This window comes from Phyllostomus discolor, chromosome 6 (genome assembly GCF_004126475.2).
Source record: "Phyllostomus discolor isolate MPI-MPIP mPhyDis1 chromosome 6, mPhyDis1.pri.v3, whole genome shotgun sequence".
NCBI classification, from domain to species: domain Eukaryota; kingdom Metazoa; phylum Chordata; class Mammalia; order Chiroptera; family Phyllostomidae; genus Phyllostomus; species Phyllostomus discolor.
In genome coordinates this window covers 23,481,064-23,625,242 of record NC_040908.2, presented here as the reverse complement: position 1 = coordinate 23,625,242, position 144,179 = coordinate 23,481,064, and the positions used below count along the sequence as shown (strand labels likewise).

At 43.1% G+C, this 144,179-nt stretch overlaps 2 protein-coding genes across 9 annotated transcripts; one reads left to right on the top strand and one right to left on the bottom strand.

Moving 5' to 3' along the window:
- The first annotated feature begins 22,795 nt into the window (after positions 1–22,795).
- THUMPD2 (THUMP domain containing 2) lies at positions 22,796–63,378 on the top strand. 6 transcript variants are annotated; one of them, XM_036027892.1, is made up of 11 exons: positions 22,872–22,969; positions 23,146–23,422; positions 32,031–32,166; positions 33,509–33,921; positions 34,878–34,955; positions 39,390–39,442; positions 43,437–43,524; positions 50,076–50,147; positions 50,630–50,744; positions 56,476–56,584; positions 62,451–63,378. In XM_036027892.1, exons 3-11 carry the CDS (start codon positions 32,082–32,084, stop codon positions 62,773–62,775), a joined length of 1,338 nt encoding a protein of 445 aa, XP_035883785.1. In that variant the 5' UTR covers positions 22,872–22,969; positions 23,146–23,422; positions 32,031–32,081; the 3' UTR covers positions 62,776–63,378. The 6 variants fall into 6 exon arrangements, with proteins under 6 accessions (XP_035883786.1, XP_035883787.1, XP_028371871.1 ...); XM_036027893.1 differs by lacking the exons at positions 23,146–23,422; positions 62,451–63,378 and adding an exon at positions 56,932–59,550 and having other exon boundaries at positions 22,796–22,969; XM_028516070.2 differs by lacking the exon at positions 23,146–23,422 and having other exon boundaries at positions 22,798–22,969.
- A 12,254-nt stretch (positions 63,379–75,632) lies between these two features.
- TMEM178A (transmembrane protein 178A) lies at positions 75,633–124,131 on the bottom strand. Of its 3 annotated transcripts, none has more exons than XM_028517560.2 (4): positions 123,628–124,122; positions 91,826–91,939; positions 89,583–89,720; positions 75,633–79,072 (listed from the first exon to the last, which is right to left on the bottom strand). In XM_028517560.2, exons 1-4 carry the CDS (start codon positions 124,025–124,027, stop codon positions 78,831–78,833), a joined length of 894 nt encoding a protein of 297 aa, XP_028373361.1. In that variant the 5' UTR covers positions 124,028–124,122; the 3' UTR covers positions 75,633–78,830. The 3 variants fall into 3 exon arrangements, with proteins under 3 accessions (XP_028373361.1, XP_035883783.1, XP_035883782.1); XM_036027890.1 differs by lacking the exon at positions 123,628–124,122 and adding an exon at positions 109,096–112,642; XM_036027889.1 differs by lacking the exon at positions 89,583–89,720 and having other exon boundaries at positions 123,628–124,131.
- Between the last annotated feature and the right edge of the window lie 20,048 nt (positions 124,132–144,179).

Here is a 144,179-nt window from a genome sequence, read left to right as displayed (position 1 = left end):
CATCATCTTTCTCTCCCATGATCCCTTCTAATTATTGTCCTCCTTCTTTGCTTTCCTTTGTAACCGTTTTCTACAACATGCTACATTTACTATCTCTGCTTCCTCAGCTCTCATTCGTTCTCGCCACCTCACCAGTAACTGATCTTGCCTAGGTAGCCAATAATCTCTCGCCTGCCAGATTCAGTCAATAACTTACCATATCTTACTTGACCTCTTTTCCTCCTTCCTTGGTTTCTCAAATCTTTGAATGAATGTCCATTGACTTTATTATCAGAATTCATGCTAACCACGTGATGTGTGAGAACTTACCTAGTTTGAGAAGCCCATTTTTATTTCAAAAACAAATGCCTACAGGAAAATAGATTAGGATACATAATAGAGAAGTCCCTCTCCCCCGAAAAAGTCCATCCTGTTTAATCAGACAATCAGCTAACTGACAGGTACAACTTAAAAGGCCTGTGGCAGGAATGTTGGCCTCACTAGAGCCTTCAACCCCAAGCTACGGTCATGGCAAAGAGCAGACCCAAGTTTCTGATCTCAGTAGGCAGAAAGTCTCATGGGGGGGAAAGCAACAACAAACAAGGTCATCTGAATGAACCGTTTCACTAAAGAAAACTTCATTAAAACTTTCTTAAGCTGGACCCCCAAACAGCTCACAAAATAACAGGTCTCACTAGGCAATATAAGTGGACAAGAACCAGGGAAGGTAAGCCTGGCTATGGTGAGCCTGCATTTTTTCCAAAGGCATTCGCCTCTGATGGAAAAGCAACCATAAACTCATCCTCATGGTGAGTCCTCTTGAGGCCGAGGCAACAGAACTCAAAGCCGGGACACTGCCAAGGGATGCAGCTCTGAGAAATTAATTCCCACACTCTACTGGACTTATGACAGCATGCCCTCGGGGTAGCGGCGGACAGAAACTAAATCAGCACTCCAGGGGGTTGTAATCTAGCCTTCCGTCATCTGGATGTCCAGGAATCTCAAGTTTGAACCAAGACTAAGGAGGTCCCAGAATGGTAACACTGCCAAACACCAAGTAGAACCAAACAAAAGGCCTCTCTGAGAGAAGATACCATCATTCTAGGCATCAAAATAGTTCCTAAATATCTTCTAAATGCAATGTTCAGCACAGACTTAAATATAACCAAGCACACAAGGAAACAGTAAGAGAAATGACTCCAAAACATGATGTACTGACATTTTTAGACATAGACTGCTAAAAAGAAAAAAGCAAAAACTGTGTTTATGTTTGAAGAAATAAAAGTCACAATTAAAATTTTAGGTAGGAAACTAGAAACTATAAAGAAGACAAGTAAAAGTCTAGAACTGAACAATATAATGGCTAAAAATAAGAATGCAGCAGATGATTTAAACAATATATTAGGCACAGATAGAGAAAACTGGCCAACAGACCCCTGACTGAGGTGGCTCAGCTGGTTGGGGGTCATCCCACAAAGCAAAAGGTCACTGGTTCAATTCCTTGTCAGGGCACATGCCTGGGAAACCAATGGATGTTTCTCTCTTATATCAGTGTTTCTCTCCTTCATTTTCTCCATTCCTTTCCCTCTCTCTAATAAAATAAAATAAAATATTTTTTAAAAAAATAGGCAGCTGAAGGACAAGTCAAAGAAACTATCCAGAAATAGCACAGAAATTCTAGAAACAAAGGCAAGTACTTAAGAAGGTGTTTAATACCATAAATTTTGTAGCATGCAGAGGCAGAAGAAAATGCATTCTTTTTTTGATGGGGGTGGGGGCACAGGGAAGGCAACTGAGTCCCATAAGACACGAGAAATGCCTGGGCCTCTGTGTACCCACCCTGTTCCCAAGTTTACCAGGCAAATAATTCACTTCTCCCCTGAAAGGAATGTGTAAGGGGACAGAGAGGGGACAAGGATATTACAATGACCAATGAAACCAGGGAAAATTCAGGCCACTCTCATAGAAATGTTGTTCTAGTCTAGGGCATTGTGACTGTGGGACGCAAGAAGGAAAGGTTAGGGAAAGAGAAAGTGAGTGCATGTAAAAGGCAAATCTTAAGAAAGCTATAAAACCTGTAACTGGCTTAGAGAGTAGTAAAGAGGATGCCTCAGATATTTTCAGAAGTTATTAGGACAAAAATAAATAGTAGTAGCAGATAGAAACCATTGGGAGACATAGGAAAAAACTCAGATGAAATATGATTCCCTCTACTATGTCTGTCTTTACCTACATCCCCTTGAAAAATATCAATTACACAAAAGCACTTTTTAAAAGGGTGCATTTGTCAGCTAAAGTTGAAGAGCAGTTTCAATCAAAGGCTCATATAAAGTTAGAAAAGATATCATCTCAATCCTTCCATCTTTAAAAATACCCCTAAGCTAGCCACCTCACAAAGATAACGATATACCCTATATTCAAAGATTTCCAGAGAAAGATTTTACATGTCATCTCAGGAACTAATTTCAGCACTAAGCACAGCTCTTTTCATCAACAAAATTAACTATTATTCAGAACTTGAACCGCAATCTCTCTTTAAAAAAAAAAAACTTTGACGTGCAGCTTAAATCTAATTTTTTCCTCCCAAAAGATAAATATTATATGAGCTCCATAAGACCGGTGTTAAGATACCCTGGTGCACTCTCGAGCAAACCTCCCCACGAAAAGCAGGAAGTTGCATGAGAATGAAAAGCACAGAATCGCTCTTTGTCATCAGGCTGGACAGACCTGGTGCGGGTGCAGGATTTACGATGCTGAAGTGAATTATTTGACTTTGTGGAAATCAATGAAAGTAAAATTCAATTTAAACTTTTTATTAAAATAACATAAATTTTCAAATGTGACTATCCTGTCACAGTAAATCATCACAACTGGTAAGGATTATTAGAGGTAGAACCAGAGAATAATCATTCAAGTGCATGAATTATGCCCTTGAAAGAAAAGTATTGGCCCTTTTGGGCCCATCAGGAAAAGAGAAGTTGGGTCAAGTCTATTTACTACAGGCACACCATTCTATCTTCTCATGTCAGCAGTCTCCAGAAACAGTGCCTGGTACGGCCAGGTCAATTACACAGCAAGAGCCTGGGATTATTTCAATTACTAAAATTTGGGAGCCATGGTATACACTGTCCTTTCAAACACAGTGATACAGCTTAAGAACTGGCAATATTATAAAGAATGTAAACTTGTGTCATGGCCCTGAACTAGTCCAGGCTGCTAGCTTCCTCACCTGAACCCAACACTGAAGAACCAAAACTAAAACAGCAAAAAAAAAAAAAAAAAAAAAAGCAAAACAAAACAATAAATAACTAAGAGGGAACCACATGCATTTAAAAAGCTAACATAAAACCCACCAGAGACCCCTGAGGATCCAGAACATGGTTATAACCTTGAGAGGAGAGAAAATAGCAGTCTCACAGAAGAGGTTTACAAACCAAGCTTTGAACTACTCTTTGTGGATGCTCATTAAAAGCCAAGATAGCAAATATCTCCAAGGGGATATAAGCTCAGAAGGAAAACGGCACTTGAAAAACATAAGTGCTGTAAAGCAAAAGACAACACGCCATGACAGATAGCAAGCACAGTGAATTAATGGAAGAAACACACTAAGAATTTAAAGTGCATATAAGGTCATGTATTGATTACATGATGCCGAAACGCAGAAACAAGAATTTTATAAAAGAACCAATGAAGAACCATGAAAGGCAGTATGAATGCAGTGAAAACTAATTTAGTGTGCTGGAAGACCCAGTCAAAAAACCATCCCAGAGAAGGATTCAGGGGTCCATTAACAGGTGGAATACAAGTGGGATATTATGAATACACGTTAAAGGTGTGAAACAGAGTGATACCATCTGCATAATAGTGTACCGGGAGAGTAAACAAAAGGAAGTAAATATTTGAAGAATTAATGACGGGCAGTTTTCCACAATTAAAGACAAATGACATAGATTAAGAACACACATAAAGTGCCAAGGGCCAAAAAAAATGACATAGAAGGAAAAGTAAAATCCAAAATCTAGACATCAATGGGGGAAACTCAAAAACTTTGAATTCTAAAAGAAAATTCTAAAAGATTCCAGAAAGAAAGATCAATTCAACCACAAAGAATAAAATTCAGATTTCTACTCTTTTCAACAGTTACACTAGAAACAATGGGAAAATATTTTGAAAGTGCTTCAAGTAAAGATGAAACTTAATTTTTGTTCCAGTAAAGCTATTGTTTGAATATGAGAAAATGATACGAATGTTTTTTGTATTCGAAGCCTCAGAACATTTACATACAAACACCAGCTGTGAAAGCTACTACTCTGACAATGTATTCTAAAACAAGAAGAATAAAAGTAAAGCCAGCTATAAGGAGAGTTGGGGTGAGTAAATAATTCAGTAAAGTTTACCTTGTCTAAAAAAGGGCAAAAAAATAAATAAATACAATAATCCACGACTAAAACAGGATGATACTAAACAGCCTTTCTTTAGGGAAGAGGAAAGTAGAGGCTACAGTCAAAGTAAGACTCCACTTTACAGATGAGGAAACTGAGGCACAGGTAGGTGAAGAAAATTGTACAGGGACACACAGCCAGTAATAAGCAGTGCCAAGATTCAGACTCAGGCATTCTGACTCCTAGTCCAATCTTAAAAAAAAGAAGATATAGATATTGGTAAAATCAAAACTACAAAACATAAAAATAGGTCTTAATAAGTCTTAAGATAAATAAAAACAAAATATGTGTAACTGTCTAAACAGCATAAGAATATTTGATTTATTCATTGGAAGAAGAGGAGAAATAAGTTAGCCAAATGAGAGTATGATGAAGAGATATGAATTAGATGGTATCAATAGCAATAACTATAACAACTAAAATGAATATGAATGATTAGATTAATTAACAAGAAGAAAGGGTATCTGATTGGCTTAAAAACAAAAAAAGATGCAAAAACAAGTTTTCCATAGAAACACACAAGGCGGGGCCCCAAAAAAACATAATTATCTTCTGGACGGTAGGCCCCTTGTAGTACAGGCTTCCCCCGCTAGGTGAACATCCAAGGAACCCGTCTGTGTCAGTGTATGAGCCGGTGTTGTGTGAGAGGCTGCACTGGGCTTCAGTGAACTTTTAGAAGACTCAACATATTTGCCCATTTCACGATGGGTGATTTATGAGCACACCTGCCCACAATGTGCTGAGTGTTTAGCAGTTTTTGGCCAAAAACGGCATGGTCCTCAAGTGCCACCCTCCCTACCACCCAATCTCCCCCTGAACAACTTTTTTGCTTCCCCAGATGAAAAAAGTGCTCAGAGGGAAATGTTTTGCCGATGTGGAAAAGGTGAAATAACAGCAGAAGCACTAAAAGGCATCAAAATCAACTAGTCCAAAAAACTGTTTTGAGCAGTGAAAAAAAATCTCAAATGTGTATTGCACCAAATGGAAAGTACTATGAAGGTGACTGAAGTGTAAACATGTAAGAATAAATACACAATTTTTTTATAAATAAATTATGTTTTGGGGTCCCCCCTCATACATGCAGAAAAGCTGAAAGTGAAGAGAAAGAAAAAGATATAATAAGAAAGTATAAAACAAAAGAAAGCCAGAGAAGGGATTTTAATGTCAGATGCAAGTGAATTCAAGGCAAAAAGTACAAGGAAAGACATAAATACTACATAAAGATTAAAAGAATATATAAAAGACATAATGGTTATATCCCTAAATGTACTGAACAACATCTCAAATAATGCTTCGCCTTCATATAGTGCTTACCATAATCCAATCACCATTCTAAGAGCTTTCCTTCTCAGCAGCACTAGGGGGTAAATACTATCATTATCCCCACTCCTGGGGGAGGGAACTGAGACACAGAGGACTAAAAGACTTACACAAGGACACAGTGACTGTCTAACCCAGAGTTCACCTTCTCAACCTCTACTTTCTGCTGCTATTCTAATTTTAAAGTAACAACTGACAGGTTTTCAAGGATATCAATCAAAACTAAATCATGGATTTATTTGGAAATTTTAACACACCCTACATGGAGAATCTGATAAATCAGGTAGATAACAACATAATAGAACATGACTGAGAAAATTATGGCTTGCAGGCTGGCTGACTATTTTTGTAAATAAAATTTTATAGAAACACAGCTAGACTCATTCATTTACATACTGTCTATGGCTGGTTTTGCATTACAACAGCAGAGCTGAGTGGTTACAACACAGACTGCTTGTCTGCTAAGCCTAAAATATTTACTATTTGTCCTTTAAGGAAAGCATCCTAGCAATTGCTACAGAAGATTTAAACCACAAAATTCACCAGCTCAATCCTTGATATATAGAGCATTTTATACCCACAGAAGAGAGTATACACATCTCCCAAGCAGGACATCAAATTCGTTACTGTAGAGCTCTAATTCTACCCTCTTTGCACAATAACACGGTTGTCCAAAATATATCCCCGATGACAATATTAGAGTAAAACACACATAAGAACCGGGTAAGAAAGAAGAAAATGAATGCCTTAAGAATGGGCACTTGAATGTGATGGTCAAATGCACGAATCTTCAGTGCTAATTTAAATGAGTGCAGACATGCAGATTAGTAGAAGGTCTCAGTGCAACTGTGACTACCAGTGAACACATTTTAAATAAGCACTGACTGCACAGTTACTGGAAGCGTCTGCTGCATATCCTCTGAAGCAGAAAAAGCATGAAGTACAGCAGACAAGAACCTGGGCTCTGAGGTTACGCGGTAAGAGTCCCATTCTCAGCTCTGCCCCTTAGCCAGGTGTGTCTTTGGGGAAGTCGCTTAACCACTCTGTGCCTCGATTTTCTGATCTGTAAGATGAGGTTAATGACAGCACCCAGCTGAGCATGGAGTTATTGGGAGTTAACGGGTGAGATAATGTAAAGGAAAATGGCTAAGCATAGCTCCTAGCACACCGGAAATTTCCAATAGATGCTATTGGATAGTATCTGTTGGTAAATGGAATACCATTCTATTGATCACTGGGGAAACCACCACGACTTCAGAAACAGTGTTCTAGGAGATTACTTTCTTTTAAACTTGAAAAAATCTTCCTGTTTTAGCAGCTGAGCTATCTGTAGTTTGAGAGTCCAGGTTGCTGCTATCCAGGATTCTCTCACTTACTAAGAACACCCAAGTTTAGAAGCAAAAGCATTGTGGGGAGGAGGGCGAGGAATGGGCAGGGTGTCTGTTCTAAAGGAAGAATAGACTCAAAATATAAGGAAATCCAAGTTTAGGAGGCTTTTATTCAGGTCTTTGAATGTCTCCTAATAATAACCGTCATAATGATAGGGCAGAGATGTTCTTGTGACCAGTGCCATAGAAAGCATAGAGGTGCAAAGGGCGTGTTCTCTCACTCTAACCCTAACCATCATGCTGTTGTTGGGAAAGCAGTATCTCATTCTGATCAGGACTGAAGAGATACATAAACAGGGCCATCAGATTTCAAGAGAAACAAAGCTTCACCAAAATTTAGGGGGTCCAGTTTATACAGGTATTGGAATTAGAGCAACAAAAATGATGCTGGTGGTGGAGGAAGTTTAACTTGACACATCTCTGGATAAATGTGTTACTTTGAATATTCACTCAAAGAGTACCCATCTCTGTGAAAAAGGAAGTCTAAAGAGAAAGATTATAGTACAGTCATCATTTTAGGTAAAGTTTCTTACAAGATTGTGAATCTTTTGTTTGACATCTCTAATTGGGAATATTATTATATAAATAGTACCATTTAACTTATGGCTGACATAGTACCACGGGCTTCATGTGGTCTGAGATCCTTTATATAAAATGTAGGAACCTCCTAAGTAATCATTGGAACACTTCAAAAACCCATCTTTTTTTCTAAAGCCTTTTTTTCCTCTTATGCCTATAAGTCTTCATAATGCAGCTTGCCCAAATATCTCATCAAGACTCAGCAATAATTATCACAATTGGTCATTTGCATTTAGACCACTATTAAGAAATATCCCCAAAACAAACTCTTGAGTTGTTTCATTGCTCTTATCAAACGCTGAACTGACTGAATTAAAATTGTATTTAAAGAAAACCACCAACTCCAACAGAAAAATAGTTAGAACAAGTTCATTAATGTTCCATCTACTGATCCACCTTTTCCTAGGGTATACAGGGAGAAGATTTTCTTTGGTTTCTAAATGTTTTTATTGAATTAGGCCTACCCATGCCCAAAATATATAGCTGTGTTGATTTTCAAAATCACAGAAGCAACACCAAGCAACTTGGAATTAGTTACAGATTTCCTTCTGACATTTATTTACTGAAATATGTGTTGAACAGTAAAAGGAAAAAGGAAGGAAAGAATAATGTCACATCACGAAATCTCATTTCTGTAGGCAGTGCTAGTGTTAATGGAATAAACAGGAAAAAGCCTATTAAAACCGTTCCCAGTGATGATTACTATTTATTAAATTTGTTCCTCAGGTTGTATTTTATCATACACTTAATCCAGCCTGTGAGACTGGACGCTTTGCCTCTGTCAGATGTCGAAGCCCGGGGAAAATAAAGAGTTTCCAGCTGGTGCCATAAAACTTCAGTCCAGAAGGCGGTCGCAATAACTCAGGGAGGAAGGCAGAGCACAGAGCGGTCCAAACAGGACATTTTTTTTCTCTTCTCACTTCGAAAACCAAACCGGGCTGAAACCACGCAGCCATAAAACACCAACCAACTTAGAACACGTCTCTGGAAGGCCCTGAGTCCCAGAAACTTGTTTGTTCTGCATAATTATTTGATGAGCAAAAAACTTAGACGTGCCAGTTCCCCTAAGGAGAACAGGATTCCCATACATTGCTGCAGTTTGGTAAAGGTGAACTGCTTCCTTTTTCATGGATATTTTTCCAAAAGAGAGGCCTTCCCCTTGGTTTTCCATGTTGCTCTATGCCCTACCCCACAAGTACATTAAAATGGTTTTTAATCTTTATTTATTGTAACAATGAGAAAAACCACAGACTGGATTCTTTTTTAAAAAAATTTTCAAATGTGTATGTGTTAAGTTTCTGGTCACCCTGCCTTTGAATTTTCCACTGAATAAAACTGTGTGGTGTCCTAAATATCGTAGAACGGTAGACAAACCTTTTCACTTCATCCAGAAGTAATTCAGCAACAGTCTAAAATAGCACAATCGTGACTGTGATTATGACAAATTGAGAAAAAACCTTTAACAAAAGCAGGGACCATCTAACAAATTGGTACGATTAGCAACAAGACCAGCCAAGGGGAAAACTACATTTGAATAACGGTAAATTTTGTTAAACCTACAGTCTAAGAGAGAGAATTTTTTCATGTTTTCCTTTGGACCTGACATGCATATGTAATTTACTTACTGCAGACACACGTCTAAAAAAGACCTGTCTTTAAAAAAAATAAATAAGCCAAGGTGTAGCCAGTGAAGAATTTTTCCCATTGGACTCCCTACAAGAATCTTTATGTTTAACTGATGATAATTACTCTTCAATTATTCAAGCCCCTGTCTATGGAGATGGTGACATTTCTATAAATAACTAGCTCTTTACCGCTGTCTCAAAAGTAATTTTTAAACACCTTTCTAAATGCTTTACATGTACAAATGCTAAATTGTACAAAAAATAATTTATGTACATGATTTTTATAATATCTCAAGCAATTAATTGAGGTAAAATCTGAGGAAGACTCTTAGGAGGAAACAATTCCTGTATCTTTCTCTTTCCCTTCACTTTGCATTCATGATTGGTAGGTGGGGTTTCCTTGGAAATTCACAAAATTCTTATAAATTGACCAAAGCAGGCAGGAGAGTCAAGAGTCACAAGAGGTGGCACCTGCCACAAGTCAGAAAGAAATGCCCACTACTGGTGGTATCCCCTCCCTACTCCAAATGGGGCACCCAGTTGCCATCACAGGGTCCTGCTATGTCAAATCGTACTAAATACACTCAGACCCTAAGGGAGCAGGGAACTCTCGCGTGCTCATTAACCTACAGAGCACTTCCCCCCTTTGTCAGGAAGCGAGCTCCAGGAGCACCAGCCTCTTCAGGCTTTTCACTGTCCTATTCCCAGCACCTAGAACAGACATAGTCATGATTTCTGAAAACCGTTGTTTTAAAATAATGCCAAGTTTTGGGTTCCAGAGATGATATGCCATAAGCTATCTGATGAGAATAAAGACAAAAGGACACACAATCTCAACAAAACCGAGGTTCAACCCTTTTCAGCCTATCTGTGACTAACAGGTGTAAACGTCACTGGCGCTCTGCAGAGCACCTAGGGGCTGCTGTACAGATCCAGAAAATGAATCTTGTTTTTCAGGATAGATGTTGTCCTCAATAATGATGCTTTCATCTAAGTATTTAAAGATACATCAAGTGTTGAAAGTAAAATCAGTGGAGGTTGCCTTCTCCACCTGACTTAGAACTGTGTATCTTGTTCTTTCCTGCATGCCTGACCTGCTTGAGCCTCTTCTAGTTTTTATAGCACTTTTCACCACCTAAATACTATGTACCTTCTGCACTATGACGGTTTCTTTGCTTGCTTCCCCAAACTAGAATATAAGTGCTACAGGTATGTTGGGAACCGCCCTGGCTGGTATCAGAAGCTGAAACCCCCGCCTAGGCTAAGGCTAAGGGAACGCCCTTGGAACCGTAAGCCAGCAAGGAGACAAGGGCTTGTCTCCCTGGCAGGAATGCTGCTTCTGCTGCTGAACCCCAAAAAGCTTGGTCGGTTAGCCAAAGACGGGTAAGATTCCCCACGGGGGGATCGACCTAAGGCAGGCACGATCACTTTGGGAGGCCCCCCAAAAGAAGGACTTTGGGGGCTGCAGCAGAGGAGGGTGACGGACCCTCGCTCCTCGGCTTTGACATAGCCTGAGTTCTCATCGTCTGGGAGAAAATCTCCTTATTGCCTTAGTTCCCACCTAAGCCTGAAACAATGACAGGGTGGTGCAGCTCTGTGCTGAAAGGGCGGATTCCCTGGGTGATCAGGCCTAAGAAAGAACATGTAAATTACTGTGAAACTTGCTTTGTTTAGAATGCTCTCAGTTGAATGAGAGGGGTCCAAGGAGGAAGTTTGTTCCTCAAAGTCTCACAGCTCTTTGACCCTGACTCAATAGACTAGCAGAGTTCCTTGTTTTCTATAGTTCCTTACTTCCCCCTAATGAGTACTGTACTTTACCTGAATTATTATGCAAAATGAGCCCAATAAAAGCATGTATGGACGGTAAATCAGGGCCCTCCCCACTAGGGGGGGTGGCCATCTCGCCCCTACTTCCCCACAGAAACTGGTCTGTCTCTATGCATGTGTGTGTTTGTTTCTCGCGTGTTTTTCGGCAAGCCATCCACAGCGTTCCATGGTCACTGCTGGCCGGTGACCCACGCGCAACACAGGTAAATTTTTAAGTTTGGCTCACTGATGTCTCCCATATGCTTAGTCAAAATGGCTTGCACAGAGTTGTTCAATGAATTAATGTTTTTTTTAATTAGATATAACATGCTACCATTGTATATTAGTGGCTGGAAATATCAAAGCAGAAATGCAAATCTGAGTTAGAATTATGGCATCAATATAACCACCCTTGGTCTGTTTCTGAGAGCTGTATCAGGGTGCTTCATGGAAAACATCATAGGCTTTTGGGATAGCAATTATGCATTTAAGCAAATGTGTAATTGGGGGTTTATCTGCATCCTGTTTGAGCTTGGTCTAGGATAACCTTTGTTTCAGTTCAGAGTGCTTTTGCAGGTGATAACAGAGGAGCCACTGTTAGGGGACTAAACCATAAAGACCCTTATTATTTACTTAATGAGAAAAAGTAGGTAATCCCAGGGTTCAAGGTTGTTAAGGATCCAGGTTCTTTCCTATGTTCTGCTTCCCCATTCTTAACTTGTTGTGTTTGTGTTCTTAATGCTTGTGCCTCATGATTGCAAGACAGCTACCAGAGCATAAGGCAACACGTCTGCATTCCAGGCAGAAAAAAAAAAGATTCTACACCGGAGTTTCCTTTTATCGGGAAAGTGAGAAGTTCTCTAGAAAGTCCAGGATGGTTTCACTAGCCAGAACTAGGTCAAGTGACCATCCCCAGGGATTAAAAAGCCTGGAAAAGCAAATGTAAAGTAGAGAAGAATGGGATCGCCTGACAATGGTTCTCTACTCCTAGAGAACCCTCCCTACTGGGAGACTTTTAAAATCCCAATACCTAGGCCCCACATCAGGCCAATTACAGCAGATTTATGGAGAGGGAGCAGATTTACATGCCGGGCTGAGAACCACTGGCTGAACGATTCAAGACCATTGCTAGGAGTAGGCACGTTGTCATCGTGAATGAAATTTGGGTCTTGTTTCAGAGGGGAAGAAAAAAAGGAGATGGGAGGAAAGCAAATGACAGGGCCAGCCACGTGCTTCCACTTACTACAATCACCACAGCTCTGCTTGAAAAGACGCATTCGGCTATTGTCCTTGCCTTCATTCAGCACCTTCTAAGTGACAGGCCCAGGGGACAAAGGAAGAGTGAGTTCTCCAGCCTAGAGAATAGTAAGGCAGGCAAACATGTGAAAAAATAAAAATCCATCAAAATCCAGATGCCAAGGGCTAGGGGACAAGGAAGAAATGGGGAGCTGCCACTTAGTTTTACAAGGTGAAAGAGTTCTAGACATTTGTGGCACAAAAATGTGGATACAGTTAACATTACTGAATTTTACACTTAAGAATGGTTAAAACGGCCCTGACTGGTGTGGTTCAGTTGGTTGGGCATCATCCCACAAAAGCTTAAGGTTGCTGGTTCAATTCCTGGTCAGGGCACATGGGAAAGGCAACCCATCAATGTTTCTCTCACACATCGATGTTTCTTTCTCTTTCTCCCTCCCCCCCTTTAATTAATTAATTAATCTTTTTTTAAAAGAATGGTTAAAATGGTAAATTTTACATTTTGTGGGGGTTTTTTACCACAATTAAAAACAAAAATATAAAACCAATATGACGCGACCACCAACCAGCAGTGACCGCGGAACACTGCAGATGGCTCATCAACACGTGAGAAAAACATACACAGAGACATCAGGTCCTGTGGGGAAGTAGGAACGGAATGGCAACTCTCTCTAGTGGGGAGCACGCCTGTTCCCCCATGGGGAGAGGCTTTTTATTGGTTTCGTTTTCATAAGAATTCAGGTAAAGCTCATTACTCATTGCTAGGAAGTAAGGATCAAACAATAGGTAACAAGGAAGTCTGAGGGCCTATTTTGAGTCAGGGTCAAAGAGCTGTAAAAAACTTTAAGGAACAAACTTACTTCTTCCCTGGACCCTCATCATTCAACTGAGAGCATTCTAAACAAAGCAGGTTCCACAGGATTTTATATATTCTTTCTTAGGCCTGATCACCCGGGGAACCCGCCCTTTTCAGCACAGAGCTGCACCACCCTGTCATTGTTTCAGGCTTAGGTGGAGCAAGGGAACCAAGGCAACCAAGAGATAAGGAGATTTTCTCCCAGACAATGAGGACTCAGGCTATGTCAAAGCCGAGGGGCGAGGGTCCATCATCCCCTTTTGCTGTAGCCCCCAAAGTCCTTCCTTGGGGGCCTCCCACGTGATCGTGCCTGTCTTAGATCATTCCCCCCTTAGGGAATCTTACCCGTCATTGGCTAACTGACCAAGCATTGGGGTTCAGTTATGAATGAAGCAGCAGAAGCAGCAATCCTGCCAGGGAGATAAGCTTTTGTCTCCTTGCTGGCTTACAGTCCAAGGTCATTCCCTCAGCCTTAGCCTAGGCGGGGGTTACAGCTTCTGATACCAGGCAGGGCGGTTCTCAACAACAATGATGTAAATCCTAATAAAGGAATAAGACTAAAGAGTTTATGCTAGAACAAAGGATTTTATTTTTCATTTATCAAAACCTATGGAAGTGGATAATGGTCCAACTACTCTTTTTTTTTTTTATATTGTTGTCCAAGTACATTTGTCTCCATTTGCACCTCACCACACCCCCTCACCTCCCACCCTCAAACCTACCCTCTTTGGCTTTGTCCCTGTGTCCTTTATACATGTTCCTTAATGCTCTCTGCCCTATTTTCCCCCTACCCCCCCCCTCTGATTACTGTCAGTTTGTTCTTTATTTCAATGTCTCTGGTTGTATTTTGCTTTCTTATTTGTTTTGTTGATTAGGTTCTATTTACAGGTGAGATCATGCGGTATTTGTCGGAACTCACATGACTCCACTCCAGGAAGACAACGCAACTAAAAAATGAACAAAGGATCTGAACAGACACTTAGCTCTAAAAAGGACACACAGAGGACCCAGAGACTATGAAAGGATGCTCAACATCACTAGCCATCAGAGAGATGCAAATTAAAACCACAATGGGATACCACTTCACACCAGTGAGAATGGCCATCATTAACAAATCAACAAACAACAAGTACTGATGATAATGTGGAGAAAAGGGAACCAACTACCCTTTTCAGTAACCATCTGCCTCTGCTCTATAATTCACCCTTTGTGACCTGATCTTGGGACACCTACCTTGCTTAGAAAGTGGCCAACAGCAGTTGCTGCCCCATAAGCACCCAGAAGGTACCTTAATGGGAGAGGAATCAGAGGCCTGGCAGCGGGGACGTCAGACCATGGGACTGGGAAGTCTCAAAAGGCTTTCAAGGGCTGAGCTGGTGCCTTCTTTCGGTTCTATTTACTTTTTTTTTTTAAGATTTTATTTTTTTATTTTTAGAGAGGGAAGGGAGAGAGAGAGAGAGAAACATCAATGTGCGGTTGCTGGGGGCCATGGCCTGCAACCTAGGCATGTGCCTTGACTGGGAATCGAACCTGCGATGCCTGATTTGCAGCCCGTGCTCAATCCACTGAGCTACGCCAGCCAGGGCTCAGTTTTATTTATAAACAGGCCGGCATCCCACCAACAATCTCACTCACCTCTTGGAAGGTAGTTAAGGCTTTTCTTAATCTTACCTCATTTCAGCAGGCTAAGCAATTTCATCTCCTTTTAATCCTTCATATGTGAATTATTTTCCTTAGGTCCTTACTATTTTCCCTGAGCTTCTCTACTTTCATATCCATGTCAAAAATGAAATTATTGTAATGAATGTCATGAAGTACTACATTAAATAACAGTTAATAAATATGTAATTTGGGGTCAGTTTGGAGTCCACTTTTAGTAGTTAGGTTTTTACAACTAAATTTGGATTAAATTTCTGCCTAGCCGTTCTTCCCCATTTTTCTTTGCATTTGTTCCTACCAGTTTTATCATATTATTGAGATTGTTAAAGCTTTGAATATTGTTTTGACAGCATCTGCATAAAAAGCTAACTATAATTTCAAGATGAAACAAGTAATTTCCAAATGAAGCTATCACTAACACCGTTTTCAACCAAATGATGTATACAAATGTTTTTAATTCTATGTATACCCATTGAAGTACAAATACTTACCAATGCATTTAAAACAGAGGGGTGTCAAATTTCTCTGGAACTGTTGGATTAACAGTGGTTTGCATATTTGTGACGGCGCTCTGTATTTTCCAGTTCCCTTCCTTGGACGCTCAAGGTCAGAGCTGCCTTTGAGGAATTCCAACTCACCAAAGCCAGCACTACTATTCTCACCCTGCAGACAAAGACCCTCGGGGTTTGTAACAGCCTTTCCCCCTGCCCAACACACATGCTCTTTCACCACTTTAGGAACTCATTATTGAAAGAAGCCCAGCTCGCCACCACAGTTAAGACACATGCTGCTGCTCCAAAGAGTATGTACGCCCAGCCTAAAAAGTCCGGGAAATCTACACTACAATCTGCATCCAATGTAAACGATCGATACAACATCCAGGACAAACTACATACAATGTCTGATACCAGATCTAAGCCATTCTGATTAATGACTAATCCATGTGCTAGCACTGTTTTAAAGTAATTTTAAAAAACTAGAAGAAAATGACCATCCCAAAATATAAGATTGAGAATGTTGGGCCCAACCCCTGATTAGAACCCCCACTAGTCAACCTGCCCTGGATTGCCCCAAGATTGCAATGTCTACCTCTGTCGACAGTAAGTAGTAAGCATGTGAGTATTAGACACTTGGTCTGTATAAAATCTGTTGTTCCAGGTGAGCGATGAATGCAGCTGACCCCAGCTGCCAACTGGATCACCTTCATCCGAAACTGGCCTGCATCCCCATCCGGTGCCGGTGACGGCACCCCTCCCCATGCATTCCCTGGGAATAGACCCACACACGTGGATGTCCCTTACCAACTCTGCTCTGAGTGCCTGCTTTGGCTGAATTCCTCAGATCAGCATCCCCACGACCCATACGCAGGGTGTGGCCCCTTTTCTACATCACAATACCCTGATTCTTAGAACTCTAAAACACCTGAGTCACAAAGCTGTGTTTCATCTACTGGTTTCACTAAAAGTTTGGGTCCCTGGAGGGGTTTAACATGTCAGCACCAGAAACAAATTTATACTAAGTATTGAACATCCCTCTCAGAACCTTTTTACCCCACCACAGGCAATTTCACCCCCACCTCAGCTTCCTACAATCCTGTCCCACGTAGCTCCTTTCCTTGTCTGATCTGTCCTGCTAACATCTTATGCAGAACAGTTCATTTATCCCTGTGTTTCTCGGGTCAGTGACTTGAAGCCTCACTGAACTCCACTGAGGAATTGTCACAAACAAAGTATATTTTGTACCTACAGTGAATTCTGAGGCCAGCTTTTAAGATTATTTTTCCTCCGACCTGGCTAATTTCAATTTTGAAGTTTATGAGGCAGCAGACCTGTGTCATCTAAGCTGATTTGAGTGACAGGCAATAAAGCAAAACAGTGATAAAAGGTACAAATATTATCTGTGATCTAGAAGCTCAACTCTCAGACCGAGTAATTTCCGGTGCTGTGTTTTATTCCATAGCTATTTTATGGAAGAACCAAATGCTTGTCTAAGCCGGCACTGCAGGCTGCATGCTTTTGTTTTGTATCTATCCTGTTTTTTGCTTAGACAATTCATACACTTATACAAATTTACAGCATTTATTGTAAATAGTATATTGTTAATTGTTAAATTTCAAACTTTTATAAGCAAAGTGTGGGACAACAAGCCTGATTATGTGCGGATATATAACAGAAATAGCTTCAGAAATGCTAAGATCTATTTTTCAAAACAACAAAGAGTGGCCGTAGACAGCAAAGAATGATCACCCTTCAACAAACACAATAATAGAGATGAATACATAACTCAGTGAGTCTCAGCTCTTCGTGCCAACGACGGGAGAAGAATTGACTGAACTAAGCCTACCTTCTAATAAAATCTTCAGATTCTACTCTGCCAAGTACCATTGGCGATAAAACACAGTACTCTATGTTTCTGAGAAAATAAAATCCGTCCCTTGGTGGGGTTTGTTTATCTGCAAATCGCATCTGTTTGAGTTTTAGGGTCATATTTTTCAATTAACACTGAAATTTTAAAAAAAACAGGTAAAATAACTATCAACCAGAAAGCAGTAAGGCTTACAGAAAAATAAAAGGGAAAAATAACAAAATACGGAGATTCTAGCTAGTTTGGGACATTTTGGGGAGGTTTCTTTAGACTAAGAAATAGAAGATAGGTAATAGCAAACCTCTAAAGGAAAATAATTCATGGTAAATGTACACACAAAATGGAACAAGAGAAAAGGAATATTAAAACAGTAGTCTGACTGAGGTGAACATAACTGTGAGGAGAAAATTACTTTATGTAGGCAATATAGTTCATTCAAGTAAATTGAAGAAAATTGTAGATTCAGTCATTCGTTCAGTCAGCAAATGTATCGAAGAAATAATTCCCAGACTCCCCTCCAACTGGAACATTATAAGGGTCTATCAGATATAAATATGGTTTTATGGGCTCAAAATATATTTAAACAAATAAAATCACATCAAATAACCTAGTGTTTCAAAATATGCATTAAATACGTGGCACATTTTTTTTCCAAAAGCACTGGAAATACTAGGCTCTATTTGTACATCGAAATAATTTCATGCACCGTATAACTAAAGCAATTGAATTGTCTCTCTAGATTAAAGCATGAAGATTGAATCTTTCGAATTTTGATGCTACATTAAAACTACAGTGATATAAACACTAATGAATAAATAACATTTAAAGACAGTATTTACACACACAATGCAATAATTTTTTGCTAAATTTTCTTTTTCTTGATTGCATGTTCAAAGAAGCACCATTCAAGGTGATTACCGTGTGCACATAAGTGGTTTAATCAGTGTGTGACCAACAGCTTTTTCCCAAATTGCTTTTGCAGTTGCAGCCATAAATATGTTCATTCTTTCTTTTGCAATCCGCAGTGATTTGGTTGGATTCTACATGTCTGACAGACTTCTGGGCCTACATCTATTCACAATGCCACAGCTCAGCTGAATTCTAAAACTGTACAAAACCCTACTCTTTACAAGGGACTCTGCTGGGCTGTACGAGCAAGAGTTCAACAGACTTCCATGGTGCTTCCTAACTATTTACCTTACCGCAGGGAGGGGGCCTCCGAAGGCAGAGAACACCTCTACTTGGCAAAGATGCTCCAAGGAAGCTGAGAAGACAAAAAATAGAAAATGCTCACTCGACTTCAGAGTAAGTTCATGTATTCAACCTTATGTATTAAGTGCCTACTATCTGCCAGCCCCGCACGTCACATTGCTTTCCTTTCCTTCCCACATTTCACATTGAATTGTCATCCTTTACATCAGCAGTCCCCAACCTTTTTGGCACCGGGGACCTGTTTCATGGAAGTCGATTTTTCCACGGACCAGGTAGGAGGGGAGACAGGAGGCAGAGCTTAGGCGGTAATGCCAGTGGCGTCCATGGCCCCCTGTTTTATAGGTCTCTCTGAGCAATCTAGCACCATCACCATTAACCTCCCATTGAACTGAATGTTTCTCAAAGGCTGGGACTTTGTCACATTAACTGACACATTGCCATGGCCTGAACATATATGAATGAATAAATAAATGACAAAGGTATAAAATATTAGGTGAGTAAAAGGGCATAAGAAAGGCAGGAGAGAGCATCATGGAAGATGTGGCACTGAACTTAGCCTTGAAGAAAAGAAACAGAAGAGAAAAGGGTTCCAAACAAAGGGAACAGTATAAGCACAGGTCTGGCTTGGGAGGAGGGAAAGAGTGGGCATTTTGGAGAAGGTGGCAATTGAATGGGTTGGTATGTAGCAACGGCTGCTGCTCTCCTGGGGAGAAGAGACCCTGGCTCACCACCAAACCCACTCAGCTGCAAAGCCGTGAAAAATTTTATCTCTGGGGTCCTCCTATACCCTTGAATGCTGACCTCAGTACCCTACCCTTATCCCCACATCTGGATCACAAAGGCCCCCGCTGGTTTGGTGGTTATAGCAATTCCTCCCAGCGGAGTGACCTTCTTTCGTGAGTGACCTTCCGCTTGGTCACATTGCATTCAATTCAGCATACATTTATTTACTGACAGCCTTCCGCAGGCAAGCAGGCCCGTGTGCTCTCCAGGGATGCCCAGATGAATGAGGTCATCCCCTCCTCAAGGATCTCACAATTGAAATCATTTGCATTTTAATATCTAAGTATATACATCAAACACTTTTAAGAACTAAAGGAATTGCCAATCACACCAAAATAGGAAGAGATCTCGAAGCAAATGATACTGCCCTAAATTCCTAAAACACCTCACTTAAAAATGTATCTGTTCTAAAAATGCTCCTGCCTACTTCCAACTTCCTGCATGTTGAATATGCAATATCCAAACAGCAAAACTCAGCTGAGTGTGCTAAGCATCTATAGGGATCAATGGCTCTTTTTTCAGTACAGACATTTTTTTAATAAGAAGTAGAAATAGTAGAGGACAGAGTATCTGAGTAATGGGGAGAGCATTCCAGGTGACTCTCCCCTCGGAAACCCAGTTGTTTTCTCCCTCAAGAGGTAGAACTGCACCTGTTCTACCATCTCATCTCAAACATTGTGTGAAAGGCATTGTTGGACGAGTTGTGCTGAAGCAGAGTCCAAAGGGGAGAAAATGCACTTGGCCCCCACCTGGAGGAAGGATAGTCCTGACCTTGCTGTCCAAAGGCCCCTGAAGGGGGAAAGACAACAGAAGAAGGGAAACTGGAGTGGGGTATAAGGGGAAGATTGGCTGGGCCATGGTTCTGTCCAGAAGAGCATGTTGCTGCCCAGCCACCTTGGGCAGCACTGTGATAACCTGGTCCCTGCCCACCTCTCTACCTTTATCTCCAGCCATTTCTCAGCTCATAATTTATGGTCTAATAACACCTAGCTGCTGTTGTAGCCTTCCTGTCCCACTCCCTCCACCACACACACACACACACACACACACACACATGCTCACATTCACATCTGCTGCTCTTTCTACACTACACCACCACGACAACCCCTCCACCACCACTCCCATCCCCAGGAGTCTTTCTACTCTTACACACCTTTCAACACTTGGCACTGGAGTGATTTACTCCAGAAAGCTCTCCCTGCCCCCTTTTTGTGCTGCTACAGCATCCTAAATACATCCTTAATAAATCAATTTCATCATCCTCTAAGCCCCTTGAGGTCTAGAACCTTGCTAACTAGTGTTTGTGTCCTCAAGACCGCAGGTGGTGTCTGGCAAGGAATGGGTGTCCAGTAGTCGTTAAACTGAATGGGATATGTTATGTCGGTGTGCTTACCATCTTGGGTACAGAATGTGGAAAGTGTTAAGGAAGTTTCACGGGTCTCCCCAGATAGGCTTGAGAGTCAGGAACCTCAAAGTATCGAGAACTTGTAATGAGCTATGGCAACTGCTGAGAGGAGAACGTAAGTCTGGAAGCAAAAAAAAAAAAAAAAGAAAGAAAGGATTTCACCAAAATGGAAGGATCTGAGAAGTCTTAGGGCTGAACCTTTGAAAAATCCTTGTCACATGACTCCTTAAAAATCTTCATGATACTGTCCCAGCAGGCCATGCAGCTGTGGAGAGAGTGGGGAGCAGGGAAGCACTTGCCAGAGAGATAGCAATTCATTTAAAAGTTTCTATTTATCTATTCATATCACTACAGAGCTTTAATGCTTTTTTTTTACTTTGTTTTGGAGGCAACAAAGTTACACTTAGACACTGTATATTAACCAACAATATTTAGTTGTGGGAATTAGAATAATTTCACAAGTGAAGAGCATACAGCATAATATCTCTTAACAAGCCAGTAAAGAAATAACATACTCTAAACAAATGACAGGTTAATCACACTATTGATACAGGCAAGGGGAGATGAAGAAATGATGCTCAAATTTAAAAAGAGGTATACCTTTTCACACCAGAAGGCACCACTGAAGAAAAGGCTACCAAGCAAAAGCTGATCTCCAGCTGCCAGCACAAGAAGAATGTTTCTTGTTGCTAGAGCCGGTTGCTAGGGAATGAATACATGAAGACACAATGTTACCATTCTAGAACGCAGTCATCTCACCAAGACAGGAGCACATGCCCCAAGGGTCTTCCCAGAGTTTTTAGGTTAGTGAAGAGTCACTTTGCTCAAACCAAAACTCACAGTCCTCACAAATTATCAATACAGTTGACCTTGAAAAAACTGTGCTGGTCCACTTAAACACGGATTTTTTTTTTCAATGAATACAGTTGACCCTTTGTATCTTCGGATTTCCCATCTGTGGATTCAACCAACCTCAAATGGAAACAGTATTTTTGCATTCCCAAGTGCATTTTTCTATTTGTGGATTTCCTATCTCAGACAGAAACTGCTGTTTGAACCCTTGGATGCAAAGGGCCAACTGCAGTTAAGTTTTGGGGGAGTCAAAAGTTACCACAGATTTTTGACTGCACAAGGGTCAGTGTCCCTAACTCCATGTTATCCAAGAGTCAACTACATTTATAGTCTCATAGTTGCATTTCCACATGTTCTTATGGAGAAGCGCCCACTAGGACCCCCCCAGCAGCTAAGCTGAGTTCTTACCAAGGACAACAGATGAGATGACATCCTGACACAACTTCATCCTTAGAGCAAAACTAAAACCTTTTTTATCTTGTTTATGAACGAGTGGATTAAAACAATTTACTTGTCATAACCAAATGGATTCAAAATCATATTAAACTAATACACAACAAATGGTGTTCATTTTGTAATACGGGTTCTATTCTTCCCAAGAAATATTTTCACTGCCATTTTGTAATTCAGAGTTAAACAATGTTCCCTCCAAGTACTGGTAAGAGACCCAATCAAATCGGGTGGCCTACATTAGATTTTGCATTCACTGCCTTGCTGGTTAAATACGTTAAGAACTGTGAGCTGTTTCATGACCATCAGGGCATTTAATTGGAGAGAGGAGGGTGCTCTTGGTCCTGGGGATTCCCAGCTTCAGCCCAGTTCTTGATGAAGATACCGCAAGGCTCCTTATAGAGGAGAGTAGTGAGGAGGGATGAAGGAGAGAAGAGGGAGTTGGGAGGAATGGAGAAGGTTCATCATACTAGATATTAAGACGTCTAGGTTCCTGCCTCACCCAGGCCAGTAACTCGCTGTCCTTTGGCCTCTCTAGACATCAGCTTCCTCAATCTGAAAAATAAGTCAGATAGTTTAGATGATCAGTTACGTTCTTTCCACCTATGATTCTAAATCGTTTCAGATGCCCCTAGGAGGACGTTGTAAGCAGTTTAACCAAGGTGACTCACTCGGGGCCACGCCCAGATGACCTGACCTTCCCCCAGCACGCTCTGCAGACGGTGCTGGGGGCTTTAGCTCCACCCACCCACCACCGACCCAGGAGCACCGGCCTCTAAGAGCATCGGCCTCTGAGAGCACCGGAACGCGCGGGCGCGCTCGAGGCCACGTGACCCCTGAGCCACGAGGGCGCGCCCCGTACTGTTATGGCGGCCGGGCCGGGAGATCGCAATTCCGGGCCTGCAGCGAGCGTCCGCTTCTTCTGCACAGCGGGCCGCGGCTTGGAGCCCTTCCTGATGCGGGAGGTGCGGGTGCGGCTGCAGGCCAAGCAGGTGAGTCGGCCTCGCTGCGCCCCGGAGGGGAGGAGGGAGGCCCTACCACTGCCCCCCTCCCCGCCGGGTTGTCTGGGACCCGGGAAGGTGCGCGACCCACGCTGTCAGCCGCGGACCGACCGTGGCGACAGCCCCAGTCCTCGCAGTTCTACTGGCAGGTCTTTCCGTTGCTGCAGGAGAGAACCGCCAGTCGTCTGTCCCTGCACGTCTGTAACCGCACGTCAGTCACGACTGAAATCGTTTAAAAAGGGGGTGGAAGCAATTTGTTTCCTGGATTCTTTAAAAGAAAGTGTTTGATAGTGCCTATAATTAGAGTTAGACCTGTCAAAATTAGAATCCTTTCTCCATCTTTTAACCACAAATATAACCTTCAGGTTCTGTTACTTGACACTTGCCAGTTTCCTGGCGGTGATGGTATGTTTATATTTTGTTGGGCGGCTAAAATGATAAAGGGTATGTAAAGTACACCTTAAACACACAGTAAGTGGTAGCTAGAGAAATGATGCTCTTGGAGGCCTCAGTCCAACTTTCAGAGAAAGTGACTAGTTTCTGGTATTTATAAGTTGTTAATTTCAGTAAAATGAACAAGGTTTTAAGCATCAGTTTTGTTTCATTTAGGATTTGCGGGTCTGGTTCCTTGAAGGCAGAGGAAAAAGATGTAACAAAAAGCCTTCAGTATCTTGATGGGTAATATGACAGTGCAAATGATGTGGTATTGAGGCTTGCTAGATGAAATTGAGGACTCTATCAGCTCCCTTGTTGGGAGCCCACAGAAGTCGTTTCTGCAGTGAGAGGGTGGCATCAGAGCAGGCGAGAAGAGGTCATGAAAATGGCATCTTCTTAGACTACCTGCCATTGGTGGTTTGGGTGGCAGACTTGAATAGAGTGTTGGGTGTAGCCAATATAATAACAACTGCTAACATCAAGCATTTAATATATGTCAGGCACATGTTCTTGGGCGCTTACACTGTATTCACCTCTTTAATTTTCACAACAACCCTATGAGGTAGGCTTCACATTTAACAGAAAAGGAAAATAAAGCATAGGTAAATCAAATAAATTACTCAAGTCACGTAGCAGAAATGGCAGAGCTAGGGTTTGAACCCAGGCTGTCAGGCAGGCTGTCTCCTGGGTCCAGTCCTTGACCATTTTGTGGCCATGACATAATGCCGTACTATTTTTTTTTTTATGTTAACTTGGAGTTCTTGGTATGAGAAATAGAAGGCTTGACCCCATCTGGGTATATGTCACATTATTGGGAAAAAGAAAACCCTCTCTGCTTGTTCTCCACCTTCTCTACAGACAAAATCAGATTGGGCAGGGGGCAGGGGAACTATGTATTTTAGTCACAGCAACAAAATTCAGTTAATTATAGGGAAGAACTTCTTGGCCATGAGAACAATTAAATGCCAAGAGACTTGGGGATTTCCATATTCTGACATTGTGTGTTTTAAGGATAGATATGCCTGGAAATGGTCTCTGAACAGATAACCTCTGAAGTTCCATCCCAGCTTCTCTAATATGAAACAGACTCTCAAAGTGAAGGCAATTCTGAAATAATAATGATAGCATCTAACATTTATGAAGCACTTAAAATGTGTCAGACATTTTATGTACATGTTATAATTTAATTCTCAAAAGAACCCTAGGCGATAGTTCATTTTCACCTCCATGCTACAAGGAAATAAAGAGAAAACTCATGCTGGGTGGTGGAACTGGTACTTGTATCTGAATCTCTGTAGCTTTGAAGCCCATGTGCTTTATCTACCTCTTTGCCAAAGTGTACCATGGGAAACTGTCCTGGAACCCTGCATGTAGGTTCTTCTGTAACAGCATCATTGTAACAAGTGTATGTAGGCTTTAGAGCCCAAAGATGGGTTCAAATCTTATATTGTCCTTTAATAGATGTGTAAGTTGGAGCAAATTACTCAAATTTCTGAGCCTCACTTTCCTTGGATATAAAATAGAGATGATAATACGTACTTTAAAGGATTACTGCATTCCTTGAGACAGATCCATAGTACACGTAGTATGGTGTATGGCAAACAGTAGGTGCTCAATTAAACATTCCTATAGAATCAGTTTCACAGGAATATTTAAAATCATGCCTGCAATGACAAGAGACACTGTTAGAAACTTTGGTTTGCTTTAAGAAAATTAATAGTGTAAAATCTTTTTTTTTAAAGATTTTATCTATTTATTTTTAGAGAGGGGAGGGAGAAAGAGAGAGAGAAACATCAATGTGTGGTTGCTGGGGGCCATGGCCTGCAACCCAGGCATGTGCCCTGACTGGAAATCGAACCTGCGATACTTTGGTTCACAGCCTGCGCTCAACCCACTGAGCTACACCAGCCAGGGCAATAATGTAAAATCTTAATACAAAACAGATTAATTCAGAAGTGATTGTGTAATTTTACAAAGTAATCACTCTGTTCTGATCAGTGTTTTTCCAATTTTCATGAACATGAGAATCACCTAGGGAGCTTGTTGAAAATGCATATCCCTAGTTGCCAGCCCCACAAGGTAAGCCCAAGGTGTTTGTTTGCATTTTAACTTGTAAATTCTCTCGCCTCTCAGGTGCTTCTTCTGACTAGGTATTCATTTTAGCTTTTTATCATGGAGAATTTGAACCATACACAAAGGCAGACAGAACAGTATCATGAATCTTACTCATCATCCAGCTGCAACAACCATCAACCCACAGTGGATTGCTCCGTCACACTCCTTCCACTCCTCAACCCATGTTATTTTGAAGCAAATCCCAGACATCATTTCCTCTGTCAATATTTCCCTGTGTATCTATACTATCAGGGCTCTTTTTGTAGCATAATATATATAGTATAATATTAAAAAGATAATACACACACCTCTTCTTTTTTTTTCTTTTTTTTAATATATTTTATTGATTATGCTATTACAGTTGTCCCATTTCCCCCTTCTCTCCCCTCCCCGCTGTACCCCCCTCCTGCCCACTTTTCCCCCCTTTAGTTCATGTCCATGTGTCATACTTATGAGTTCTTTAGCTTCTACATTTCCCATACTATTCTTACCCTCCCCCTATCTATTTTCAACCTACATTCTGTGCTACTTATTCTCTATACCTTTTCCCTCTCTCCTCCTCCCACCCCCTGCTGCTAACCCTCCATGTGCCCTCCATTTCTGTGGTTCTGTTCCTTTTCTAATTGTTTACTTAGTTTCTGTTGGTTTTGCTTTAGGTGTGGTTGTTAATATTTGTGAGTTTGCTGTCCTTTTACTGTACATGTCTTTTCTTTATCTTATTTTCTTAGATAAGTCCCTTTAGCATTTCATAAAATAAGGGCTTGGTGATGATGAACTCCTTTAACTTGACCTTATCTGAGAAGCACTTTATCTGCCCTTCCATTCTAAATGAGAGCTTTGCTGGATAGAGCAATCTGGGATGTAGGTCCTTGTCTTTCATGACTTGGAATATTTCTTTCCAGCCCCTTCTTGCCTGTAAGGTCTCTTTGGAGAAATCAGCTGACAGTCTGATGGGAACTCCTTTGTAGGTGACTGTCCCCTTATCTCTTGCTGCTTCTAGGATTCTCTCCTTCATTTTTACCTTGGCTAATGTAATTATGATGTGCCTTGGTGTATTTCTTCTTGGGTCCAACTTCTTTGGGGCTCTCTGCGCTCCTTGGATTTCTTGGAAGACTGTTCCCTTTGCCAGTTTGGGGAAGTTCTCCTTTATTATTTGTTCAAATAACTTTTCCACTTGTTGGTCCTCCCCTTCTGGTACCCCTATAATTCGGATGTTGGAACGTTTAAAGGTGTCCTCGATGGTCTTAAGCTTTTCTTCGATTTTTTGAATTCTTATTTCATCATGGTTTCCTGCTTGGTTGATTCTATCTTCCTTCTGGTCGACTGTATTGTTTTGAGACTCATATTCCTTCCTTTCACTATTGGCTCTCCTCCTCATATCTTCCTGCATCTCTTTTATGGTAACCTGCATCCTTTCATCTAGATTTCGTCCAAAATCAACCAGTTCCGTGAGCTTTCTGATCACCAGTGTTTTGAACTGTGCATCTGATAGATTGGCTAATTCTTGGTCGCTCAAAAGGATGAGTCCTGGGGGACTGATCTGCTCTGTTGAAAACATATTTTTTCCCCTGTCTCTCCTTTTTTTTTTTTCCGGTCTGGTTGCTCTTGTTACGGTGGGGGGCGGAGCCTTAGGTGCTCACCGGGGCTGGGCACCCCGGTCGCTAGATTGTGACGTTATATGTGGGGGCGGGGCGGGAGAAAACAATGGCGATAGTTCCGTTCTCCTGGACTCAGACCCTTGTCTGGGCTTCCGGGCCGCGAGCTCTGCCCTGGTCCACAATCGCTGCCCCTCTGGGTCCGCCAGCCGCAGCTTGCGTACTCAGGGATCACCGTTGCCTTCTTGCGTGCCGGATGGCTTTTGCGCCGATTTCGCGCCAAACCTTCCCCCGACCTCCGCACGCCGCTGCCCCGCGCCCGCCCGGCTCGTCGTCGTCGTCCCCTACCAGTCCGGATGAACACGTCTACTTCAGCCTCTTGGCTGCCCGACTTCCATTCAGATAAATCCTCTGCCGGATCTGGGTGTTATTCTGATAGTAAATTATTGTTGTAAATTATTGTTTTTCTAATCTTGGTTGTACGAGGAGGTACGGTGTGTCCACCTATTCCTCCATCTTGCCGGAAGTCCTCTATATTAAAAAGATAATACACACAGCTCTTCTTAAAATATATAGGTCACAATACCATTATCACATCTAAAAATTAGTAATTTCTTTTCATCAAATATCTTGTCACTATTCAGATTTCAACTTGCTCATAAATGTCACTTTTGTTTTAAAGTGTGTGTATTTAAATCAGGATTCACATAAGTCCCACATGTTGCGATTGGCTGGTAAAAGTCTCTTAATCTATACTTTCCCCTCCCACCTCTCTCTGTTTTCCCAGGGCACTTTGCTTGTTAAAAAGCTAGGTTGTTTGTCCCATAGTCTAGAGCAGGGGTCAGCAAAATTTTTCTATAAAGGGCCAGAAAAGAAATATTTTAGGTTTTGTGGATCAAAAATGTGGGGTGTTTTTAAGGCTTTGTGGATAACATCGTGGTTTCTGTTGCGTTTTATTATTGCTTGCATATCCCTTTAAAAAGGTCAAAACCATTCATAACCCAACAGGCCTGGCTTTCTGACCTCAGGTGCAGAGCTGTGTTTCTACTAGGGTCATCTCTAGCTGCAGTGGTTATTTAAATTAAAATTATTAAAATCAGATAAAATTTAAAAAATTACTTTCTTGGGTGCACTAGTCCCATGTCCAGTGCTCAGAAGCAACATGCGCTCGTGGCAACTATATTAGCACAGGTTATGGAACATTTTCCCGGCCACAGAAAGCTGTTAAACATTAAAAAAGACAACACTGCTGGAATCCCCCTGGTCTAGATGTTGCCACTTGCTTCTCCACCGTGTAGTTTAACTCTGTCCTCTGTGTCTGTGTTTCCTGTCGATTACAACCCTGTAAATTGTATCTAGAGCTTGGTCAGATTCAGGTTTGGGATTTTACCTCCTGGTGGTATCTTTTTAGGCTCCTGGGTCTATTTAAATATTTATATTATATAAATATATGTGTTTTAAATATAATATATGTCTATTTTATATCTAGACATAATACATGTTTCACTCGTTCTCTTTTTAAGAAATGTATTGGGAACAGTTAAACTTTACTTTGTAACAATGTTAAATGTATTAAATCTATTTATTATAAGAATAATAGTAGGAACAGTGATTTTTAACATCAAATTCAATAGAGTAGACGTATTCCGAATGCTAGCTAGCCAGAAAGTCCTTGTCAAGTAATTCCTCGACCTGTAGAAACCCACAGAGCAAAGACTATTGACCCAAGTGAACAAGCCAATCGATTTTTGTTTTTTTAATGAGGCCATGGTAGTAGAAGGTCCTGGGCCAGAACTAAGCAGGTGGTCTGCCTATTTCATTTAGTGGGATGATTGCACAAAGTTGCTGTTTTGAAGATTTGAGGCATTCCTTTTAGATTGGATGGCTTTTTACAAATTAAGTAAAATATATATTTTTAATTCTCTCTTCTAAAATGAACCAAAAAAATCTCACACATCACCTCAACTCTTCCCTTAGCACTTTTAAATTAATTCCAAAACTAACTGGCATCTATAGAATTCGGAAAACTTTGGGATCTCCCTATATTACTGTACATTTTACCTATACTTCAATTTCATCTTTGTGTTAGACTTGAAACCATGAATTTTAAAAGAAAGGGAAGAATGCTAACTGCTTTGAGATGCTAACCCATAACAGCTGTTTTTACTTTAATAAAGGCTGTTATTTTATCTTTGGAAGTGTTAGACATGAAACCAGCTGGTTTTAGACACTTAGTTATGATTTAATTCCAAGTGCAATAAACAGATGGTATATATATGTAAATTTTCAAGTTACAAATATTAGGATGAAATATTCTAAAATGCTACATTTCTCCCTAACTGTTGTAATTGAGTACCATCAGTTACAAGCAGTAAACTAAGGAAAAAGAGTACCACTAGCTTCAGCCATTTTTGAAATCATAAGTACCAAAATTCATTCTCCGTACTGCTTTAAGCTATAATACTTTATCTTCATAAAGGGCAAGCCTTTAAAGTACTTTCATATTTATGATTATGTCATTTTCACAGTGACTATTTTACAATTTAGTAAACTACTTCTAATTATATGCTCATTCGTTATAAAAGAGTAGACCTTATGTTGATTTTTAAAGAGAATAATGTTCATTTTGATTTTGTGAATATATTTAGCACATTAAAGCATCAACACATATTATTCTTATGATTTGACCCTAAAAAATTAAATCGTATAGGTCTTCTTAATTAACTTGATATTCAGTTATGTTCTTTTTGAAAATCTTTCCCCTCCTCCCCCAAAAGAGACATTTTTAGAAAAACTCATTGTATATAATGTTTCCCTAGATGTTCAAATAAGTGGACAAAACATAAAATCTCTGTACAATTAAGTAACTATAAATATATAGTTCACTGGCTACTTAGATTAAAATCACTAGTCTAGATGTTGTATCAGTTTATTTGTTTATAGGACCTGAACCTTAAAACTGTACATTTTCAGTGAAGTATTTATTTCACTCCCTGCAGAGCCTTGACAAGGTATTTTATGTGCATTACTTGTTTTATGGTGGCTTTAATGTCAGAATATAAAAATGTAAACTTTTAAACATGTACTTTTTAAAACTTTGTTTTCAAGTTCTAAGCACTTTGAGGTATGTATTGAATTTGGACTTTAGTAGAAAAATGTCACCTTTGTAATGAGAAAGAAGTAAATTCTAGAAGCTAGAAACTCTTGTTTTAGCTGCTTCATTATCCCCTTAAATATTGATTCCTAAATTTCCTTTTTATTCCCCACTTCATCTCTTTTAGTCAGCTGCATTGGTATCTAAGGTATTTGGGCTTTCTTTTTATTTACTTTTCAAGCTTTATTGAGCTATAATTGACATAACAGTGTGGAAATTTAACGTATACAGTATTTTTATTTGATAGATTTATGTATTGCACGATGATTACTACCATAGCATTAGTTAATACCTCTACCTGTCACATAATAGCCATTTATTTTTTTTTTGGTGAGAACATTTAAAACCTACTGTCTTAGCAACTTTCAAGTATATAATTCAGTATTATTAGCTATTATCACCATACTGTCCATTAGATCCTCAAAACTTGTTAAACTTACAACCAGAAGTTTTGGGGTTTGAACCAGTGACAACCTGGGGCTTCCTTGGCAGATATTCTTTCTCATCAATGTAGAACGGTAACCCCAGAAATTACCGTCCAAAAAGCTTACTCAAACCACGTCAGATTAAAAAAAAAACACTTAGAGTTCAAGTTCCCATTGAATGGGAGCTGCCTCAACATGTGGGACACCCCGAATTCCCTGACGCTTCCATCGTAGAGATGCATTGGAACCGTGATGGTCAGCCCTCGGCCACCGCTGAAAGAATTTCAAGACAGCCCACACCCATCCTGAATTTCAGGGGGCTGGGCGGACCCAAACAAGGTGGAGGATTCCACGGGTACTGAACACTTTGCCGCACTGCCGAACCCAGTCAGAGTCCCTACGAGTCGATGCTCTTTTCACTTGCCTGTCGTCCTTGTCTTTTACTTCACAGCTACCCTGTCTCCAAAGCCCGTTGCTGTTTGATGCATATTTCTTGCTCCTATCCATTTTTCAGTTCCCACAGCCAAGTGCCTCATTATTTCTACCTCAGTAATCTACTTCTCCCTCCAGCATCACGTTCTACACTCAGCTCTTTATGCCTCTTCCAAAGTAATTTTTTTCTGCCAGCTAATTTGGTGCTGTCACTTTTCATCAAAAGTCTATGATGGTTGACCATTACCATCGCTGGCACGCCATGTCACGGCCATTTATCAAGCTGGCCGAGCTACACCATCCATCCGCCTGACATTCCCGGTCAGCAGAACACAGCAAGTGTTGCCGTACTAACCTGCGGGGTACCGCAGCCCGCTGTCACTCGCACCTCTGCCGCTTGCCCTGTGTTCCTTCACTAGAGTCCCTCCTCCCAGGTCTTGTAGGATTCTCCTCCAAGACTCTTACTAATGATGCCCGCTTTCCAATAGTGTGTGAGGTTTAGCAATATAATCACTGAGTATTTTGTGTTCTATTTTTCTAGTGTGTGTACAAACAAATGCACACTCACACTTTACAGATGGTGGCATGACATAGTAAGATTATGGTCTTGGTCACTGACTTGGTGACTTTTTACAATTTTTTAAATATGTCTAAGCCTCAGTTTTCTAACCTGTAAAATGAGAGTGATGAAATCTACCTGAGACAGTTGTTATAAAGATGAGGGAAAAGAATGTATTCAGAGTGCCTAGTATAGTGTCTGACAAATACTAGATCCTTCAGAAATGATCATTTTTATCATTAATCTAGATCATATGTTTTAATTCATTAAGGAGGAAAAGGGAAATGGTTCTTATTCTACACTACATTAAACTACATATCTATTTTTCTATCCCTAGGTTGAATATGTTTCAGGAAAAGTTTTTTTTACCACCTGCTCTGACTTGAATATGCTGAAAAAATTAAAATCCGCAGAAAGATTATTTTTACTGATTAAAAAGCAGTTTCCGTTTAATGTTTCTTCTGTAAATAAAGGTACAGTATATTATACCTATTGCTTTTATCCACACCGTATATCGTACCCCAGAGTTTCCTGCTTGACAATTAAGTAGCCATTTGACATCTGTAAGATTCATTCCTACTGTAGGACCATTGGTTATGTATTTCTCTGTATTTTCTGAATGTTATCACCTGTGTCTCCTCTCTTTGCAATTCGCTGCCTGTCCTACTGAGGTCTCCGTGCCCTGACTCACACTTCATTTCGAGAAATCTGATCACATACCTTCTCTACAGATGTGTATGGTCAGTTGCATTTATTTAGATGGAGGACATCTAATAACCCAAAATGTATTGTCTGGATAAATTGGTCAAAACTGTCACCTTGTAAATTTAACTAATGAGTGATATAAGTAGAAAAATACTGTATAGTAAAATTGCCTGTATCAGAGACCTAAAATGTTTGAGTCAACTTTTAGCCTTTTTTAAAGCATTAGAGTTACAGGGGGCTTAAGAGATTTTCTGTTTTTGTAATATGTGGCTAAAATAATTTAAGAATCTTGATAAAAGCAACAAAGTCCAGACACTGCTGGATTAAACATTGCCTTAAGATTCATTTTGATTGCTGATTCTGCCCAAGAGATCATGTAGTGTGCAGTCTGTAATAAATTGTATGAAGAAAGATACAAAAGGCAGGAAATTAAGATGAGGCAGAAAAAAATTATTTTAAAACAAATACTAAGACATTATACTGTGGGGTCAATATAATGTCATTCCAATATTCCACACACATTATTAGAGAAGTACAGAGTAATTACTCTTGGGTCTTCTTGATAACCCTTGTCCATCCAGAAGACATTACATCCTGTTAAGTCCCTAAGGACAGTTCCTAAGTTGTGAACGGGTTCTGCACCTGACGCGTTACTTTATGGAAACTCCCTTCATGGTGTGCACTGGTACCGTATGGTCTAAAATAGCTCAAAATTCAGTTGCTGTGTTTCTGAGACCTGTGTTTTATAATTTATGTTTTTTCCAATTTAATTTTATAGGCAAGATCAGCATCATTCCAAAGATTGATACACACTCTAGGTCTAGGCATATATTGAAGAGATGTACATATTATTGAGGACAAATGATCTTGCTAAAGTATATGATAATCCTATAAGAATTTTAAAATAGTTTTGATATTTAGTATGGAATATAAGAATGAACCTTATTTTGCACATTATTCTTATATTAAATGGTACAAATTTCAGATGAAAGTGATTAGTTAAAAACACTTATTTTATAAAAATAAAGATAATGGAATTTGGGGGTCATGAATATAATAGACTGTGTTTAAAGTTTCAACATAAGATAAACTGAGATTTTATTTCTTTAGGAAAAATATGTAATGAAATGCAAAGACTTATAAATGATGATCCTGAGAGTTGGTTGAATACCATTTCAATTTGGAAAAATCTTCTTGAACTTGATGCAAAAAAGAAAAGACTTTCTCAAAGAGATGCTAACCTACTAAAAAGAAAAATGGGAGAAAATGACACCGTTATCACTAAGAAATTAAAAGCAGAACAAATGCAAAAGACACAAGAGAATAGGGAATACCAGCTGGAAAAACAAGCAGAAGAGGAAACGCTGGCACAAGGGAATTTTCTCACTAGCAGAGAAAAGCTTCAACTAGAAGAATGTCAGAATGAAGCAGCGGAGGCCGCTGGCACCCCCAGCCAGAATGACTTGACTTTCAGGGTGTCTTGTCGCTGCAGTGGAGCCGTGGCGAAGACCTTTTCTGCGCAGGTACACTCACCTCCAAAGTGGGCTTTCACTCCCTAAAAACAATTAGCTACTCTTTAGATTTAAAATGAGATCAGAACCTTTCACAGAATAAATAATAAGGTTCAGGCAGATAACCAGGCCTAATATCATATAATTAAATCTCTTTAAAAATGCATTTTCCATTTTAACTTTACCTCAGATACTTAATAAGAATAGTATGCCATTCCGAGTACTTATCTCCTTTTACTCTCTCCCCAAAAGTTTTCTTAAACTTATAAGTATCTTTTGCATGGAGAGAACCCTGACATTTGGGTTTTCCTTAGTTCAGTTCTGTGTGTATTGAGTGATTGCTCTGCACCAGGCCCTACGTGTGTGGTTGCCACTAGGACCCAGACTGCAAATACATAAGTGCACTCAAGGTCTCAGCCATCTAGGGGAGGGTGAACACTACAAGCAGGTTCCTTCAAGAAACGGCTGTCAGTTGACCCCTACGAAGGTCAGTGATAGAAAAAGCATAGGTGTGAGTTCTTTGGCCAACCTTAAAATCAGACCCTAAAATTTGAGGCTAATGCTAATGATCTGGTCATTTTAAAGCATATAGACCTAGAGCAGGTAAAACAGTTCATCTTTTTCAGCTTGCATCCATTTCCTGAAACCCAGAATGGCTCTATTTACCAGATCACAATTTGCTTATTTCATTTCTCTACAAATTACAAAAATAGAGATTATACATGAGTAGATGTTAATGTCATAGAATGTTTTGGAGGGAGGGGGTGAGGGGGTGAAAAAGGTAAAATGCAGCCTTATTGCCTTGAATAGAAAGTTTTATAGTATAATATTTTAATATTGTGATTTTAAATCCCCATCACATAGTCAGACTTGGTTTTCCTACTAGCTCTTTTAGTTACCACTTACATTTAAACTTAAATTTTTATTTATAATATTCTTATCTTTTCTATAACTTGCTGCTTTTCCAGGAGGTAGGAAGAATAATTGGAATTGCTCTTATGAAACAATTTGGATGGAAAGCAGATTTGAGGGATCCAGATGTAGAGGTGATGTATGTTCATCTTATTTTCAATAAATGCTTATAACCTAATTCTTTAAAGACAATGTCAACTAATCTACTGTACTTTTCAATTTTGCTGTAGAGTTTCAAAAAGCCTGTCTACATGGATACAGCAATCTGTTCTTCTGTAGCAGGAGAACGGTGCAGATAATTTTGCTAGTAGTTTTCAGTGTGGAAATGTCTCATCCAAATAAAATGTTTTGGAATGGAATTGTTTTGTCACAGTTGAGCTAAAAAGCAGTTATTATAAGGTTGCGGAGATGCTCTCTACGATCACTGCAGCACACAACAAATCTCTATAATAAAGGTTCTAGCAAATGTTTTAGAAACATGGAAAACAGAAAGGCTGCACAAAATTCAGTAATGTGTTAACAGTGGTTTTGTTAGGGTTGTAGGATGTGTTTTCTTTTTCTCTACTTTTTAAAGCTAATGAGGTTACACTGTTTTTAATTGGAACAAAACATAACATACGGGAAAATAAGTGCTAGCTACCAAAAATATTATTCACTTTTTTAAGAACCATCTCATAAATTTGAATAGGTAGTTTAGTCATCTTCATAATTCATTAATTTATTGTTGTATAGCTTTACATACATTAATTGCTGGCCAAATCAGAACATCTAGTGTTAGTTTATTTTTTAATTCTTTATGTGATATTTTTCACTTTTAAAAAGTAATGCCTGGCATATATCTTTTATTCCTGTCATGCAAATTACTTTGACCTCCAGAATGTTCTGACATAGGGGGTCTGCCTTTCGTCTCCCCTCCTGCTCCCTGGTTTCCTCCTCTTCATCACCCTTTGATTATCTCCCCGTCTCAGAATCACTCTTTTCCATAGTTTAGCTCAGAAATAAGTATAGCTAATTTAATTCCTATCAGCCATTTGATGCAATTAATGGTAGCTATTATTGGTAGAAATGACCAACATAAAACTGGCAACACTAAAATCAGAGGACTTCAAGCCAAAATGGAGGCATAGGTAGATACACTGTGCCTCCTTGCACAACCAAAAGAAGGACAACAACAAATTTAAAAACAAAAACAACCAGAACTGCCAGAAAATCACACTGTATGGAAGTCCAACAACCAAGAAGTTAAGTAAGAAACATTCATCCAGACCAGTAGGAGAGGCGGATATGGGCAGCCAGGGTGGAGAGGACCCCACATACTGCACCATAATTGATCAATTATGAATATCTAAGTGAATATCTAAGGTTCTGCCTCTTACTACTTAACAGGTGCACCAACACACACACACACACAAAATGGCCTAAATGAAAGAACAGATCAAAGCTCCAGAAAAAAATACAACTAAGTGATGAAGAGATAGCACCTATCAGATGCACAGTTCAAAGCACTGGTAACCAGGATGCTCACAGAATTGGTTGAGTGTGCTCGAAAAATAGAGGAAAAAGTGAAGACCAAGAAAAGTGAAATAAAGGAAAATGCACAGGGAGCCAACAGTGAGGGGGAGGAAACCAGGACTCAAATCAATGGTTTGAAGCAGAAGGAAGAAATAAACACTCGACCTAAACAGAGTGAAGAAACAAGAATTCAAAAAAAATGAGAGGCTTAGGAACTTCCAGGACAACTTTAAACGTTCCAACATCCAAATCATAGGAGTGCCAGAAGGAGAAGAGGAAGACCAAGAAATTGAAAACTTACTTGAAAAAATAATGAAGGAGAACTTCCCCAATCTGGCAAAGAAAATAGATTTTCAGGAAGTCCAGGAAGCTCAGAGTCCAAAAAAGTTGGACCCAAGGAAACACACACCAAGGCACATCATAATTACATTATTCAAGATCAAAGATAAGGAGAGAATCTTAAAAACAGCAAAAGAAAAGGAGACACTTACCTACAAAGGAGTTTCCATAAGATTATCAACTGATTTCTCAAAAGAAACCTTACAGGCAAGAAGGTGTTGGCAAGAAGTATTTGAAGGTATGAAAGGCAAGGACCTACATCCAAGATGACTCTATCCAGCAAAGCTATCATTTAGAATGGAAGGGCAGATAAGTGCTTCTTAGATAAGGTCAAGTAAAAGGAGTTCATCATCACCAAGCCCTTATTATATGAAGTGTTCAAGGGACTTACCTAAGAAAAAGAAGAAGATCAAAAATATGAACAGTAAAATGACAACAAACTCACAACAATCAACAACCGAACCTAAAAAAAAAAAAACCCTCTAAGCAAACAATTAGAACAGGAACAGAATCACAGAAATGGAGATCACACAGGAGTATGGGGAAAAAGGTACAGAGAATGAGTAGCATAAGTGGTAGGTAAAAAATAGACAGGGGGAAGTTAAGAATAGTGTAGGAAATGGAGAAGCCAAAGAACTTATATGTACAACCCATGGACATGAACTAAGGGGTGGGGGAGATACTTGTGGGAAGGGGTGTATAAGGCAGAGAGAAATACGGGGGGGAATGGGACAACTGTAATAGCATAATCAAAATATCTTTAAAAATATTAAACTCAACATTAAAATATAATAAAATCACACAGTAAAATTTGTGACCAAAATTGACAGAAAAATCAAATCTTAACAAATTTTGTTCTGCATTAATCTCCAAAATATATAAAGAACTTACACGACTCCACTCTAAGAAGACAAGTAACCCAATTAAAAAATGGGCAAAGGACTTGAACAGACACTTCTCTAAGGAGGACATACAGAAAATCCAAAGACACATGAAGCGATGCTCAATATCGCTAGCCATCAGAGAGATGCAGATTAAAACCACAATGAGATACCACTTCACACCAGTCAGAATGGCCATCATAAACAAAGCAACAAACAACAAGTGTTGGAGAGGATGTGGAGAAAGGGGGTCCCTAGTGCACTGTTGGTGGGACTGCAGACTGGTACAACCATTATGGAAAGCAGTTTGGAACTTCCTCAGAAAACTAAAAATGGATCTGCCTTTTGACCTAGCAATTCCATTGCTGGGACTCTATCCTAAGAACACTAAAACACCAATACAAAAGAACCTTTGCACCCCGATGTTCATAGCAGCACAATTTACAATAGCTAGGTGCTGGAAGCAACCTAGATGCCCATCAGTAAATGAATGGATCCAAAAACTATGGTACATTTACACAATGGAATTCTATGCAGCAGAAAGAAAGAAGGAGCTCATACCCTTTGCAACAGCATGGATGGAGCTGGAAAGCATTATGCTAAGTGAAACAAGCCAGGCAGTGAAAGACAAATACCACATGACATCAACTTTAACAGGAATCTAAACAACAAAACAAAACAAAACAAAAAACTAGCAAAATATAACCAAAAACACTGAAATAGGGGATAGTCTGACAGTGGCCAGAGGGGAGAGAAGAGGAAATTTCAGGGGGGAATGGATAGGGATTACAGGAACAAATTTGGAGGACACATGGACAAAAACTAGGGGTGGGGGGTAATGGGGGAAAGGGGGGAGGGTTGGGTGGAGGGACTGGAACGGGAGTAGGGGGGAGAAAACTGTACTTGAACAATGATTGAAATAAAAAAAATTTTGTTCTGCAAAGTAACAAAAATTCATAGGAGAAGCTGTTCTTAATAACATTTGATATATAAAAATGTCAATATATCATTAGTATAAATTTGAAATAGAAGAGAATCACAAATAATTTTGCTGAAGTTGAATAATATAAAAAATTGGAAGGTTTAGCTCTGATGATCAAGAAATTAAATTGACTAAAGGGAGTTCATCCCAGATCACTTTTCTTGATGAAAATTTATCAGTACTGGAATAGTCCCGATTAAACTACATATATGAAAAGAAACCTTGGGGTGAACGTGTTGAGGTTCAAATGCTCCTGAGGTCAAACGACAGAATTAGAACATTCCATAAACTTTATCAGACTACAAAAGTAAGATTCTGACTTTTAGAAATTTGGACTACTATTTATAACAAGACATTCAAGTCCACTTTATGGTAATAAAGATAATAGAAAGGAGGAAGCTCACCTAAGATAGTAGAGAGAGAAGGCACCCTTGTTACAATATATTTGACCTGAAGAGAGTTTTCTGTTACACTAAAAGTATGTAGCCTTTGGTAGGCCTGTGTGGCCTCAACTCTTATTTGAGGTTAAATTAGGGGGGATTTAGGGAATGTTCCCTAATCCCAATGCTGAAAACTCTGATCTAAGTTATAATTCAGAGAATCTTTGGGAAGAAAATTAATCTTGAGGTCTTCATAACATGAGTCTCCATATAATTTGTATTCCAAATTAACCTCAAATTTTTCTATGAAATGTAGTTAAAACTTACTGCACCTCATCTCTAGAAAAATATTATGGAACATTTTTCCATATATCACATAAGGCCTTGTTTGGTTCAAAATGGAAGTTTTCAAATTATCAGTAATTTGGCAATGCATTTCCTGCTCCATTTTAACTTATGTATTTGTTCTTTCAGATCTTTATACATCTAAATGACATTTACTCTGTCGTGGGAATTCCTGTGTTCAGGTATATATTATATTCCAAGCTTCAGGTTTGTCCCTCAGGAGAGTTTGTAAAAGTAAGAACCTTATGCTCTGCATTTCCAGTGTGAAACATTGATATAACAGAGGGGGCTGAAGGCAAAGCATTCGAGTTCTTTACTTTAGCCAGTAAAGCGTTTTCATGAAGCTTAGCGGGTATGATTTGATCTGACCAGTTAAAGCTATGAAAGATTTTGTCATAGTAATCCACTGATTATATGATTCATACTTAAAATTATATCTAATTATTTCTCTTATTAAGTGATTTTCACCAACCCATATTTAAGCTGAAGTTTTTAGTCTGTTGGCATCTTAGAATTTTAATTAAAATAGAAAAAACAACATAATTCTTAAAAATTCATCTCGAACATTATCTGTGTACAGCGATGCCACAGTGTACACATATAGCATAGTGGATAAGAACTATGGACTTCAGTTCTGCCTTCTGAACAGATTAACTGCAAATTTCGGCAGATTATCATATTTCTCCACTATACAATCAGGAAAATAATACTGCCTTCTTCACTGCTTTGTGGGTGGGCTTAAATGAGATAACCTACATGAAAATGCTTGGTACTATTTCTAGGACACAGTAAGTGTTGAATAAATTTCAACTGCTTTATTTCTGAAACAGATTAGCAACTAGGGAGGAAAAAGAAACATTAGATTAGGATTAATTTATTCAATTAATTTCTGTTGAAACACCTAATGAATACTTAGTATATATATATGCTAAACATTATGCTAGACATTCAAGGGGAGGAAGATGGACATTAAACTCAAGGAATTCAGTTTGGTGGTGGAACAGATAGGAGGTAAATGCTTGACTAGGGTCAGAAGAGGGGACCTGTCTCTGGTGGAGGATGGTAAACAAAAGACATGGAGGAGAATCCCTTAATGAATCACTTCAATGGAGGATGGACGAGTATCACTTACACTGAGAACACTAGGAAGGGCTCCTCAAACGGACAAGAGAAGGAAAGGACCTCACAAGCAAGGATTTGCATGTGCAAAGGCATGGAGGTATGAGGAAGCTTGATTTATGTGGGCACAGCAAGCAGTTTCAGTAGAGATGGGACACGGAATACACAGAGTGGCAGAAAATGAGACCCAACAATTAGAAACAAGTCATGAAGTGTCTTGTAAGCTGTGCTTAACAACTTGGATCTTATTTAAAAAGCAGTAAATATTTGAAGCAGCAGAGTGATGTAATCAGATTTGTGATTTTTGAGATATTGCCAAGGAAATTATATCCCTGGTGTCACTCGCCAAGGAGGGAAGGCAGTGTATTCAGTGAGCAGTGTCTGAGTAGATATTTCAAGTTATAGCTCAGGAGTTCAGGTGACAAGTCTAGGCTGGACATGTAGATCAGGGCACCCAGTATATAGATGGAAAGTAGCCCAGGAAAATGAAGAAAAGTATTGAGATATGAAATACAGGGAAAGGGGTATGCTCAGTTTACACCTGTTGAATTTGCAGTAGTCTAGGTAGGTAAAAAGTGTGCAAACACACACTTAAAAATAAAGATCTTGCCCTGACTGGTGAGGCTCAGTGATTGAGCGCAGGACTGCGAACCAAAGGGTCACCAGTTTGATTCCCAGTCAGGACACATGCCTGGGTTGTGGTCCAGGCCCCCAGTAGCAGGCACATGAGAGGCAACCACACATTGATGTTTCTCTCCCTCTCTTTCTCCCTCCCTTTCCCTCTCTCTAAAAATAAACAAAGAAAATCTTTAAAAATAAATAAAAATAAAAATAAACATCTCAGATTCAGATGACAAGTCTCAGCTAGAAATGTTGATGAGTGTCTTTGTCTTGATAGCAGATGGTGTGTAAGAGAATAAAGAAGAAATGCATATATGTGGAGAAGGGGATCAAAACCACATTTATTTTCATATTATGTAAAAGTCAACTCAAAATCAGATTAAACACATTAGCCAGATTCTAGGAAAGTAGAGAAATATTTTTATTTTCAAGGAGTTTATTTCTCTTTTTTTAAATATTTTACTTATTTATTTTTACAGACAGGGAAGGGAAGAAGAAAGAGAGGGAGAGAAACATCAATGTGTGGTTGCCTCTTATATTTCCCATACTGGAGACCTGGTCTGCAACCCAGGCATGTACCCTGACTGGCAATGGAACCAGTGACCCTTTGGTTCATAGTCCTGCGCTCAATCCACTGAGCCACACCAGCCAGGGCTCAAGGAGTTTATTTCTGAAAAATTTCTTCTCCTAAATAATTTTATTAGATTGATATAATGGACCCTTTTGTTGAAGTAAAAGCAGGCCATTTGTCCAGGTTTATGAAAAATAACACATTCACTTTAGTCACATGTTGATAGGTCTGGCTTCCATAAATAAAACCTCTGTTGGTCAAAATATACATATAATTGTCAAAATTTTCAAAGGTTATCTATATAAATCCCTGATACTCAAAAAGGCACTTAGCAGTATATGGACAAAGACAGTTTTCCATACCAAGTCTCTCATTTTGGTGCCTAGAATGAAAAATAATCTCTAAATTCTGGTTTTAACTAATGTGTTTTATAGCAAGACAGTTGCCAAGACTAGCCTATAGTATCAGAACTCACTGATCAAAATATTTCTAGTCATTCCACCTGCAAAGTTTATATCCTAGATTCTAAATCGATGAATATAGTACTATCTGAATATGAATTATTATTATTTTTTAATCTTCACCCAAGGATATGTTTTTTTCTTATTGATTTAGATAGAGAGGAAGGGAGAGTAACATCGATGTGTGAAACATTGATCAGTTGCCTCCCATACGCTACCCAGCTGGGGATCAAACCCGCAAGCTAGGTATGTGCCATGACCTGGAGTGGAACCCGTAGCTTTTTGGTGTGGGGGACGTCGCTCCAGCCAGCCAAGCCACCTGGCCAGGGCTGCAATGCGAGTTATTTTTTGAAAAACCTTTAAAAAAATCAGACTCCCATGGGTTTACCATGCAGAGCTTCCTCATTGTAACAGTAAATATACAATTATACTGTTTTATTTGAAAGGGACTAATTAGAAGATTTTAAGAGGTTTAAAATAAATACACAAAAAACAAGGTAACAAAATCAAAGATGAGAAACAATGAAGAAAGAGACAGGCTTTGGAGAACACTGTGACTTCGAATAATGTTCAGAGAGGAGCCCTCTTAGTGTGGGTTGGAAGCAAGCCTAACCCCAAAACAATCAAGCAGTAATTTTTGAAATTATGTCTTCATATCTTAGCAACAAATTATGTAAATGAAATAGAAAAGTGCATTGAAATTTCTAAGGGAATGCTCGTCCATTGCATTAGACACGTAGAAATAATATTTTAAACTTTTCTACCAAATCCGGAAACGCCGACAGCGGCACCGATGAGGTGGGGGTGAAGTGCGAAGGCACACATACGTGATGGAGACCAGAGGACGCATCTGGGAGCTGGCTGCTTTGGTGCGGACAATGTGATGTCATGCTTCATTTCATCTGTGCAGAAAGATGCAAATGAGCAAACAGCATACTTACACAAGGGACTTTTCATAGAAAACATATTTCACGGGTTGGCATCCATCCAGTCCTTCCTCCTATACTACATCTCTGTCACAAAACAGCATATTCTTCTTGATAACTCAAGATCAGCAAACGAAGGGTCTTTTCAATGTGGGAAAACAGGGAAGTATTTAAACACTTGTTTAAAATTTCCCTCGTGTGATTAAATTTTATAAGTTAAACACAGAAGGGTTTAAATTTCCATTTAAAAATTTTACCTTTCTAAAGTATCTCACTACCTGATTAAACAAGGTGCCAGGTACAGAAATTACTTTGATAAGGTCCAGTACGCCCAGCTTAGGAAATATTCAGTGTATGCTGTATGAACATGATAAGGTGATTCACAGGTATGGGCAGGCTACTCGTTTCTATCTGCATCAGGTTCTTCTTGAACGTACAGCATCAGTGGCTGTGTCATCAGGTCCCCCTTTCTCTGCAGGGCTCCCTTGGCCAGCCGGGCTTACATCAGGACCGCAGGGCTGCGGTCTACCGTTGCGTGGGCGATGGCCTCCGTCGCTGAAATTAAGGCAAGGAAACGTTCCTATTACGATGATAGCGAGGTCCTTTCCATAATTAACTTTTTTTTTTAATATATTTTATTTTATTTTTTAATATATTTTATTGATTATGCTATTACAGTTGTCCCATTTCCCCCTTTACTCCGCTCCACCCTGTACCCCCTCTCCCACCCACGTTCCCCCCCTTTAGTCCATGTCCATGTGTCATACTTATGAGTTCTTTAGCTTCTACATTTCCCGTACTATTCTTGCCCTCCCCCTATCTATTTTCAACCTACATTCTATGCTACTTATTCTCTATACCTTTTCCCCCTCTCTCCTTCTCCCACCCCTACTGCTAGCCCCCCATGTACCCTCCATTTCTGTGGTTCTGTTCCTATTCTAGTTGTTTGCTTAGTTTCTTTTGGTTTTGCTTTAGGTGTGGTTGTTAATAATTGTGAGTTTGCTGTCCTTTTACTATACATGTCTTTTCTTTATCTTCTTTTCTTAGATAAGTCCCTTTAGCATTTCATAAAGTAAGGGCTTGGTGATGATGAACTCCTTTAATTTGACCTTATCTGAAAAGCACTTTATCTTCTCTTCCATTCTAAATGAGAGCTTTGCTGGATAGAGCAATCTGGGATGTAGGTCCTTGTCTTTCATGACTTGGAATATTTCTTTCCAGCCCCTTCTTGCCTGTAAGGTCTCTTTGGAGAAATCAGCTGACAGTCTGATGGGAACTCCTTTGTAGGTGACTGTCCCCTTATCTCTTGCTGCTTCTAGGATTCTCTCCTTCGTTTTTATCTTGGCTAATGTAATTATGATGTGCCTTGGTGTGTTTCTTTTTGGGTCCAACTTCTTTGGGGCTCTCTGCGCTCCTTGGATTTCTTGGAAGACTGTTCCCTTTGCCAGTTTGGGGAAGTTCTCCTTTATTATTTGTTCAAATAACTTTTCCACTTGTTGGTCCTCCCCTTCTGGTACCCCTATAATTCGGATGTTGGAACGTTTAAAGGTGTCCTCGATGGTCTTAAGCTTTTCTTCGATTTTTTGAATTCTTATTTCATCATGGTTTCCTGCTTGGTTGATTCTATCTTCCTTCTGGTCGACTGTGTTGTTTTGAGACTCAGATTCCTTCCTTTCACTATTGGCTCTCCTCCGTATGTCTTCCTGCATCCCTTTTATGGTAATCTGCATTTTTTCATGTAATTTGCATCCAAAATCAACCAGTTCCGTGAGCTTCCTGATCACCAGTGTTTTGAACTGTGCATCTGATAGATTGGCTATTTCTTGGTCACTCAAAAGGATGAGTCCTGGGGGACTGATCTGTTCTGCTGGAAACATGTCTTATGTCTTTCCCTGTCTCTCCTATTATTTTATTTATTTATTTATTTTTTCTCCAGTCTGGTCGCTCTTGTTACGGTGGGGGGCGGAGCCTTAGGTGTTCACCGGGGCTGGGCACCCCAGTCGCTAGATTGTGACGTTATATGTGGGGACAGGGGCGGGAGCGGGGACGGGAGGGATCACTGGCGACCATTCCGTTCTCCTGGAGTCAGACACTTCCCTGGGCTTCTGGGCCGTGAGCTCTGCCCCGGTCCACAATCGCTGCCCCACTGATTCCCCCAGCCGCTGCTTGCGTACTCAGGGATCACCGCTGCACCGCTGCGCTCTTGCATCCCAGATTGCTGTCGCACCGATTTTGCGCCAAATTTCCCCCGACTTACGCGCGCCTGCGAACCGTGCCAGCCCTGCGCCCGCTCGGCTCGTCGTCCCCTACCAGTCTGGATGTACGGGTCTACTTCAACTTCTAGGCTGTCCGACTTCCATTTAGATAAATCCTCTGACAGTTCTGATATTATGACTGTAAATCATTGTTGTAAATTATTGTTGTTCTGTTCCTGGTTGTGCAAGGAGGCACGGTGCATCCACCTATTCCTCCATCTTGCCGGAAGTCCCCCATAATTAACTTACACAGTCTCTTACTTACGGACATCTTGGTTGCTTGCTTTGTTTTTTCTCTCTTCTCCTTTTATTTTATCATTTTCTCTTGCTGTTTTTTGTTGCTGCTGTTGTTGCCATTACCCTTATGAAGTTCTGTGGTGATGTTTTTATATATTGTTGGACTTCTGAGAGTATTTTGCCCATCAAAAGGTAAAAGGGTAGCCACATTTTATTCTTTCTAATGTTTTGTGTCGCGGTCACATGGCCTGTAAAGCCCCTACTTCTTAAAATTTAACTTTTTTCCTGTGACCAAGATCTTGATTATTTTTTGGAAATGTTCCATGGGCATAAGAAAAAAAATTATATTTTGAAGTCAGTGTCTTCTGTATTCTTTACTTACTATTTTACTATCAGCTTAGTTTTGAAAGGCATTTGAAATATCACTGACATTTTTTAAGCTTTTGTGTTTTCATCAGCTGCCTTATTCAGCCGCTCTGTAGTTTGCTACATACACACGTCTGTACGGCTTCATCCTGAGTAGCACCTTTAATTACTACATGCATTCTCTTTGCCTGGAATAGTGAGTTAAAATTTAGTGGTGACCTAAATTTCACCATGTGTTGTTAATACTTTCACTCCTTTCTTTTTCTTTGCATTTGCCTAATATTTCTGGACCCTCCGTTATTGTCAGCTTTGTTTTCAGCTCGCTTTCTGACAAGCACACGGCTCTGCTTGTGTCCCGCTCTGATGGTCTCGGGCTTCCAGAGAAAGAGTTCAGGACTCGGACACACACCTGGCTGTGTTTCTCCTGTTTTACTCGGTTTTCCGCCTCTTACAGTTCACTCGTTTCATTTCTGCTAGTCTGACCAAGTTACTTCGTAATCATTTCCTTTTTCTCCCTGAGGTTGGAGATTGTACCTTATCGTCCCAGCCCATGAATGGTTCCCTTTCCCAGCTCTCTCAATAAAACACACAGGACCCTACTGTTACTTTACAACCAGAGATCTACTTCGTCCTCTGACGAGACAGTTTTTACTACCAAGACACTCATCTTCCCCTTCTTCCCCGTCAGAAGATGAGACCTCTGGGCACACTTTCCTCTCCTCCTGACCCACCATTACTCCTCCTGCAGTGAGACCTTGGAAACACTTGATCTTCTTTCACTCCCAACCCCCGACTACTACATTGACCTAAATCATTGATCGTGTATCAGATTCCCTTAAGGTATGTCTTACCTGTTTCCACAGTTCTTATTTAGGACTTGCATTACCAGTTCTAAATAAGAACTGTTTCCACAGTTCTTATTTAGCCCTTAATCATCGGTAGAGTCGTGTACGACGAACACGTTTCTGTGCAAGCACACGAGGTGTGCTGTGCTGCAGAGGGTGTGAGTCCTCACGGTGGGTCTCACGTTGTGTTTCCCCAGGAAGGGCCCCTGCTCTGGTCTGCTTGTTGCTGGGTTACGGTCCTCCCATGAGTATTTCCCTCGCACGTGGTATTTTAGTAGCACACTATCGGAATTTCTGCCATCTTCCCGTCTCCTCCTTTTATCCCAGACGTGTCCCTCTCAGCTGGAGTTGCACTTCTTTTCTCTCAGCTGTCGGTGTGTGCTGTCCTGCTGTCTGTTAGCTGCCGGTGTGAGAGCCGAGTTCTCTGCGCCAGAGTGATTTTCTTTTCCTTTACCGCCACCTGTTCTTTCTGCTCAGAAACTGGTAAGACTTTTGTCTTTAGTCCTGTAAGGGTCAGGATTGTTACCAGAATATGCATGTGTGTCTTTTCTGTTCTCATAACACAGGAGTCTGACCGCCTGGGTTCTAATTCTGCTCCACCACTTGCTGACTGGGAAACTTTGGTTAAAACACTTAACATCTTTGTGCCTCAGTTTCCCATTTGCAAGATGAAAAGAATAATTTCATAAGGTCGTGTGAGAATTGAATGAATTAGCATTTATCAAGTGATTAGAACAGTGCCTACCATTAGAAAGTGTGTAATATTAATGACTGCTATAGTAATAATTATAGTTATAATAATTATTTGGACTTTCTAATGATTGTAAAATTTTTATTATTATTTCTCTAGCTCAGCCACTTTTTCTCATTATTTAATTATTATTACCTCAACTGCTTTGCATTAGGGACTTGAACCTAAAACTACTTTTTTCTGCTTCTGAAATTCTCTCTCTCTCTCTCTCTGGACATTTTGGTCCTTTCCATTAGGTACCCTCTGGCAGAGGGAAACCTGACTGTCCGTCCACTGAGCACTCTGCTTCCTCTGTAGACAAGTCAGAGGACCACTGGGCCTGGAGGTGGGGTAGGTGTACTGCTTGCTCCTCATTGTTCCTTCCGCCCCAAACCTCTCAGTGCCTTTGAAGCACATGCCATCAGATTATTGCAGTCGTATACAGATCTCTTCCTGTCATCCCTACAAGAATATAGGCCATTATTCCTGTTGTAATTCTTTATGATCTCACTATCCACCCCATAAGCTGACCACTCAAAGTTTCAGCTTCCTTACCTCTAACAACCTGCCCTAGGCACATCCTGGACCTTACCATACTCAGAAGGGAATGCCTCCCCAAAATCTCACTTTCACGAAGCCTGCTGTTAAGCACCTTCTCTTTCCTGTTCACATCCTCCAGCACCCTAAGACAGTTCGGTAGCTCCTTAGGATCTCCAGCCTTCGACCCTACCACTGCCCAGTACTCATTGCCTGTCCTCATCCCTCCCTCACGGTGTGGATTTTATTTTCTGCCATTACAGTCGTTTCCTTGCCCACACTTTTAACTCTCTTGATTCTCATTTGACATAAATATTCACCACATTCTCCTCACCAAATTTGCCAGCGTACTGGAATCTGTGCCCACTCACGTTGCCTTACTGCCGTTCCAACACGTGAATTGCCCTTGCTGCAGTCCACTGCTTGTGGACTGGATTCCAGCCCCTCTTACCTACCCACTGACTTTCTCCTGGGCCATTCTTATCAGCAGGTACACTTACTTGCCGTAATATCTTGCAAGTTTAAGAAAATAACTTTCTCCTGAACCCACATGTTCATCCAGCTACCACCCCCATTCTTTGTTTCCTTTTGCAGAAAAACTCTTGAAACTGGTGGCCCACACTTGCCGTCCCAACCTCTCTTCCTCTCCCTCTCACTTGCGCCCACTCCCTTCAGGTTTCCATCAGCAGTGCTCCACCGAAACCGCTCATCTCATACTGCACCCGTCAGCACTTCGCCACCAGCAGCACCCTCCTTCTGGAAGTGGTTCTGTCCACTTTGTTTTGGGAATATGACACTGGGTTCTCCTCCTACTTGAGCGTGTGCGACGCTCGGCATGCGTTGCTAAAAGGTCATCTACCAAACATCTGTACTTACGAGATCATCTGGGTCCGACCCATACACTGTCTTCTGTTTTAACTTCTCTCGCTTCTCTATGCCTCATCTGGTTCTGGTGCCTTAAATACCCTTTGTAGACTGACACTGACTACTCCCACATTTACCCTGTAGCCCGAACCTGTCCTCTGAACTCCAGACTCCTGTGGCTCACGTGGTCTCTATAGGTGGTCCAGGAGGTATCTCACAATTACCACGTCCAGAACTATACCCTTGTCTCCTTTGAAGCTTCTCCTGAAGTCTTACCATTTCACTAACGGGCACCTCTGCTCTTCCAGTTGCTCAGGTCAGAAGCTTTATGCCTCTCAGGCTGCTGCCATTCTTTAGCACTCCATGTCCAGTCCACCGTGTTGGCTCCACCTTTCAGATATATCCGGAATCCAACCACCTCTCACCACTTCCACCAGTGCCACTCTTAATGTAAGCTACTGTCATCTCCTGGACTCCCTAAGTAGCCTCCCTGTTAACACTCTTGCCCTTCTGTTCTCTTCTCACAGATCATCTGGAATGATCCCTTTGAAATGTAATGTCTTGTTACTTCCCTGCTCGGAACTCTCCAAGGGTTTCCCATCTTTCGGAATAGAACCCGAATCCTCACAGTACCTACCAAATCTGACATGCGACCCCCAGAATGGGAGTGACTAGTGTGTTTCTCCAGATTTCCTGTTCTCTTCCCAGGTGCAGGCAGGATTACACTTTCCTGGCCCCTTGTAATTGGGTGTGCCATGTGACTGACATGCCTCAGCCAGTTAAATGTTGGTGAACATATGTGTCACTTGCAGATGGCACCTTTAAATCCTAATGCATAGCTTGTCATGCTATTTTTCCCTCTGCCATAATGATGGCTGTGCACCAAATGGTGACCGTTTGTTCAATTTGACTTGCAGAGTAAGGAACAAAAGCCCCAGGAGCCCTACTGTGAGCATGCAACATGAGGTTACAGCTGTCTAAACCTCTGAGATTGGGAGACTGTTATTATGTGCAGCATAAACCAGCCCGCCTTGACTGGCTTGCCCGCCCGCCTCTCTGATGCCACCCTGCACATTCCGCTTGCTCACTGTGCTTCAGCCCCGTCCTGCCTGATCCTTGCACAGGCCACGCATATACTTGCCTTGGAGCATTAACTACCTGAAATTCCTGAAGTGTACACAGGAACCTGTACTCTTAAAATACTGATTCCTCAAGGTTTATGTTTCTTTTATAATACCTTATTACAGTAGACTCAAGTACCAACTCAGTGTTTCTGTCCACAGGCTGGTGCATTGGTTTTAGATCCAATGTGTGGACTCGGAACAATACTTCTGGAAGCTGCTAAAGAATGGCCGGTAAGTTCTAAACTCTGGTAAACTAAGAAATATATTTACTTTAATTGGTGTATGTATGTTTACTTACCAATTATTTACAAGTAGGTTGCCTTTTGGGGGCTATTATCTCAGTTATCTGAGTCACTATTTTCTACTGTGAAATGGCTTATGAAGGGCTAATTAAATTGCTATGTTATTTTTTTAATAGTATAATAAATTTAGCACAATGTAATTCCAATCATTAGTCATGACAGATTATGCTAATCCCCAAATTCTGTAGTCATTTGTAACTGTAAAATATCTTAATAGATTTTAAATTTTTAACAAAAAATTTTTGCTATTGAATATTGTTTTAAAGAAATCCTATGATTCCCTTCAGCCTGGATTAACGCATCTATTGACTGCACTTCCATCGTCTGAGAAAATGGCAGTAGGTTTTCTCAACTACAGAAAATATCTGATAGTTTTATTTATACCTAAAACACGAACTTCGTTCCTTGTAGGACGCGCACTATGTGGGTGCTGACGTCAGCGATGCACAGCTGCGAGGTGCGCGTGACAACCTGAAAGCCGCAGGCCTGGAGGATAAAATCGCGCTGCTTCAAGTCTCCGTCGTAGGTAAGACGTGAAAAGTGCAGACACTTGGAAAAATGAACTTACATAAATATCTTTAGAATTATAAAATAAGACTCACTTTCCATAAATAGTGAATTGTTTATACCTTGTAATCTATTGGTGAGGCTAATACTCAGTTTACTTCCGATATTATAATTGTAACTTTATTTTTTTAAAAAAACTTTTTTATTTTTTGAAAGATTCGTGACTGGAAACAACATTTATATAGTTTCCCTAAGCATTTAAGTCAAGCCATGCTTTCTTAAGATCACTTCACACAGTGTTTATTTTCTTCACTGGTTTGGTTTTACCTTTGTTGATACCATGAATCCTTTGTTCAACATTGACAGGTGTGCGGATGGCACACCTTTTTTCTATACTAAGTGCAGGCATGGACTTTAGATTCAAAGAGACTGAGCATAAATTCTGGCTCCACTATCGTTTCTAAACTGCTTGTCCTTCACCGAAGTACTGGACCTCTGTGCACTTTCTCAACCACAGTGTGAAGTAGCACCTTCCCCCTGGAGCTGTGCTGAGGGTTTATCACAGGAGCACACACTGTGTGGCACCAAACACACCGCCTGAGATACAGGCCTGCGGGCATGGGGGTGTTCAGGACGCTAGCACACTTCATTCTCTTTGTGCCCTTTTGTGACTTCAGTTTTTCTAATTTCAGTAACATTTACTTTATTTCATGATCCTTAACTCATGCAAAAGGAGGTGGTTCTTTACCATACAGAAATTACATGTGTTTTTTCATAAAGTATATGATTGTCAAACCACTATGCTGTATACCTTAAACCAATACAAAATAATATTGAAAGGAAACTATAACTGAAAAATCGGTCGGAAAGAAAGATTGGCCAAGAGTTGAACGTTGCTGGGGCTGGGTGATGGAGGTTAATGGTAATGTTCTCTTTACTTTTGTATATGTTTGAATTTTTTCTAAAATTAAAAATTTTAAATATAAAATCTAAAGAAATTGGTGTATTTATTCCTAAATTTTAATCATCATGAAAGTTTGGAACCAAATGGTATTATATTACAGGCTGTCTTAGGAAATGAGTAGACATTGGTTAGGCTTTTTTCTTTTAATCTACTGATGTAGTTTTTTAGTATCAGATGGGGTGCTATAATATTTACAGATTTGAGCAAAAGAAACAAATGTATAGTTAATTAAAATCACAAAACTATACACAGATTAAAAAGGGAGAACATTTTCACTCCTTCCAATTAAACATTCTATAGCCTGTCATACATTTCTTCAGTGAAAGAGTTATAACAAGATTATTGGTAACAATTGCTTTGTTCTCAGGTGTCATTCATTTCTACCCTTGTAGGAGTAAGGCTAGATTGTTTTCAGTATCCCCATGCTGGGCTGGTTACATTTTCTTTTGTATTAGTGTGAGTTTTCCTCTAATACCCTTCCTGGCCCCAGGGTTTCAGCCAGGTGTCCTGTGGCCCATGCCGTATTTGCAAGGTGCATGAGGCTGTCAGGCTGCCTATGGGCGGGGGTGGGGGAGGAATAGGAAGCAAATGTGGGACACAGTGAGTTAGGTGTCAGTGATATATGTGTAGGAAGTAGAGGATAAGAAGCTTACCATAGGGAGTTGAGTGTTTTTGCTACAATGCTTTGTCATTTATTGTATAGTATGAATCCTTTCCCATTGTTTAGTAACACTGCTATTCTGTAACATTTAGCAGCAGTATTTTTGAGTGCGTATTTAATGAGAAAGTGAATACAGTGATCCCTCACCTATCACAGGAGTTATATTCCTGAGACCCCAAAATAGGTGAAAATCTATGAAGTAGCGGTGTTATATTTATTTTATTATTTATATATATTTTTAAGGCTTTATAAACCCTTCCCACAATCCTATACACCTTTCCCACACTCATAAACACTTCATATGCTCTTAAACACTTTCTACACTCTTGAACCTACGTGATTTTAACAACATATAAATTCTGTATGGGTACTCACCAGTGAAGTACACTCGCCCCTCGCTATATCGCAGTTCACTTTTAAAAAGCCCGGGATACAGTGAACCACAATAAGCAAACCTCGATACAACGAGGGACGACTGTACAGCAAGTGTTCACTTAATGTTGATAGGCTCTTGGAACTATAGCAGAACGATGTATAGTAAAACCAATTTTACCACAGGTTAATTGATATAAGCAAGAGTCCGGTTTCTACAGCATCTCATCTACTTTATAACAAAATGATACTACATGAAATAACCTCATTCGAGGATCTGCTGTGGTGAGTTTTCATTTGTCAAGAAAGCTGATGATGAACACATCTTGAATAGAATGTTTGTTGACATTTACCATCCACTGTGAGGGCCATGATGATATCACTGACCAGACGAAGCAGATCTCTCTGTAGAAGCCTCTAGCATTTACTTTAAGGCAGACTGGTTGTTTTAAGGATACTGCACCCAAAGCCAGCTACTTCTCATGCGCAGCTGAGGGAAATGCACTTAAACGGTGCCCTGGGAAGCACGACTTTTGTTTAAGTCAAATGACTACTCTTCAGTGAATTTTGCTCTTTTTTTTGAGTTTCTGAGAAAGCCATTTATAGACATCTACAACTAAATGCAGGCTTGAGAAGGATAAAGAGATTCTTAGGAACACACTCCCTGTTCAAGCTTTGTGTACATTCTTAAATTCTGAAGTTCATGTTTCACAGAAGTTCTATGATAGCTATAAAAGAAAACATTAAGCAAAAGCTCAAAAACAGCCCTGGCCGGTGTAGCTCAGTGTGGATTGATTTCGGGCTGCAAACCAAGGGGTCGCCAGTTCGATTCCCAGTCAGGGCACATGCCTGGGTTGTGGGCCAGGTCCCTGGTACAGGTCCCTGGTACAGGGCGCGTGAGAGGCAACCACACAATGATAATCCTCTCCCTCTGATTCTCCTTCTCTTCACCTGTCTCTAAAAATGAATAAATAAAACTTTAAAAAACTCAAAAATACATTCCAAACTTATAAAGCCTTAAGTATTTGTTACCTATTAGTATCACCTTTATAGATTTAGTAAAAGATAGTTTTCCTGTGACCACAGATCACTTACATACCATGCCTGTGGTAGCTGCGTGAAATCAAGGGACCTTGAAGAAGCATACTTGTGTCACATGCAAAACACATAAGAATTTGGTACTTACTCTTGGCGCCCTTGGGCAGTGGCTGTCTGCAGGAAGACGCTGTCCCTTCCTGCGGGGGCAGCAGTGGGGACGAGGACGAGGCGCTGTGTATGACAGTTGATGCAGGTCACAATGGACAGCAAAAACTTAAAGGCAGCCCTCGGGGGGGTGCGGTTCAGACCAGGCAGAGGTTCTGGAGAAGACGTGCAGCAGCCCTGATGAGAGCATGGGTAGCGACAGGACGCTATGGCAGGGCAGCGCCCAGAGCATCCGTGTGCCGCCCACGTTCCGCAGATCCACGGGGAAGCTGCAGCGGCAGCTGTGCAAGGACAGGTTTACCACGTTCAAGTGCATCCCCACGTTTGGAGTAACTTCATCCAGACCAGCAAAAGAGGACAAGTAATCAACATGCACAAGGCGTGTAAGTGGTCACTGTGGCATCACAACACCAGCCCTGACCTCATAATACCTGATGTCCTGCTGTCGGCCTGGCTGGTTGTCAGCTATGCAGTCTGTGCTGGACATGACCGACATACCCAGGCACAGTGACCTAAGTCTGCCAAGAGCTTGGTGCTGACCAGGCTGCTTCCTCTGAAGTTCGTGCAGTTATCCATGAACAGTTGTGAGAAAAAAACGGCTCCACCTGAAGCTTGCCACAGGCTGTGCTTTTTGCCTACCATTATGCCCCCCTTCAGGTGCAAAAGGGATGTTTGCACACGTGGAAGACCTGGTGTTCTTCTGGAGACCACCAGTGAAGGCTAACAGCAGTACCGGAGCAGCACCAGCTTGTGACAGGATGGACATCCCTGCGTTAGGGACAGAGGACAGGGAGAGCTCAGCAGTTAGTTTTTGCAGACTCTCGGAGAGGGGGCCGGAGTTAGTCAGGAGAGCAACCTCCGGCAGCTGTCAGGCTGCTCTCCTAGGCTGACCGGGGAAACACTGCATGTGGGAGGGCTCAGGCCAGATGAGCCACTATGTGGAGTCCTGGACACTGGGGAGGTCCTAAGTGCTTCTGAATACCCGAGGTCCCTTAGACGTCAGCTCCTCTGACCCATACCCGATCTCATAATGCTGTCAGTGGCATGCTGATCGTCCATTCTTCGGGAACACTTACGTGCTACTGTGGACCCAGGCAGTCTGATCTTTTGCAGGACTTTTCTAACTATGAGAAAGCCCTTTGTTTGAGCCAGGAACTGATTTTTGTATAAATCTGTGGCATTGTAGCATGCTTTGCACACAGGTGCACAAATTGTTGGTAGCTATTAGAATGTAAAAGGGGCATAGCTTTTTAAAATTCTCGCCCAAGGATATGTTTATTGCTTTTAAAGAGAGAGGAAGCAGGGGAAGAGAGAAACATCAATGTGAGAAACATCAATCAGTTGCCTCCCGTTCATGCCCCAACTGGGATTAAACCCGCAACCTAGGTGTGTGCTCTGACCTGGAAAGGAACCCACAACCTTTGGTTTACGGGGTGAGGCTCCAACCAACTGAGCGGCCCAGCCAGGGCAAAATGGACATAGCTCTGACCAGCAGTCCCCCTTGAGGAATCTTTTGTAGATAAGCTAAGATGTGTATAAAATCAAAGCGTGGGGATGCTCACTGGTAAATCACAGCAGCACTCTCCCTGGCACTGCAACTGCCCAAGCAGAGCTGCGCTGACCCTTTGGGGGATGTGGTAGGAGGATCCGTGCATCCACTGGGAGACTGGACTTGGTGACCTCAAAAGTTCATCTATTTATAAGCTCTTAAAGACAGATGACAGCCTTCCTAGTGTTATTTTCTTCTCTAATTCCCTCTGTCTCTCCTCTCTGCGCAAGCCATGGAACTCCATGGAGAAGGTGACCAACATCCGGGGTCAGCGTCGGAAGCCTTCCCATGGTCACTGAGGTGTCTGGGGCCACCTCTTGCTATGCTGGTGGGGAAAGAGTCCAACAGCATGCTTCATACAAAAAAAAGAAGAAGCATAATTAGTAGGCATAAAATAGATGGGGAGAGTTAAAAAATGGTGTAGGAAACAGAGGACTCAAAGAACTTATATGTACAACCCATGGACATGAATTAAAGGTGGGAGTGCTGGAGGGTTGGGGCGGCATGGTGGAGGGGGGATAAAGGGGGGAAAATGGAAAAACTATAATAGCATAGTGAATAAAAAAATACTTAAAAATAGATCTATATGTGCAAAATTTTATAAATAGCTGTGAAAAGAAAAATGAAAGCTACAGAATATAATTTTTGTAAGAGGTTCTTCTAGACAACATAATGTATTTCTTCTTGGTACTGGTAATTTTCTAGTCATGTAATATGTTTAAAGAATTGAATTTTCTGGTTAATTTAAAATTCTGCTTACTTATGTCATATTTTATCATACCTGAAAAACCAATTTTCAAAGAATGGAATATAATTACTGTACCATTTATCTTCAGTAATTCTAAAAGCCTTTCAGAAACTTGTAATTTCTTAGAAATAATATTAGCCACCCTAAATTTTATTTAATATGCAAACATAATCCCGTGTACTTTAATTTTCTCACATTTAGATTACAAATACTTGAACTTACTGAATAGAATTCTCTAATTTCTGTATTTCAGAATTGCCATTGCCTTCAGAAAGTGTCGATGTTATTATTTCTGACATTCCATTTGGGAAAAAGTTTAAGTTAGGAAAAGACATCAAAAGCATTCTCCGAGAAATGGAAAGGTAAGGTGTTGAATTTATTTCCATAATTTTGAGCTATTGGACATTTAGACAAAATGTATCACAGCTCTTCAGTTTAGATTTTACTGCATTTTAGTAATTTCCTAGAGTTTTTGTAGCTTAATTTTCTAAGGTTTTAAATCAGAAATTTATCATTGAAATAAATAATTATTCCATATCATCTTACACTATGTTTCATTCAGAAAAAAAGATATTTTTTATTATTGCCTGAAATTTATGTATCTGAAGTGGTGACCGACAAGTCAGTCACTGAGCTAGGTAATTTACACATTTACTTCTAATCAACACAAAACCCAGCAGTTGGTGTGTTAATCCCCCACACCTCACAGATGGGAGTCTGGTGCCCAGAAAGATGAACTTTCTCAAGATCACACAGCTACTACTACACAACAGAGCAGTCACAGAAGGACCGTTCAGTGACACAGGAAGGACAATGCCTTTATTGTTGACAGTGCAGTGAAAGTGCGGAAGTGTTCTTCATGTTGTGGTTGCTAAGGTTGACCTCGGGGAATGTAACTCAGAGAAAGTGTTTCTCTGAGAGGTTCAAACAGTAGGTCCCGAATCTGTATTTTTATGATCATTTAGTGTATTAGAGTGAGGAGAGAGCCTAGAATGCATAGAGGAATGCAAGGACGTGAATAAGCGGTCAATTCTTATTAAATTCTTTCAGCTGAGCATTAGATAGAGCAGGGCAACATGAATGTTCAACAGCCTGTATATAAATCACATCACCAATTGGAAAAGCGAATCATGTGGGCCTGGGGTGGAGAAATTCAGTGTCAGGCCTGACGTTCTGTAAGAAGTAAAGCTTGATGGGAAGTCTTAGTTCAACTGAGAGTCATCTCACCTCATTCTTACCAGCTGGGTGCTCCTAACTTCTTTTTGGAGTATCTTACTTCTAAGCAGCTTGCTCTGTTAATACAGTTACCTAACTCTTGAAATGTTGCCTGAGATCTTTTTCGGGCAGCAGCTATAATTCAGACACTTCCTGAGCCCCTATACTCCCTTCTGCCTGGTGCCACACCCCCCACAGCAGCTATTGCAACCCTGACTTCCTGGTAAAATTATTTCAGGAGCTTTTGAAAAACACTGGTGCCCGCTCTCCATCTCTCCTCTCCGAGGCTCTGAGGTCATTGTCAGTGTTCCCTACCGCTCCCCAGCTGATTCTGTTGTGCAGCCACAGTTAATAACCACAGGCTTTGCATCTGACTAGGTATTAATAATTCACCAGCTGTACTCTTAAGCCAACTCACTATTATGTGTGAGTAGTGACTTACATTTAACCTTGATAGAACTTCCCAGAAACAACGGCTTAACCTGACTAACAACCGAATGCTGCGTATTTTAGGCATCTTCACAAATCAGTGGAGGGTGGGGTTTTGAGTAGTCAGTCCTTATCAGCCTGACTTTCTCTTAGCTGGTTTTGGTTTTTCTAAGTAATTGAAAATGAGACAGTAATAGATATGACTGCCCTCACATTGTGGCAGTAAATTTAAATATTTATCTAAGAATCAGGAAGATATTCAAAATTTTCCACATCATTCAAGTGCCTCAGCAGGATCAGTTTAAAGTGTATGCAGTTGGACATAAAGACCTTTTCCTGTGATCAAGTGTCCTTGCCTCCTGCCCACAGCCGTTATGGTTTGACCTGACTGTGGTTTGAGGTTTTACGCACCTTGAGAGAGTGGTGAAGAGTACAGGGCTCGAAGCCAGGTGCCTGGGTTCTAGCCTTAGCTCCGTTGCTAGTAGTTCTTCGATCACAGGCCCATTGCTTGGCCACTTTGTGCCGCTTTTTAAAATAATAGTACCAACTTTATAGTGTAGTTCTGAGGATTTGGTGGATTTAAATCTCTGAAACCTACAAAGTGCTGTCAGCTAACTGTAACTGTTAGCTCGTACCTGACTTTTTAGTGCAAACCACTTCAGGCCCTTTTCAGAAGTGGGTAGGAATATATAGAAATATATTTACACACATGTAACTTTTCTCCCAGTGGTTTATGAGTAGTTTAAGGCTATAGATAGAAAATGGAAGGGAAAGGGAATTGTGTGAGTAAAAATAAGAAAAAATAACAAGAGGCCAGTAAAGCTGTTCATAATAGGCAAGAAGTAGTTGGTCCTGTATGTAAAACAGAACTGGACTCTTCGAGAAAGAACATGCAATCAGAATTAATGACTGTCAGACCAACGATTGCTCTGGTAGTGTGAGCTCGCACTGTCGGCTCGATTATTTCCTGCTCTAATTTATTTCATCAGCAACCATTTCATGAGGACAGAGCATTGTGAATAATTCAGAGAAGTATAATATTGTAACTTCCCTCTCAAATATAATCTTGGAAAACATATGAGCAAAATTAGAAATTGAACTTGCTCACCTGGAAGTAAGAAGTCACTGTGTGCCCAAGAAGCTTGAGATGGATTCATTGGAGAAGCAAGATTTCAGTGAAATTTAGAAGTTTGGAAAGAACAAGAAAGGAGACCATGCAATGTTTTATACATAAAGATGTTCAAGAAGTATTTCTTGAGTAAACGCTTCGGAAGGCGGGTGCTCAGAACAACAAATACACCAGGTCGCTGTGAACGGAGATTGGGGTGGAAGGTTAAAGCTTAATGCATTCCAAGGTCAAATAATTCAGGGCCATTTGTACCCTCTACCCCTGGTCTTGCAGGTTCACAGGCAAAAGGGAAATCTCTTTTCTGTTGTTTGACACAGTTTCCCCAACTTATTGGCTATAGAATTCATTTTCTACAAGAAGCCATATATCATACCATTGCTAGTGTTCAGAGGAATACAATTCGGGAAGTGTTGCTTTATAAACTCTAAATAGTTTTCTTAGTAAAAAAATTTTGTATATGAACATGAAAAGATGCCTAGAAGGATATTTATCAATAGTGTTCATCTCTCAGTAGCAAGCTTTCAGGTGATTTTTACTTTCTTATCTCCATTATTTGAAAAAAAATCCATAATGACAACTTAATGAAAGTTCCACCAGTCCTCTCTCATATTCATGTATATATATACACACACACACATATAATACACCAATAGGTACATGTTTTCAATTTTAAATAAATAGGAGCATCCTTAATTTTCTGTACTGTAACTTGCTTTTTTTTCACTTAGGAACATGTCATGAATCTCCTTTCTGATAAGTTGTTATAGTGTATATCATAATTTTCTGTGATTACCATAGACAGTATCACATTATATGTGTGTGTGTGTGTGTGTACACACACACACACACACACACACACACACACACCATTGTATAACCCATACCTATGAATGTGCATTTAGGTAATTGCCAATTTTTCATCTTCATAAAGAACAATGCTCTGAACATCCTCATACAGTTTTCAAAGTTAATACGACCAAGTTACTTAAAACCACAGTGCCTTGGTTTCTACATCTGCAAAATGGTAATGCTGACAGGACACACTTGAAAGGATAAGTGTCAGGATTAAGTGATACATAACAATGTATCCCAAACAGCCTGGAATCACTGTATGGTCACTGTTATTCTACTGCTTTTACTGTTACATCCTCTTAGAATCATTTCCTAGGAGCGAGACTGCTGGGTCAAAGGTTATGCATGTTATATTTTTAATACATTATTGTTAAATTGCTGTTTCAAAAAAGTTATACCAGTTTCTATCTCAGCAGTACTCATTTTCTCATAATCTTGCCATACTCAGGGTGACAGGGTTTTTATTTCTGTTAATATGTTCTATCGTGTTTATTATTTTAATTCTGTTTTCTCTGATGTGTGTAGAGGTAGTTGAGTGTTTTCCTGTTTCTGCCCCGTGGTACACAGCCTCATCTGCCCCCATCCCCCACCCCCCACCCCCTCGGTGGAGCACCCCAGCAGGAGAGGTTCCTCTCTTCCAGCCAGGATTCACCCTCTCGGTTCCTGCCTCCTCACAGACCACACTCCGCCCACTTCACGTTCGTGTCTTCAGACCATTCATCTCCTCGCTCCGCAGATTCAGTCGTCCCACCCCGGACACTGTCGGAGGCCCTGCGTACCCCACACGCTTCTTGCGAGGCCCTAGGGATAGAGCTGCGGATAGGACAGAGTCCCTGCCCACGGGGGGCCTGCATTCCAGTGTGGGCAGGCAGACTGTTCGTAAATGAACAGGATAATTTCCAGTCGTGATAGATAATGTGAAGGAAATAAAACAGGATGTTTTGCGGGAGAGTGACTGAGAGAGAAGCAGTGGCTACCTCTCCCAAGGCCTCTCCCCGGAGACGGTATTTGAACTCTGGGGCCTGCATGATGAGAAGGGGAATGGGTGATAAGTGCGGAGTGGACAGCAGGGCCAGATGTTCTAAGACAAGAAGCAGCTTGTTGAGTTCGAGCCTCTGAAGGAAGGTCAGCCGCTCAGACCATGTGAGCGAAGGGAAACAAGCAGAGAGTGGGAAAGGTGGGTGAGGGTCAGCTCACATAGGAGTTCAGAAGGTGTTTGAAGTAGAGTGGAAGCGAGAGTTAGCTGGGGTTACATTTGTTTTCTGTGTGGAAACCGGGAAGGGGGAGTGGGGAGAGCGACAAGCGTGGGGAGGACCTGTCGGGAGATCGTGCAGTGGTGCAGGTGGGATGTGAGGATGGCAGTGAAGTAGACGCGATGGCGTTTGGAGACAGGCGTATCTAGCTCTGCTGATCAGCCTGTGAGGGGAAGCTCCTGACATCTTTGCTGGCCCTGAGGAGATTCCCGTTTCCTTATCCGGCTTCTTGGGAGTAGTCTGCGCTTGACATCTGCCCCCCCACCTTCCAGCACCCCTTGATTCCAGCAGACCAGCCTTTGCTCCAGGTTCACTAGTGACTTCTTGTGACCCTACTCACCTGTTAGTCCTGTGGCATTTGACCCTGCTGAGACCCTTCCCTTCTGTGACTGTACTCCTTGGACTTCCGTGACATCACTTCTAGACTTTCCCTGAGGCTCGTGTTTCACGAGCTCTTCCTCCTCCGAGTCTCTGTTCCTTGGCCCCTTTTCTCCTCTCACTGTGCACTGCCACCCCAGGTGATCTTATCCGCAGTACAGCTTTATCTGCCGTTTACTGCTGAGAACTCCGGGATCTCCACCTCCAGCCATCTCCTGGAATCCACGCTGACTGCTGATGCCCAAACAGAATTCCTCTCCTCCCTCCTCCTCCCGCCACCCTGCCGTTCGGCCTCGTGTGAAGCTACTCCCACTGCCTCCTCCTCATCCCTTCTCCCTGCCTCTGATGCTTTCTCTGCCTCCACTGCCTCCCCTGCTCCAGCCCCCGGTCATCCCTTGGCCTGGCTCACTCCTGCTCGACTCGCCGTGTAGGTTTGAGACCCTCTCTTTACTGGCCTCTCTCCCACTGTTCAGTAATCTCAACAGCAACTCAGAGGATTGGATCCATTCATTACTTTTTCCACTTAAGTACTATACAGGCCTTGGTCAAGTGATTGAAATGAATTCTCCTCAACAAGCTCAAGGTCTTCCCGTTTGCCAGTCCTTTGTTCATGTTCTCATTCTTTCCTGGTGCCTTCTGCCATCAGCCAGTTGCCTTTAATATATGCTGATTCTTTAGGATTTCTCATTTGCCTTTTCTTTTATACAAGCATTTATTAAAATATTATTATAAATTATTTTGAGGCTGCCTTTTAAGTAGAGTAAAAATAGATAATTAAAGCAGATTTGTACTGGCAATTCCATAATACTATAATGAATATGCATTATGGAAGATACTGCCTAATGATCAAAATCCTTGTGTTTATATAGATAAAGCTAAATTTCACATTAAAACCACCAAACACTTTAAATAGGATTGTCTGTTATGTACAAAGAAGGGGACACTCACACCAGTTATCACTTTCTGTCACAGAGTGCTTCATGCTGGCGGGACTGTCGTACTGTTGCTCAGCGAAGCTCACTGCAGGAGCCTCACAGATGGTGAGGAGAGCAGCATCCCTTCGAATTCCGAAGGCCGCCGCACAGACGAACCCGGAGCCGAAAAGTGCTTGATTCCCGAAGGAGAAACTGGCACATCAGAGACAGTGCCACCTTCCTTGGAAGCCAGTAACCAGGAATGTTTACCCAAAATACCACCGTTTGGCTCTTTAATGCCTGTGGAATGCTACAAAGTTAGCCTTGGGAAAACAGATGCATTCATATACAAATATAAGAAGTCGCACTCTTCGGGACTATAGCAGTGTACACACTGTGAGCCACGTTCAGGTCCTTGAACGTCAGCCCTCCAGCAGAAGCATTTGCCCCTAGGATCTGGAGAGTGCCACAGAGTTGCAGGTGGGCAAATGCCCCCGAAGACAGGAGGCGTGGCTGCTGGACACAGGTTTTTAGCACATGTTTCTGCTTTAGGCTCTGAAGGGCTTCTTGTTTCTGACAAAGAACAATTAATAGATATTAAACTCAAGTGCTCCTGAACTTTGTGTTCTGTGAGAACAGGAAAAGTTCTGCTGTGTGCCTGCAGTGTTTCTGAGCACCAACCAAACAAAAATTTTCAGAGGTTCACAAAGTGTATCAAAGTCGTCACAGGTCGGTAATAGTTTGTCAGATTTTTTTGAATATAGAAACTTTTATGCTAACTCTTTTGATATTAAACCTGATTTTTGAACCTATAATTTTATGTACAGTACATTTTATATGTTACACATCTTGTATTATGTAAAGTATCGGTGGGAATGCTAACAACATGAATTAAGCCGATATCCTCCAACATGGTAGAAAATGGGTAGTTTCTACCAGGGTAGTTTCTTTCTAAAAGCATTAATAAATTGTCACCTCATCTTCTTTAAATCAAATGCATTCCTTGTGCATACTACTTGAGAAAAAGAAATAGGAAGTTAATGAAAATATGATTTTTTTCCAACAACATAATGTAGTAGCTTCGCTTCTCGCCTGCTTTAGAAACGTTTCTCTATTCAGGGAGGTCCCGCCTCTCCAAAACAGAAACAGGAAACTGTTTCCCAGCTCTGCTGGGGCGTGTGACGTGGGCCCAGTGTCAGGGCCCACTGGTCAGAGTGGGGCCATTGGGCCACAGGTGGGAAGCGGAATTTTCCCCTGAGAGCACCTCACAGGAGGCTCCGTGGGACCCGCGCCTGTCTTACATTCATACCTGCTCTCTGCTCTCTGCTGAGGCACTGTTCTAGGCCTGGGGTCACGTCAGTGAACTGAACAAACATCCCTGCCCTAAACATTCTAGTGGGAGACACAGATAAGAAACAACAGACAGAATAATTATTTGAAAAGTTAGAAGCTGAAAAAGTTAGCAGTTCCAACTGATGGAGTTGGAAAGGAAAGCAGAGTAAAGTGATTAGGGAAGACAGGATGATGAGCAGAAGCGTTCTACATTTTTAAATAGATCACGAGAATATGAGATTTGAGCAAATATTTAAAGACCTTGAAAGAGCAGACGGAACAGCCAGGCACAAAGACCTGGAGGCAGGAAAGGATGTGCTGTGTTGAAGGAACAGCAGTGGAGGCAGAGGTGGCAGGAGCAGCATGAGCAAGCAGGGGAGTGAGAGCACAAAGACTGAGTGAGTGGCAGGTGGGGACAGCGGGTGAGGTTGCGTAAGACCTGGAAGACTGTTATTTTGACTTTGACTCAAAGCCACTGGAGAGTTTTGAACAGGCTGCAATCGAACATACATTTTACAGGATCACTATGACTAGTGTATTATGAATTGATTGTGGAAGGGGAGAGGCCAGTTGGAGAGTTTTTTGGCAATAATCCAGGCAAGAGAATATGGCAGCTTGCCGCAGGGTGGTAGCAATAAAGGTACAAGAGGTAGCTGGATTCTGGGTGTATTTTCAAGGGAGAACCCGCAGGATCTGCTGATGTGTTTGATGTGTGTATGGTGTGATCGATGGAAAAGAGACAGGAATGACTGCAAATTTTGGTCAAACACCCAGAGCAATGGAGTTTCCACCAAATGGGAAAGGCCACAAGAAGGGCAGGTTGGGTGGGAAATGTCAGAAGTTCAACTTTACACCTGAGACATATATGACACCAAGCAGGGATGTGAGTAGGCAACTGAATATATGAGAAGCAGTTTAAGGAAAAGGTCTGCTCTGGAGATACAGACTTGGGGATTTTCAACATATAGGGGCCATAAGACTGGATGGGATCGCCAAAGGACTGTGTGGGGTGGGGTGGGGGGAGAGGAACAGGACTGAGCCCCTGGTTCCTTCAACACTCAGACAGCGGGAGAAGAGGAGGAACCTGCAAGGGGCACTGAGAAGGAACGAGTGTGGCAGGAGGAAAGGAGAATGGCTGTCTGGAAGGCAAGTGGGCGAAGGCTGTGGGAGCAAGTGATGAGCCATTACATGCTGCTCACTGGCCCAGTCGGGTGAGGCCTGGGAACTGACCACTGATGTTAGCAGTGAGGGTCATTTGCGAACCTAACAATGGGGTTTTGATGGAGTGGAGAAGAAGCAAAACCAGACTGCATTGGGCACATGAGAAAATAGGAAAAGAGCCAGAGATAGTATAGACAACACGTTCAACTAGTTTTGCTAAAAAAGGGAGCGAAGAACGGAGGTAGTATGTCGGTAGGGCATGTGGAATCCAGAGAACGATTATTTTTAAGTGGGACAAGTAGCAGCATTTTTTTTTATGTTGATGAGTGTAGCAGGAAAGGCGAAAACTGATGAAGCAGAAAAAAGAGGATAAACGCAGGAGCAGCGCCCTTGGATAAGGGGATGAAGGCAGTGCGCACGTGGAAGAATTAGCTCCCAATAAGAGCGTGAATAATGTCTCCATGGTTACACGTGGGCAGGCAGCATGCAGACATTTCTGCAATAACATGATAAACGTGCTTCTGAAAAAAATTTTTTATTCTCAAATGCATACACTGAAAATAACCATTTATGGGAAAAAATAAGGTTGGGGCCAGCCATTCCAAACGCATCAAACTTTGTAGCCTGCACACTAACAAAAACACCAATTAACTTAGTTTTTTTTAACATAGATATAATAAATGAATACATCAGTAAATAAAGAATTTCACCTTTCCAAGAAAAGGGCAAAGCCAGCTCGACAGACTCAGAAAGAAGGACGGGTAGAAGCTGCTGAGCTGCACTGTAAGCCTTTGAAGACAGACTCTGTGGCCACCCTGAACCAAGAGGCCAGTGTGGTGAACGGGCAGCCTGTAAAGGACCTTGTTCTCCTGCAACTGCTCATTTAGATTATTCCACTGCTGCCCTTCGCATTCAGCTGCTCTTGTCTGCCGGCATACAATATTAATGTGCTGGGGAAAAATCGCTTATGAACCCACCCAATTCCCACATGGCAGTGACATCATCCACCGACTGAGCCTTAATATTGGAGCTAATGCCCATTACAGAAACATGCACTGTAGGAGAACAGACCCTCGGTGGGGGCAGATGCGGGAAGGGGGGCAGATGTGGTGGAGGTAGACCGTGGAAGTCCTCTGCTGACGGCCTCCATTCTCTGTGAGAAGGTGTGTGGCAACTTCTCCAGTTCTGAGGCTGGAGACGCAAACTACTTGTGTCCCACTGGAACGGTCACGAGTCCCCACTACGGAGGAGGCCCATGCCTTCCCAGTGTCTTTCCCTTTCCCCAGGCCCCCTTGCTCAGCGGCCTCACGGACCAAGTGGCCCTGGTTTCAGGCATAGAGATAATGCACTGGCCCCGTAAGGACTCCTTCTCGCCAGCACTGGTTAGTTTTCAGCAGCAGAAACTAACTCTGAGATTTGTCGTACTACCACGCCCAGGAGGGGATTGCAGTGAAGGCCCTTCCCTTGTGGAGAGGGCAACAGTTTGTCCTCAATGGAAAAACTACTTTTTCTGGGTTTGGATTCTCCAGGCCAGCAGCACCTTTCATGAGCTTACCAAATTGCATTATCCACTATCATTTATTTCCATGCAACAATGCTTCCCACCAGCGTTGACTTACAGTGATGTAAGGCAATAGATAGGCCTGTAGGATTTCTAGTCTTAGCATGTACACCATCACCGGAAACAGAAGGCCTTATGGGATGGTGGGACAGCCCATTGAACACTCCATTGCACCAGCAGACAGGGAATTCCTTGAGAGGGTGAGATGCCCCCCTACAGGATGCTGGGTGTACTATAAACCAGTGACCAATAGATGGCGTGCTTTCTCCCAAAGTCAGAATAAAGTGCCAACGGTGAGAGTGGGAGGGGTACCTGTTCCCAGGTCCTGTCACCAGATCACCTCTAACGAAGTGGGCACCATAATGGAATCCACTTTCTAGAAGGGTGGCAGCTCAAGCACCTGACCTGGGGTCAGCAAGGACAGAGGGCAGTACTCAGGGCCCAACGTCAATGGTGCAAGCTGTGGTGTGGGTGCCCAGCAGAGGCTGCAGTGGGTCCCTGGGGGACCCAAAGCCCTGGGGCAATAGCCCTGTCATAGGGTTTGGATGGTGCTCCTGGTTGGATAGCCACCCAGACTAATTTTCTGGCCCTCTTGAACATCGTACTATATTTGTAAATAAACCCCTTTATCACTGAACTACCTGGCGGCGATTCTGTTGGTTGTACCTGGGCACCCTGTCCCACACAGCAGGGGCGCTGAAGCGCACTCCTTTCTCGCAGGCCTGCCCATCTCATCCTTGGCGGAGCGCCCCGTGCACTTGACACTTTCCCTGTGGCCTTATTTCCCAGGTTTCAATTTTATATTCTTTGCTCCCCCCTGCCTCAAAGTACTTTTAATATTTTTGGCCTCTCGAAGACTTTGAACAATATATTTTTTTTTCCCCCATCAAGTGTCTAAGCCTTACTTACATTTTTAGGAGGAAAATATATATGTGGGGGTGGGCATCTTCATGTATGTAGCCAAGAGGCAGCAAACAGCAGGTAGGAAAAGATGTTTCTTCTTTGACTTGAAAAAGAGTGGAGGTTGTAAGGGGCAGTGGTGAGAATTATCTTAGACACCTCGCAGGATCCAATCATGGTTTCAGTTTCTCCTGGAATAGCTTTATTATCAAAGGCATAAGACAAAAAAAAAAGCTTTTGGAGAATTTGCCAAAATTTGAGGATGTCTTATAGTTGGAGTACTTCATAAGAGTATGTCCCTTTGTCACAGGGTGTGGCATGTAAGAACACTGAACATTTCTCAAACTAAACCAAACGGGCTCTGTCAGAAGGGAACGAATGCCTGCAGACAGACCTGAGGACGGCAAGTCAAAGGGACACTTAGGAGAAAGCCACGCAAGAGACGGCCGTCGGGGAGACACCTCCTTTCCACAGAACCTGGAAAGCGAAGTCCCATCAGGGATTCAAAATACATTGATTTTAAAGAGGAACCCCTCCCTCGGATTCTAGATAAATGAGATTGTTCAAGGAGCTATGCAGAAAGCCTTTGGGCTGAAATCATAAAATCAGGTGAAGTGTAAGGTCTTTCAGAGAGCTATCCTGGTAGCTGAGAAATCTCAGGTTAGTAGTTTTTAAAAAATTTTTTAAAGATTTTATTCACTTATTGAGAAAGGGGAAGGGAGGGAGAAAGAGAGGGAGAGAAACATCAGTGTGAGAGAGACACATCAATCCGTTGCTCTCACACACACCTCAACCCATGACCAAACCCACAACCCAGGCATATGCCTGGACCAGGAATTGAACCAGTGACATCTCTTCACTTTGTGGTATGATCGATGCCCAGCCCACCGAATCACACGGGGTCAGGGCTCAGGTGAGTATTCTTATGTATATTATACAAACACTACTTTACCCTGGTGTTTGTAGCCTTTTCAGTTCTCTCATTCTTTCACTCATTCATTTACTCCTTCACTCACTCAGCTATCAAGCATTTACTGAGTGCTTGTTATGCATCAGGCTCTGGGGCTGCTCCTTGGTGAACTGGCCTCATGGGAAATGCTGCAGTGACAGCTTTCTGGAAAGAGAGTAAGGCAGGGGTGGGAGGGTGCCAGCCAGAAGTCCACGTTTCTGAGGGATAGGATTATTTCTGACCTCTGGAAATCGGGAGATGAGACCACTCTCTGAGGGAGCTTGGCTGAGGAAGGGGGACAGAACCCAGGAAAATATTTGAGAGTAAAAAATAAGGGACTTGTTGGGAGTTTAAAGAAAAACTGAAAACTTGCCCAGGTACATGAAGACTTCAACTTTAAATCAGACAAGCTCATTTAAGAGAATCGGGAGATTGGAAGTATAATTTTGCCATCAGAATGCCACAGTCATTTAATATTGTCAGGTTTCATCAAGTTCCTTCAGCAAGAACTGCTTTCCCAAGGGCGTGACAAATGAGAGCAATTACTCTGGGTCCCCTTCCTGTCTGGCCCCCTGTCTCTTACACATTATTTCCACCATTTAGTGGTCATCCCTCTAGCTGCCCTTTTGTGGCTCCCGCCCTTGAGATGTCTGCACTGTGTGAGATTGAGTTCACCTTGGAAGAGTGTCCATATGAACCATGTATTCTGTCAACAGGGCCCTTGGGCCCCAAATGCCCAGTACCAGCCTCAATATTAGCATGGAAACCAAGAGAAATGAATTCTCTGGGCCAGAGGTTTTTGATTATTGTTGTTCTGTAAGTCATATTATATCACTTTTTTGATTATTGTTTTTCTGTATGTCGTTTCACTGTCCTGCTCCAAACCCCCCAATAACTTTCCACTTTATTCAAAATAAAACTCAAAGTCTTGATCTGGCCCTTGATCACCCTCCAGGTTCATCTCTGACACCCTCCCTTTCACTCCACCCCCCTGCTGGCCCTGGACTATGCAAAGCTCAGTCCCATCTCAGGCCTCCGTCCTCCCCGCTCAACATTTTTCCGCGTCTGCATTGCTCAGGCTCTCTGCTCCAAGGTACCTGCGTTGGCCAGGCCTCCCTGGCCCCCCTCTCTAGATGAGCCATGCCCTCGCCCTTCCCATCCTTCTCTCCTAGTGCTCTCCATTTCTCTTTACAGCACCTATCACCACCCAATTCTTTGCTTATTGTCTATCTCTTTGCATTACAATGACAGCTCTGGAGGGGACTGGCTTTGTTGGTTTGCTCACTGATTACCCTTGCACAGAAGTCAGCCTCTGGCTCGAGCTAGCTGCTCAGTGTCGATCAGGTAAATGACCGCGTGCAGGTCACTTCTCAGGTCACCTGCCAAGCAAGTGAACAGGGTGAGAGCAGGCTCAGGATGCTAGAGCGAGTCCCCTCTCTCTTTGACCAAATCCATGGATTCCAGTGTCACAAAGGGAAAAAAGGAAACATTTTCAACTATTACTCCCTGAAGGAAGACTTTCTTTTCCTTTTTTCCATGGTGACATTGGAACGTCCGGAATCACGCGGCACAGAACCAGTTGCTCAGTCGTTACTAGGTAAAAGCGTGACATTTCCTGTGACCCCCTTCCTGATTATGTAGGCGTATCGCAGACCCGCGGGCTGATTGCTTTAAAAAGTGAGGAGATTGCACTAAATTACATCTTAACCCCTTGTGTTCTTCACTTATCTGGCTTCCTGCAGTAATTGTGTGTGCTGTTTTTTTGACAAGTTTGTGATGAGGGTGCCTACGGGTCCCACTCCACAGGGCTCTGCGTGGCTCTCTGCCCGAGCCGCCTCTCTGCAGCTCACCCTCTTTCTTCTCTCACCTTCACTTCGATCTCTTGAAAACCCTTCCCCATTCCTGCGAACAGCCTTTAAATCGTTACTTTATTTGGAAAATGGTTTAAGAAGTGGCTCCTTCTTTCAATCAATGCTGCACTAATCACCTGTTTTATCTGCCCCACTTTACCTTTCACAGTTGGTTTGGTTTCAATTCCCAAGTCCGTTTGATGTGAGAAACACATTGGCATGACAGTGATTTAAAGCAGTCACAGCAGAGACATAAAGAGCAAAGGCTGGTGCTCCATCGGCATGTTTGCAGGAATACAGATACCTAGTCAGGTCTGTCGACCTCAAACTCTAGTTAGCTCACTTGCTGGGGAGATAGACACCTTGCTAGAGACGGGCCGAGAGGCCTTGGGTTAATGCTCAGCCTCAGCATCCCCCATTGTCCACAGGGATGACGATTAGAACCTTCATATAGCTCCCTGTCCTGAGCTTTTGTTCTGTTTCATTCTTAACTCACTGCATAGCAACTCACCTCTTAGAGAGAAAATATGAAATGAAGTACTCTCTCTGATGCATAATTAAAAAACCAGGAAGATGCCCTTGCATGGACTCAACATCAGATGGCTTTATTACATTGTTTGTGTAATTTACCTGCTATGTTTTACAAGCGAGTTCACATTCAATTTGGAGAAAGAAAACAGATAGTTTATAGAGATGTCCAAACTATCTGGGGGCTTCTTAAATGGAAGGTGGTTGCCCACGCCCCCAGAAAGTACATCAGCTTGTGGACAGCCCCAGAGGTCAAGAAGAGATAGATGATTTTCAGAGCCACACATCCAGACAGTCACAGAATGAGGACTAAAATTCATGAGTCTCTGAGTTCTTCTCTCTAACAACAAAGTTATCTAGTCTCTTTTTCTGAGTAATTGCTTTCATCTAATAATTTTTTAAAAAGCCACAGGGAATGCTCTTACAGGACAAAGGAGGACCTACCCGCTTAAATATTAATCTCTGAGCCACCCTGGTGACATGGGAATTTGTTAAAATGCTCTGGCGGGAAAGTGCCAAGAAGTTAATTAAAATTGCTGTCATACCTTTAGGCTACTGCAGAGTTCAGGGTCTCCTGAAGGCCAGTCTCATAAGGAGAGGTTCTGTACTGATAAAAATAGGTCTGGCCTTCTTTACAGAATCACAAAGGGCAGTGTGTTCTCTGGTTAGAAATACAGCAGCTTGATTAAAAACTGCAGAGCAGTAACTTCCAAGGGGAAGAATGAAAAACAAAGAGGAATGTGAACTCATCCAGATGTATAAAATTCTCAAAATTAAGCTCAGATATTGTTTTAAAATGCACTATTGGCATTTCTACTGGGTGTCAAGTAAGGGGTCCATGTCTTTAACCCGAGAAAGTGGAGAGAGTGAAGGAATATCAACTTGGGGGTAAACAGATCAGAATCAAAACCTTGGGTCTGCCACTCAGTTCCTTAGAGAAGGCTACTTAACCTCTATGAGCCTCAGTTCTCCATCCATAAAGCAGGGTACTTGTGAAGAGCATGGCTTGGGATAGACACAGGAAAGACTGAGTCAGTCCCTTTGGTTTTTCATCAATGGAGAGGAGCTTTCCTTTCCACTTATTTGTATCTAAACCCTACAAGAATGAAGGAGACCTGGGAATTGACAGGGAAGGGACTCTAGCATCACTCTCTTAGAATCCAGTGCTTTAAAAGAGAGAGGTGATGTGTGTGTGTGTGTGTGTGTGTGTGTGTGTGTGTGTTGAGCACCCAGTAGAGTCTAGAACTAACAAATGGAGAACCAAGGCTTAGGGAGTGATGAAAAGCTGAACAATTATTGCAGGTTTAACAGCCTCAACAGGTGTGCTAAGATGTGCTGTGAATTACCTGCAAGGAATGAAGCCACAGCAGAGTGTAGTTCGGGCCCAGTTTCCAGAGCAAGTATTTGTGTGCTCATCACAGTCAACCTGACAGGCAAAGCTTTGGGGATAAAAATGAAAGATGTTTTATGATTCAAGAACTACAGGTCACGAGCTTAACATCTGTGATTGTGAGGGCTGTGATTGTGAGGGCCCTATTGTGTTCTGGGAGCACAGTGAGTCCCAGCCTCTTCTTGTCAGGATCTAGCAAAGCCCCCATGATCCCTTGCTATAGCAAGGCTTCCGTGGACTCGCCAGAACTCCCAGAGGATGTCAACCCACGTCTGTGCAGATAGTGAGGGAATTTACCTCTAAGGTCCTGAGTAGGTTTGGAACATTCCCTGATGAGCCTGAGGGTACAGTTCCTGCATCCTCAGAAGCCTCGTTCACCATGGTGACATCATCAGAGCCTTGGCCGTCCAAGGTCAGCAGATCATAAAGGGAGTAGTCTGTGCATTTTGTGGATGCTGGCAATGCCAGCCCTAAAGCACGGCTGGGGCTTAAGGAAAGTAGGCCAGTAGTCCATCCAGTGGAATTTAATCTGGGGTGGCCAGTATGTGACCTCTGCCCTTCCCATTCGCTCACAATCACTGTGTTCTTTCCCTGTGCCTGGACTGAAGTCTTCCCAGGCTCCAGTAACTGACCAAGTTCACATTCAAACTGAATCCTATTTGCCATCCCCGGTAGAGGCAGCTTCTGGAGAATGACTACAAATCAAAGAGGGTGAGTCAGCAGTTGGAAAATTAGAAGGAGCATTGGGGCCATTGGCCATATTCTCAGCGACAGCTTTTCGATCTTGGCTCCACTCAGTAAAGCATAAATGCCATCCTATGTGACAGTGGATTCACCACAAAACTTAGTTTTGTTTTTTTTCTTTCATTTTTTCAGGTTATCTTATCCCCTCTTTTCTACAAGAACCATAATTGCCTTAGTAAATAACCTAACTCTAAAAATTGCTTAGTTGTCATCCTTAATAATACCCCTTCCCTTCCCCTTACCCCTCCATCTAATTTACCAGCAGGTCTTGTCAATTCCATCTCAAAAATAAGTCCTCTCCAGCTTCCTCTCCCACCTTCTTCATCCAGGCTGCAGTTGTGTTGCCTGGAGTCCCGTAACACCCTCTTTCTAACTGGTTTCCTCACCTCCACTCTTGGCTTCTTCCAGTCCGTGCTCTATCCAGTCCAACCCTGACATTCTTAAAGTAGAAATCAGGCCACGTGACTGCTCTTCTATAAACACTTTCACTGCTTTCCATCACTAGAACAAAACCCCGCTTTCTCACTGCCGTCAGCAAGCTGGCTGTCTGGCCCATCTCACCTGCTCTGCTGTGCCTGCTCTCTCCACTCCAGCCCCTCCTTGGCCTCCGCTCAGTTCCTGTTGGCAGAGAGACCCCAGGAGAGGGCCTGAGGGAGACCCATTAGTAACCCAAGTCCTTACACACAGCAGGAAGTATTTCACAATACTTACATGCTGATGGGGAAAAAATAGGCAATAGAGACAGAAAATTATCTTATCTGATAGCCAACCAATTTGTTTTCCTCCATGGAAGCTTCGATAATGCACAGTCTAACAGGTTTTAGAACGGTTGCCTGTGGAGAGGAAATATATTGGCTAGCCATGTTCCCAGTATGCAATGGGGCGCCCTGAGCATCTTCAAGCCTTGGTGATTGCCCTGCAGCAAGAACTTCCTCTCCTTCTGGTCAAAGGAGAGGGCCCGGAGAAATTCAAATAATTCAATTTTAATAAGTTGTTGGTCAGTAGAGCTATTTGCATTTAAAGGAAGTCATTTTTGAAGCAGTCCTTTCAGAACTTCAGTTAGAGATTTAAAACATACTGGAACATAAATGGGAAAGCTTTCATTTGAGATGTAAAACCACACTGGGGTTAGTAACAATGTTGTTCAAGCCGTCAAATAAATACTCTGTAGTGCTCAGTTCATAGCACATTCCACATGATACCTGGGTTAGTTTGGGTTAATAGCCCCTTTAATTATTCTAATGAGGCTTAGTTGCTTACCAAGCCATATTCACATTCCATTTAGCCTATTTTACTACTGCATATATTTTTATGAGCTCCCTAAAATTGGTGCTCACGGAGTGAGTTCTGTCCAGGGAAGATGAATCTATCTTTGTGACTCTGAATTCATGTACTTGTCCCACAAAGAGTTATGAGCACCCACTGTGTTCCAGGGCTAACTACTGAGGACAATACAGGAAAACAACCGAGTTTCTACCTTACAAGGCTCTTTGATCCAGTTAGGGGTGAACAGGTGGCTGGGATGCAGCGTAGCTGGTCAGGAAAGGGGTTAAAGCCATGTGACGTGTTCAAGGCAGGCTTCCAGGAGGGTTGTGTTGTAGCCAAGTCACAAGGCAGAGTCAGCATGAGCCAGGCAGAGGAGTGGAGGACCCCAGCAGAGGAGACAGCCTGAGCAAAGCCCTGGGGGCAGTGAGGGGGCAGTGACTGGGCAGCATGAGCCTCCCACATGCACCGCCTTCCATTGGATCACTGATCTTTGACCCTGTGGCCTCCTGAGTCTTTAGGATCCCAGGTTCCTGTTCATCTTTAGCTCAGGCCGCTGAGGCTTCTCTGTGCAGTGTACCTTTGTCATTCTTGGATGTAAGTTTCAAATGGGAAGTCTTTCAAAGGTGACAACAACAACGAAAAGTTAATGTACTTTTTATGTTGCTGAGGATGAATTCAAATCAGAATGATATGAAGTAAAAGTGTACAGCCAGCGTGATTCAAATGAAACATATTTTAATAACTGTATCAAATTACTTTAATCCTGGATTTATGAAAACATTAAGGGCTTGAAAGAGTGTTTCTTTTTTTACTTGTACTTTAGTGCATTTTATTAGAATACGCTTCACAAGGGCAAGAACTCTGGTCTGTTTTGCTTCTTTGATGTTGTTTCCCAAGTGCCTAGAACAGTGCGGGGCACATAGTAGGCATTCAGTAAATACTTGTTGAAAGATGGAGAAATGGCATTCTATGTAAGTTTCCCACATCTTGGACTCTTGACTACCAAGGGTCCATGGTGCTCCAAAGAAGGAGGGTAGGGCTCCCTAGGAGGTGGAGGCAATAGGTCTAACACGGCCAACAAAACAAACAACACATTGTTACGAAGGGTCTGTGGAGCCTATTGTAAAGCTCTCTTTTTTTGTAAATGCTGTCTATATATGGCAGATGGACATGATTTTTAGTTTACAATCCCAGCTGTTCTGTAAATTCACGTTCTATTCAAAGCTCTGTCTTGTAGGACTGGGGGCATTTGCCCTCGATTATTATTCAGAACGCAGACACAGGTGTGCTAATGTTCCTGGGCCTCCCAAGGGTCAGACTGGTTGTCGCTGAGAAACTCTGTATTCCAAGGCCTGGTCCCCCCCAGCCCACTGCTCCAGGTTGGGACATGAGAGCCATTATACCAAGAGCCCCAGGGTGCCTGGATGCCCCATACAGCCATCCTCTGAGGTCCTGAGGTCACTGGAACGGGACCTGAAGCGGGCCTGCCTCGGTCGGGCCTGTAGTGTGTGGGTTCTTGACTTTGTGCAGGAAAGATTTCACAACGGGAGTCCAAGTGATTTGAGGGTACATTTATTAAAGCTGGGGACGATGAAACAAAGGAAGGGCTTAGGATAGAACAAGCAGCAGGAGAGATCCTAGGTGGGGCTGCTCTGGCTGCCTAAAAATGTCAGAGGAGAGGGGGCCTCGGAGACACGTTCAGGAGCTAAGCCCTGAAACAAGCTGCCACTCACTGCGTGCTGCTCCCCTGGTTGCAAGCCTGGGGGGGGGGGGGGGCGGGACCCTCAGAGTTTAGGAGAAAGTACATGCAGAGAAAGAAAAGGTGTGGGCATGCCTCAGAGAGAGCCTGCCTGCGCCAGAGACAGCCTGCACTGTCCTGGAAGCTTCTTGTCTCTTTTGCAGTCAGGAACCCTGGTGGGGGCGGCGGCTGTCCCAGGGGAGAGCCTCAACGGAGTAGTTATCAGTGTTCCAGGTGTGTTTTTAACAACATGTGGATGTAGCAAATGAGTGCATACGGGGACCAGCCTCATGTTCTGGTCAGCTTTGCCTCGGTCTCAGATTTGTTTGGTTATGATTGTTTTTATTGTTGTTGTTGTTGTTGTTGTTGTTATTTATTCCTCTGACTCTCAGTCCTTGGGTTTGCATGGCACGAATGGCACTGACTGGGTCTCTGTTTTCTACCTCCCTGACCAAGGTAATTCAAGCTATTTACTCGCTGGTTAGAGAGGAAAGGTACAAACCATTTGCTCTCTACCTGTCCTCAGTTTGGGGAAGATAAGATGTTGCAATTTACTGGCTGGCTGTAAATTTGCTCTCATCATTTTCTCTCTCTAGTCTCCGGCTACAGGCATGCGGCTAGAGGTGGGACAGAGAGAACAGGAAGAGAAAAAACAAATTGTCTCAATACATTATTCTGCCCCACATGGAAGTGGTGCGGCTGTTCCAATTGCTTCGTTCACAAGCCAATTAAGGAAATAACCTTAAGAGAAGCCCAAGGAAATGTTTTTAAGTAAAAATTTTTTAAAAAGAGAGAATCCGAAGGACTGGAGGCCAAGCGCTCAGATTTGGCAACACTGGCTCGCCCTCCCTGGCAGGAAACAGAAAGCGGGGAACCTCGGGCTCCCGCTCCCGCTCTGAGCTGACTCTGCCTGGAACGTGGTGAGGCTTTGTTCTCGCCAGAACACGTTTGAATCCTAACTGAACTTTTCCCCCTTCTGGGCAAATTTTTCTGGTGCGTGAACCCTTCAACCTTCTGTCAGTCTGAGGCTTTTTTCCATTCTCACTCCAAACCCCTAGGAAGCTTTTCAGAAACTTCAAAAGTCAGGCACTCAGACACCGCTTTGGTGGTTGGAATATAAATGTTCAAGAGTCTCGACATCTTCTACGGGGATCTTTAAAGAAGACTTCAAAGAAACGTCTCTCCTGCTTTGAGATTTTCCCACATAAGTAATAAATAAAAATAATTGCCCCTTTCTGTACATCTCTGATCTCACCCAGAGGAATGGGTTTATAAAACAGGCCTGAGAGATTGCCAGGGCGTGTACGCACGGGTGTAACCCCACAGACCCGGGCAGGAGCTCCTATGGTCTCCGGGACCACCTCACCTCTTCCAAAAGGCGAGTGTCACTTCATATGAACGCTGCCACTTGGGAGTCAGGCTCCACCAGGCAGGGGAGGAGGGTAGGTTATCATTATCCTTTTATGAGTACCAAATGAGTTGGCATCTTCCTCTATTTTAAAGAGCATTTTGATCCCACATTGTGTATAGAACAGAGGATCATGTTGGAGTTAAAAGGAAAGACTTAGAAGTGAACTAGTTCCCACCCTTCCATTTCAGATAAGGAAACACAACAGAGGATTGGAGCTGCTGTACTGTATCCACACTCAGGGAAAGGAAGCAAGCATTCCGAGTCTGAAATCATACCTGGAAAAAATGTAGTCCAGTTGCTGGCCCGAAGTAAGAGCTACATAAGTGTTAGCTGCTAAGATGCCAACTGCAGCTCCCGGCCCAGAACAGTGGCCCTCAATCCCAGCTGCCAGTCAGGATCCTCTGGGATGTTTTTTCAAAACACTCAAGCTCAGGCCCAGCTGCCGACATTCAGGGTCAGCTGGTCTGGGGTGGGGTCCAGTTTTGGCATGGTTGAAGCAAGCAGGTGTAGATGGTTCTGACAGGCAGCCAAAGTTGAAACCTACTGGCCTAGTTGTCCAGGGAGAACGTCGGAAACCTTGAATCCTCATTACTGGCTAAGTAGCAGGCAGATGATAAAGGAAAAGATAGAGAGGGCAGTGGGGAATTTAAAATACTACGGTAAGGTTTTTGTTTTTTTTTTAAAGTTTGAAAATGACACCTTTTTTGCATAGCAAGTGTGTGGTTGCTACATACAAAAGACAAATAATAACAACCAACCTAATGGAGATGGAGCAATTAGTAAGGCTTCGTTATAGTCTTATTAACACAAGGTTCTCATCTGTCTGTGTGGCTGGAAAACCCATTGCCACAGCTGGAAGACAGGAAAGCACACCCGGATTAACAAGGGGCCAGTCGTTTAATGGGGAAATCCAGTTAACAGAAAGAGACAGAGGGTGGACAACAGACAGGACTTCAAACAATACTGCATAGTGTCACGGATTAGCTCTTACACGGTTGGTCTGTTTTCCTTATGATTTTGGTTCCAGTACAAAGACGGAGAAGAGACTTCAATTAAAAAAATAAATAAGGCAACAGAAGAAGAATCTTCCAGTGACACGGAACAGCCACAAAAACAAACAGTTGGTGCTGCCAGGAGACACCATTAGGACAAGTTCTGAAGATGCTGTATTGAAATTTAACAAGCATGGTAGAATGACAAGAAAATTATACTCGCTTTGTTATGAATCCTTTTGCAAATAGAAATGACTCTCAGGTAAGTGTTATATACAAACTTGCTGAAATAAATGGCAACCAAACAAAGTTTTCCATTGCAATTTCCTCTTTTTTTCTAAGCCTAGAAATGTTCCATGGCACTGCTCCCTATTTCTCACAGTCAAAGCATAAATAGTCATTAAAGCACTTGAATCCACAGTAGTCTTGTCCTAAGAAAGGTATGGAGGTTTTGCATGATTTTCTATCAGTCATCCAGAAAGGGCTGGCAGGCAACAGGTTGGAATGTAAAAGACCGCTTTGTGCTTGGGATCCTGACGCAAACTCCGCTCTGTTCCCCCCAGGAGTTGTCCGCACTGTGGACGGGCCACCGAGCAGTGAACTTGAGTGTGGACACTCATACCGTGGAGTCCCTGCCAGACTTTAGATGTGCAATCTTGGTCCGGCTAATGAATGGATAGGCGATGCAGAGACCTCCAGCTGCCACAATAAAGCCTAAACTGCACCAGGCGCAAAAGATAGACCAGCTGTAGCCGTGTTCCACGTCATTGGGCAGGCTATAAATTAGCTTCGGGAGGCGGTTCAAATCGTAGGAGATGCTGGCGGCGTAAGTGCAGAGGGAAATGGTGCAAAATATCCCTATAAATAATACAAAGAGAGCAGAATGATCAGTTACAGTTTTGCCTGCTACAAGGCAAATGCCACAGAGGCCTTTGTGAAAATCAGCTGAACCGACGAGGCAATCACTTCAAATTGATAAAGCATCTACAACTTTTTGACTTGAATTACTTCATTCAACAAAGATCGGCAAGACCAGACCATAGGCTAGGCATTGGAGATCCAGGAGCGAAGAACCCAGGGGAAAATTCTAATAACTTGAATTATTCAGAATTACCTTGCTTGAATGATATGTATATTTAAATTTGTATTTGATTTTTATTATTAAAAACAACTTAATATCAATTCTAATTACTTTCAAGGTCAAAACTCTTCTTTAGCACTCAAACCTAATGTAAAAGTCTTCACTCCCCCTTGCTCTCTACCTGATCGGCCACATTTTTGTCTAGTTGCAATCATCATACAAAATCCGCTTTCTTTTTCAGTTACCATGAGCATTAGTCATCGTGTTGCCTGTAAATAATACTTTAAATGAATTTTTACAAATTCTAAATCATTTTTTAAGCCACAGGGTCTGGCACTTACTGAAGCCTCAACAAATCATGTGGGTTTTTTTTTTTTAAGATTTAATTTATTTTAGAGAGAGGGGGAAAGAGGGAAAAAGAGGGAGAGAAACATCGATGTGAGAGAGAAACATTGATTGGTTGCCTCTCATACACACCCCGATGGGGACTGAACCCACAACCGAGGCATCTGCCCTGATGGGGAACTGAACCGACAACCTTTTGCTCTGCAGGATGATGTCCAACCAACTGAGACACACTGGTCAGGGCTGCTGGGTTTTTTCCCCCCCCTTAATGAATGAATAAAAGGTTTTAAATAATATAAACTAAATCCAGGAAGTTGGAGATGATGTAAAAATAGCTGAATAAGGCGATCATATACTTCTGCCATTCATAATGTAGGCATTTTGGTTGATATAAATGGACAGGCTCAAAATTGTACTTGTTTATATCAACACACGTATGTATAACTGTCCTTCCACTAAAATCGGACTCCAACACAAATCCCCCAAACACAGGCTTTTTAGTACTTAAGTGATGCCCCAAGTATGGAGATGCTCCTGGTCCATTACAATGGACCCCCAATGATGCTCCTTTTGGATGGGCAGGGGATCAGAATGAGGCCCTTGCTGAGCTGAAGATGGGTAATGAAAGCAGAAACTGGCCCCAGTGACTTGTGGGAATGCCCAGTTCTAGTCCAAGTCCTACACATCTTTCTCCTCCTTTGGTTTATCCCCTGTGTACAGTGGGGGCTGCGCCATCTGCTGGAAAATTGTTTTGGTAACCTTAGGGATCTATGCAGCCTCTCCATAGGAAATAGAGACACAGATTTGGTAACTGAAAAGAAAGAGCTAAAACTAAGATACTCCCCCTTTTTAAATAGAGCTTTTGGGGATCAGAAACACAATCAGAGAAACAAACTCAGAACAGGCAGCAACTGGGAAGAAATAAAGATCTGAATGCAATTTTTTAGGTGCTAGAATTCTGCCTCCACTCAAATCACGTAAAAGCACATAGCCTGAATCCTTTCCCAAATGTTCATTTAGAAAAGAAATGTTTTCAATTAAAAGAATGCTTGATCTGAGATAATTTGATATTTCCTCCTCTGCCTAATTGTTTTTAAACTCTAAAGTGATTGCTTTTCTACAAAGGATAAAAGCTTGTCTTCCAATTCCTTGCTCCAGAATATAATGGCAAACATATCACTTTGAGTTCTCCAAAGAAAGACTGTGATAGGAAGAATTCTTTCATAAAGGAATGAACCAGGCAAAAAAAGAATACTCCGCTCTTTTCAAATCTTGTCAAGAGCAAATGTTCTTACATCTACATGAATGTTTTTGCTGGCACCAAAACAAAGACAGTGTTTATATATAACAAGGTCCTTCTAACAAATTCTGGAAAGAGAACAATAAAGGAATTAGAAAATAATTGAGCTTTGGAGTATCAACAGGCACAATATAATAATAGAAAAGACACTCCATTCTACCTTTAACTGTCTGCACCCAACTGAATGCCTAAAAGCAAGGCTTTTTACAAGTACTGTGGTTTTAATGACCTCTGAAAGCTCGAGTTCAAACTCAGACTTTTAAGCATCCTTTGATGTCCAAATGCATTAGGCTGAGGTGCAGGAAATGCAATTCTGGTTCCCCGATCTACTACTAATCATTGTGTGACCTTGAAATTACCTAGCTTTGCTGAGCCTTTGTTTCTTCATCTAGGAAAAGGAAAGCACAGGACTTGGTTACTCAGGTCTCTTACGGTGTCAATTTTCTGTGATTCAGTTACTCCAAAATATGGCATAACGCAAGAACAGGTCCCAAAATGTCCTAGTGAATCCAGTACCTGGTAACACGCAACTAAATAAAAAATAGATTGTCATGGATTTTTCTTTCTCTATATACTCCCTTTGATTTTTATACTAAATGTTGATTTTATTAGCACCGCTCCCCTGCCAACTCCATAAAATTGCTTTTGGTGAAATGAAGTTCAGTACGACACCTCCAGCTCACCCTGAATAGAGAGGGATTGTAAGAAACGATCTAACCTGAGGATTTAACCGGAACTGATTTTCTCTGCCCTCGGTGTCGTGAGCAGTTGACCTTTCCTTGGGCTCTTGGTCTGTGGTTGCTTCAGGGACACTGTGAATGATGTCACTAATGAAATGCCTTTCTTGGACCAAGTGGCCCGAAAGCTGAAACTCCATAAAACTCAATCAGTGGCCCACCAGGAGCAAAAGTCAGGGACTTCATGGCATGCTTTTTTGCTACTAAGCTCACCCTTGGATCCATCTCACCTTGCAAACCTGATCCCTTATCTGATTTTTATGACTTACTTGCATTTATTTTATCATGAAATAATATATGTACTTCTGCACCACTTAAGTTCTTCCAGGAATAGGGCATTTGCCAAACCTTGATGAAAACCTGCTGTACTTTCTGAGGTCTTTACCCCCCTCAGCTGGAAGTGGCAGAAAGGGTTACTATGAACCCACAAATACACGCTCATCTGCCCTTCCCCGACCCACAAATGCCCCCACTGGCTACTAGTGGCATTTTTTTTCTCTTTCCAAGATGTCCTTGAAGTTGTTCTGAGAGGAAAGCCAAGATTAACAGATGAGCATATCTAAGAGTCCCTCCTTTTCAGAGGCTCACATCTCTAAAAAGGTCACAAATATATAGCTGCCACCACTATTATTTGTGGGATGGGCAGGACTGTTTCTGATCATTACAAGGAAGTGCACTGAGAGTAGAAAAAGCACGGTTTCCAAAGCTTTAGCAAAAGAGACCTGACCTATGAAAGATATTTCAAAAAGGTAAAAATAAAACCACCTAGCTTCAAAGACACCAGGAACGAGTACCATTTAAATGATGAAAACACTTGTGCTGTGCCTGGATTGTTAGTCTTAGGTCAGCTTTCACACTGTGGAATCCATCTTGGTTCTGCACGCACATCTCAGGGTGCTCACGAGTCACAGTTTGCTGGGGCTGCCATAACGAAGTACCACAGACAGGGGAGGGGAAGCCAAAGCAGCAGAAGTTCATTCTCTACTAACCTGGAGGAGAGGAGTCTGAGACGAGGCCTCTCTCCTGGGCTCAGGTTTGGCCACCTTCTCCCTGTGCCGCCCACAGTCCCTCCTCTGTGACCGGGTCCAAACTGCCTGTTACAAGGGCCCCGGCCATGGTGGATTAGGGCCCACCCTGGGACCTCATTTTAACTTCATTACCTTTTTCAAGACCCTCTCTCCAAATAGTCACATTCTGAGGGGTTAGAACTTCAACATATGGGTTTTGAGGACACACAATTCAGCCCATAACATCATGTGTACTTGCACATACATGTGTGTGGTCATGTATGAAGTGTACAAGGTCCAGCAGAAGTAATGCCCTGTTGAGTGTGGTTGGTAGGTTAATGATATGGGTGTAATAACTTACAGTTTTAATTTGAACATTTCACCTACAATGTCATATGGTGTGCCTGAGTATGATAATATGTTACAGAATTATATGCCTGTAGTTTTGTAATAAAAGATTAGATAATAAAAAGGGGGTGTTTTTGTGTGAGGCCCTGTACAATCAATCCTTTTATAAGCCTAAGCAAAATTTTGCCGTTTAAAATGTTATTTAATCAGTCCTGGCTGGCGTAGCTCAGTGGATTGAGCACGGGCTGGGAACCAAAGTGTCCCAGGTTCGATTCCCAGCCAGGGTACATTCCTGGGTTGCAGGCCAGAACCCCCAGCAACCGCACATTGATGTTTCTCTCCCTTTCTCTCTCTCTCTCTCATCTCCCTCCTTTCCCTCTCTAAAAATAAATAAATAAAATCTTTAAAAAAACCCATCCCTACTCCCTAAAAAAAAAAATCTTTAAAAAAGTGTTATTTAATCAGTTATTCTACAATTATTTATCAGTCATCTACTATGTCCAAGATCAGTTCTGATTATCTTAGAGGTAGCTTAGTTGAATGAGTTCCTGTGGTCACAGCCATAATTGGTACCAGGTCGCTGTGATCAGGAACCCCTAGGGTTCTCTCCCCTCCACCTTCCAGCACACACCTCAGGGAAAAGCACAGAGACCTCCCAGATGCTCCATGAGTTCACCATGGAGTCTAACACAGCTGAGCACGTGGAGCCAACAAAACCAGCTGAACAACACTGCGTGCTGCAAGACACTGAGTTCCTCCAGCCTAAGCCCCAGTTCATCCCCAATTGCCCGTGCAGTCCTGCCTATACAGCTAGTGATTTTAAGTAATACTGCATTTTTGTCAGTGGCAATCTAGTTAACGCCGGGTATGGGGTGGGGGTGTGAAAAGCTAAGGTATCATCGCTTCATTCAAAAGTTCCGAATCTAATGGTCCTTCCTGAAAATCCATGAGGACAGAGGTCACCACTCCATTCTTCTAGTAGGGTTCTCCTTCCCTCTGCTTCCCCCTGACCAGCTGGGGGTTACCCGTGGCCGCCACTCACACCCTGCAGCCCAGTTGGCGGTGCCTGGGGAGGTGGTTCTTGAGTTCCGAGCTCAGTCTTGGCTATTGCTGGTACCATCTTCAAAAATGTAAATAATTACTGGTTCTGAAAAGCCCTGTATGCAGCTACTTTTCTAATAAAATATTAAAAGGTTTTCTGCTAATATTCTTAATTGGAAAATACCATGATATCACAAAATTATAGGGCTGGAAGGGATATTTTTGGGTCAAGACAGATGAAAAATTATACTGCCATCCCAGATCATCGACCTAATTTTCCTCCCTAAAATCTTCATGGTGCCTGTGGCCAGCTGGTGAGATGTGATCAGGGTAACTGGGCCCACTGTGCGGACCACCCTCCTCTGATGTGCTTACCAGGCGGGAGGAAGTAGAAGGTACTTCACCCTGGTTAGCCTGCCTGATAAATAACATATCTGCAGTACCCAAAGGCCTAGGCATTGACCTTTTTATTCCCCTTCAAAAGATGATCTGCCCATCATTCTGGTCTCTTTGCAATTCCATAAAAAAGTGCTTCATGTGACCTCACACAGATTGCTCAACAAGCCATTCCTAAGTTATCTTAAGTGAATGACTGAGCAGGAGTGATAGAGACAAATTTTTACAAAAAAAAAGAAGAAGTAAATAAAAGATTCACAATCTGCAATTATTAAATCCCCTGAACATCCACTCTTTTCCTGAAAGATTGCAGGAATCTCATAAAAGGCAAAGCCTGACCTGATGGGACATAAAGCTATTTATAGTCCTTATTGATCCAGCTGAGCATATGTTTTGCTGCAGACATGTTAATGTGTTTGATCTCAGGCCTTGCTGAAAGTGTTAGATAATATATGCACCCTGTTACCTTTCTAAAAGAAAGCTTTACAGTTCTGAATTCCAAAACATACCTGGCCCCTAGGGCTTCAGGTAAGGCATTAAGGACCTGTAGTTTTAAGTCATAGTCAGTGGGTAAACTGGGCAGCCTGGGCTCCGTCTCTGCTTCATCTGTTGTCCCAACACAGGCTGGGCAGCCCTGCCTGGTCAGCAGGGGCAGCCCGGGGCACAGCCGGTGAGGGCAAGCGGATCCAGAGGGCAGTGCGACCCCATCAAGGGAGGACCAAGCTTTATCCAACCATTGAAACGCCCACTCTATTAAAAGATAGTAAAGACCCTACAACAGGACACAAAACTTGTACTTAAAAATGTTTGCATTGAAACTAAAATGGACTCAAATACAAAGAACAGACTGTTGGTGGTTGCCAAGGGGAAGGTGGGTTGGGGGACTGGGTGGAAAAGGTGAAGGGATTACGGAGTACAGATTGGAAGTTAGATGCAATGTCATAGGGGCGTACAGTACAGCAGAGGGAATACAGTCAGTAACACTGTAATGACCATGTATGGTGCCAGGTCGGTCCTGGAACCATCGGCAGTATCACTTTGTAAAGTATGATTTTCTAACCACTACACTGTACACCTGAAACTAATACAAAATAATACTGAATGTAAACTGTAATTTAAATTTTTTTAAATGTTTGCATTGAGTAAATTCAGCCTTTAAAATACTGACAACAAATTATCATAATTACATGACTGTGGCTATCGAATGGAACGCACCATTTAATTTGATGGAAATATTCACTCACGGTGCCCTGAAAGCTGTGTGTCCTCCTAACGGGCAGCAGTTTACAGTGGAAGATAAACGTCTTATTCCCTCTGTTCTCTGATGCCTCCGTGACCGCCGGTGTAACCTCAGAGGCCGTGAAGTCAAAGGGCTGCATTTGAAGACCTTGGGGGATGTGAGGCCCAGCCCTGGTCCTTCTGGAGGACCCTCTGAGAGGCCCCAGGAAAGAGACGGGGGTGGGGGGGCAGAAAAGAGGAGGGAACCTGGCCCCCTGACGAGAACTGACAGCAGGCAGCACGGCTGTTCCGCTTGTGTGTAATCAAGAACTGTCTGTATGCAATAAGGCAGAAGGAGAAAGCTCTCAAACTGTCACCGCACTGATGTTCTTCATCGAAGGTTCGGCTAATAAGTTCAGGTGGAGAATGAAGACGCCAGCACATTAGGACGGGCTAAGTTTAGCATCAAAAATCTGTGGGAGTGATGCTGACAAGGGCTGCTGAAGAGACGTCTGCTTAATTAAAATGAATTCTTTTAACCCTGATGGCTCCCCTTCCCTGCCACTGCATGTGAACATCCTACAGCTAATTTATCTCATGCAGTGTATTAACATAGTTATCTCAGTGTTTATGAAGGTAATAAAGAGGCATCTGTAGTGGAAAAATAAAACAAACCTCCTTAAATGCCACAGTAAGGGAACAGACGAATACAACCCAGCCTATCTACCCTGTGGAAGAACGTGCAGCTGTTAAAAACTGAGCACAGAACTAAAGTGATGGTGTGATGTTTGGTGGAAATCCACAGACTAAATATGTTCCATGTGATGATGGCTGCAAATATCTTTCTCTCTCTCTCTTTCTCTTTCTCTTTCTTTCTCTCTCTCTTTCTTTCTTTTCTTTCTTTTCCCTCCCTCTCTCTCTTTTAACAATCAAACACATGGGCAAGAAAAATAATTCAACAATCTAATTTTCCAGGTGGTGAGATCTATAAGTGAATTTCCCCTTTATTTCAAAAACGTTGTTTGGACAACCAAAAGCACAAGAAGAAAAACAATGTGTGTGTCTCTTAGTTCTTCAGGGCTGGTCATCAAACTTCAAGTTCGTAAGTGTTGGTCGGGTATTTTTTTGTGGGGGGTCCTTATGGGTTTCTAGTATTATGGCTACTGTTTTGTTTGTGTTATTTTTGTTTAACAATTGCACAGGGGCTTTCAATGATAAAGCTGGAGGACCCCTGAGCTGGTCTGGCTCCAAGTTACAGTCCACATGTGAATCAGAAATAAGGGCTGAGCAGGGAGAGGTGGAACTGGCTGAGGAAATTTGGCCTCAAGCTCTCCTGAGTCAGCCCCTGCTGAGCGCCCACGTGTCTTTCATTTAGTACCAAATGAGCCCCTCAGACCCCCAAGGAAAAATCACCGGACCTGGCTTTTATGGCCCTGGGATTTATGTTATTGCTAACAGTTGTTTTACATGCTGAGCGCATCCTAAATTATTTGTGTATTACCCATATTAAAAGCATCCTTTGAAAGCTGCGGGCATATCTCGGAGACACTGCTGGGCAGTTCCAGACCACCCCAATAAAGTGTGTGTCACAACAAAGCAAGCGGTAATCTTTTTGCTGGTGGAGGGTCTCGCCTTCCATTCATAAGGAAAGCAACATCTGTGAAGGGCACTAAAACAAGGTGATGGTGTGATGTGAAGTGGAAATCCACAGACTAAATATGTTCCATGTGATGATGGCTGCAAATATCTTTCTCTCTCTCTTTCTCTCTCTCTCTTTCCCTTCCTTCCTTCCTTCCTTCCTCCCTCCCTCCCTCCCTTCCTTCCTTCCTTTCCCTTCCTTCCAACCTCCCTTCCTTCCTTCCTTCCTTTCTCTTTCTTTTCTTTCTTCCTTTCTCTCTCCCTCTCCCCCACCTCTTCTTTTTTAACAATCAAACACATGGGCAAGAAAAATAATTCCTACTTAGTACATCCTACTGAGGCTTCTGTGGGCTTCAACTTCTCTCACGTTCCTGACCAGCCACAGTGCTGTGGGGCCTTCCCAGGATTGAGGGTGAGGGAGTGGATTCGAATTTCTTTCAGCATATGAGGACAAGAGCCAGGACAATGAGGGCTCAGTTAACAAAGGGAGGGGAGACAATGGGAAAATTTTAAAAGACCATTGAGCCTAGCAGAGGTATAATGGAATAGCATGGGCTCTGATTCTTTGCTGACCTAGCCCACTTATTCTCTACTTTGGATTTTAAATGAGTCCCTTAGGCACACACCCGATGGTCTTGAGGCTTCAATTCCTCCTCCCAAATCGCAGAAACTAGAATTTTAGCCTCCCTATGCCATGGTCCTGGAAGCCACCGTGTATTTGTCAGAACCTGGAAAACCTAAGCTGGTCTTCTGCTCACAGCTATTCAGGGGCCACAGGACTTCTGAATGCTCTGTTGGGACGTTGGCAATGTTGACCCACAGTACTCACGAGGGGAGAAAGGGGCAGATGGGAGTTTCCTAGGCTGACTGGAAGACCACATGGGAAAGCAAAGCACCAACTACCTGTCAGTCCTGAAAGACAGCTTGAAAATGGGGTCTGCTACAGGGGCGCTGCTACCTCCAGTTAACAAGGCTTGAGTGAGTGATGGTTACAACTCGAGATGCCAGAAAACCCACTTGTGGTGGCTTGAGTAACAGGACTCCAGGTTAGTAGAAATAAGCTTACTCGAAATGGCTACATAACCAGAGTTACATTAGTTCTGGAACTGAACATACTTCGGAAAACTGTTCATTTGGCGTTCACTAACCATGGATACTCTAATATTTTGTGAAGGAACAGGAGGAAAGACTTCTTCCCCTCAGTCAGGATTAGCTGTCAACTCAGACCCTGACTCCTTTTGGGACCAAAAGATGTCCCTCACCTGCTAATCGCAAACGCCGTAGTCACGTCTCCATGCCCACCCTCCACTCCATCCTCTACCCCCAGGCCCACCTCCACCCCTTCACCATTCCAATCTCCTGCTGGAAGAGCAAGTCACTCCTCTGCTTAGTCTTCTGGTGGCTTCCATCACCCGTAACTGAAAATCCAAGCTGCTGCCTGCTTCCCACCTGACCCTCTCCTTTCCCTCCCTGCCCCCAGCCACTCCAGTCTTCTTTCTGTGGCAAAAACTACGCCAACTCCCCCACCCCATCCCAACCTTCCTGCTAGGCCCTCCCCGCTTCCTCAGCCCGCAGCACACTCCCAGCCACTCACTGGCTGACTGCTGCTCACGGTTTCGCTGGGTCCCCTATTCCATCCTGCTCATTTTTTTCATCGCTTTTATCACTCTCATGAATTGTTTACATCTCCCCACAACAAACATGGAGAAGGATTTTGTCTGCCTAGTTCAGCGTGTATCTCTAGTACCTAGAGCAGCGTCTGGTACATAGAAAGTCCTCAGAAACTAACTATATGTAGAGTCAAACGAATGAATGGTTTGTGTGTAAAAATGACTCCAATGACATCATCACTAAGAGATGTAGTTGGAGTTGACGTTCAGCTTGGGGGGGAGGGGCGGGGCTGATCTATTGCCCTCTCCCTCCTCAGGGGCCCCTGTTTGCCAGAGTCTGGGCCAGGGCTAGGGGTGCAGTAAGAAAGAATGGGACAGAAAAATAAGAGCCAACTCAGACATAAAACACAAAGCAATTCCATCTGACCTTCAAATGGGCCACAAGGAAGAAATCGGGAATGCAGTTTTTAATACTGTTGTTTCTTTAAATTCTGTGTTACCCAGGAAAGCCAAATGACCTTTGGTCAGTTTCTTACAAGTGGAAACAAAGTAGGTGGAGAGGAAACACCTGCAGCCAGTTGCTTGCAGAGCAGCCTTGGCTTTTGCTGGGGGGGATGCTGTGGAGGATGCTGGAGGGGTGCACGTACCTGTCATGAGGAACAGCAGGCCGGCCACGTGCTGGGTCAGGCTTTCCTCCCAGAAGAAACTGACCATGGCCACAATGCAGCCACACAGCAGCACAGCCACCGCCATGCCCAGGAAGCCCGCAGTGATTCTTCTCAAATCTAGTCTCGAAACACAAAGAGACATCCAAAATAATAAGCAGAAGAAGGAAAATCATGGGATACCAGAGCACAAAGAGCTTTGTATGTGTTATGAAAATGGATACATTCCATGGACAGGCTTAGGGCCTACAAGGCCGAGGTGACGGTCCTGCTATCTTTACCTCTTTGTTTTCTTATCCGCACCCCCCCCCCGTTTTTTTTGAACTAATTTTTATAAGCATTAGTTAAATTTCTATGACCCTACTTAAAATTTTCAACAGATCCCAAAGACAGGTCTGCAGCCCCTGCGCACCTGGATGCCCAGACAGGGGCACACCCAGGTTGGCGGGGGGGCTGCTCTGCTGAGGTGGAGGTGTCCAGGCAGCTGCCACCTCGTTGCATGTTCATGTGGCTGCTGTCCATCTCAGGGCTGCTCCAGAGAGGGTGGTGTCTGGTCTTCCTCCTAGTCACCCATGGGTAAACCATCCCTTCCCTTTAAGGAAATTGTTCATGTCCAATTTAGAGCATCTAAATTAAAGCAGAACGTTGCTGCCTAAAGGAAGCATAGACACCACGCGGCAAGGGGCCAGGAGCAGTGATCATTTAAAGGGGCTGACTTTAACGGTAAGGGTAAAAGTAGTTTTAAGACATCCACATTCTGAGCAAGGGAAACGTAATAATAGTTCAGCCGCTATTTTCTGACAACGTCCTAAATTCCCTGCAGTTCAACTTTTATTGTGTGTGACCATTCAAAGGTGCAAGGTTCAGATATAATCCACATGGGATTCGCATTAGTACCGGACCTGTTAAGCTTCTCTGGTAAACACGGTGCAAATCACCAAGTGTGATTTTCTTAGGAGGAGCCGTGCATGAGACTAAAGGCATCTTTCCATGCAAACTTCAAAGAGGGTTGAGAGAGAACGCTCAGACACTGTCTTGCTGGGCAACAACAGAGCACAACCTGCTACAGTGGAGATGAGATTCTTTGTCAGGATCCTGTGATTATTTTTCTGATCTAAAACCGATGACTATGTGGCTTTCCAGGGAGATGTGAAGAACCCCAAACATGCTCATAAAGAACTAAGACATAAAAAGGCTTAGATTAGTGTCTAATTCAGATCTGCTGAGAAAGGAACGTTAAGATCAGCCAGCAAGAAAGAACTTTCAGGAAGTCATGCTATTCAGAAATAAACCACATTTTAGCCAATGACTTTCCCAGTCCTAAATTTGCCGATCATAATATTTACATATTAGACCGCGGCAATAGAGCTTCTGTGTACGCATTTGAGACTCAAAACAGAGCCTTTTGATCCACCAGAGAGACTTATTTAGAAAATGAGACCCTTCTTGGTTTTCTGCAGTGGTTTTGGTCACCAAACAAGATCATCGAAGTCGTTGCTGCTTATTTCATTGCAAAATGGCAATGTCCATCTCTGATCTGGGTAAACACTGAAAAGAGTTCAATCTAGTTTTTGCTTTCCTGAGTTATCCATCACCAGGCAGCATAAATCAACAGTTTTTGAGTAAGTATCAGCCCTCTTCAGCTTCACATTGCATGATCCTCCTAGGGTTTCACATTTCCCTCACAGTGAGACAGGGTAGCGTCTGCCTTTGAAATGTGGAGGTAACAGACACCCTCGGAGAAAATGATGGCATACACCCATAAGACTATTTTTGCAGAAATACCAAGGTCTGAGATAGACATGGTAGCTAAAATGAATATTGCATTAAAAAAAAACAGGAGTACGTAAGGTATATAATCTCCTTAGTTTGCTAAGACAAGTGGTAGAGCCCATCCTTAGACCTGCAGGTCCTTGCACCTGGTGACTTGGTAAAGAAAAGACTCAGAGAGCCATTTGTGTACAGATGCCACCAGGGCAGACACACATGTCTCGCTGTCTCACAAAGCCCCGTGCCTGATTTTCACACGTTTGATGCGTGGAAGAGCTGTGGCCACAGAACAGTGCGAGGACTCCCTGAGTCTCCCTCCAAGTCATCGAATCGGGCTCTGAGCCCCTGTACGGTCAACACAGTATCTTTCAGGCCGAACCTGCGAAGGCAGGTGGGAATACTTTTTGTTCAGAAAGACACCATTTCCTCTCTGCCCCGTTCCCAGAAATACTCACGGAGCAGGTGCCATTCATCTTGCTGTATTGTCTTGGTTAAATTGAAAGGAATGTTTCGTAAGCGGATTGGCTGAGAGAAGTGGTACTTGATAGCTGTGCATCGTTGCGCAATACCTTGAAGGAAATAAGAAATACAATTTACTAGTCTGCATTTGTAATAGAGTTCTGGAGACCTGAGGCCGAATAATGTATTGTAAACTGGATGGACTGGGGGAGGGGATAGGAATCTCTTGATTATTCACATTAATAGAGGCCAGCCAGAGCAGCAAAAACCTAAACCACAAAATAACTTTTTAAAGTCACGTTTCATTTTTGAATGTATTAAATTTGATAAGGATCTAAACTCTCCTAATTGTGCTACAACACTGAGTTTATATTAACTAAATGCAAAATTCCTCAAGGAGAAATGGCTTAGAAGTATACAGATGGTTGGGAGAAATCAGCCTGAAATATTGTTAACACAGATAAATTACACGTGTCTGAATCTGATCCAATCTCTAACTCTCAAATGGGTTGCATCAGAAAGTTCATTAGGAAGTATGTTTTCTGGAAACCAGAAGACATTTTTCCAGAAAGACAACCTTCTACTTGGTGGTTTAGGTGGTGATTAAGTCTCCAGACAACCCACAAGAGCCTGTTTAACCCCAGGCTAGCTGATGTAATTCCTCAGTACAAGCTTCTCTGACCTGAGTTCTGGGTCCTGAGAAAAAGGGTGTTTTTGAAAAATGCCCTCCCTTTCCTGGTTGCAAATCTTCAAACGGGCATGTGTATGCATTGCTTTATTTAATAACTTCTCCTACCCTCCCTCCCAAGCTATACTTTAATTGCATAAATTAATACCAGTCTATTTCCCCTCTAAAGTCTTCTGAATCCCATAAAAGTATCTACCCTCCCTTCAAATTAAAATACAACAGAACATACTTCTTTCATTGTAAGTCATCTGGTTAGTTGTTTGGATAAATGCAATTTTATTAGATTAATTTTGAAGAGATGTGAGTGGATATTAATCCTTTAATCCTGGCAGCTGTTAAAAACATTCTTACACCCCAGTTGGTGTGTCTCAGTGGATTGAGCACCAGCCTGTGAACCAAAGGGTCACTGGTTTGATTCCCAGTCAGGGCACATGGCTGGGTTGCAGCCAGGTTCCCAGTTGGGGTGCAAAGGGCAACCACACATTGCTGTTTCTCTCCCTTTTTTCTTCCTCCCTTCCCCTCTCTCTAAAAATAAATAAAATTTTAAAAAATCTTTATAGATGCAAATAATCCCTACTCAGTGACATTTCAGTAAGTATAATATTTAATGTTGGACATGGGGTGTGGACTAGGGAGAAATTGTTCTCCCAGACTCAAAGGGCTGGCCCTGGAATAACCCCGGTGCTAGGGAAATGTGTGGGCCCCTTTTACATCACTGCAAATATTCTCAGGGCCCATTTCCTCCTCTGCCCCTTGCTGGGAGCAGGCACAATCCCAGTGGGCAGGAAGGGTAGCAGAAAGGAGATAGGCGGCCTACCCCGTGCTCTCCCCCTTCCCCAGGGCAGCCTGGCTGGTGCCAGCAATGAGGTAAGCAGTACACATATCACCACATTGCCTTTCCTTCCCCACCAGGCTCCAGGGCTAAATTTAAACTTCCAGGATCCCTGAAATGAGAAGAGAGAGGAGGTGGGGAGAGTGATAAGGTCTTCCCTGCACAGTAGTAACAAGCTGTCCTCAAAGATCCTTAAGATGGGGAGACTGGTGGTAAGCCCAGAGCTCCTCAGCTGAGTCTGCAAGAAAATGTGCTCCGACCCAGGTGCTCCACTCCCTTGGAGATGATTAGAGACCTCGGGCAGAATTAGAAGAGAAACTGGGAGTGAAGGACGGAGCAGCAGCAGTGTCAGAGGCCTGCCATTCACCGTTTGATCTCCTTGTTCTCAAACACTCATTCCCCTGTCACAGCAGAAGGTCTAACTGATTCGAAGAGGAAAGCATATTATTAAGGTTGGGCTTCCTACATCATACACGGACGACTGACACAATGCAACTTGATACGAATAACACAGGAAAAGACCAGTAGTTTCTTGATGGCTTACCAAAGCCAAATTAGGTCCTTTGGATAAAAAGATGAGTGCACGCATGCACGTGGATGGTGGTAAAGACAGGAGGTCCATGCAATGTTAGAGCGAAGAGTGATACTGTGAAAATCCACAAGGAGGCATTAGATTCAAATTTTTTTTTCAAAGCCATGCTTGCAAACTTTGAAATTAACTGGCTTTCAGGGTTTAGAGAGCAATGAATCTGGCTGGCTCTCTGAAAAGGAATGAAAAGCATGATCTCATAGCACCAGATGGCATCACACAATGGGGGGAAGAAACATGCAGAGGGCTGAAAGGAACAAGTTGTGGTCTATATATAGTGATTAATGAGCTTCTTAAAGGGCCAAGTACAGCCACTTAAATGATGATATAAACCGTAGAAAAGCTCTATTAATATGCTGCATGGGGTTACAAACAGGGTTTTTGGGCTGGTGAATTTCTGCTGTTGTTGGTATTTAAAGAGATGAATCAAATTCCAAGCTTCGTCATAGAAACCTTATTCTAGGTTAAATGAGGGGCAAATGTGAGAAACAGTAGAACATGCAGTAAAGTGTCATTAATGCTAATCAACAATGAGGCAGTATATAAGGAGGTCTGTCCGGAAAGTATCCAGCCATGCACTGTGAAAACAAGAGACATTTATTGAAGAAGATACAAAATACACAGTACATAGGACAATGACGTCTCCATCCCCTTCAAAGTGTGGCATCACCTTGGGACTTCACACAGTTCTCCCAGCATCTCTTCCACTGTTCAAAACACTCTGCAAAATTCTCTGTTGCCATCTTTATCAGCTGCCCTGTTGTATTTTCCTGAATCTCATCAATGGTCAAAATCTCTTCCCTTTCAAAGCTGATTTTAGTTTTGGGAAAAGCCAGAAGTCTTGGGGCACCAAATCTGGGCTGTAGGGAGGCTGAGTCACCTGTATGACTTGGTGTTTCACCAAAAAACTCTGCACGAGACATGCTGCATGAGCGGGCACGTTGTCATGATGAAGCTGCCAGTCACCAGTTGCCCATAGCTTCAGCCTTCTGAATTGTGCAAATAGTTTCCACAGAGGAATGTTCAAGTTTAACACAAAATCTGATGCTCTAGTCGCTTAGTCATTTTGAACATGACAGCCACACAGCACACATGCTCACTCAACAGTCCCCACTGACTGGTATAGGGAAGTTGCACTGTTCACACATGCGCATTCTAGTCCACTCTTCTTGGCTGCCAGGTCATATCCATGTTGCAAAAACCACTCTCATTATATTAACGATGGCTGGACTTGCTCTGCCCAGACCTCATATGTGGTAGCGAAAGTCCTTGCAGTCAGACAGCCTTGGGTTTAAATCCCAGCTGTGCAACTTTTGGTAAATGACTTAGCCTCCCAGAGCCTTGGCTCCCTCATCTGTAAAAGAAGGGGAGTAATGGCAGATACCATATGGAGTTACTGTGCAGAATGAAGGACTTGGTATATAGGACGTGGTCCACTCTCAGCACTCAGTGAATGTCAGCATTCAATCCTGAGGCCTCTCTTGGTGCCTGCCCACATCCGCTGTACAGAACCACTGCCACGCTAGGAGTCTGTACCCGAAATGGGCATCACAGATGAACCCAGGCAGACACATGAAACAGCTGCCTGAGCAATGGCCCAACCAACGGCTCTGGTGTTGCCTCTCCATTCTCACCCCTGCAAGTTAGCTCACTGGCCTCCGTGCCACTGTTCCCTCCCCGCTCCAGCCCACCCTGCATGCCTCTGCTTCACAAATCCTTGGTCTGAGGCCTCTGGCGCCTCAGTCGCCCATCTGTGATGTGCAGCATGAACATCTTGAGGACTTTACTATATCCACCTGCCTTTTATGGTATCGTTAACTTAGTACATTTCTCTAAATTGATTATTATAAGTGGGAAATAGTTTTCTTGCCATTATGTAATTATGTATTTATTTAAAAATAAAGTGCCACAGAGTAAGTGCTACAGGATGGCTCATTAAACAGTTTAACGCTGTGCCGATGTGCCACTTCCACACTGGGGCAAACGGAAGATGAGAACGTCTCTGGTGGTCCCTGAGAGCAGTGAGCCGGGGCTCTCATTGTCCAGTTCTGTCTTGGCCCTTTTCAAGAACACACCACTGGCTTCCCCCTGAATCAAACAAGCTCTAGGTAGCTAGCGTCTATCCTTACCCTCCCCCTCACTTCTACTTTCCCGTGACTGGCCTTGGGGTGCCCATTTCTTTCTCTGCCTACACCCCCACCTTAGAACAACCCCAAACCCACCAACCATCCAGGCCCACTGGCTTCATTCAAGAGGCCTTCCCCAAGCACAGCAGCCCGAACCGCTCACTCCCTCCTCTGGCTTTCTTTTGGTGTTCGAGGCTGAGCCACACAATCTGGCTCTTGATTCACTCGGTCTTTGCCACTTCCTAATAGATCAAAAAGTATGCCTCCCTGTGCATTCCCCAAGTTCCTTAAGAGCTGAGACCGTGACCTTTTCCTAGGTTTGTGACAGCTAAGAGACGTGCCAACAACAGTTGGATGGCGCTATAACTGAGGCTTCAGACTCTCTAGCAAATGAAAGGGTCAGGGAACAGGCTGTACTGTTTCCTAAAACATTTCAGAGGCCCTTGGAATTCCTTAACTGACCCGCAGGCAGAAAAGCCAAGGGCTCTTCCCCCCAGCTCTGTCCACACACAGCCCAGTTTATAAAAGGAAAGATCAGTCTCGGGGTCACAGGGCAAAGTCGCTGCCGTGTTCCTGTCAGAAACATTTAATTCCAGAGGAATCAGGTGCTAAGCAGACAAAAGAAAATGTTTTCTTCATCACCTGCTTTCATGAATACGAACAGCCCTCACTTCAACAAATCAACTAGTCCAGTCAGTCTAGCCGCTCAGTGCTGCCCTTGGTCAGCTCAGATGACCAAAATGAGTCCTGAAAGGGAAGCCCCCTGAGGGCCAACCCATCATCGAGTCTCCAGAATTGAAAGGGGGGGTACAAAATGAGAAAGTCTACACTGGCCCCGCCCAGCAAGGAATATGGTGCAAGTTGCAAGTCCCATATACGATGCTAAGTATTCTAAACGGCACACCAAAAAGCAAGTCACATTGTTTCCTACAGTGTCATTTAACATGCAACCAATATTTTTGAAAATTATTGAGATATTTTACGTTCTTTTTTTTCATTCTAAGTCTCCGAAATCGAGAGTGTGTTTTCCTCTTATAGAACACCTCCTTTTGGACACGTCTAATTTCAAGCGCTCAGCAGTCTTGTGGCCGGTGGCTATTGTACTAAAGAGAAGAGATTTCCAGGTGAAGGTGAATAGCACCCCAATTATAGTAACAGCAATGGAAAGCAAAAATGTTTGATACAGGAAGTGCCTGAAAGGTGTGAAAGTTATTCTTTATTTATTGTCTCTCTCCACAATATACTATGCTGTTCTGCTAAAATTGTCTCTTACTACCAGGGCAGAATCAGCTTCTTGTAATGTAGAACATTTGTGTCTGCATTCACTCTATATTCTCTTTGGAGCAAGATAGCATGGATTTGCATTCTGGTATCACCACTCACTAACGGTGTGCCCCTGGCAAGTTATTTAACCTCTCTGAGCATCAGTTTCTGCAGCTGTAATATACAGACAGTGATGGTTCACCTGCCTCATAGGAGGATTAAGTGAGACACTCATATAATACTATTATTATAGTATCATTAGTGTTAGCTCCTATTGTTATTATTACTGCTACTACTATTATTAGTTTATTTGCCTGAACAAACTCAGATAACTGGACTATTTTTTAAAAGATTTTATTTATTTATTTTTAGAGAGAGTGGAAAGGAAGGAGAAAGAGAGGGAGAGAAACATCAATGTGTGGTTGCCTCTCACGCACCCTCTACTGGGGACCTGGCCTGCAACCCAGGCCTGTGCCCTGACTGGGAATCAAACTGGTGACCCTTTGGTTCGCAGGCCTGTGCTCAATCCACTGAGCTACACCCTCCAGGGCTGGACTATTTCTTAAAGGCAAGACTCAGGTGAGTTCCTTGAACTATAAACCCATGATCTCTAGGGTTCAATGACAAGTCTGACTGATTCAACCTATTGTAGAAATAGTAAACATTACAACAGGAAATTTCTTTTTTTAAGTGGTAGTGGAGAGCACCAGGAATAATGGTACTCAAACAGGCACAGTCTTGTACAAAGTGGAAATGCAATCATTTAGGGTAATGAGTGACCCCTGCTTTCCCTGAATTAGGTTTTGTTCCATTGTTTTTCATCTTCACCTGAGGACATGCTTATTCATTTAGAGAGAGGGGAAGGGAGGGAGAGAGAGGAGGAGAGAAACATCGATGTGAGGGAGAAACATCAATCTGTTGCCTCTTGCACACACCCTGGCTGGAGGCGGAGTCCACAAACTAGGCATGTACCCTGACCTGGACTCCAACCTGCTACCTTCTGGTTCACGGGAGGATGCCCCAATCAACTGAGCCACACCAGCCAGGGCACCCCGAATTAAGTTTTAAATTTCCTTTAATATGGTTATTTTTTATCTACAGTAACACAAAGTAAAATATTTAAACCTTTAAAACCAGAGATTCTTGGCTTCTCAGAACCATCATAGCATATACATACAGTTGGTGACTGAGCGAATGGGATGGGAATTCATGATTGGAGAGGATGTGATTTTAGGTGGCTTGTGGGGGATTTCAGCCAGCTGACTGCTCTCTGCTTCTTTCTCCCTCCCCATTCTTTCTGCCCTTTTCCCTTTACCTTCCCTCTCTAGCACTTGACTGGAGAACCACAGTGTGGAAACAATTCCTATTATTTTTTTCTTATCTCAGAGTCACCAGGGTGGGAAAGGGGGTATAATCATGCCATTGGATTATGCCAGTCCTTCTGTGGAAGGCAGACAGGGGCAGGAACAGACACCCAGCCCATACCTTGCTCCCTGAGCCCCGACCCACCCAAAAGTGAATACAGCCATTGACTCGGCAGCTGCTCGTCCACAGCCCACTGGGGGATTTCCTTCACACAGGGGATACCCAGTTACAGGGACAGACTGACAGTTGCTGTGGTTAATCCTTGCTCTGGTCACAACAGGCTGACCTCGGAAAGATCAACACGCTCTGAACAAAAGCTGTCTCAATCGTACATGGGTCTAAAGCTGTTGTTAACACACACCTGAAGTTAAAATCTCCTGTGTTCAGAGAGGCATCCAGTCAATACGGGAAGCAATTATAAGCTTTCTTCTCTCTCCAGCATAACTTTTTCAAGTAGTGTGAACATCTTGAGTAGTGTGATTGACTCTACAGTGGCCTTTTGCATCCCCCTGTTCATCCTAGGACCCAATGGAAAACAGTACTTTCCATCTGCAGTTGGGAAGCCACATTTGGGAATGCGGAAATACAGTTTTTGATCCAAGGCTGGTTGGATTCACAAAGGGGAAACCCGTGGATTGCGGGACTGAGTGTATTTATGGGGAAAAACTCTCCGTATGAGAGCATCTGAGCGGTTCAAACCTGTGTTGTTCGAGGATCAATTTCATCCTCGTCTCCATCCAGGGAGGAAGGAAGACGCCGAGTCTCAGTCACTATTTTCTGCCATCAAAAGTCAACCAAGTGTTCTTTCTTTCACTCATTCACTTATTCCTTTTTTAAACAAACATTTACTTAGCAAGTGCCTTTTAGACAGAGGACCTGCTTTCCAAATCTAGAATACGATACCACAAACACAGACACACACACAAACACGGTGAAACTAAACCATGATGCTGACATGGGGAGCAGGGAGGCAGAGGGGTTGGGGGGCCTCCCACCTGCCACACGATGACCTATAAACAGGGAGGGCAATTTCCCAAATACTCAAAAAAAGTGACTTACTGGAGAAAGGTTGCCCATTTCAGAATGGGTTGGCAGTGGTCCGGGCAAATTATCCTTCAAAACAATGCACTGTTGGCCCCTTCCGGGTGCCTTCACAGAATCCTTCTAGTGGAGCTGCATTTTCAGAAGTGTGTTTCCTTTCTGAAAACGAACCCTGGATGAAGCTGCATTGACTACTTGCTCCTGTACATAGAGACTAGGAAAGCAATGTTTGGTAGAGCTAATATATGAAAATATAGGCAAGGGCAACAGCTCTGCTCAGACTGTGAAAAAAATTAAACATATTTGCCACTATGAACAATGTTCTCTTGGCCCTTTACCAGACGGGCCGCTGGATTTATGAGGGGCTGTGTCACAGATACATATGAAGATAAATGGAAGCCAGCAGCCCCTTTAAAGCAGCCAGCAGGGGCTAAAAAGAGAGACTTTTCAGTGGCTGATGGAGTTGTACTTCTGGGCTTTGATGGGTTAGGGAAATCGGCTTTGAAAAACAATATAAACGAATCTGAAACTGTATTTCCTACTTTTTCTAAGTCATGATAAAGGCTAAGCAATCATCAAGCAAGACTGACACATCAGAATTTCATTTCCTTTAACTTCTTCAGCCCACCTTCTCAGAGTTAGGTGGCCTGGTAGGCATCAGAGACAAGGAGTCAAATCTCTAAATCAGATGGATGCTCCAGGATTCACTCCAACAAGAGCAGAGGATGGCATTCACCACCTTCCAGTGGCAAAAACCTTATGGCAGGAGGAAGCCAAATCCCAAAGCCATTTCACAGCAGCCACGAAAGATTCCAGGGCAGGGGCCTCAGTCTTTGGCAGCCTTTATCACCACTTCCCATGCGTTTTGGTTCCTCCAGCAGCTCCACAGGCATCGCTAAATCAGGACCGAAATCTGCAGCAGATAAGCGCACTTTTGAGACTGCCCGAACTGCATTAGTGCGGTTGTAGGAAAAGGATAATCACACTCTTATTTATGACATAGCCTCTCAGGCTTCATTCCGAGTGCCTTCTCGCACATCTCTGTAAGTTACACAAGGCAGACACTCTCCCCTTTTTACAAATAAGGAGAACCAGGCAGGCACAGACCACTTAAGTCATCTAAATAGTAATGACAATTTACCGCGGTGTCCCACAAACCGGGCGCTATGCTGAGAGCTTTCCTCACGTTGCCCCCATGAGGCAGGTTCTGTCGTTACCTCTGTTTTACACCGGAGGAAACAGAGGCTCAGAGAGGTTACATTATCTGCCTGAAGTCCCACAGCAGACAGGTGACAGAGCTGGCACTGAATTTGCCTCTGCCTCCCCAAAACCAATTTGTAGATAAATCTTAACAGACTATGTCAGATGAGAATCACAATGACTATATCTGATCATGACTAATCAGTTCCCTTAAACGGACACGGACAAAGCAGGCAGGCAGGGACTGACCCGTGGCACTGCTTCTATCATAATATTAATCTCTGTATTTCCAGTGCTCTCACACTGCCCTCCACCCAGCAGGAGGCAGAGAAAGACTCCAGAATGCAAACGCCCAAAGCTCCAAATGCAGAATGAAAGCTTCCTTCCCTGCTTGCTGAGCAGGATTTCAGGTGCCTAAATCCCTGACAGAGGCCAAGGAAAAGCAGAAGGGGCAGTGGGATGGCTCTGGAAAGAGAAGAAGGTGCTGGAAGAATGGGAGGGGGGAAAGGGCCACAGGGGGAAGAGATTCTACCTCTCTGCAAGCCCAGAGCCCTGGGGCACACCTGAGCCCCAGGAGGAAGGTTGAGGGTGAGGGTGCAGGAGTGGTTAAACACCTCAAGTGAGGACCAGAAGGGAAAACCTTGCCCTTGACCGAGCGGAGCTGCCATCTCCTAATGGGCACCTCTCTGTGTGTGGGGAAAGAGCGCCACAACCAGCCCAACGGCACACTGAAGTCCCCTTCCTCCCTCCCATCAGAACTCACCCACCTAACCACAGAGTTCAGTCAAAATCACCATCAGGTGCTGGAGCCTGAAATTTAAATGGACTTCTGGTCGGGTTCCAATGACAGTGTGAAGGGGAGCTGTAATGCTCTTTCTGTTTACCACCTGTGCTTATCGCATCTCTTCCTAACAAGTCCTTGCTGGAGGACAAAGAGAGGACGAGACAACTCGCATATAGTTCACAGCTCTCCTGTACCGCCGTTGTCATTGCATCTTAGGACACACACATAGAGACGTGCACACACACACACGCCACAACCACCCCATCTCAGCCCACATCTCAGCAGAACACGCCCACAAACTGTTCCCAGCCCTAATTTTACATCAAGCACCATGAGTGACATAAGACAAATGGACAGAAAAAAGAAAAAGTGCCAATAAGCAGTTTTACTAAGCATCACTTAAATCAGCTATTTGGGGATACAGGCAGCAAAGAACCGAAGGGCAGGCAGAGCTTAGCAGAATCACAAAAATTAAAGGTTCTCCCAGCCCCCACTCACCCTGTGGGTCAGCAGCCCTGCCCCAGCTGCCACTCCATGCCTCCCATCTGCTCCCCACCCTGCCCCCAGCCCCTCTGCCACCAGCTCAGCCCAGCATAGCACATTAGCATTCTTATCACTCCCCTCAACCAGAGAGGAAAAACTTCCAGCTGCCTGGTACTTAAGCATCACCCTTGGCACCACAAGCCTGTAAGCCGGAGCCTGTGCATAATTGACAAGGAATATGTTGATAAGAAATGAGACTGTTCCAAGTTTCTGAAGGATAACTAGGTAATTAAAAGAAAAATCTAATTTAAGAAACTTCTGAAGAAATTCTTTTAAACTCTCCGGCAACATCCTTTATGGATTACTCTCTTTTCCTAGTGACTTCTGCCTTGTTTGGTTTTCAAAACCTGGGGTTAGATATCTGACCTTCTAGGTCATCCCAGAGTCCCTCGGCCAACTCGGGGTAACTTGCAAAGCCCTAGACTAGACGCAGGAAGGCACATCCATTTCCTTGCACGGCTCAAGCACCCGAGTTTTCTGAAGCCTGAGTGAGTGCCTGGTGACTTCCTGCTCTGGACTCACACAGTGCCCTCTGAGGGCCCGGGCGCTCCAGCCAGCAGCTGTCCCCACTTGTGCAGGGCAATGCAAGTCTCAGAGAGCACTGTCAAGTACCAGGAGCACCATTGTACAGCGATGGAATTGGCCTATGCAGTGCTCTCCGCTCCTGGCTGCATCACTTGGCCGCCTGGCTGGTTCAAGGCCACACAATGAGCCAACCAGCTGCCAAAACACCCAGAGACACACACAGAAACGTGTGGGGCTCTACAAACCACACACCAGGGTGTCCGTCACTTCCTAACAAACAGCCTGGCCCAGTGTGTTCTTCATTGCACATCACCTCCCTCTCCCGAAGGCTGGCTGAACGTTAATTTATGGCCGACTCCCTGCTGCCTTCATGAAATTCTCTGTAAATCTGTACTTAATCTGTAAAATGGGGCCGGTAATATTAATTTCATACCTTACTCCAAGGACCCTACAGACTAGGCACGCGTTGTGCACGATCGCCTTTAATCCCTGCTTTCTGCGTCACCCCCCTTGCACTAACGGGTCTTATCCAGCCGGGTTTGTTAAAGAGCTTGTCTAACCTCAGTTATTGGGCCTTGTGACTTTCCTGCAGTGCCACCCCGCCCACAAATGGAATGAAAACAAACACAGGCCCTGCCCTCAGAGAGTTTAGAATCTAGTGAGGGACAGTGACATTACTGAAATAATGGTACTAACATTGTAGATGGAAAATTACAGCCCTGCCATGAAGGACCCCAGAGAGCAGGAGGCGGCCCAAGAAGGCTGAGGTCCCTAAGGTGCACAGGATTACCCTTGTCGGGCAGAAGGGAGGGCCCGTGCAGGGCTTTGAAGAGGAAGGCCGGCGGAAATGGGGTACAGAGTATGAGGGGGTGTCAGGGAAGATGAGGCTAGAGAGGACAGTGAGGGCGGGACCGCAGAGGGCCTGAAGGTGGGTTGAGACGTGATCTCTATTGTAAGCCTCCACGGAAGTCACCACAGATTGTAAAGGAAGAAGACATGATCAAAATCAATTTTTAAAAACAAACAAGCATAAAATACTTCACTCTTGCCCCAGTGTGGAGAACAGATCGGAGAGGGCCAGAAGTCATCGAGGGGATGGAGATCCAAGCAGAGAGAGACAGGGTCCTGGTGCGTGCGGGTCAGAGAAGGCCTCCGGGAGTGGATCTGAGAACTGAGTCCACAGCCAGGTGGAGGGGCAGGAGGTGGGTGGCGTTAGAGGAATAGGTGGTCTCAACAGAAAAACAGTGAAAGCAAAGGCATGGAATTCAGGAGTGTTCACAGGGACTGGAGGTTTGGTGTCACTGGGGTATGAGGGGTGAGAGGGAAAGTGATGAGGAACGAAAGCTCTGAGGGGAGGCTGGCAGAGAGCGGGCAGGAAGAGCTCCTTCCCCCACACTGTGCGACCCCCTCATCCCGTTATCAGGAGCCACAGAAGGGTTTAAGCAGAGAAGTGATAGGATCAAGTTTCATTTTAGATAGATGATTCTGTCCGTTGGGCAAAAGAGACAGGGGGGCTGGAAAGACTGGTTCACTAGGAGGCCATGCCCCCACAGTTAAAACATTATGCAGGTATTAAAAGTGATTAAAATTGGAAAGTTCTCGTGGCTTAATCCTACATGCAAAGCAGCATATATTGTATTCTCCCAAATAGGTGCTTGTGTAAATATATGCATAAAGACTGGATGAAAATAAATCAAATTTTTAACAGTTATATAACTAAATTGCAGGGTTACCGATGAGTTTTCTTCTTTGCAGTGTTCTGCATTTTTTACAATGAGCATGTGTTTATGAAAGTTCATAATCAGAAAAAAATAAAAATTTGAACTACATAAAATCAGCATGGATGGTCCTATCCAACTGATAGCAACACTTCACATTTTGCTAGTGCCTGATATTTAGTGACCCTAAATCTTAAGCCACAAGATAAATATCATTCTCTCTGTGCTCACAGAGAGGAAAATGAAAAACAGGGAAGCAAAATGATTCATTTAACATGACACAAAGGGCTGGAGGCAGAAGCAGATGAGGACTAGGTAGATGCATGCACTCCTCAGCCCGTTCAGTCCTTTCTGCTGAGAAATTATTTGAACAGAACAGATCATGCACAATCCAATAATTAAGATAGCCAGAATAATTAGAGAGACAGCCCAGCAGACTGCATGATTATCAGCCCAGATCAATAAAAAAGAAGTCAATGCACAGCCTTGAATAAATAAGGCTGCAGGCTACAGTGCTACAGGGACTGTAATTCCAGAATCCTGGGCTCAGTTACGACACTGTTTTTCTAGAAGTGAGGAGGTGCCAGCATGAGAAGGGAGGGAAGCTGAAGTGGCTTCCACCCTGGGCCTGCCCGTGCTCACCCATGCTGACTGTGTGAAGAGAGAGGATAAAGCTAACCAGCCATACACAATCGTGGCACACTTCACTCCCACGCTGAAAGCGGTAGTTCATGCAATCCTGCTTCTTTAATTACTGATCATTCCCCGACTCTTCCCATCACTCTGAAGAGCCGCATGAACACAATCCTGGCTGAAGCCACGGCTACAGATATCAGACCCTCATGGCTGCCTCGTGGCTCCCTCCTGCCCAGGATGAGTATCCACCCCAGTCCTGGGCAGAAAAGCTGTGGTCCCCAGAGAGCACCAGGCCTGGCTGCTTCTCTTCTCTGTGTACCCAGGAAACACAGCAAAGACTGCCCCATGGAAGAATGGACTCTATATGACACTTATTTTTATTTCTTTATATTAAAACTTCAGAAAAAGCTTAGAGAAACCCAGTGGTATTTTTCTAGCCTGAAATATAATTCTTGGCTTTGTTGGAAGGGCAAGGTGAGACTATGCAGAGGGAGAAAGGAGGAGGTGGGAGGCTCCCCAAAATTGCCAAGCTTGCGGATTAAACAAGTGCAAATTAGTCAGTGTCCAAATTTATGCTGAAATGGACAATACTGTATTTTGCAAGCCAATAAAGTGGCATTTACATGTAAATACACTGAAAATGAATAACCAATTTAGATTTTCTTAATCTGCTGCAAGTGGCCCTGAGGATCAATAGGATGACAATTAACTAGAAGTTCAGCATCCATGGGTTCTAATTCAACCTTGCTAGAGCCAATCCCCCTGTATTTGCTTTTTCTAAAGGACACAGTAACAGCCCTCAGAGGAGAGACTGGCTGGCAGGCCAAGGCTGTGAACAAGATGACTGAGTGGAATGCCTGCAAATGAGACCTGACTGTGCCTGTCAATCATCTGGACACTCTCACAGACCCGCCCATCTGCCCCCCTGGTGACCCCACTCTATTTCTGAGCTCTCAGAGTAGTCCCTCAGGCTCACCCCGCTCTCACTCTCATTTTCTCCTCTAGTAAGGATGGTCACAAACTTTACATTGTTCCCTAAGTAGGAAGAGCCGTATACCTTGGTACTGTGCTTATCTAAGACCCAGGTATTGCAACACAGAAGGACACCCAGGGGCCTCAGTCAATAACAATAAAGTCCCAAAGTCTCACTGGCAGGAGTACCTCCTGAAACCTCATCTCAAGACTATTTGCCCTAATTTCAGACTTAATTCCAACTTGCTTCATCTATGGACCCCTGTTCCTAGACCATTAGAAGCAGCAAAGCGGAGTAGGGAAAGGAACAGCTAGAGGAGGACAAAAGAAGCAGAAGTGATATTTAGAAAGGCGGCGAGCATTAAAAAATCAGAACAGGCACAATCATTTTGTTTAAAGGACAGTAGACTTCCAATAGTTTTGAAGCAAATAGTTCTACACAGCTCTGTATTCCCTACGGACCTCAGTATTACATCATACTGATAGTTCATAATGATCACCTTGCATCATTAAGCCAAACTTAAACCCAGTGCTCTCGGTTTCAGAAAGCAGAAATGTGCATAAGTGCTTTGAATAAATATATTATTCAGTTAAATAAAAACAAGTTTTAATGCACAGAAAGGTAGGTTTTAGCTATCTGGAAAACTTACCCTTTATTTCCTGATGCTTTTAATAAATCATAGAATGTAATAATTTGGGAAACTCTTAGAAATCATGAAGGGTGATGTGACCTTTCCCTTCCCTGTTACAATGAAAAACTGAGATCTAGAAAGGTTTAAATGACTTGGCAAGCTCCCATCTGCAGCAGGAAGAGCCAGGACCAGACCTGTAGCTCCTGGTGCCCAGGGTTCCTCATCTTCTGCCACCCTCCCACATGGACACGTGGCCCTCTGTAAACAAATGGTAATCACTAGCCGTCCCAATGTGATTCTCCTCCATCATATATGTTAAGTCAGGGAGCACAACTCCTTTTCCTGTTTCTGCAAACTGGTTTGGGTTATGTGGAAGAAACATGCTGTATGCATTTACGGTGCTTTTTCTTGTTTTCTTATATTCCGTGAGTACAGCACTCTTGGTCCTATAGCTACTCCAGAGTAATTTCGCTTCCCTAGTTTGTAATCTCCCACAGATTTTGTAAGGCTCTTCCTATTATTACTGTTTATAGAAGGAAACAAACAAACGAAGTCCCTTGAGGATGCAGAAACTTCCTAAGAGATGTATTCCAGATCAAGAGACCAAAGTTAAGACCACTCTGTGCTGGCTCTCCTCTCGTTCTCCACGGAGTTGCCTCCCCGCCACCTTCCCCAGCACTGTTCAGGGTAGGTTAGTTAACCCTCTTTGAACAGGCTGATTTTCCTTCTCTTTCACTGTCTTCTAAGTAAGTTTTCCAAGTGACTGAAATGCTTGTGATGGGCAAAGGTGAGGAGATATGCTCTATACCTTGACACTACGTGGTCTGTCTTGCTCTCTCGGTAAGAACCAGCCTGACCCTGACGGGGATGACGCACATGACTGGCGTGTCTGCCTGATCTCTGCTTCACGTGGAAGGGTTTGAGTAAACACAGCTGGTCCTAACAAGCATGAGAAGTTGAGCAACAGATCTACCATCATAATCATTACCATGGATGACTAACGAGATTACCTTTCCTCTGCACAAAGGAGGAAATTTGGGGTCAAGAAAGTCGCGGTGTGTTCAAATTTTTGGAGCAGGGCTTTCAGTGAAGTTAACTATTATGCCAATTGCACGGTGTAGCAGGCCATCATTTGAGGCGGGAAAAAGAAGGAAGTAAAATGAGTAATCAACATTCATAATACAAATTAAATTAAAGTGATCAAATGATCATGAAGTGATCATTTACTTCAGTAGATTATGAGTATTAAATACCCTTATGAAGGAAAGAAGGATTAATAAACCTAGAGTGTTTTTCCTGTAGTAACAAAAAGTATATGTCTTTCTTTCATCAAGCTCTTTTCAAAACTTCTTCAAAGAAATTTAAAATGAGCGACTAAGGCAAAATTGAATTACACCATGCAATTTTCTGAAGGGTACGCCTTTTTGCTCTTTATTGTAAACTGTAACTCCAGTTCCTAAAAGCAGCTATAACGTACGTCAATGGAAGACACATTCAAACCTGTCTGTAGAGAACTTCTTGTGAGTTTATTTGAGCCAAGCTGATGACAAGTGCCAGGAAGCCAAATCTCAACAGAATGAGGAATGCTCCAGAGAATGGCAGCTTAGCACCTTCTTTTATGTGTTATAGTCAAAAGAGGATGCTTGAGGGGGCGACATAAAATCCATTGGTAATAAGAGGGAGGCAGGAGAAAGCAAAGCGGGGTGGGGGGCCAACTGGGATTGGATAAAAAGTAAAACGATAGACACTTACACAGGTGAGTACAGGATCGTTTACAGTCAATTAACATACAACACTAAAAGCGAGAGGACTTGTGGTGTCCCCCAGGTTGCGGTGCCTGTGCTCTGAGGGGTCTGGAAAAAGGGAATTGGACATTCCAAAGGTATGCTATCAGAGATGCAAAGAGACAACAGACCGGCTCAGTGAAGGCAAAGTTTGACCTTTGTTAGGGAAAAATACCAGCCCAGGACTTGCTACCCACCATGAATTGCTTTTAGTCAGAAAGTTTTAATTTTTCTAAGTTCGTAGGGCTGCCGCACATGCCTCCCTTGAGCTTGTTAGGTTGCGCATGTGGCCCCTTTTCTTCCACACTTATTATTACCAATTCCCTGTAAAATCATCGGAGAGGAAAAAAATTATACAGTTGAGACCTCCCAACCAAATGTTCCCACAGAAGAGAATTTCTGGAATAATGTAGAAAGTCCTGCCTTCCCCTTTGAAGCCCTCAGGAAATGAAAAAGAACATTAGCAATAAAAAAGCATGTCACATTTAAAAGGGCAAGGGAAAGACATGTGGGTGAACAATCTGAAAACAGGAAAAGACTCTCAAACGTGGATTGTGCTAACGCTTACCTGCTTCTAGAGAGAACTGACCTTTTCCTCTCCATACACTTTGCTGAGTTAATTAAGCTGCTGTTTTGTGGGCATCCTATAATTACTGCCGGTTAATGCTGCCAGAGACCCGACAGGTTACGTGGATCCAACCTCTATATTTACAAATGAGAAAATGAGGATCTGAAGGGGAGAGGCAACCTGCCCAAGGTCACACAACTGGTTAATAGCAGAGGGAAGAAGATGCTCCAAGTCTGCCGACTTCTGTCACCTCAATAAACTGCAAAATAAACTTACTGGGAGGGGAACCACTTCAGAATGCCAGCAATGCCAGCAAAGCCGCCGGTCTCTTGAAGAGCTAGCTGTCTCTGCCTGAAGAGTCTGAAGGGAACTATTGCTCTCCATGCAATTCTCAGGCTTTTTCAGCACGCAAGAGCCTCCCTAGAAACAAGGCTGACGCAGCAGAATTGCTCAGTGAAGAGCCGGAGGAAGGGCAGCAACCTAGAGGCTTTCAGCAAATTATCCCAGTGGTTCTGCTTTCTGGCCAAAGGAAGTATGCCATTGGCATTGCAACAACTTTACTGAAAATAAAAATATTGACTATGCCAAAACTGTACATGGAAATGCTTGGAATGAACTTGACAAAACACCACCTATGTATTGAGTTCTCAGTATTTGAAAACCACCCTACTAGGGCTTGTGAGAGAACAGAGACAAAAGAACTTGGAGGTCGGGACTTCCTATGGAGATGAGCAGGAAGAGAAAACCTCAGTAACAATGTAATCTTTCAGTGAAGGATTCAGAACACTGTATGAGGAAAATCCCCCTGTAAGAAGTGCTTCGTTAATTTTACAGTGATTTCTTTGGAACACTTCAAAACTAAAAAGCATAACATAAATTTTGTTTTACTTCTACTATTATTGCTATTTTTTTCAAATGACAAGTATTTTGTCTTCTTTGATTAATTATTAGTGTCCTAGTCTTTGAAAACTGAGAATACTTCTTCCTTCTCCTTGCCCTTGAATTGAACCAAAAGCAATGAAGTGGGTGAGAAGAAAATGGACCTGATACAACAGTGATTTGAACCAATCCAACGTAATTTTTTCAACAGCCATTCTATAAACAGATGCTGGCAACTGTCCCTGGCCTTCGGGTAGGGAGGGAAATAGACAAGAAAACAAACCACAAGGCAATGTAGGAAGTACTATAATAGAAGGATGTGTGAGGCACACTGGGGTCCCAGCTAATAAAGCAATTTATTCTTTATTAGGGAATGAGGGGCTAAGGAGGGAGTCAAGGAAATTTAGAGAGAAAATAACAATGGAACTAAGCTTTCCGGAAAGAGGGCCCAGGTGGGCAAGGAGGGATGGTGTCCCAGGCAGAGGAACCAGGACACACAATGATGCAAAGGGTGAAGGGCAGGTGTTTTGAGGGAGTGGCAGCTGGGCTGGTGGAGCCCGGTCCTGAATGTCATGGAGAAGCAGCTGGGTCTCTAACCAGAGAGGTGGCCACGCAGTGAAGGCTGATTTAGCACCTGCTGAGAAGTTTGGACTTGTAGCTGTGGGCAGTGGGAAACCATTAGAGACTTTTTTTTATGTTTACCATTTTAAAATGTACAATTTAATTTTATTTAGCGCACTGTCTAGCCATGCCCACTTTCTGTTTCCAGAACTTTTTTATCAGCCCCAAAGAAAACCCTGTACCCATTCAGCAGGCACTTCCCATTTCTCCCTCCTTGTTTTCAGTCTCTGAGAATTGACCTATTCTGGAGATTTCTATAAATGGTATCTTACACTATATTGCCATTTGTGTCTGGCTCCTTTCATTCAGTACGATGTTTTCAAAGTCCATCCATACTGTAGCATGAATGAGCACATCATTCTTTGTTATGGCTGAATAAAATTTCATTACATAGGTCTAGCACATTGGGTTTATCCATTCATCTGTTGGTGGACATTTGGGTTGCATCCACCTTTTGGTTAATGTGAATCCTGCTGCTGCGAACCTTAGTGTAGATATTGTTGAGTTTCTCTTTTTAATTCTTCTGGGTATATTCCCAGGGATGGAATTGCTAGATCACTTAGTAATTCTTTGTTTAATATATTGAGGAAACCATCAGATAGATTCATAATAAAAGGAAAGATACCATTATATTTTAGAAAGATACATGTACCTCCTAGATATTTAAAGAAACAAGGTCCCATAGAGATGGTACCCCAAAGAACCACCAAATCGCTGCTTATCTGCTTCTTTCTGCTTTCCTTTTTTTCCTATCTTCTCCCTTGGTTTTTATTTTTTTCTTTTGTCTTTTTTTTCTTTTTGAACCTTCAAATTGGCATGCAATCTGGTGGCCCAAATATATGTCCACCCACACACCTTGTGGCTCTACACTATCTTCTGAGGCTTCTGTGCTAAAACCCTGCTTCCTCAGCCTATCTGCAGCAACTCAGACTTCTTGCTCTGATATTCCTGCTCTAAACAGGTATCAAACTTTAATACGCAGGACTCTGGTTTCAAACGAGAGGTCCAAGCGGAGCACAGCAATTCCATCCGGAAACGTGAGGGTGCCCTGGACTGGTCTGACACGGAGAGGCCTGCTGAGATATCCGGGGTTCATCCTAACACCCTCTCCCCCCACCGCACTCCTCCAAACGCAGAATCACACACTGCTGCACAACCACATTCTCAGGGGGCCTTCCAGGCTTTTGATGTTGAAAGCAAACAACTCTTTACGGAAATTTCAAACATTGTTCAAGCCCAATACAGAACGCAAGTAAAGCATCTTTTCTTCAAACTAGAGTCAGTTAGTTTCTCAAATATTGAATATGTGCCTCTGTCCACACATCAGGACTCCAGCAACAGCATAGAGTGGTTTGCTAATTTTTCTTTCTCAGAGTTGTTACAGTCAGAGGTGCACTTGGCAGTCATGATAATGGTGGCTGTTACCACTCAAGGGATGGGAATAAAACTCAGCACTGTCACTGTTTTTCTACAAAAATATTAAAACAAGTCATATTGTAGGGTAAACAGGTTTTTATAAATTGGCTTGGGGGCGAGGTGGAGGGGGCAAGGCATGTTCAGAACGATGGTCTCCTCTTCAAAGCTGTCTCTGGAGCGCCCGAACTCTGGGCGTGAGCGGGTAGGAGGGGTGTAGGAGGGGACAGGAGGCTGTGCGGCTGGGAAGCACTGAAACTCCTGGCTCACCAAACCAGTGTCAGTTAAATCTACAGGAACTGCACAATCAAATCTTAGAGGATGCTGATAGCCCTGGAAATGCACAATTTGTACACTTTACTTTCCATTTAAATGTAGAAGTACAATTATAAATAAGCCTCCTTAGAAACAACCATGCAGCCTCTGAGTCACTAGAAATTGAAGAGCCATACAAGGAAAGCACAGGGCTTTCAGGGGACTTACACGTGCCCATGAAGGGCAGGAGAACGTGCCCCCCCAACACAGGCCTCTTTGACAGAGGGATTATTGTCAGCTGAAGGCAATTGAGAGGTACGTACAAAAAGCTCTGTGCCACACTCCTGGCTGGCTAAAAGCAGGACATAAATGTACAAAGGTTCTCCACTGTGGTGGATCCTGGCCGGCAGGATGCGTGTATGTTGTGGCTGCTCGTGAACAAATACACACGCACTACAGAAGTCCTGTGGAGAAAAAAGGGCTTGGCACGGCCGCTAAGTCAGAGAGAGAGCGCCCCGATCCCCGCCTGGACAGGCTTTTATTGTTTTCCTGGGTACATTACAAGGAGGGTAGTCCTCATTTACTATGCATAGGTTCACTTTAGGTGGTTACCTTTTACAGACAACAAAGGAGAGGATGTTGCTAATCACATCAAAGAAGGATATTTGCAAATGTAAAAGGAAAAGTGGTTGGATTGTTAAACACTCCATACTTGGGAGGTTTAGGTCAGATTTTAAGAAGTTGCAGTAAGCCCTTGCTGCCTCAATTCAGGGTAAGGGAGTTTTAGCAAAAGCAAGCCTCATAGCGGGCTAGGTACAATGTAGGCCTGATTCCCCACGAGAAAACCTATGCACGGGCGTGGTCCTATGTGCCGACACGCACCCCACTGGTTTTCCAGGTGAGGGCTGAGCTACATTTCCACGGCACGTGAAATGGTCCCCCACACTCTACCTCCCCTCTCTAACAGGAAAGATAGAAGTTAATCATTGGAGACAACTCCAGACCCTCATCAGCCCAGACACAGTACCAGAGGAATGTACATAAAAAACATTGCTCAAATGAACCCTTATCTACCGTTAGTTTTCCCCATATATTTGCCTTCCCACAATTTGCCAGCCTTAGAAACTCAAAGAGCTTTTCCTTTGTCTTGCCACTTCTCTAAAAATGTATGATTCTTCTGTTTCGATGCTACGTAAGCCCAAGCTTTAACCACCTCTTTGAGTTACTCATCTCCGAGTGCTCCCACGTACATGGTTTTTTCTCTTGTTAATCTGTCTTTCATCAGACTAATGTATAGGGTCCCAGCCAGGCAGCCTAGGAGTCTAGAGGGAAAGAAATGTGTTTTCTCCCCTGTGTCAGGTCAGGATGTGGAGGGAGAGCGTAGTAAATCTGGAGCCGCTAGGAGAAGATCTGGGGGCTCCTCTCAGTCCTGTTTGGCAGGCAGGATGGGACCGCCATGTGGACTTCCCTGCCGCGGCAGGCACCAGGGTCCTGTACACAACAGCCGTGCTTCCTTAGCTCACAGGAACCAGACTTTGTCCAGGTGTCAGGCAGCCAAGCGCTTCCTGGGGAAGGCAGGGCCCTTCCCCCGCAGCAGGGGACAGGCTTGATCGGTCTGAGGCAGTTATGATGATTCCATTCCACTCATCATGGACTGGTTTAGGAGTGGTCACGTAACATAATTCTGACCAATGAGACCTGTGGGACATCTGCAGGGAGGCGTCTAGGAAATTAACACTTATTGTAAAAAAAGGACCGAGAAAGGGGCGTGGCCTCTCTGGCTTCCTAACCTACAGACGGTTGCTGGGTGAGGCAGGGATTCTCGGCACTGCCATGAGCAGAAACGGACAAGCTGAAGGCAAACCTTCCTCGTTAGGACCACTGAAGCCGGACAGCACTGAATGTTTAATCAGTCTGGGTACAGGCTTCCTCCGAACTTCTTGTTATGGGAGATGACAGACACATTTTCCTTGTAGATTAGACCATTTTTATTTGGGTTTTCTGTTATTTGGCACTAAAAGATCCTTAACTGGTAAACGTACCTACATGATTGGATACATGTCTATCGAACACTTTTATTAATTGCATCTAAAACAATTAGGCCTACCACCCAAAATATGTTTCATACCTAATCAGAAATGCTGCTGTACCTGACTTTTCCAGAAATAATAACTCCAGAAAACTACATACACGGAACACCTGGCTGGGGGGGTGGGGGGGCTGGGGGGGGGGGAAGGCGGGAACATGCCTTACATTAGAACCTACAAATAGCCTAGAAGAGTGCTAAAACACGAACTCTGTGATAACTCAGAAATAAGCACATGCTGTAGAAGAACTCCCCTGCCACAAATTTCCAAACTGAAAACCTGAGGCCTATTAGTAAGAAGCATTCAATTTCCCCCTGTGGCATAATCAAAATGTTACCGCAAAACCATCTGTACCTGTGGTTGAAAGACTAGGGAACGCTCTGTTTAATGCCTACCAGGGGCTCACGGACGTAATTCAAACAACCGTGTCACATTTGGAGGGCATACAAGACTGTGACCTTTTATGATTTCTCCTATCATTTAAAAAATTTTTTCCCAAATTAGGTGTGTTGGGATCAGAAGACTAACAGGTAGTAAGTTATTTATAGAGCTCTCAATTTTCCAAATCAATGGGACCTGGGTATGACTTTGGCCTCTGAGGCACCCATGCTGACAATACCCATCAGCCACCCTCACAGCTCCCACCCCTAAAAAAATATACAATCTGGATAAAGTGCCCATCCACACTGCCAGTCAGATTGCTGTCCCTAAGCCTCTTCTGTACAAGAGTACAGGGCCACCCCTGTCCAAGTGATAGACTCTGTTTTATAAATTAAAACTAACTTGAGATTATGCTGATAACATCCCCTCCTACACAGGCATTCTGACAATATGCTTTCAGAAAGAAAAGGGTGGGGGTCAGAGCTGGCACGCTGGAAATTCCATGTATTTGACAGGAGTTTGTAGAGCAAGTGAAACTTCCAAGGGCATCACAGTAAACACACACACACACACACACACACACACACACACCTGGGTAAGGATCAGGCTGAACGTTCTTCCTACTATATGAATTTTGATTCTACACATGCTTACCCATTTTCCTCCGACCAATTTGACTTTCTCTCAGAAAGAAAAAATAACCCTTGAGGAAAAAAAGGAAAGAAATACACATCTTCTGGCTGGATTTTACCTTTTCCTGCTGAATAGTAAACAGTTTCCTTGTGTCTTTGCACCTGAACAAAAAGATTGCAGTTTGCAGAATCATTTATGTTAGTAGTTATTGTTTTTCCTGTCACTCTTTAGTTCAGCTTATCTTTTATTTTCTAGTGCTTGTTAGTTTTAGGTTCCTTCGATCAATGCCCCCACTGGCTGAACACCAAACGGAAGTTTCCCTACAATACGTTAGTCGCTGAGGATTAAATCACCTGGGATGGGTGATTCTCAAATGTCCATGATGTAAAACAATTATTGAGCTCCAGTTTGGCCTGGACTCAGTTATTTCCATTGGCCATTATATCTTTGGTTTCTTCACCCTACAGTTTATTCTATCTTCTATGTCAAATCATCACTCTGATGATCTGTTTCATAATGTTTCAATCACATAACAGGTGATCCGTGGAGTACTATGTAACAGGCTGCACATACTTAAAATTCCATGACAACTGGACACATTACTAAAAGTGCTTTCAAAATTGTGAAAACTTAAGAAATGGCATTCAGACTCAAATTAACCCAGAGCCCTCTGCCACTGACTCCGACCCCCGTCCTCGCTGCTCTGGGTTGTGCTTTGGTTGGAAGCACAACCCCATGGGATGAGGAGAACTGATCACCCATGTTTTTCACCAAGCAGCCCCTTATCTTCAAAGCATTTCTTTTCCAACACTCAGTAGTAGCATTTGTTGGCTGATTGTCGGAGTGAAGCAAATGCTCACGTCCCCTACACTAGGTAAAAATTCTTTAAAATGTAGCCCAAAGAGATCCAAGCCCAGTATAGCTTCCCACACCCCATACCCCCTACCCTGCCCCTCCCGCTGTTATAGACCCTAAGTCTGCAAATCAGTGTTTGTTGGCAAGGCAGATGGAAGCATCAGCATTAATTTGCAGTGGAGCGACCTGTTGAAAAGGGACAATTAAGCCTTCTGGAATTATCTAAACACTTGTATTTCTGGAACCTCTTCCCTGTCTATCTGCATAGCATCAAATAACTTGGAGAACCAAAAGGGAGTACCTTACATATGTTAGCTCCTTAGAGGAGCAATGAGCTTGTTGATTTTGTACCAATGAACAAAATATCAAAAAGTCTAAACACTGGGGGACATCCAGCAAATTGCAGAAAGTAATTGTGTCCTCGGTAATTCAAATAATGGGAACTAAAACATGGTTTGCTCTGGTCCCCTTTTTTCACTTGCTAATGAATTCCCTGATGGGTGTCCCCAGGACATTATTGTTTGGTCTGCAAGCAGCTTATCTGGCTGAGTTACAAGAAAGATGGAGTGTGGCATGCAGTTCCCGGTTACTCTGCAGCAAACAAAGGCTGTCAGCTTCCTGCCGGCTCTCCCATGCTCCAAGTCCAGTTACTTCCTTTTAGTTAAAACTTGCAATAAAACAGATTAATCACTGTAATCACTTTTCACCACAGGGAAACACTATAAGAGAGCAGATAAAAATAAACTGTCATGAATTTTACCAGGTTTTGAAGATAAAGTCCATTTTCTATTTACAAATCCCTTTATTTTGATAACAATCTTTACAACCAGAGGTGCACAGCTTTAGACAATATCAATGGTGTGGTGTTTCTTTTTCTAAAGTAACTGTAGAAAAAAACAATTTTTTTTATCTTAAAGCAAGTCTATGTGGTTAAAATGATCTTATCTGAACTGCCTCCAAAATATTGAACTGAGGTTCTCCTCCAAAATAGGCATATTTGCTATTTGTATTATCTGCCAGCCCTCCAGTTTGGCTGTCTTCAGCTATTTCCTTTCATTTCGCCAGCTGTTTTGCAAGGGGGTGAGAACTGAGGGTGACCGAATCTGATTAGTTTTACTCTTTTTAACCAGCAAAAAAATACAACAAAGAGTCCCAGACAGTCACACAACTGGAGGACAGTGGAATCTCCCCAAAAGAAAGGTGGGCACAGAAAGGTGGGCACAGGGAATAAGGCGGCAGCCCACCTGCGGTCACAGCTTGCTTGGTAGAGTCCCAGATCAGTAATCTGGGGTATACTGCAGGTGTACTCAAAGATGAAGGAGAATTCATTCTTAGTAACTGTTGGGAAAACTCTGTGACCAGCCTACATTCCTTCAGTGTTCCCAGGCCTCGTGGTCTCCCACTTGGCATTGACATTGGGAGGCTCGGTTATTCCCTCAATGAAATGTAACGGCCAGATGCTCCCTAATACAAGCTTATCTTCTATGGCAATCAAGAGCACTTGCAATTATGAGCAGTCTGCCTGATGGGGTTTGAGAGCTTTTTCTGAGCTTTAAAGAAGAAAAAATCAGTAGCTAAGAAAAAAAAAACCCACAGCAACTTGGGTATATAATTGGATGTGAACTTTCTATGACATAGCAAAAATTCTTTCTTTCCTCTGAAGACCATTGCTAAATGTTATCCATGGAACCCAGTGGATACAAATGTCATTTCTTCTGGCAATTTTGATTACAAACCACTTAAAGCACCATCTAGTTTTGTGTTTATAAATTACTTTTAAAAGACAATTCTTGTATTCAGATGAAAAGGATGGAAGCAAGTATCTATTTTGGAGGGCACGATGGCAAGGAAGAATTTCATTTCTGTTCAACATAACTTTTAGGAGGTAGCAATAGCATGTGTTGAAACACAGAGTATAGCACTCAGGTGTGGTGAGCTTCAAAGCACTGTGGGACATAACTACAAATCTGCTCATCAAGAGCTGTGGAGTAGGAGCTGGCAGTGGTTTAACTGAAAAAGGTTCATTAAATCCTGTGTCTAATGGCAGAAATGATACGGAAATAAAATGTGCCTTCTTCTTTCCCCTGTGCAAGAGAAGTGTGTGTGAAGTAACAGTGCCCTGGGAAACCCACTATAAAGTTTACCATGGTAGGACACATCACTCCTTCCTCCGCTCAGATGAGAAATGGCTCTTCCAACGAGCAGCCACAGCAGTCTTCAGAGTGGAGTGTGTACATGCGGGGGGGGGGACACAAGCAGCTCTTTGGAATGTGGGGTGAAATAGTTGAACTTTCACTGATTTCTGTTTATAATCACATCCCTTCAACATTTGCCTTTGTCTGTGTTTTATGACATCTATGTTAGCACAGTCCATGCACATGATTTTAAAATGATTACATATAAAGTATATAAGGTGGTGCTCAAAATAATTTTGGAAATCACTTGCCTCAATAAGTAAAAAGAAAAAGGAAGTCTTCAAGATACCCCCAGCACCCCCAAAACTGAAGAACCCTTCTGCCAGCAGCATCTTGTGGTCCAAGAGGAGGTCAGAGCACAGTAGGTGAACTAAGTGGTCAGAAAGGAGAAACAGTGCTAGCCTCTCAGCTTTCCTAGATAATCTGCTCTTGGAAGATAATTATTCCAACACAAATGATACCCTGGTCTACAAATGCACTGAAGAAAATCATCAATCTATTTCTGTGTCAGGTAGAACTTGGTGGGTCTTGTACAGACTATTAATTTCATGGAAAACAAGCAACAGGGGAAACAGATAAATCATTAGCAGAGTGAAGAACAGACCCAATGAATTGCTACCAATTCCTGCTTTCCTTTTCTTGCAGAGAGCAAAATGACAAAGTATTTATGTCCTACAGTCTTTGATATCTCTGTTTATCTCATTAGAGAAGAAATGCTTCTGAAACCACAGGATATGTTTTATTTCAAGTTTCAAGAATTCAATCCCAAATGATTTAAATGAGGTAACTTTTGGCATAGAGAATTGTAATCATTATTTCTTAAATTCTATCATTTCAAATTTCATCAAAACAAAACACTACAGTGTTAACTTTCCTTTTGTTTATTGCAGGCAATATATAATATTACACTTGATTTACATAAACAGGATACATATATTTGAAATGTTAATTGTTCTAATGAAAAATTTTAATTAAAAAATTTTAATAAGTTAAGGCTAGCAAAAACAGTTGGAACTTTTGAAATAATTGCAATCACAAATTCCTATTTAAAATTAATTTCTCCAAAGTTCTACATAATGTATTCACTAGTGTCATCAATGTTTGTTTATTAAAGTCAGTGTTTTCAGTAACGGAAAGAAGCATTATATAATGCTTCTGAGTCTCTTTCCATCTGTCCTCTCATTTTACTATTTATCCAGTAGTTTAAACATAAGAATTACACTTGGACCGGAATGGCTAAGCATCTTCCAAAGGGCACAGTGCTCCACCACTTTGCACTCTATTTTCTGTCATTTACTTACCAATTCCAGCAGCCTTCCTCAAGTGCTTGTCCCATAACCTACAAGAGCAGGTACTGTGTAGTCCACTGAAAAACAGCTCCACTACTCATACAAGCTCCATGAGGGTAGGCATTTTTTTATCTATTTTGTTCACTCCTGTATCTTGTATGCCTCGAACAATTCCTGACACAATATATATGTGTTGAGTAAGTAAACAGGGTGAATGAATGAATGAAATAAATGTTATCTGTTCCATTGTACAGATCAACTAAGACTCAGGAATTCTGTAAACGAAGCAGTGGTAGGGCCATGTTTAATGGTGAGCCAACCTCCAGGATAGGGAGATGCGGTAGAATAAAGAACCCATCTTTAGGTCACCTCCTCTCATGTCCTGGGCTCCTTATACAATCCATGCTGCCTTCCTACCTTTCTGACTTTCTGTAACTTTTACATATAAAAGCTTCTTTCAACCCCAGCTGCCCTGAGGAGCCTGAGGCTCCAGTGCTTTCAGACTGTTCTCTCAAGCTCCTACCACTAGGCTCTCTCAACTTTTCTACCTTTTTATTGCCGAGTGGAGGATAACTTCATTCGCATACTTATCAGAGACAGTTCTTACTTTGACCAGCAAAGCTTCCTTAGCACCCAAAGTCAGTCTGGTGGCATAGTGTTCTAGTCTTGGTTCTTAATGGGTTTATCAGTAACTTCACCTCCATTCTCATTGAAGGTCCTTGGGTTGAAGGTTCATTGTAGACCTTCAAGGGTCACTTCGGGCTAGAACTGAACAAGAATCATAATGAAAGGCTAACAGTCAGAACTGGATGATTTTTCCCAACTACTTTACCCATTGAGATCAATCCTTTTCTGACCCATGTGATCCCTCTTAAGTAGATTAAGACTCTAAAGTCTACACATTTCATTTCTAAACTGATCTCTCACTGTCCACATTGACTGTCTTGTACATCTCTCAAAAATACTTGCTTCCAGCTGCAGGAAATGCAATCACTTCCAATTGTGAGAATGTTTTCCATACTATTAACCCTTCCACCCTAGACTGACCTCTGTAACTTTCACCCACCTCCATCCTGGCTTTGACCTCTAAGTCCAAATGAGGAAAGGCAGGCCTCTTTTTCTCTCAAAAGCTCACCAAATATGCCAGGTGGTTCTTGCAGTCCTTTCCCAACCCTCTCCCCACGCCTCCCATGTGAGTCTACTTTTTTTTCATTTCCTATTATTAAAATTTGTAAATGTTAGGACTCAAAAGCAAGGTAATTCAGAGAGGGAAGTAAGAACGGAACTTGGGACCCTAGTTATCCAACTTTTTAAATTGGATATGATGTGAATTTCTAATTATATATGACTCATAAGATATTCATACCACAGCCACTAATGCCAGATGTCAAAACAAAGGTAGTAATGTTTACCTAATACTAGTGCCCAAATCATCTGTTTGAGAAAGGAAAATGTCAGCAGCATTTTCCTTTCTCAACATATTCATACAATTTTAAAACTGTTCATTTTAGCCATTCACTTCCCAGATGAAACTGCGACCCAGAAGATTTAGCTAACAAGCCCAAGGTAGGTTAGTAACAATGTTGCAAGTAGTTGAGGCATTTTTGGCCATCTTCCAAACAAGTTATGGTTCTATAAGGTACTCCTGTCTTTCATTTTTTTCCAAACTCCTGCCTTAGTAATGTCAGCTTATTAACTCCCCAGGAAGCTACATTTACATTGTTATTATTACAACGATGATAGATTTCAAAACTAGAAAATTCCCTAAAGAACAGTCAGCCTTCCTAAGACTGTGGACAAGAAACTGAAGGCCGAAGAGGCCTGGCCACCTGTTAGAGGCGCTGCTGCAACTCAGCAGCACAGCCAGCAATGGAGCCCATGCCTTCTGATTCCAACCTCAGCTTTCGTAGTGTTCGGCACAAACGACTAGCTAAACACCATGGATATTATAAACCAGAGATTGTCTTCATCTAAAACAACCGTATCTAGAAAAACAGAATGTTTTTAAAGTATATAAATCCTGTCTTATGAAATTACTAGGCTAGAGAACCATTTGTCAGAAAGATGGTAGACGAAGGGAGTTTGAAAAATGGGCAGGAGGTTGGATTCAATGACCTCTGAAGTCCCTTCTGTCTCTAGGGTTATTTGCTCCTGGACTGCCCAGGAGCCAGCACCTCAGCTAGCAAGTGCATCTGCAGAGGCGCGGAATGTGCCCTGTCCCATAGAGGTCCCTCTGCTGCGCTTGGGATGGACCCTGCCCTTCTATTACAGGCTTTACTCTATATCCAATTTACATGCAATGAAACACTCTAGCCTTAGAAAAAGTGTAAGGAAATGCAGCTCTGTCATTTCCAAAGACAGACTACACTGTTTAGCTTTCAAAATCGCCTTGCCTAAATGAGCATTCCATAACTGAGCCTCCAAATTCAGCTTTTCCAGCTTGTTCATGTGCTGTGCTACTATCAGAATTAATTATGCAGCATCTTCCTGAGGAGAAATCAGATTTGGATGCAAGTTAGGAGAGGAAAGAAAAAGGTGTGCTTCCCAAAGGCAGGTTCCTGTGTGCGATTCCCCCCCCAAAACTCTGGAGTCCTTCCATGAACAGACAGGTTTCAGACAGCAGTCCCCAGCCGAGCTAGCCATAGGAAGGAGGAAGTTGACACATTTGAGAAATGAAGAGTATGCCAACGAGATTCTGAAGGCCAAAATATTATTAACTCCCTCTTTCCTAAGCAGTTCCCTTCCAAACTGGAATTCAACACGAGTCTGCTCATTGGTCTTCCTGAATGGCTACGAAATACTAAGATGTACTGATTTAGGACTTTTTCTTTTTTTGATAGTTCAATGGATAGAAGGTTTATTTTTTTATCTCAAAAAATTATACTAAGGGTGGTGCTCTGAAAGTTAGAAAGGAGCTTCCTCAATAGGGCTGTCACATTGAATATTTTTACATAAATGAGATTATTTTTAAAAAATCAAACTATCTGGTCACATACATGGGGCCCAGGTGTTGCCTAGATTTCAGAAGAGCAAACTGATGCTCTACAACTCAGTGCTAAATTACAAAACAACAACCAAAACAGCCTTACAAGATAGCACAAAAGTAGAAGGAAGTGATTGTGTAGACAGTCCATGAGCAAATCCCCAAGCTCTGCTGTCAGGCGTTGGGCCAGGTTCTCCCCTCTCCTCCCCCTGGTGTGCCTAGGCACTGAGGACGGCGTGCCGAGTCATCGTCGCCAAGGCTGAAAAATGGTAGCTGTCCGATCTGCGTTCCGCTGCCGCCCCCCAAAGCACTGATGGTATATTTGAGGTCTAATCCATAGGAACCCTGCACTTAGGCGGTTTGGAGAAAGGTTCCCAGGCCTTCTTAGCTCCCCATTAGCCTGCCAGCGACAGCATCAGTTCCGCCTGCTACCAACATCAGCTCAATCCAAAAAAAAAAAAAAAAAAAGGCCCCTTTTCCCCTCTTCCGAGTTTCGCGGCACTTTTCTTCCCAAGGTATTTCTGAAAGGACAGCACAACTCGAGGAAAGGCGCGTACTGGGAACCCCATGGGCAGCAGCTTCAGGAAAATCGACACGGGCATTCCAAGTGAGGCAGGTGTACAAAGACAGGGAGGAGGAGAGGGAAACACGGAGGCAAAGAAAGACTTGCGAGAAGGGGGGAAAGAAGCACAGGGGGAGGAGAGAAGAAGAGAGTCGTGGAAAGATGTGTGAAAGGGAAGAGAAAGGAGGAACGGGGAAGAAAGAAAGGGAGAAGGATAGAGAAGGGAGGGAGGCGGCGGGGAAGAATGAAAGAATGTGCCGGGGAGCGCTGCACGGGGACTCCGCGGGGAGGTGGCCGCGGGGACCGGCGCGCCCGCGGGGAGCCGGGGGCTGCGCTCCGCGCGCGGGCGCCCAGGACGCCGGGCGCGCCCGCCGCTCACCTTTCAGTATGAGGGTGTCGATGTCCCGGTCGATGCCCAGGAAGTAGCACTTCCTCCAGAGGCCGGAGTAGGTGGCGAAGAGCGGCCGGCCGCACTCGGCGTCCAGCCCGCCGAGCCCCAGCAGCGAGCGCCAGGACTCGGGGTCCGCGCGCCCCGGGCCGCCCGGGAGCAGCCGGCGCCCCAGTGGGGGCGAGTCCCGCAGCGGCAGGTGCGACAGCGGCATCAGGCGGTTCTTCTGGTCCGGCGGGTCGGCGCCCGTGCGGCTGCGCTCGCAGCTCTCCTTGTGGCGCCGGGGGTCGGTCTCGTACCAGTGGTCGGTGAAGATGGCCGTGACCAGCAGCCCCAGGGAGCAGAGGCTGAGGCCGAGGCTGAGCGCCGTGACGAGCGCCCGCGGCTCCATGGCTTCCCGCCCCGCCGCAGCCGCCGGTGGGATCGCGCGCCGCCGCCAGACACAATGCACTTGGCCTCGGCTCTCCGCCGCGCTCCCTCCCGCGTCCCCCACCGGCCCCCCACCTCCCTCCCGCAGCCTCCCCGCCCCCGGCTGCCGCCCCGCGGGCTCCCTTTTCCCCGTGCTCCTCTCTCCTTCCCACCTCCTCGTGCCCCCTCTCCGCCCGTCTCCTCGCCCACCCCCGCGCGATCGCACTTTCCTGCCCTCCTCTCCCAGCCCCCTCGGCTCACTCTCTGCGCCCCCTTCGCGCTCACTCCTTTCCACCCTCTCCCCTCCTCCGGTTCTAACTGTCGGCCCTGCTCTCCAGCGATCTCCCTTCCCTTTTTAATCCCTCCTCGCCGCCCTCACTTTTCTCTCTCTCATCCTCCTCTCTCCCCTTAACCCTGTCTCCACTTTCCCTTACTTTTCTTCAGCTCTTCCGCTCTCTTTGCCCCCACGCTCATTTGTCCCTGTTTCCCGGCTCCGGGTCCCTTTTTGTCCCTTCCCTGGGCTCAGTGCTGCTTTCCAGCTACCCTTGAGCACACTGTCTCCGGTCCTCTGCCCTCCTACGACGTTAAAAGACATCCACCAACATCAGACTTAGTCTTGTCACTTGTCCAACTTGATTTTGATCAGTGTTCCGTTTCGTGCCCAGAAGCAAATCCCATCAGGTCGGGCTGCGTGGTGGAATTTAACTCTTGGGAATCTGGGTCCGGAGCTGAAGACCCTTTCTCCCGTCCTTAGCAGCTCTCTGTCGCCTTCCTCTTTCCCTCTCACTTTGCAAGCTCTGAGCGTTCTCTCTGCTCCAGCCCCTCTTCTGAGAGAGAAGACTCCGAGTGTCCCTGGAGCGGTAGACCAAAAGCTAGCTAGTTTCTCCCACTTCAATTCCTCCAGCTCAGAGATGGACTTCTTTTTCTTTGACCTTCTCCATCTCCTGCCAGAGTGACATCCTCCTGAAATTTCTAGAAGGGCATAGGATCAATAAACCCCTGCAACGGGCACCTGCTCTGTGCGGTGATTATTGCCTTTGAATAAAGCAAGCCCTGGTAATAAATCAAAGTAATGATTTTTCTCCCGCACAACTTTCTTGAATGGCCCGGGAAGGTCAACAACCAAGCAATGCCACCACCAAAGTCAACGTGTTAGCTGCACTCTGTGCTTCTGGGGCACCCAGTAGTCACAGACGTTAATTCTGAGAATGGCAAGCAGATTCACACCTTCCAAAATGAGGAAGTGTTAGGATGCAGGTTACTGGAAGAGTTAATCATTTATGTTGTGTATTCTTACAACAGAGGTGCAATACCCTTGTGCCACTTAGTGCCCAGAGACAAAAAACCATGCTGCCTGAGCCAAGGGATGCCAATTCTTGTGTTCTTATGTCATGAAATATTAATGATCAAGAGATGATGAGGCATTCATTAGATGCTAAATGTCATTACTCCACAATTTAATGGGCCTTATTAATTAGTGACCCACATCAATTGGTATTAGTGTGATTTATATATTTCCTCTGGAATGACATCTGTAAAGGTGGTATAAGAATCTTGCTCGAATTTATTTTCATTGCTGTTTGTGCTCAGTGTCTTCAGAGGGTATATTTCCAATGAAGACTTGTATCCCTCCTGAGCCATTCAGTTCACACATAGATCGCTTAAGCAAATCTCTCAGTCATATCAGACCTCCCATGCCCATTTCTGCTGATCTGACAATGTGAATTATTGCTTGGATTTTCTCACAGCTTCACCAAGATCTATGGTGAGCTCCAGTCTAATTAAGGGAGAGAAAGAATTATAATTTTAGTGTTTCTCTCACCTACAAGCTCCCTAAAAAGGAAATGCTAAGCTCATCAAAGGAGACTTATCTGGACTTATACAAAAATGATAGGATTTAGAAGATCTCTTTTATTTATACTCTATTATATGTGTAAAAATCCTAGATCTTTATGGATACGCAGAGAGAATACCATTAACTGGGAGGCAACAGTTGACAACTGAAATTCACTCAAGTTGTCATGTGCCCTCTTATTTTTGTTAACACCTCCTGAGATAAAGTGATTACAAACCTTTAGCGAGCCTTCACTCCCTTTTCAAACACTGATGTTCTACAGGAAAAAAAAAATATTCTGCCACATTTCAGAATCACCTGATTATCTCCACACACTAACCCTGTCCTCAGCTGGAGTAGACAGAAACGAACATCTTTTTCAGGCACATCTGATGAACTTAAAAGGACATAACGTTCTGCTTCATTTTTCTAGCCAGAAGCCTTGGATCGTACCCTTTTTGGAAAATAGCATTATCTCGAAGTTCAATATGTCTATGTTTAAGACCAGTCTCAGCATATAATCCAAAAGTTACTGTATGATGAATTACCCTTGACAGTATTTCATTAAAAAATGTCACACATTACAAATATGGGCCAGCAGCATGTAATGAGCGCACTGCCTCTGCTGGTGCAGCAATAACACCATCAGCAGGGATGTGACACATGATGCGTACGCACCCAGGCTTGGCTACGGCGACTGCACATTGCTCCATCCGTGCTCTTAACATTTCTCTTTTGGGTATTTCCAACAGCGAAACACCACCCACTAACCTCCACCCCCCTCTGAGAGGGGAGTGGGGAGTACAAAGAGACATAAGTAGTTCCCATCTTCAAGGTGCCCCAGCCGAGTGGTGACAGACACAGAGTCTGTCCCATGTGCTCTCCTAGAAGTAAGAACAAAGTGTTGTGGGAGCATGGACGATGAAATAAACTGACTGCTTCGAGGAGTCAAGCGGCTGCTTAGAGATAGTCACGTTTGAGCTAATTATCAAAGGATGAATTAAACTGGACCAAGAGGATTCAATCAGGCATATTGTCATTACAGTCAAAGTCTTAACTCTTTGCTTTACGCGACTACTTCGCAAATTTGGAGGCTTCAAGAGTTTGGACCACTGTAACCTAAGAACTGTTTCTACATCTCTTAAATGATAAAGTCATCATGTTCTAATGCCTGACTACAAGCTAAATACTCGTAGATGAGTGGAAGCAGAAATCTAAGCCAGAATATAGTCACTGTCTGAGGACATTAGCCTGGCAGGGAGTCAACGTGCTGTGAGATCAAATATCCAGCCAGAGCACTGTAGCGTGTCTCAGCTGTGGCTGTGCTGTGACCTCAGCACTTTCAAACTTAGCTTGTTCTTTACTTGTCTTAAATATCTCTTTGCTGTCTCCAGATCTGCTATCCCCAATGCATCCCTCAGAGAACAACAATGTCCTAAAACGGCAAGGGATGGAGTCAGAGAATTCCCACCTGGCTGTCTCCTGGTGCAATTGAACTCAGTATATCCAAGAGTAAACTCTTACATTCCCCTATGGTTCAGCTGCCCCTCCCCACTTCTCTCTCTCTGTATTGACAAGTCATTCAAGTCACCTGGACTCAGTCTTTTAGAATTATCTATCGCATTCACAAACTCATGGGGATTTGCCCTTTGACGTGTCTTCTATGACCAATTTTTCCTCTGTGCTTCTACCACTTGCTGTCACTGTGCCTCTCTGACCTCAGATCTGGGTTATTATTACAGCTGCCTCCTTGGTCCCCACCCCTCCGGGAGCAGCCCAGCCTGCCGGTTAGCCTGGATGCTCTTGCCAAATGCATCTTCCTGAAATGGCACTTTGATTACGTAACCTTCATCTTCCAACTCTCCTTTCTGGGCTAGAGAGAGTCATCTACTGTACGACTCTAGGGTCCTTCCTTGTTTCTGTCAGGATTCCCATAGCGTTCCAGCATCCCAGCTGATGTGTTGGCCATGTGGAAATATTTAGGGAAAAAATGCTTCTCCTGTTCTAAACACACTGTCATAATACACAGGTGCTTTATGGCATTCATTGTATTTCTCTTTATGGTCAGGAAGTTTGTAAATAAATGTTTCCCTATAAAAATGTTCAGCAAGAGAGAGATCTCCAATTACCACAGAGCCATGGCAGTGATTTATTGACACACCCATGCTAAGCTAACCATGAATATTCTAACAGGCTTTCACCCTTTGCTCCAGTGTCAAGACCAAAAGCAATATTCTTCTTTATTTCAAACATTTGGATTCCACAGATTTACACAATGCAATTTAACCTAAACCATGCACTGGCTTTCATAAAGAGTGGGGACTTTTTTTTTCTTGGTAATTTTTTTAGCATTTACTCTAAGGATATAGTCCATTATGTTATTGATCTACAATATGTCATGTCCGCAAATAATTGAGGTATCTGGTGTTAAAGTCATGATTCTAAATTGTTTTTCTAAAACAATTCTGTTTCAATTCAACAACCTATATTGAGCACCTCTAATGTAAGTTACCATGCTCGGCGGGCCCCACTGGATTACGCAAAGATGAAGCAACCGTGGCCAGTGCCCCCAGGAGCTGTAGGAGAGTGGAGGAGGAAGATAGAAATGCAAGAGGCTGGAAGGGGGATCGCCTGGGAGGAATGCTATCAGAGATGTGTAAACAAATGCAACAGGAAAACCTACGACAGAGAGGTCACTATCCATTGGCACAAACGTGTGTAAACCAGGCAGATTAGATGTCATTTCCATTAGGCCTTGGAGGAAAAGGGGTATTTTCTGTATGGGTGTCAACTTAGTCCAAGGCAAAGCCAAAGTAACTTTTAGAAGTAGCACCTACCCTGGTGCTCTTCTCTACCCCACATGCGGTAAGTCATCTTGGCAGTGCCATTTTGTCACTAACTGGAAGCCTGGAACCATAAAATACCACAAACTCCCAGAAATAGACAGAGCCTGATAAGTTTCTCATTCCACTGACACACTACAGAATGTCACCATTCTTTTACACATTCCCGTTTCCTTTTTAGAGACTTTGAGCACATATGGTGAAGAAAAAAAAGTTCAAAGAAACCCATAACCATATTAAATCCCACTTAGTATGTGATGTTTTAGCAGATGGCGGCTTACTAATTGTCATACCTAACTGTACGCCCACCTTATCTGTGTGTGTGGGCACCGGGTTCGGAAGCGAGGGCTCAGTTCAGCTGCTGCAGGCCGTGCGTGACCGCCGAGGCAGAACTGGGTAGAACCAAGATGCCCAGGCTCTCCAACTCACAGTGGCCCGTGATGCTTTCCATGTGAACCAAAATGCCAGTGTTCCAGGTGTGTCCCCCTTTTCTTCTCCTCAAACCTCATCTCCCAGCTGTGTCTGCTCCAAGGCACCAGGACCTGGGGACCACCCATGGGTGCTGGCGTCAGACAAACTGTAAATTCCAGACCCAATGCTTCCTTCCTGCTCTCTCTTAGCCAGTTACCTGCCCTCTTCAAATCACCCAGGTTCTGAAAAACAGGGATGTTAACATCCACTGCACAGGAATGGAAATTCATGATTATCACGTGATAAATATGTTTCTTCCCTCTCCCACCGCTGCTCCCTTCTCCTCCCTACTCCGTCCCTATAAACGCACTTTAGATAACCCATAGCCTAATTATACGATTTAAGTGTCATAAATACAAATGGCTCAATAAGTTATTAAAAACATAATTTTTCATATTATTATTTATATTATTCGTGTAGGAGAGGCAATCCACTAATTTTGTTTGTTCAGTTAACATTTATTGAGCCCTCATGGGCCATAGAAAGAGTATTCCAGGCAAAGGAACCAGCGGGTGAAAAGGTCCTGAGGCGTGAAAGCTTTGTGCCACGGAGGAACTGAAGCGAGGCCACCGTAGGTAGAGCAGAGAATGGGACCGCAAGTAGCATGTGATTCAGTTGCAGAGTTAGCCAACGGTCAAATCACACACAGTTCTGAAGATCTCCCGTGGAGTTTGGACTTCGGTCAAAAAAAATATCTGAAGAGTTTTAAGCAGGGGAGGGAGATGGGTTGATTTGTGTTTTGCATGTCGTTCAGAAGACTATGTGACAAATGAATTGAGGCTGGGGGTGGAAAGGAAGGAAACCAGTCAGGAGGCTATTGCAATAGTCCAGAAAGGGGTATGAGTCACTTAGACTAAAGAGCCTGAAGCAGAAACAGACAAGTGGGTAGAGAAGGAAGTCACAGAGTTACTGTGAATCCACGTCAGGGAAAGGAGAAATCAAGACCCCTGCCTACACTTCTGGCCTGAGTGTTTGAATGGCGGTACCAGCACTGAGATGTGGAACACACCAGGGGAGAAGTAAAAAAGAAAAAAATCTTTGTTGGAATTAAGTGTGAGATGCCAATTAGAAATCACAACTGGATTTACAAAACTGAAAGTAAAGGAAGCAGTCTGGAATGACAATTTAGGTTTTAGGGGTGTCCGCATGTAGGTGTTATAGGTATGGTGACATTGAAATTCACAAGACTAGATGAGATTGCTTAGGGGAGCGGGTAGCTAGAACAACAAAGAGGTTTGGGGCACTTGAACACTTAGAGCTCCCCGGCAAGAAGGTGAGGAGCCGCAGAGGAGACTGGGACAGAGGGTAGGAGGAAAACCAAAAAAATGCATGCACCCAAAGCCAAGACAGAGGAGTCTAATGATATGCCATGATGACACAGGGACAGGACAATACGGTGTCCTGGATGTGGAGTCGATGAGAGTTTGGTTCAGATTCTAGTGTGACTTTTTTGTGTGTGGGGAAGAAGGATGTACTTAGCCTCTCCAAGCCTCTCTTTCTTCATCTGTGACGTGGGGATAAGAGTAATAATATCCTTCTTAGGGTTGCTATGAGAATCAAACATTGTGAATATAGAGCACTCAGCAACAGAGTGGATGTGAAGGCTGACATATAAGTGCTCCGTGTATAAATGGCAGCTGTTGCCATTGTTGTTATTTATCATCGCCAACAATATCTGGTGACTGCTCACATTTGCAAGCCATGATCTTTGGTGCAGTACAGAACTTTATTCTCCCAAGAATTGCATCCTAATGAAAAGCATGGAAGACTACCATAAGGCCCCTAAAAACATAAATTGTCTGTAGTATTGGTGGAATGGTAGGCATTCAAAAGTATGAGAAACCATTATTCTCCATCAATAGGCTATTCTGTTATGAGCCCATAAAAGGGGTTTAACACTGCTTTGTGAATAGCTGAAATAAGCTGTCAGAGTACAATAAGGTATCTCCATTTCTCAGAGATTTTAAATGGACTAGATAGAAAATCCTCTGCAGGAAATGATTGCTTGTAGCCACTACATTTTGGAGGTAAAAATGATTTTAGGGGAATTTAGGGGGTGCCTGGACCTTTTCTTACCCATGCAAGGGTCTGGGGAAGCCCTGAGAATACAATCAAATGTACAACCAGCTGTGGATAGCATCTGGATTACAGAAAAAGATAGCCTCTCTCTTAGGAGGGCAAGGAGGAAAGGGTAAAGACTCAGGAAAGACCCAAGACTCAGCCAAGATGCAGCTACTAGAAGCCAGAAGGCAGCTCTCCACAAATGAGGAGAAATCCAAACTTTACTCGAATAAGCTAGGTTAGCATTCCAGATTTACATTGTCAAGACCAGGAGACAAAGATTGAGTCAGATGAATTCAACACAGGTGCCCCACCTTAAAGAGCAAGGCCCCCCACCTTGAACAACTCTGTTTCTATCTTCAGTTCTTGATTTGGATAAACCTCTTGAAAAATTACTCGAGTCCAGGTAATCATCCGCAAGCACGTGAATAGCTATTATGAATCAGATAGTCTGAAGAATACATAACGATGTTCTCTACAGCTCTCGGCATGCCAGCATTCAGCAGGCACTGTGGAGTGTGATTGTCTGAAGTGCACAGTGCCCAGAGAACCATCCTGTTCTTTTGGAAGGAGTATCCAGTTTGGCAGGCCTTGGCACACACCTTCCCACAGCCGCACCTGAGCCCCTGTAATGAATGGGTGTCACATGGCATTGACGATCACTCAAGTGGAGAAGTAAATGAAAGCCTGAGGACGAATTAACATCTCACCTCCGACTGCTAGTAAGGAGAGGTAGGACCTTGTCAGGGTCAGATTTATGAGGCTAATTAAAAAAGAGAGGGAGAGGAAATGCACCAATGGCCAAAAAGGAATCCAAGTAGGTGGCTTTGATGTATGAGTTCCATCTGTCTAATTTATCTGGTGTCTGCAATCTGTATGTGATCAAGAGCCCTAGACTACGTGAGTGGCAATTTAGGGAGGGGGTTGGCAGTGGGGGAGATGTCTCTTAGTGTTTTCCAACCAGGCCACCATGTGCCCTTATGAATCTAGCTGAAACAAAAGCACAAAAAAGGGGGTTTTCTCCTAAAGGAGGATTCTGTTTAGCCAAAAGAAATCCCCAAAGTTTTAAACATTGAAGTTTAATCCTAATTTCAAGAAGTTACTTTCTGGATATTTGGGGAAAGTTCTTTTGTTTCTCAGTTTCCTTTTCTGAAAGCTGTCTGACTGTTTTTGTCCTGAATTTGGTGGCATGATTTTAATTACTTGCTTTCTCCATTCTTACTCAGCAGTTTACTCTTTTCTCCTCCATATCAATCCCTTTTGCCAGGAGACCCAGTTTTTTTGCACCAATAAAATAATAACTGAAAACAGCTCTCACAGCAGTATTGTTAACTGGGTTTACACGGCACCCATTTAAATATTATATCTGTAGCAATGGCAGCAAACTCACTACGGAATCCTAAAAGGGGAAAGTCAACCCAGAATACAGCCAGGATCGGGACTGAGACTGTCTGAGGCTCCAGGGACTAAAAAGGAAGTTTGGAGAAGAGCTATAGAAATTGCTCCTAAGGCAAAGGAAAAAGGGGTGACAATGGCAAATAATACATGATCAAGAAATGTTAGCTATGCCACAGCTGGCCCTTGAACAACACAAGTGTGAACTGCATGGGTCCACTTAGACGTGGACCTTTTCAATAAATATATAGTTAGCCCCCTGTATCCCTGGTTCTTGCATCTGCAAGTTCAACCAATCACAGATTGAAAATATTAGTATTTTCCACCCACAGTTAGGAGTCTATGGATGAAGAGGGCCAACTTTATGCATTGTTTTGTGCCATTTTATATAAGGGACTTGAGCATGTATGGATTTGGGTATCCATGGAGGCCCTGGAACCTATCCCTGGTGGATACCAAGTAACAACTGTAGTTAAGTTTGGGGGAGTCAAAAGTTATATGTGGATTTTTGACTGCATGGGGGTTGGTGACCCCTAACCCCCAGGTTCTTCAAGGATCAACTCTATTATTCTCTGAATCTATAGGTAAAAGCTGTGCAAAATAAGCAGCATACTAAGCAGTAGGCACAGATCATGGTGGGTTGGACCAATAATTCTGCAGCCTGATTCAATGTGGGCTTTGGTATTGAAAGATTTGGATAGCTCATGCTTAGGAGAATGGTCTTTTCCACATTTCCCTGATCTTCTTGCCAACTACTTTCTACCTATTGTCATGGAGTTTTTATAGCTTTATAGAATAATAACATGTAGTTAACATTTGTTAAACACATACTATTTGCCGGTCACTCTGCTAAGCAATTTATATTTTTCTCATGTAATCCTTGTAACGATTGGAGTGGTAGTGTTGTTGTTATTGTTGTTATGTTACAAATGAGGGAACTGAAGCACCGAGAGGGCAAATAACTTGCCCAACATTATACTCTTAAGCAGTGACAGAGCCAGGATTAAAGCCTGCAAGGTGTGTCTCCAAGGCCTGCATTCTTCCTGTTACTTGCATCATTTATAGAGGACAGAGATCAGGTGATAACAGTAGAGTAACAAGAGTAGCCTGGATTCTGGGTAGATATTGAAAGTAGAGCTGACAGGATTTTCTGATGTATATAACATGTAGTAAGAGAGGAAAAAAACTCAGCTAGGTGGAAGGGTCATGAGTGGACACGGGGAAGGCTGTGAAAAGTACAGGAGCTCAGTTTGGGGCACGCTAGGTTTGAGATGCCTCTTAGATATCTAAGTGGAGATGCTGAGTGAGCAGGGGACAGGTTCAGACTAAAGATATAAACTTGAGAGCCCGCAAGATCCTCATATAGATGGCACTTCAAACCATGAGACTAGATGATGTTGCCCAGAGATTCAATGTTGACAGAAAAGAGAAGAGGGCCAAGGAGTGAGACATGGGAAAACACTGCATGTTGAGGTCTAGGAGGTGAGTAGGAACCAGCAAAAGAAACTGAGGGGGAGTGGCCAGAGCCATAGAAGAGTGCGGAGTTCTGGAAGCCAAGGGAAGAAAGTATTTCAAATAAGAGAACGTCATCAAAGTCTCCAAGTTTCTGACTGGTCAAGCAAGATAAGAAATGAGAATTAAGCATTGGATTTAGCAAGATAGAGGTCGTTGGCAAGTGGGCAAGAGGGAAGGGATCTGAGAGACTAGGGGAGGAGTTGTCTTAGGTAGATGCATGAAGAATTTCTGTGTGGTAAGAGTGGGAAAACTTAAGGACATTGTGACAGTTGCAGGAAGATGGGTGGGTGGAGGATTGGACCTTATAGAAATTCTCTGCTGGCCTATAATATGTTCAGCAAATGTTAATGTGTTCAGAGAGAGGAGAAATCTTATAAATAGAGATGGCCCAAAAAAGGATTGATAGGGAAATTGGAACTTGAGCTTTGAAAGATCTATGAGGGAAAATTGGTAGAGAGGAAGAGAGTATTTCAGGAATGGGAAACCATGTGAACCCAGAAATAGTAATGAACAAGTTATGTTCACAAGACAGTGAGCATGGAGGTTTTGTTTGAAAAAATTGACAAGTTTAAGATAAATTTGGAAATATTGATTAGATTCAGACTGTAGAGAGTTCAAACAGCACTGAGTTATTTAGGCAACGAAGAAAAGAAGAATGACATATTAAAAGAAGAGAAATTAGGAATTTAGCAGTGATGATAAAGTAATTGGGTGAGAAGAACTTCAGCTCCCCCGGGCCTGGTTGATGAGGGTCGTGATAGCAGCACTGGGAGCAAAGGAAGAGATGCCAGAAACAGTGTGAATAAAAATAGTGAATAGGTCAACTCAAAGGGGGAAAGAGAGAACCAGATACAAATGCTGGAGATGCAAGCCAAGATGACTACGATGATGATGGATATGTTGGCAAAAATAAGTAAATAACCTTTCTATAAGCAAGTAGTAAAAGCAAATCAGGAGAGAGAACAAATTTGGAGATTTAAGCTGTGGCCATTTGAGTTTGAGAGGACAGAAGGTGATGTGTATAAAAATGTCCACCAGGTAGCTAGAAAAGTGAATTTGGCAGGCATCCACGTAGAGGCACCAATGCTGGCAGGTCTGTGAGAGCCAGTGTAGAAAAGAAGAGCAGAGGTCAGGTGTGGAGGCAAGGTCAAGGTAAAGGATGAGGAGCCAGGGACGGGCAGTACATTGTGAATAAACCAGGAGAGCCGCACAAGCCAGCAACGGGGAGTTTCGAGATGGGCCTGGTCAGTGTATTGACAACTGCAGAAACATCCAGCAGAGGAGAGAGAAAGGGCCTCAGCGACACGACCCCTGGGGCCTTCAGCAGGTCGCTGTCCATGGAGAGATTAGGGCACATCAAACTTCCTGCCTCTGAGGGATGAATAGAAGGTGGTGGAGGCTGGGAAAGTCATACATGTTGATTAATTTTTGGAGAACTTTAGCAATCCAAGGACGGAGAAGAACCATTCTGTAGCTAGGGAGTCAGGACGATGGATTATTTTGAAGGCTGAGAAAGGTCACGTATGTTTGAAGAAGAGACGTGAAGAAGGAAAGACCAAAGTTACCCCTAAAACATAAAGTATTAGTTTGAATAAAAAATATGGTGTCATTAATAGTATTATTGTTTGCCTGTAATAAGATTTCATTTGCCACAGACAGATTTGATGTCAAATAGAAAACAAAAAATTTTAAATCCATGGAAATCCCATTAGATCTGAGGGAGACAACAAAGGTCTAAAGATAGAAGCTTCTATTTTGTATCTCAGTGAGGACATTGACTTGGTGGTTGTGGTGGGATAGAATAGTTCCCCTCTCCCCTCTCTCAATGGATGAAAATGTTACCCTATGTGGCAAAAGGAACTTTGCAGATATGATTAATGATTTTGAAAGAAGGAGATTATCCTGGGCTATCCAGGTGGGCCCAATCTAATCCCATGCATTCTTAAAACCTTCCCAGATTCTCCATTTTTAAGCTTGCCTATTAGTCATTAATGCCAAACCAATGCTATGCAATAACAGCATACTATGTTAGTACTCATAATATTATACAGAGTGGTAGGTTAGATAGTCAATGTTTATTTGCACTTCTACTTGCCAATTCTTTGCTTTCTTTTAAGTCTAACCTAATTCATATCAGCCCGTGTTAAGTAGGCCTTTTTATTCTGAACCTCTCAGAGACAGGCGTACAGTGGGAAAATGGGTAGAGATGCACCGCTGCTGGCTTTGAAGCCAGAGGAAGTAAGCCAAGGAGCACAGGAAGCCTCCGGAAACTGGAAAACGCAAGAAAAAGGAATTCAGCCCTGCCAATGCCTTGGCTTTAGTCCGGTGAGACTAATTTTGAACCTCTGACCTACAGAACTGTAAGATAATAAATTGCCTTAAGTCCTTAAGGGGGTGGTAATTTCTCAGAGCAGCAATCGGAAACGAATACAGTGGTAGCCGCTTCCTTTCCCAGACAGGTAGCCCACAGACGGCTCACCGCTACTTCCCGCTACTTCCCCTCCTCCCTTACCCCGCTCCCCCATTAATCATGCTCCAGGGGCTACTGCATCCCAAAGGTATGACAATTAAAATCCCTAACAGCTGGGGAGTGAATATCTGCCTGAGCCAATCCTCCTGAGCACCAGGCGTCCTTTTCCTTCAGGCATTTATTTCAGCTGAGCCCTCACTCCCTGGCCCAAGGTGCCACTCTATCTGCTGTCCGCGAGTAGAAGTGATCGTGGTGGGTGCCCTGGAAAGCCCCAGAGAAGCCCAAGTGCAGGTGAGTGTGTCCGTTACACTCACAGGAAAGATGTATTCGGAGCTGATCAGATCAATGCAGAACCATGAGCTGTTTCCTGTAACAAAGGGCGGGGACTGTTTTCAACTTCACTTTGAATTCAGTCAGAATGAATTTCCACCTGGCATTTAACAGAACGAAGCATATGTAGCGATTGCCCTAATTACCTGAAGCCAAGTGATCAAGTCTCTAGAGACTGCCTTTGGACTCTGCAGATGGACTGTGACAAAAACTGCAAGTTTTCTGAGAGTTCCTTATAGGGCAGGTACATACTGAGTGAGCAGTTATTGGTCAGAGGAGGGAATTATTGGACAGGAGGAAGAAAAGACATTAAGGCTAACGAGTAGAAATTAAAGGAGCTAAGATGATAAATTTAGGGTGGGGATGTGGAAAGGTCATGAATGCTTTATGGAGAAACAGCCAAAAACAAAAACCAAAACTGGAAAAAGGAGACACTGAAGAACGTTTATATTCTTAGCACCATAAAAGTGGCAGGTGCAGAGAACACAGCTGAGGTTTAGGTATAGCACACAGAAGGTTCCACTGAAGCTGAACTATACCTGCCCCCGCTTCTGTTGCCCCAGCATTGAGGCTTGTTTCCCCTGTTAATGCTGTTCTGATAAGAAAAAAGGACATTAGTCCTTTTGTTAATGGTTAGAAGCTGGACCACATGTGTCTAGGTAGCACCGTTCTGAGAGGAGGCCTGAGTAGGGGTTTGGAGGAAGGTAGGTTGTGCCCTTCCATAGATGAGGTTATGTCTAAAGGGTTACTTTGGACCCTTCCAGCAGAGAGAGTTCTGGCCTGGTGGCCTGTCACCTTTCTGGCCGAACAAGCAAATGGATGTGGGTATTTAAAAATGCACCTGTGTGTAAGCCTTGTCTTGCTCATCCTGCATGGAAGGAAATCCTTGGCACACAGGCCAAGAGCAGTCCAATGTCCCAGTACCTTGTGGGGTCCTGTGGGAGCACAAGGCCTTGGTGGCAGCCTGTGGCTTGCCCTGCCTCCCTGATGTTCACCAGGGTGTCCCCACCCAGGCACGTGCACGGAGAAGAGAACAGAGTGAGTGTCACTCATCATTTGTTGTAAAAACAAATCAATGCTCAACTGTCTATATGTGGGCTGATTGTTAATGGAGACTCACTTAAGGGAACGATATGATACAGCAAACAAATCTATTGATCTTGATGATATCTTAACATAAATTATTCCTGAAAAAAGGGAGGATGTGTGCTTATCTGTACATTTTTCAGAGACCTTTCCTCTCTAAGTAGACAAGGGAAGGGGTAGGCGATGGGGGTGGGGATGGGCAATAATGTGTTATATCTTGTTCAACTTTAAGATGCATTTTTGTTGAAATTCCACGGCACCTTCCTGTACCTTGAAGAAAGGTAGACAATGAAAGTTGTGTGTTTATGTCAACTTGCACTCACTTACACACACATTTGTAAATACATACTGCCTCTCAACTTGACAAGTGAGTTAATAATGTGTGTGTTTATGTATATGAAGATGTGATGGAAGGGGCTAGAAAATCCCACCAGTAAGTACCCACTGTCACTTGGTAACTAAATTGTGTAGCTTAATTTCAGGAAAGCTAAAGAAATAAACTATCTCAAATGACAGAGTCTTGGAAGAAAAAAAGACATACGCCTTTCCCATACGTATTAATGCCAAACCAGTGATCTGTAGTGAAAGCGTTATGTGTTAGTACACATAACATTATACAGAGTGATAGGTTATATATCCAAGTTTTATTAACAGTCCTGTTTGCTTTCTTTGCTATTCTTTGCTTTCTTTTAAGTCTAGCCTAATTTATATCAGCCTGTATTAAGCATGTCTTTTTATTCTGATGCTGTGACATCTAGGGCCTTGTTGCCTCTGGAGGACTGCCCCTCCCAGGGCCAGCCAGCTCTGGGAGGTAACAGAGGACTCCTCTGGAAGGACACCTTTCATATGCAAACCAACCTGCCCAGACAGTGCTTCACTGGGCTTTCATGAGCTGAGCACCATCCCCCTGCTCTAATCACGCAGGGCCCAGTCCCAGGAAACTGGGCAGTCCCTGCTTCCCAGAACCCACAGGAATTATCCAAACCAGCCAATCCTAAAACTGTATCCCTGCCACACCTGTTTCTCTTCTGGGAACCACAATGAGGACTCTTGCCCATGTTTCCCCTTTGCACTCCCTGCCTCCTGACCGATCCTGGCGCTTCCCTGTGGGCCCATTCTACCCAGCGCAAGGCATGGCACAGGCCCTCCCCTTGGGGACTGTGAGTGACACACTGTCTTTTCAATGGCAGTCATCTCTTGATCTACTGGCCTTACCATACCTGAATAAAAACAAAACCTACATTTTTTTTAAGATTTTATTTATTTTTTTTAGACAGAGGGGAGGGAGAAAGAGAGGGAGAGAAATATCAATGTGTGGTTGCCTCTCATGCGTCTCTCACTGGGGACCTGGCCTGTAACCCAGGCATGTGCCCTGACTGGGAATTGAACCAGTGGCCCTTTGGTTCATAGGCTGGTGCTCAATCCACTGAGCCACACCAGCCAGGGCCAAAACCCACATCTTAAAACATAGCTCTGTGGGTGCAGGTTCAAGAAAATTGGGTTGATTAAAGACTAGGATTCAGTTGCTTAGGAGATGGTACTAAAAACGCCAAGGTGATGTCATAAGAAAAGTCATGTTTTTAACTCAATATACCCATTGCCAAATACGTACACTGCAAATTCAGTTATGTAGCAAACATTTTAGAGCTACCAACTAGATCTGTGTAAAACCATCTCTCTAATTCAAGAGAATTAGAATCCTTATATAAGCAGCTAAAATCACCAAGGCCAGGAAAGAAGAACCACCATTCACCTCTGGTGGGCCAGCATCACCCGAGTTAGCACTGACAGATGAGATGCAGGAGCTTCTCGATTTGCTATCTGTGCTACCACAGTAGCCAGGGCCACAGCAGCAATGATGCGACCATACCACTGTGGGTTCCTTTCAACCAATCTGCAATAATTTGTTCTCTAAGCCACTCCACAAATATACAGCCTTTTTACCTTACACCCAAGTATGCTAATAGAAAGGATGCCTGCCCTGTCTTTACAACTTAAGTATCTTTAAACACATCCACGGAATTGTCCCAAAGTTCATTGGGGATTGGGGGTAGAAAGGACTTACTAGGTTTCATTTAAACAATTGCATACAGTTATCCTCAGAAAACTTTTGCATCCCAGTGTTATAGTTGAAGAAGCTGAGACCTAGAAAAACAGTGATTTATCTTGAATGAATGGCTGACTGGGGATGGGACCCCTACCTGCCTTCGACTGCCGTTCTGCCCCAAGTGGTTGTGTGATTTAGAGCACGTCGGCTAATTTCGCTGAAACCGAACTACTTTTCCTGAAAATGAGGGTAATGGTAGCACCCCTTCGCGGTTTTGCTGTATTATTCGAGATTCAAGTAGAAAGTGCCCTGTAAACTATAACGCAGAAAATGAATGATGTGCATCATCAGTACAATAAAGGGGCCTCAGTGAACAACTCAGCTTCTAGTCCTACCTCCTTTCAGAAGACAGAAGCTGTATCTTAGAAACACGCTCGCAAGAAACGTTTCGGCCAGTAGCCTAAGAGCCACTAGAAAACTTCTGTTTGTAATTATGGATTTATTCTTCTTGGCTACTGTGTAATCCCAGGATTACTGTGGGAATCTTGACTGGAAAGCTTTTAAATTACTGAATCTGCTTTTGCAAATATATGTTTAGTTCCAGAAGTAATACATGTTAATTGCAAACCTTCCAGTAACACAAATGCAGAGAGCTGCGGCGATGGTGATCCTTCCCTCATCTTCCCCAGCTCCAATTCCCCCGTGTAGCACTGTTACATACACAGTTTTTACCAGAGAAGTGCTATCACATTTTTATAAATAATTTAACGTTTCTTCCTCAGCAGTCTATGGTGAATATCTTTATCCGTATAAAGCTACCTGGCTGTTTTCCAACTCTGGAATATTCCTGTGCATGAAGGAATCACAAGTTATGGCCCCCTCCATTCAGGTTGTTTCTAATGTGTCATTCTTATATGTGGTGCTATAATTATAATTAACTCCATCGTTATGTATTTGTGGATACTTGTTTGAATATTTCTGTAGAATGGATTCCTGGAAGTCACAAGGTAGACACCTTTGGGAGAGCTCAGAGAACCTAGACATTTGTTTTTATTTTAAGTAACTGTGCTGCCTGACTTTCATCAGTCTTCTCCCACCCACTGCGCCTCCAGGCAGAAATTATGCACCCGCCCCAGGCAGCTGCAGTCTAGATGGTGCAGAGTCCGTGCAGGCACTGGAATAGAACCCGTTGGTTGCATAAGCAGGGTTATCTATCTGGCAGGCTCTGCAGAATGACTCAGCCCTCACGTCGTTTGCCTCTCGCCTCGTCAAACTCCACTTTCCTGCTGACTTGGGCATCTGTGTGTACAATGAAACTCTTGACACCAGCCTAGGTTGCTTTAAATACACCAAGGAGGGCACGTTACAGTTAGTGAGCATTCATGAATAGCTTTCTAATGAATAAAAAAAAAGAGGAAGATGAAACTCCCATTCTGTGAAAAGGTCAGATTCAGCCTCCATTTGGAGATGGGGAATATTGACCTCTCATCAGCCAGGTGCGGCACGGGCACGGCTCCCCCACACTTCCACCCAGTGGGTTGCTACAACTTCAGCCTCTCGGCTCCCACAGTCCCAGCCTATGCATCCGAACCCCAATGCCTGAGAAAATCCTGGAACGATTTCCCACTTTTGAAGTTGTCTTCAGCTTCAGGAAAATGTGTTCAGGAGTCTGGTTGTATTCAAGGACCAATTCTGATGCATCCAGTTTTCTAGACCAACCGTAATTCACCTGTTACATTTGGGCCTTTGGCTGTGCTATATTTTTTCTAAATTGAAATGTTCCTTATGTTCAAAGATCTCCCTGGTGTTCAAAGCAAAATTGGTTTCCTATAAAAACTTCACAGAGCTATCATTAATTAACCCAAAGCAGAATGCTTCTGTGTTTACCTCCACAAAGTGTATTCATGCAATGCATTTTTTTCCCCTAGAGGCATGGTTTATTCCTAAGGATCAGAAATTAAGAATGTATTTAAAAAAATAGAGGCACATCTTCCACCAGCAGGGAAGGTTTGAAAAGGAGATTACTGTATTTCATGAAAAGACATCAGACACAGAGGTGTGAAAATTAAATAGAGCCTCTCACTATGAGAAAGTAAATCATAATAAATCGTTCACTTTATCTGAGGCTACTTCTGTGGCTTGATCCAATTTGCCAAACAATGTATGGGCTGATCATCCAGCCAATCAGTAGCTATTCATTGGCCAGCTTTATGGCTGATTGGACTCGTTAGCGAGGCAGGGTAGAAGAGTGTGGTGTGTGTGCAAGTCAGGACTCATCGAATGTCAGAGCTTAAAGTCAGAATTCTTGTAAAGACTGATGCTGGAAGGTAAGACTTAAAGAAAGGTTCTCTGTGTGGTTTCTTTTCACTTGGCATAACTGTGGCCGTGGCACACCTAAATCTATGGGCCATAATGAAATACGAGTTACATTTCATATGCATTAGATGGTTTTAAGTTATAATGACTTCTGGGTACATCTTTGAAGTTTGGAACCACATTTTATATTATTTTTGTCTCTGTGGCTTTTATAATAAGGTTATGGATATAAGGAGTACTGATGAATATTAGACATTTAATAAGTACTTGATGAATTTAATGAAAGATGATCTCATCTCTCTACTACCTATGCTCTATGATAGACAACATAAACTAAAATATTTTAATTCAAAAACACTGCTCAGAATCTTTCAGGCTTGTCACTCACAAGAAGCAGGAGGCACAGTGGGACTTCCAGTGGAAGGAAATGGCCTCGTTGGCAGTCCTCTTCCTTTTCCCTTCTGTTGAAATCAGGGCCGGAGCCAAACAGAGCAATGCCATGTGTCCTGGGAGCACTGAGTAACATCAATTCTATTAAACAGAAAATGGGACAGAGCCCAGACTCAGGCAGGCAGGCGGGAGGCTGGCTGGGGCCTTGGCAGCAAAGGGCAGGCAGGAATGGGCATCGTGAACGGGAGTACAAGCAGGGCCAGCTGCGAACTTGACGGTCCTGAGTCCAGCCTGACAGGTGCACACTCACCCATGCGTAAAGAGGTCGCAAGGCCCGCAAAATTCACTCTTCCCACTACCATCCGCACCTCAGCCCCTGCCCAACCTCTGCCTGCCCTCTGTGCAGGCCAGCCACTTATTTTGGCCCCCGTTTCAATCTGGGAACCTCTGTGCACCTGCTCTTTTGTACAGTAACATGCCCCTTAACATCTAGGTTGATGGCCTTTCTTCTCTTTCCTCATTTGGTGAGGCTTAAACTGTTCTTCTAGAATTGTGAGCACCATGGTCTCTTGAGCCTGTCTTTGGAATTCACTCCTGTAGCTGCCCCCATGGGCAGCAGAGCATTCAACCCCACCTCCCCCGCTTACACTTTGCCCTTAGCTGCAGGCAGCGAGAGTCAGACTAAAGGCATGATCACCCAAGGGCATAATGAAGTCAGGCACAGGTCGGAGTTTGTGGACATGCAGAACTTCAGCCCAAAGGGAGGGAGAAGGTAGCAAAAGATTCCTAGGACAGGTTCATATGTGATGTCAGGAGGTGGCTGCTTGGTGTTGGGAGCTGAGGGGGAGCTCAGAGCCGGGCCTTTGTGGCCATGTCACTGGACACCCAGGCTGGACATGTGAACGGATTTCAAAGTGAAGCTAGTACACTTCCTGCCCGAAGTGATTTTGGAACTAAAGGGAACATGAGTTTGGAATTGGGACCATTTAAAATCCAGCTTTATGGAGTTAGGGAAGACAAAGTCAGAAGAAAGATAGGTATAAAAAACTAATTGATGTGGATGTCTTAGAGGAGACTCAGACTCAAAAAACAGATATTTATAGTATAGTAAGACAGATGGAAACAGGTCTTTTATTTCCACTAAAAGAATTATGTTTGAGTCCTGGCCAGGCAGCTCAGTTGGTTGGGACATTGTCCTGTACACCAAAAGGTGCCGGTTCGATTCCCGGTCAGGACACATCCCTGGGTTGCAGGTTCCATCCCCAGCCAGCCAGTGTGCAGGAGGCAACCAACTAATGTTTCTCTCTCACAACAGTGTTTCTCTTCTCCCCCTTCTCCCTTTCTCTCTCTCTCTAAAAGCAATAAACATATCCTCGG

Excerpts from the sequence above, each read along its gene's own strand:
- TMEM178A (XM_028517560.2), bottom strand. The coding sequence starts at position 124,027 with ATGGAGCCGCGGGCGCTCGTCACGGCGCTCAGCCTCGGCCTCAGCCTC. Across the intron at positions 91,940-123,627 it reads CGACACCCTCATACTGAAAG|GTATTGCGCAACGATGCACA; the intron begins GTGAGCGGCGGG and ends ATTTCCTTCAAG. Across the intron at positions 79,073-89,582 it reads CCTGCTGTTCCTCATGACAG|GGATATTTTGCACCATTTCC; the intron begins GTACGTGCACCC and ends TATTATTTATAG.
- THUMPD2 (XM_028516070.2), top strand. The coding sequence starts at position 22,844 with ATGGCGGCCGGGCCGGGAGATCGCAATTCCGGGCCTGCAGCGAGCGTC. Across the intron at positions 39,443-43,436 it reads GTGGGAATTCCTGTGTTCAG|GGCTCCCTTGGCCAGCCGGG; the intron begins GTATATATTATA and ends CTTTCTCTGCAG. Across the intron at positions 43,525-50,075 it reads CCTCCGTCGCTGAAATTAAG|GCTGGTGCATTGGTTTTAGA; the intron begins GCAAGGAAACGT and ends TTCTGTCCACAG.